Below are 144,179 nucleotides of genomic sequence, written 5' to 3' on the forward strand. Positions count from 1 at the left end.
GATTAATGTTTCTAGTAGGAATTTTTAGAGAAATGTAAAACCTAATTTCAAGATGTATTTGAAAATCAAAGAACCTAGAACAGGCAAGTCAGTCTTGAAGAAGCAGTAAGTTGTAGGAGTTATTCTGCTGGATTTCAAAACTCATTTTAGAGTTACAATAATTTAAAAACTATGGTACTAGTGTAAGCATATAAAAATATATCAACATACAAAGAATACGTACTCAAACATTATGCTCACATATATACAGTTATTTAAAGTTTTTAAAAACAAAGACACCAGTGCTTCTCATTGGGGAAATGAAAGACTTTTCAATAAAAAGTTCTTCAGTGAAAGAAGTTTAAGACCAGCCTGAGCAACATAGCAAACCCCGTCTCTACAAAAAATTTAAAAACAAAAAATTAGCCAGAAATGGTGATGCATGTCTAGAGTTCCAGATACTTGGAAAGCTGAGACAGGAGGATCGCTTGTGCCCAGGAGTTTGATGTTGCAGTGAGCTCTAATGGCAACTGCACTCCAGCCTGGATGACAGAATGAGAATCTGTCTCTAAATAAATAAATAAATAAATAAATAAACAAACAAGCAGCTCACGTTAATAGTAAGTGGCCAGAATATAATGCTGACTGCATGTTGTGAGGAAATGTATTAAATGAAACAAACTGAATTCAAGGTTTTTTTGTTTTGTTTTGTTTTTTGTTTGTTTTAATGGGTGTTTGTTTGTTTTGCAGAAATGAGGTACAGGGGAGAGAAACACCTACTTGGAAAGAACCCACACAACTGAATTGGAAAATGTGGAAAGAGGATTGGGTAAGGGGGACTCTTCCTGAGAATCCAGTACTTATAGCAAAGGGAACTTGGGCAAGTTACAGACTCTCTGTGCCTTGGTTTCTTCATCAGCAAAACAGAATCATCCCATAAGCTGTAAGGTCCATGGTATCAGGGGGTCCCCAAACTGACTGCACATCTGAGTCATGTTAACAAACACATTCCAGGCCCCACCTGAGGGCACTGAATCAGAATCCCTGCAAGAAGGACACTGGACTTGTAGTTGCACTGACCTTCCAGGTGTTTCTTATTCTGATCAACTTGGGGGTAGGAACCACTGAGCTCCATCACATCATTCCAAAGCCAAAACACAAAAGCAGAACAAGAATATATCCAATGCAGTCTCTAAAGAGGAGAAAACTGTTGGGGGAACCTAGAAGTGAAGGAGACATGCCTTGCTGGGCTCCATCTTAACTTTATCCTGAGTATGGCAGAGACACCAGCACTTCAGAACACATGCCTGAGGCAGTGACAGTCCAACCTTGGAACAGTGGAAGCCCTAGTTTCAAATTCAAGCTTGCTTTGAGTAGATGTTAAGTTTACATCTTTTTGCATAGCAACGGGCCAATTTTCTCCAAGCTGCTCAACTTACAAGAAAAGGAATCATACTGGTAAGAATTCAAACTTCAGCAGACTTGGGTAAGTAAGTCTTATAAATCTGTTCCAGCCACCTAAAAAGAAACCAGAAATTTAGCAAGTTCTTTTGCATTCAGGACAATTGTGTTCACTACATCAGAGGCACTGAGACATGAAGAAAAGACCCCTTAAAAAGGGAAAGCATTCCTTCCTATCCTAGGACATCACTGGCAACTTCAGTGAGGTTGGAACACAGCTGCCCACTCTACAGTATGGCTTGCTTTTGTGCCTGGAAAGTGTCTGACATCCTGAGACCTGGACCCGTTTCAGAGAGCTTTGAGAAGAGCCCGAATCACTGATGGAATTGGACAGTGCATGGAAATGGTTCAGCAGGATGAGGGTAAGTGCAGGACACGGCCTGGTCATACTGAGAGACAATGAGTGGCGCTGATAGGGACAGACAAAGATTAAAAACAAAAGTTTGTACTTCGACTTCAGAAACTCAAACCAATAACTAATTTGCTCTTGTAAGTAATAATGAGTATTTTTCTATTTACATGAGAATTTAACCTCAAAACAGAAATCAGAAAAATATTAAGTCCAGGGTGTAAAACCTAAGCCATAGCTTATATTTATTATTTCTAAATAGAGTCAAGAGTAAAATCTTCCCCATAAAAAATATATATCATGGTTACAAAAAGGCAAAAATCTTAAAGAGAATCATTGGTATTCTACAGAAGAGTGAATTAAATACAGCCAAGGGAAGACCCAAGTTTCATACTTCTCTTGTATATTAGGAAGTTCCATTGAAATTCCAGGTAATAGAGGTTATTTCCCATATTGTTAAAGCGAGGTTGCAGACACTTCTAAACTTTGACCCCAAATACTCTAGTAAGGCACATCTCTGTTCTGGAAAATGATACAGTAGTGAATACTATTCCCTTGACTCAATATGGTCATTCTGCCAGAATCACAGAAACAAAAAAATGGAAATATGACCAAATACATAATTTGCCATCCTCTTCTTCAGGTTTCATACCTGTTTCTTATGGATAATAACATTACCTTAAGGATTATGATGAAAATACAAAGTCTAAATATGTGCAGTTTTGGGGAAAATGCCTGGTACAAATTGGTTGATTAATATTACTCATAATTATATGAATATTCACTGAATTACGTGGATTCTATGAATAATCACTGAATAAATACCGTGATTGCTTTTATTGACAGTGCTCAAGACTCATCCCTGTGTGACCTCAAGTAAACCATATAACTTTCTGATCTTTCTGATCTGCAGTTTCACCATTTTTAAAATGAAGAAATTTTGCAAATTTTTCTTCCTCCCATATAATATCAGGTCTCACACACACCAGAAAATAGATTTATTTACAGCCTTTGCTACATCTCAAAGAACTGTCATTACACAGTGTAGTTAGAGGATGGTGCAGGCTGCTGAGAGGCACGCTTTACCATGGGATTGATCCAGGCCTCCTGCCTTCACTTCCACATGAATGCTGAGTAGCCCGTGGTCACACTTATCACACCTCAACTCAGGCAAGTCCAGCAGCCACACTTAGGAGACCTGGGCTACAGGACAATCTCCCAAGTTCTAGCCTCACAAAATCTAGGTGGGGATGAAAGCTGAGAAAGTGGGGAGGTGGTTCAGGGGATCACGCTCCCCTACTCATCCCTCTCATCTCAAACTCACCTTCTACTGCACAGGAACACTGAGGATCACCAACCACCCCTGACCATGAGCTTGATCTTGCCAGGTTCTGTTACTGGAATGCAACCACACATCAATGGTTTAGAGCAACTCAAAATGTATATATTTCCAACAGTATTCCATAAGAAGTGTTCGTGGCCCTGTTCTTTTCAATATATGGGAAAACTGAATGAAAATAGTTACAGGTTTACAAGACTTCCCAAGATACATGGTCACACATGCTTTCAGGGGATATATACAAATGATTTTCATCACTTGACACTTTGAAAAGAACTCTTGTGGGACCAGAATGATCTTTGTAAGTGGTAAGTATGAAACGAGTGTTCAGTGATATTAAAAAAGCAAACCAATCCACGCATAGAGGAAGAGCTATGGACGTAGGGATGTGAAACTGGTCTTAAGTGTAGTGAAAAGACAAGATGCTTCCCCAGTAAGAGAAAAGAAACCAACATAACAATGGGATGCAACAAGAATACTGAGAAAGGATAGAAAATATGTTTTAAAAATGAATTATTCATTCATTTTCAGTAGACACAGAAAAAAACTACAGAAGACCCAAAGGGTATCATAGCAGTCTAAAATTTGATATCTTTCACTTGTGGAAAAGCATTGAGATCATTTTACCTTAAAAAGAAGGTGGGGTGACTTTGTGACTACCACTAAGAAAACATAACCTTAGGGGAAACTATCTCTACCTTGATGATTTTATACACCCAAGAGATGAACAATGAGGAACATGCTTAGATGTATTGGGAAAGAGGTGGGCCTGTAGCATTGTCACAAGGGTGCACTAATACTGAGAGTGACTGCTGAAGAAATGGTCCCCATCAGTGACCCTCAGGTGAGACCAGGGAGCCTAGTGTTTCAGCACAGGCTGGGCGATTGGAATACAGGGCTCCTAAGATTCCATGACACCCCCACCTTCTAATTCTGTTATTGCAACTGCAGACCGTTACCTGGCACGCTGGCTGCGACCTCCCTCACTCTTGTCGGAGTCGGAGCTATAGGCAGTGCCTTCAACTCTGAGCTCAGGCATCCTGGACCCTGTTTTAGCGGTTAAGGACTCTAAAGTGTTGTGGGGTGTTGATCAAGTTTTTCTCAACCGTAAGTTAACAATTCCAGTTATTGTCATCTCAGTCCTGATGAAACCTAACTGATTTCACTAGTTTTTGACCCATCATGTGTTTGGGTTTCTTCTCCCCAGTTCCTGGCTCTATCTCTTCTGCCACAAATCTGCCGACCCTTTGTCCGGTAAGAGAGCAGAAATGAACATCCTAGAAATCAACCAGGAATTGCACTCACAGCTGAAAATGAGCGAACAGCAGTTCCGAGACCTCAAAGAGAAATTTCTTGTCTCTGAAGCTCCTGCCTACTGTCTGGCCAACCAGCTACAGAAATACAGTAAGTTCTATAGATTCACCATCATGAAAGTGATGACCGATCACCTGTCTTCTCTCTGAGAAACTGAATGCTTTCTTCATCAAAATTAATGTCATCCTTCCCATACTTCTAGGAAAATAGAAATGGGTTTTTTAACTTCATGATGTTAGGGATGGAAAACAGAGGCACAAAGTATTTAGCAACTTTTTCACATTTGCAGTCTGGTATGAGGTGAGAGTAGAGTTAAAATCCAACATATTGACTGCTGACACAGGCACAGAACCACCTGTTTTTCTCAGCAAGAGGCTAAATCATGTTTATGAGAATCCTCTCTGTACCATGTAAGATGCTGCTGACAGGTAACATCTAGTCTGTTGGTCTAAATGTCTGGGACTAATGAACTTCCATTCACTTCAAACTTCTTTGGGGCCCAGTAGGCAAAGCTCTATTCTGGGCACCCTGGGGGAAACATAGTGACAGTACACAGCACACACACTAAGGAGTTTAAAGAGGAGATTGCTCCTAATAGTAACTGTGGCAGCCATTAAGTGACAGCATCAAGAGCAGGGAATACCATGGTGAGAGGGAAGTCCTGCTTCCTGGGGCACAGGATCTTATTCCTAAAGAGGAAGAAAGCTGGCACATAAGACATTATGGAGGTAGTAGAGTAGTGTGCAGAGCAGGGACCCTGGGCCAGTCTCCTGGGCTCCATCCAAGTTGCCTATCTTCTCAGTGCCCAGGTTTCCTCATCTGTTCATTGGGTACTATAATAATACGTACCTCAGAAAAGTGCTGCAATGACTTACGTGATCCATTTCTTCTCAAACTCCTAGAACAGTTCTTGGCACAGAGAAAGCACTATACATTAGTTCTTCATTCTACTGGATCTAACTTAATTCAAAGTTTATTAGTATTTGGGCATATTTTTACTAAAGCCTCAGGGTGTTATGCCTCATATTTTATGCAGTTATATTCAGATATGATATTTTATATATTTGACATCCTTGTGCTTAAAATTTCCAGTACCAGGGAAACTGTGAGTCCTATAGTGCTAAGGGTCTTTCTGACTGTGCAGGATATAATTACTTCATGACCCAGCACAGTGTTTTACAGGAGAGGCTGCAAGGCTTGGGAAAGTGACCCAAGATTCAGAGTCAGACCTCAGGGGCTGTGAATTCTGGCTCTGCCTTGTTCCAGGTGAATCATCTTGTCAAGATACTTGATGTGCCCTTGAGTTGGAGAGTATCAGATGCCAGAAAGTTGGGAGGCTGATAAATAAAGATGTGGAAATGCCTGCCTAGAGCCTGGTACTGGGGCTGCTTTCGTCCTTGGGATGGATGCTGCTGCCTGCCCTGTCGGCATTGATCCCAGCAGCATGTCCAGCCTTGCACTGAGGCAGGTGTGTCTGTCTTTTCTCAGAGTGTGAAGAGTACAAAGACATCATAGACTCTGTGCTGAAGGATGAACGGCAGTTTGTGGAGAAGCTGGCAGAGAAGCTCAGACAAGCTGAGGAGCTCGGGTGAGAAGGCCCCGTTGGGGGCAGGCAGAGGGACAGGGGTGTGAATCTCTGAAGTGCAGCAACTCAGCTGTGAGAACTAATGGCTAAGCTGGGCCAGGACAAGGGCAGGCATTTACATGGCAGGCACATGTCACACAAATATTTATAAAGCAGAGAACAGTCATCTTAGTAAGTTATGGGTTGCAGTTGTTTCTTGAACCTTGTTTTCTCTTTTTAAAACAAGGCATTGTTGAGGTGAAATTTGCATAACCAAAGTTAATTAAAAGAAAGTGAACCATCCAGCAGCATTTAGCACACTCAAAATGGTGTGTGATCACCACCCCATTTACTCTTAGTTAGAATCACCTCCTGACTGACTGCCGCATGCCATTCGTTCAATCAATGTTGCCTTCTTGACCCTGTCATTTTTTTCTTGCTACATCTTTCATATCTACCCTATTTGCACCTGGTCACATTTCTGTGCATAGCTTTAGTTCGAGTCACTGCAAGATGCACTGTGTGAATTTCCACACAGAAATGTCCATGGCCAAAGTGAGGAACTGAAAGGACATCCATTTGGAACTGATCTAGGAAGACACCGGCTTTTGTTTACAGAAAAGAAAGATGAATGGAACATCTTCGAGGATCTTACAGGAGCACTCTCTTATATAGAGGAAGCCTTTAAAAATATATACATATGCATAACTTAAAAATATATATTTTTAATTATATTTTTCTCTTGGCCAAAGACATTTCCCCAAATATGTGCTGACCTTCTGCTTGGAAGGCTCCTTGAGGACATTTTCACAGAAACCTCTGTTGCAGTATTAGAACTGATCACTCATCCCTTTCCATTATTAAATGTTCTCTACTATCTCACCGTAGGGAATATAAAGCCCTGGTTCACTCTCAGGCACGAGAGCTGACCCAGTTACGGGAGAAGTTACAGGAAGGGAGAGATGCCTCCCGTTCACTGAATCAGCATTTCAAGGCCTTCCTCGCTCCTGATGACCTTGATAAGTCCCAGGGTCAGGACTTCCGAGAGCAGCTGGCTGAGGGGTACAGGCTGGCAGAGCGCCTTCTCCAGAAGCTCAGCCCAGGTGAGGTGGCCACGGGCCCTGATGACACACAGCTCTAGGCTTATGAAAGTCCCCAGACCTCCACACCTCCACAATGACAATTTTATGGGTAGTGTATCTTTCCAGTAAACATCTGTGGGCATGACATGACCAGAACTTACTGGGTAAAAACAGAGATAGGAAACCCATGGGGCTGGAGGTCACAGTATTGCAAAGGTCTCCTCCTTTCTTGATGGAACATGGTCTTTGGAGCAAGAGGCAGCATTCATCCAGTTTTAAAGGACAGGAAAGAGGCTGTGACAGGAGGCAGCTTGTTAGAGTGAAAAGAGCCTGGGCCTAAGAGTGAAGGTTCCCCGGCTGTATCTTCAGCAATGTCTTTAGCAACTGTGGGCAACTGATTACTTTATCCTTCCTGGGTTTCTGTCTCTAAATCTTTAAAGGCAAACAGATTGTCTCTGGCATTCAAATGTGGGAACACTTATGACTATATTTCACATGAGATAAAGCCCCTCGCTGTGTGCTGTTGGAGAAGGCGCTTGAAGTGTTGGCATTTGGTGGTAGGAAGTGGTTGAGGCTGGAGCACTCCCCATGGAGACAGTGTCCCTGGATAACACAGTGTAAGCCACCTGGAGGGCCCATGAAGTCCCTGATGTATGGAGTATTGTGGGACAATACAAAAAAGGCTGTTTGTCCTGTTCTAAGAGAAAGATACAGGTTCTAAATGCGAGCTGTGACAGGACACAGAGCCTGTGCGTGGGAACAGATCTGTGGCAGGACTGGGGAGACAGCTGCTGAAGTTCAGAGAGAGGCTGGACAAGCCTCCAGTGATATGAAGAGGAAAGGTCTTTTCAATATGTGGCCACATCTTGACGGTGACCCTGCAGATCAGAAACGCATTGCCTCATGCATCAGGAAACCATTCCAGGGCATTTTCTTAAAGATAAAACATGAAAGCTTTCAGTACAATGCAGATTCATACGTACAGATGTTCATGTCTCCATGCACACAGGGCTCACTGTGCTTGCGTAGGTGAAGTGGGAAATATCTGAAAGGACACTTCTGTATTTGCAGAAACTGATGAAGGTGAGGATGAAGATGAGAAAGATGAGGAGGTTGAGAAAGTAGAAGAATCATCTGCCCCCAGGTAACATTGAATAATCAGGAGCAGGTAATAGGTGGTAAAATATGCAAAGGGTCTCAGAAAGAACACAAGGGAGTGAAGGTAGTCACAGATTCCAGATGCAGGATAAAGAAAGCTGCAGAGGCCGGGCGCGGTGGCTCAAGCCTGTAATCCCAGCACTTTGGGAGGCCGAGACGGGCGGATCACGAGGTCAGGAGATCGAGACCATCCTGGCTAACACGGTGAAACCCCGTCTCTACTAAAAAATACAAAAAAAAAAAACTAGCCGGGCGAGGTGGCGGGCGCCTGTAGTCCCAGCTACTCGGGAGGCTGAGGCAGGAGAATGGCGTGAACCCGGGAGGCGGAGCTTGTAGTGAGCTGAGATCCGGCCACTGCACTCCAGCCTGGGCGACAGAGCGAGACTCCGTCTCAAAAAAAAAAAAAAAAAAAAAAAAAAAGAAAGCTGCAGAGTTCACTGATTCCATGCACTCACCTACCAAGGAAATAACCCTGTTAACATGCTTTTCCATTGTCTTCATGACCCTAGATGAAGTCACCAGCCAAAGGGACTTCCTGCACACACAGAGGAGACCTGTTCTCCCCTGTAGTGAAAGCCAGAAGGAGATGCAAAGCTGCTTTCTACACAGTTGTCTTAATGTTCTTTTAAGGAAAGATAAATAGCAGAGAGGCAACAAGCAGAGGAATTAGGAAGTACCTAGCAAAGTTGAACACAAAGAAAAGTACCTAGACAAAGAGTTTACACTTCACAGCACAATATTAAATTTAAAAAAATTTTTTTTTTTTTTTTTTTTTTTTTTGAGACTTAGTCTGGCTCTGTCACCCAGGCTGGAGTGCTGTGGCCGGATCTCAGCTCACTGCAAGCTCCGCCTCCCGGGTTTACGCCATTCTCCTGCCTCAGCCTCCCGAGTAGCTGGGACTACAGGCGCCCGCCATCTCACCCAGCTAGTTTTTTGTATTTTTTTTTTTTAGCAGAGACGGGGTTTCACCATATTAGCCAGGATGGTCTCGATCTCCTGACCTCGTGATCCGCCCGTCTCGGCCTCCCAAAGTGCTGGGATTACAGGCTTGAGCCACCGCGCCCGGCCTAAAAAAAAAAAAAAAAAAAAAAATTTTTAGAAAGCACACCGTATCTGGAGTCTACAATGGCTCAAAGGCGTGTATTCTTGTGGCCACTGTATGTTAACTACAACCCAGTTTAGACACACCGTGTGGCAGCTGTTTTTAGTCTCTGTGTCTGCTCTCAAGACTGTACCATACAGAGACAGCTCAGTCTCTGTCCTCAGTTCCTATCTACCCAGTGCAATGATCACCAGCCACTGTTTCCTCTCTGGTTTTCTCTGCTCTGTTGCAGAGAGGAGAGGATTGTCTGTTCCTTCTTAATGGGAAACTCCCCTTTGCTTTCTGAGACCATTCTCTTATGCCTCCTGTCAAAACCAGTAGGACTTCCTGGGGTCCAATGCCTTTTGGTTTAATCTTCTGTCATTTCTATCCCACCGGGCTCATCAGGGACGTGCAGATGGCTGAAGAAAAGGAAGTCCCTCAGGACTCACTGGAGGAATGTGCTGTCACTTATTCAAATAGTCACGACCCATCTGACTCCAGCCAGCCTCACAGGAGCACCAAAATCACATCTGAGGAAGACAAAGTCGACTCTGCTCTGGTTGTAGAGAATGAATCCTCTCATGATGAAGGGGAAGAAGCTCTAAACATTCTCCCAGGTAGCCTCTCTATTCTTTGTCCCTCCTGCCTCTGTCTAGGCTGAGGACAGGCTGCATACATGCATATTGGTTTGATTTACAAAGTAAGACAGAGCTGGGTGCAGTGGTTCATACCTGTAATCTCAGCAGTTTGGGAGGCCTAGGTGGGTGGGTCACTCAAGTTCAGGAGTTCAAGACCAGCTTGGGAAACGTGGTGAAACCAATCTTTACACAGAATATGAAAAATTAGCCAGGCATGGTGGTGCGTTCCTGTCATCTCAACTACCCGGGCGACTGATGGGGGAGTCACGTGAACCCAGGAGGTAGAGGCTGCAGTGAGCCATAATTGTACCACTGCACTCCAGCCTGAGTGACAGACAGAGACCCTGTCTCAATAAAAAGTAAAAGAAAGAAAGAGGGAGAGAGAAAGAAACGGAGAGAGAGAGAGAGAGAGACAGAGAGAGAGAGAGAGACAGAGAGAGAGAGAAAGAAAGAAAGAGAAAGAAAGAAAGAAAGAAAGAAAGAAAGAAAGAAAGAAAGAAAGAAAAGGAAAGAAAGAAACTATAATGGAATATTGCACACAGAAAGGAAAGAAACTATGATGGAATATTGCACACAGTAATCCGAGAGTCAGAGAAATTTCCTCTCCTCCTTGTCCCATGGCATCAGTTTGTCTTCCTAGCCCCAATGTCAGCATATTGGACCACAGGCAGGTGTGACAAAGTCATAGCCATCTGTGTACAGGAGGTAGCTGTCAGGCCTCCTGGCTCAGTTCCTATGCCTCTTGTCACATGCAATAATGATTTGTGCCCCTGAACAATGTCCATGGAGCTTCTATGCCTGTCACAGGCCAATGGCAGTCTTGCCTATGTGCCAGAGATGTTGTTTCTCTGGATTCACTGTTCTCAGCCCCTGGCTTGGTCTCCTTTAGGTCGGCTTGCCCCAGCTAAGCAGTCACCTTGAAAGCAGGACATAAACACTTCTACCTTTATCTTGCTTATAAGTTTCCCTAAACAAAGCTGGGCCCTGAGTTCTTCACCCCATGAGTGGGCAATGTTTCTGTGTAACACCGCAGATCCTTTTTTATGCAAGGGTTGTTAGAATTTATCCATCAGTTCAGTCTCGTATATAAATTTCTCTAACCATTCATTGACCGTGATGTATGATGAGATAAATCAGTATTGCAACAACACTTCTGGAGAGTAGTTAGGGCCATTTTTGAATTCTAGTGAGAAAAGTTTGTTTAACTGTTGGCACAGACTTAGGTCAGAGGAGAGGTGATTATGATCTACCAGACGAGGGAGATTTTGTTCCATGGATCTGGAAAGAAGGCTCATCTACTTCTGCCAAGACTTAATTTACGGTGCCTTAGAACCTTCCTGTCAAAATGTCACATTCTTACACAGAGGATATTTATGTCTTGTGCCATGACTGGATACTGATTTCGGCTTGTGTGAAGTGTGATTTCCTTACTGTGACCTGCTTTTCTGAATTTGTTTACAGAAAATCAGAATGATCATGAGGAAGAGGAGGGGAAAGCGCCAGTGTTCCCCAGGTAACTGTAGATTTGTGGACTGTTAGTTCAGTAATGACACCTGGACACCACGGATCCAGGGAAAATAGGAAGTGATGCATAGAATTGTCTCATCCATTCATCCAAATGCAAATTATCCCTTTAACAATGTTGTCTTCTTTATTGTGGTACTTAAATAGGTTTCAATTTCTTAATCCCTTTCAAGCATGGGAACCGACAATCAGTTGAGCCAGGTGAACTGACCAAACTCAGGGATTTCCTGATCTCACCCGTGGTCTCCCATGTGGTTAATCCAGAGTGAGATGCATATATGCTTTCTGTGTGTTTTGTGTTAGCATGTTGGCAACTACTTAGTTGCAAGAGAGAATATTAAAAATAAAAATTTCATATGATGTCAAAATATTGAAAAAGGGGGACCTTAAAAACAGCATCTGTAGGCCGAGATGGGCGGATCACGAGGTCAGGAGATCGAGACCATCCTGGCTACCACAGTGAAACCCCGTCTCTACTAAAAGATACAAAAAAACTAGCCGGGCGAGGTGGCGGGCGCCTGTAGTCCCAGCTACTCGGGAGGCTGAGGCAGGAGAATGGCGTAAACCCCGGGAGGCGGAGCTTGCGGTGAGCGGAGATAGCACCACTGCACTCCAGCCTGGGCGACAGAGCGAGACTCCGTCTCAAAAAACAAAAAAAACAAAAACAGCATCTGTGTGTCTGGAACGCCTCAAGAGCTCTGGTCACTTGGATACTGCATGTAAATGTCAACACAATTTGTGTGAAGGAAGTGAAGCCCCGTGTTAGATCTCTCTGCTGCAAGTCATGCTGCTAATTTACAGGGTGAGTCTGGGTCTCCTGCAGCAGCTCGTTTGTGGCAAGTGCGCTGAGCACCAGCTGCTCGCGTTGCTCTGTTCCCAGGACAGTCACATCCATCCCACATTTAGAAGGATGGGTTTTCTTTCTTGGAGAGACTCCCCCTTTGCTTTTTGTGACCACTCCCTTTGTGTTCATTAAATCACATGAGATGCTGTGGTGTTGAGTCTGTCATGATCTAACCTGCTGTCATTCCTATCCTACCTGGCTCATCAGGAAGCTGCAGGAGTCTGAAGAGAAGGGAGTCCTGAAGGACTTACTAGAGGAATGTGTTTTTTCTCATTCTAGACACCACGATATATCCAACTCTTACCTGCATCATGAAGTCACTTTCTTGGCACTGGATGAAGAGAAAGTTGGCTCCGCTCAGGGTGTTGCCAGGGATTACTCCAATTCCAGATGGGATGAAACTCCACTTGGCTTCCTAGGTAGGCTCCGTATTCTCTCCACCACACAATCTGTCCATAATGAGAGATGTCATACCTTCAGGAAGACACTATGCTTATACACTGGTTAGAACCGGGCTCTAGGATTGAGTTTGAAGGAAGGCATCCTAGGAGTCAGAGTTGCGCTCCATCCTCCTCCAAAACCACACATTGTCTTTCATCTTTGCCCCATTGGCAAATCACTGTACCCAAGGTTGACCTGACAAATTCATACCCACCTCCGCAGCCTGGGTGCAGGATGTATCCAGCAGTCCTCCTGATTTAGATTTCATCTGTCGTCTCACATGAAATCTTCTAATTTTCCCTCCCAAACAACCTGAGCTTCTCTGCCTGTCCAAGGCCACTGGCAGCCTTATCTATATTCTTGGAGCTGTCATTACCCTCATTCACTTCTCTCAGGCTAGACTCCCTCCCCTTTTAGCAGGCTTGTCTTAGCTAAGAAGTCTCTGAGTACCAGAACATAACACCACTATTAGATTTTGTATGTTTCTGAAAGGACGCAGGGCCCTGGAACTACCTGCCACATGAAAGGCCAATGTATCCATGTTGCATTAGAGATTCTTTTGATTTAATCTGTCCCTCTAAATGTAAATTCTACACAAACACCGACAACAGCTTATCTGAAGGAAACATGCTGAATACTGCAGCAACCTGCTAGGCAGCATTTAAGTAGATCCCCAGGATCTGTTAGTAAATAGGATATGGTTAACATTTTGCTGTGACTCAGGACTGAAGGGACTGTGATGATGACCTGTCATATCAGGGAGATTTGCTCCATGGCTCAGGAAAGCAAACCTAGTGACTTCTCACAAGGCTCACCCTGAGGCCTCCTGGAAAGTTTCTCTCATAATAGCCTGTTATCACACCGAGTATATTTATACCCCTAGGTAGGTTTGGACACAAGGTTGTGCATGTTTGAATGGGATCAAGTTCATGTGACTGGTCTTCTCTTAATTTACTTGCAGAAAAGCAAAATAATCTTGAAGAGGTGAAAGGAACATAAACCATTGATCCCAGGTAACTAAAAAAAATCAGGGGCTCTCAATTCATGGGTGACACCTGTGGAACTCATATTCGCAGAAAACTTGAAAGTCCTGAATATACCTAATACACCCCTTCAGCCAACCAGAAATGATCCTTTCTAACCATGTTTTACATTTTCATTGTGATACTTGCACCTTTGGCCATTTCGTATTAACTTCTCAGGTTCAGTACATAAAACTAGTTGATCTTCTGAACAACTATTCAGTCCCAGAGATTTCCATAAAGCAGCTATCTCTTCTTATGTTTTCAACCAGTCTGAGACGCGTATCTGCTTTCTGCTGGCTTTGCATTAACACAGTGCTAAGCATTTCAAGGCAAGGAAATTAGGTAGAAAAAATTATTGTTATACCACACATAGTAATGAGAGAAGAAGGACTTGATGGCATGAGATTTTGAGGATGTTATTTTGCCTCAAAAGCTATGTTTACTTGGTCGCTACACATAAAATTTAACACCATTTAAAAGAAAGGAATGAAGCCACCGTTATGGAACAGGATATTCAGTAAATCATGACTGTACCATACAGAGAGACTCAGTCTCCTTCCTCAGAAAATCATGATCTGGCCACTTCGCTGAGCTCCTGATGCTTCTCTCTCTCTCTCATCTCTCTTTCCCTCTCTCTGTATTGCAACCTACCCCAGGGCAACCACACTGTGACCCACCAAGAAGAGGAGAATATTGAACTCTTTAATGGGCTGCCCCATTTGTTTCTGCCGTCACTCCCTCCTGCCTCACGTGCATCCAGCAGGGCTCTGAAACTCCTTGGATTAATCCTTACTCCTTCCTACCTTACAGGCTCAGCAGGGGACCGCTGAGGGGGACAAGCGTGAAGTCCCCCAGGAGTCACTGGATGGATGTTACTTGACTCCTTCCATCCTTCCTGACCTACCTCACTCCTACTGCCCTTATTGGAGCACTTCGTACTGTTTTGAAGACAAGCAAGGCAGCTTGACTCTTCTAGACAGTGAGTACTCCATTGTGACCATGATAAATCTCCAATTGGTGTCCCAGGTAGACTCTGTAATCCTTGCACCCCTGGCTGCACAGAGGCGTGTCATTAGTGTGAACAGGACTCACAGACACAGGATGATTTTCATCAGAATCGAAAAACAAGTTGGAGGCACAGACATGGGGTGGGTCAGTGAGCTTTGCTCTCTTCCTCATCTCAGACCATGCCTGTGTCACCCTGGGCACACCGTCACGACATTGACAAATTCACACCAACCTACGCAGCACATGCCCAACAGGGTCTGTCAGGCCTCTTAATCTGAATAAGATTTGTCTTGCTAGCTATTGTATTCCTTACAAGTTTCTTTCCCAACCATGTCCTTTGAGATTCTATGCCAGCCCAAGTCCAGTGGCATCTTTGTCTACTTTTCGTTAAAGGTATTACCTAGGTTTCAAAGACCTAGTCTCATTTTCTGTGTCTTTGATGTTGGCCAGTTTTAGGTGAGCAGTACATTAGCTTTTGTTATGTGTCCAGAAATAAGACTGGGACTTGTCACTCCTAGTTGTAACAAATAGCCAAAATCTCTTTGTAGTACCAAAGATTCATTTTGATTCGAGAGTCTGTATGTTCTCTTCTTCATTCTAATTTCAGTGTCTAAAATCCTTGCCACCATGAACAATGTGGGTATTTGATGACTGAAGGCTGAATATTGCAGTTTTCCTTCTAGAAAGCTGTTGAGGTGTTTGCCTTGAATTGGTGTGAAAAACTTGCATAAGTATTTGCACAAAATCAGGACGGTTGATGTTGGGATAATGATCTACCAGAACAAGGAGATTTCAATCCTAGGCTCAGGGAAGAAAACTAAGGCATCTCTCTCGTGACAGGACCTCAGGTCTCCTGGAATATTTCTCTCACAGTGTGCTGTTCTCCCACTGAGGAAACTGATGTTCCTATGTTAGGACTGCACAGTGGATGGTTTGTGTGGGTAGGGGAACCTGCTTCATGTGTCTGTCCCTTTGTCAATTTATTTACAGAAATTGAAAAGGATCAAGAGGAGGTAGAAGACCAAGACCCACTGCGCCCCAGGTAACTCTGAGGAATCATGGACAGTAATTCAGTGTTGATATCTGGAGTCTCGGATGCAGGGAAAAATCAGAGTGTGCAGAATATACCTGTTCCATCTGTTCAGCCAACCAAGAAATAGCCATATTCATAAGGTTGACTCTTTTCATTGTACACCTGTATCTGTATTTCTTCCTTATTAATTCCTTTCAATTCTACTAATCTGCATTCAGTTGACTCTGTTGAACTGATCAGTCACAGACATTTTCTGCAGTCCCCTTTTCTGTCCTTTTTGCTTAAAGGGAGGTTGAGCTGAACACCTGATGTCGGCCTCTTTGGCATTACCATGTTTACAAGTATTTGACAGCAGGAAAGTGAATGAAAGTAACTCTGTCATGCTACAATGTTGAGAACAAGAGATGCTGAGGATACAGATCTCTGTCTAGGAAGACTCAAGAGTCTGTATTCATTTGGCTACTGATGCTAATTTCAACAAAATGTATGCAAAAGTGCCGAATGTACTGTGTACTGGCAGTTTCCCACAGGGATCACTCCATCTCCTTCCTCCACAGCTCATTGCCTGTCCAGTGCCCTGAGAGCCTGTCACTCTCTGTCTCCTGCTCAAGACAGGGAAGGATGGTTGTATCTCCCTGAGGGGACCGTACTTTGCTTCCTCTGGGTCTTCCTGAGGGCCTCCCTATAGAACCAGCAGGGCGCAGGTCGTGTTGGTTCTCTCTGGTGTTTATCTTCTGTCTTCTTTACCCCAGGTTGATCCAGGAGCTGCCAGAGGTGGAGGAGCAGGAAATCCCAGAGGACTCTGTGGATGAAGTTTACTTGACTCCTTTAGTTCACTGTGACCTGTCTGACTGCCACCAGCATTATAGCAGCACCTTGTTCTCATTGGAGAATCAACTTGCCTGTTCTGCTCTGGATATAGCCTGTGAGTACCCCAACCTGGAGGTCACAAAGCTCCGCTATCCTCCCAGGCAGCCTCTATGTGTTTTGTTTCCTGCAACTTGTGCAGCTGAGACAGACCACCTCTGCCGACAGGCCATATCCACTGAGCCTGTTTTGAGTCAGGCTCTTGGATCTAGTTTTAAGCACTAGGTAGAGCTTCCTCTTCACCTGCTCCAAGTGCCTCCTCTGTCACCTGGCTCCTTCTCACAAGAACAAGCTGTGGCTATCAAAACAGGCCAGAGAGGGGTGTGGTGAGGCCTTATTGCAAATTCTTGGCCACAGTAGCTCAGCTGGAGAAATTTATATAAGAGACCTCCTTCTGTAAGATAGGGAATCTCTCTTTTCTAAAATTATGTTGCTAACTACATGTCCAAATCTCTTCTCTGGCCATCCACCTATGCTGGGAGTTTTGCCCAATTATTTGGAGGCCTGTTTCATGATTCCTGTGTCCCAGGCTAGATTCTCTTCTTCAGGGATCCCCAGCCCTGGGGCCATGGGCCATTATGGGTCCATGACCTGTTAGGAACTGGGCCGCAGAGCAGGAGGTGAGCGGTGGGAGAGCATTTCAGCCTGGATGCCACCTCCTGTCAGATCAGCAGTGGCATTAGATTCTCACAGGAGCTCGAACCCTATTGTGAATTGCGTGTGCCAGGAATCTGGATCGTGCTTTCCTTATGAGAATCTAATGCCTGATGATCTGTCACTGTCTCCCAATGACTGTCACCCCCAGATGAGACCATCTAGTTGCAGGAAAATGAGCTTAGGGCTCGAATCGCACATGCTGATTCTACCTTATGGTGAGTGGAATAATTGTTTCATTATATATTACAGTGTAATATTTATAGAAATAAAGTGCCCAGTAAATGTAATGTGCCTGAATCATCCCCAAACCATCCCCCTACACTGGTCCCTGAAAAATTCCCTTCCATGAAACCGGACCCTGGTGCCAAAAAGGTTGGGGACTGTGCCTCTACTTCCTCTGAGGGGTCTTCCCTCCACTGACACAGTCCAGCGTCCCTTCCTTTATGCGTGGCCAGGCTTGTATCCTCTGCAGAGCTCCAGTGGTTTTCTCCATGTGTGGGTTTTTAGTTTCAATCAAGTTTTGGTCTCAGTGCTATATTCTCATGAAAACCATCGACAACTAGGGTCCCTCATGAGGTTCTGGCGTAACCGATGAGCAAAGCAGAGTGGTTCCTGTCCCCATGATGTCCAGAAAACCCTTCCTCTGAGCAAGTGCCCCTTGAGATAGCAGCTCCACAGGATGTGTAAAAACAAAATCCAATTTTCATTTCTTCTTGCTCATTCTCTTTTTTTTCTAAACTTCAATTCTGGGAATTCCATGTCGATTTTGGGGGCTTTTACCCATTACATTATCTTCTAGGAAGAGCAAGTAACTCTGTGATGTCCCCCAGTATATTGGATTATGTTGTACTGAAGTTCGCAAAAATGCCAGGTGTGGTGATTCACACCTGTAATTCCAGCACTTTGGGAGGTCAAGGAGGTGGATCGCCTGAGCTCAGGAGTTTGAGACCAGTATGGGTTACGTGGTGAAAACCTGTCTTTCTAAAAAATTAGCAGGGTGTGGTGGTACACACCTGTAGTCCTAGCTTCTTGGGAGGCTGAGGGGGAAGGATCACCTGAGCCTGGTTAGTTGAGGCTGCAGTGAGCCACGATTGCACCACTGCAGTCCGGACTGAGTAACAAAGTGAGACCCTGTGTCACACACACTGACACACACACACACACACACACATACACAAAGAAAGAAACTAACAACAAAAATGTTGGCCTCTATTCTACTTTGGTCAGTAAGTACCTTTCATACTGGGACCATCCCCGTTCCCATTTTGCATTTCTCCCTGAGTTTCAAAAAAGCAAATACTTTTCTAGGATCATAGTGATTCATGAAACAATTAAAATACACACTGACCTTGCACCTGCTGTATGCCCTGCCCCTTTGCAAGCAAGCTGTGTCCTGCTATAACCCATTCAGGGCTCAAGGGACACTGCCAAGTGGGCAGTGGTATCTCCATGTTAGAGCTGAGGTCACTGAGGGATTTTTGAGAGAACTTAGGAAACCTTGCAGAGAACCAGGATGCAGAGAGGGGAGGAGAGAGAGGAGCCCCACAGCAACGTGGATCCGGCCCTGCGGCCTCGTCCCCATCCTAAGCCCAACCTGGACTGGCGTAAGATCATTGGAAGTCTTTTCTTAGTCCACTCAGAATGCTATTCCTCTCCCTGGGGAAATGGAAAGAATTTGTTTAAGGGGTGCCACCCGAACCCCACTGGAGCAGTGGGTAATGTGAGGATCGTGTCCTCTGTTACCTTCCTAAGGAACCGCATGTGCTGATCTGTGGCTCTTGCGGCCCCTGAATTTCCAGGTAGGGACTGGTCCCTCTCCTACATTGCCTCTGTCTGCTGACACCCACTATATGGCAATAGGATGGATATGTGTGGGCAGGGGGTCCAACCATTATAGGCAATGGGAAATTCAAAATGTCCCAGAACCCAGAAATTTTGCCTCACTTAGTGTTTGGTCTGTAGCCTCCCAGCCCCCTTTCTCATGGTTCTTTCTCAAAGCCTCTCAGCTCTAACTTTTGGCCTGTTCTTACAACCCTGTGTGGGGAGAAAAACAGCGCCTCCTCTCCTGTGCTCTGAGGCCTCTCTAGAACTTTCCCTCTTGTCACAAGAAAGAATTGAATAAGAGAATAATTGTGATGTTCTTGTTAGGCGATCCAAAGCCCTCTGGGCTGCAGCAGAGGTTTTTCACTTCAGGGATATCCCAGCCTGGGCCCCTGTCAGCGTCCCCAGGCACAGACAGGAAAGGTGACGTCGCCTGCATTTACATGATGTCTGTCTGTGTGGCGTGGGTCACTGGGTGGCTTTACTGACAGCAGGGACATCGGGGATGGGTGTTCTGGGCATCTTAACAAAGGGAAAACTCAGATTGTTCCTACTGAAGCCCCTTCTCCTTTCAGTTCCCGCCCAGGAGGCCTGTCCCCAAGGGCCTTGGAGTGGAGACTTGAGCCACCACCTGTCAGAGGTGCAATCTTCACATGCACAGCTGGAGCCAAGCACCCTGGTGCTCAGTTGTGTGCAATTGCAGCTGGATCAAGGGAATGGCTTGGCCATGCGGGGCCTTTCCTCCACCATCTGCAGCTTCGCAGCCAACACTGATTCTGGGAACCAATGGAACTTCCAAGGTAGGGAAGGAAACGGAGTCATGAAGCTCTAATCGAGGTGTTGGTGGTCACAGTGCTGTGGGTGGAGGAGAGAATGGGGCCTCCCATGCTTCCTCAGGGTCAAGCTGAAATTCACAAATGCTACAACCCAGTGAGATGAGCAAAGGCGTGGAGCTTAGGACCAAATCTGCTCTCAGCTCCTGGGTTTGCCACTTTCTGCTTGTTGACTTTGGCCAAGGTTTTTGTCTTTTTGCTATTTACATCTCTGTTCCCTCATGTGAAAAATATCTACCTGCAATCATTGTTGGGAATATTAATTATGATAATTTCCAAAGGGCTTGATTCCATAAGAATTGCCCAATAAACTTATGAATGGGTGTTATCTAATCCTTTTAAGATCTTTCAGCTAAATTTACACTTAGAAAGTGACTTCACGGACGATGTCTCCTGTGAGGTAGAGCAGTTATGAAGATCTCTGCTTTCTAGGGCCCCTCTTCCTTTCCTTCCTCACACAGACTTCTCTGCCAGTTTTCTTCCTGTCCTTCCCCATCCCTCATGAAGCCAATTTTCCCCTATCAGGCACTTTCAATAACAACCTATGAGGCACATTGAGTAACAGTGTAAATCCTGGGCCCACACTCAGTCTCCTGACATGTCCAGCTTCTTCTGCTTTTTCTTCTGCTTTTTTTGAAATAAAAGGGCAACTTTCACTTGGAAAGTGTTCATATCAGTCTCTTTTATGAAATTCCATTTAGTTTAAATTCTCCACTCATGTCCACGGCCATGTCCTCAGTTTCCATCTCACAGGGATCCACTTCTGCTCAGATTTCCTTAAAATCCTGTGCCGTGTTCATTCTCACTCTCCGTCCCACTCAGTATCTCCTCCTGGAGCCCCTGGGGCTGCCTGGTGCTCATCTGTCAGGCAATGCCCTCGCTGAGGAATGAGGGTACCGCTGTCCTCAGGAGGAGGCAGGGTTGCGTGAGATAAGGAGCACCATCTGAACCCATGGAGAGGGCACATGGAAGGCGCTCAGGGAGTGTCGGGGGATATGCAGTCCCTGACACGTGCTGGGATGACTTAAACTGATTTCTTCCCACTGGACTCTCCTTTGCTTATCTATGGATTCTCACGCCCCCAGCCAAGACTCACCCCACTGGCTCAGACACACTCCCTCTTGCACACTTTTCCTGGAGTCCAGAGCCTGAACCAGGACCCAGGTAAGAAGAAAGAGTGAATGCCTTCTGTTTCATTAATATTTTGCTTCACCTGGTGATTTCTCCCTGCTGTCTACCAGGTCATTTGTTTCTCTCACACCTTTTCTTTTTCATTCTTCTCATGTCTCTAGTTTTTTTTCCAATTTGAATGGACTAGAATAGTGATGACACTGTTACATTCAATCTCTCCAAAATCCCTATATAACATTTATTCTTTAAACCAACATGTACAGATACATGCATTTCTTTAAATTAACATGTACAGATTTATATCATTTGTCCTATTATGTGTGACTATGCATATCTGGGGTGTATACTACATAGGGCGCATATATATACATAGTAAATCATATAATGATGCAACCTTTGTAAATTCTCTGGGTTTAGTCTTCCTGGTTCTTTTCTCTCATCAGATGCTGTCACCTGTGTCTAGTCTCACCTCTGTGCCACGTGGGCTGCCACCCTACCGGGCCCGTCCATTCCCATCTCCTGTTTGAACCCAGCTCTGATTTAACTTTGATTTTCATAATCTCTTCTCTCCCAAAAGCATAGCCTACATACAGTGTTATTTCCTTGCCTTTGCCTTAGCTACCTGGAAGCTATTTGTGTTTCTTAATACTGTATTTCTTGAATATTTTTGTGAATTGGCAGTACCTTTGACTCCTGGCAATCTTGTCATTACTGAGTAACATAAGAAAGATCAACAAAAAAGAAAATATTAGAGTGACTCTATCAGCTTTCCCGCACCCTTTGGACTTTCTTGTCCAAGGCCCCTTTTCTGATTTGATGTCCTCTGGGTGGAAGAGAAAGTCACAGTAAGATCATGGGTGCCAGTGGATCCCATCGGCTGTGGTTTTATTTTCAGAGATTGTTTGTAAGCCCTCCCTGGGGATGAAGAACCCTCCCCAGCTGGAAGATGATGCACTTGAAGGTTCAGCAGACAACACACAAGGCTGTCAAGTCATTGGCCAGATTCATGCCTCCAGTGTCCTGAAACCAAAGATCATCAAAAGAAAACTCCCGTTCAGCAAGTGGAGACTGGCATTCAGATTCCCATGCCTGCGAGCTTAGGGTGCAGAGGTAATCACATCTATGGCTGATAGCTGCACTCAATTCTTATTTCTCTGTCTATGGTGACAGCTTATTTTCCCACTGCTTTTTCTCTTCCATTTGTTCTCTCCAACAGCAGCTGTAACCTCTGTCTGGTCTTACCTCTGTGTCCCATGGGCTCCCACCCTGACAGGCCCTTTCTCACCCCATGTCCTCTTTGCTCTCTGAACTCTGCTCTGTTCCTTCTTCTAGTGTCTTGACAGTCCCTCTCATGGCCACAGGAGAGCCAGGCCTCCTTGTCCTCATCCAAGTGCATAGTTTAAGCTGCTGAACACAGGAATATTTGCCTGGAATCACACACTCTCTTGGGAAATTTACCTTCCCTCCCTGCATCCCCAACTCCATTGCCTCTTTCTGCAGAAATCGTTGCTTTAATACATCAGTTACACATCGATTTTCCTCTTGAGTCTTCTTTTGAGCAATCCAACTAAGTCAACTCTTAATCATCACTTGTTCCTCTGAATGAGAAGTGTTAAAACTAAGGACAAAGAGCCCCACTTAGGAAACTAAATTAGAACTGGGGTCACAGATGGGAGTTCCCAATGGCCCGGAGTCAGGTTTTTCTTCAGCCCCAGATGTGCAGCCTAGTGGCAACGTGGATGGAGTTGCCAGGGTCTCAGTGTTCTCATCTCATGGACTTACTTAAGCTGATGTTAACTGGAGAACATTTATGACATTCTAAAGGGACATCACTCCAAAAGTACCTGCAGAGGGCAGGACTTCAAAACTGCATACATCAAGAGGTTCATCATTCCAACCCCTCTCCTTTTTATTCCCATTTCCACTCCTACAAGTCCAGTTAAGGGTCTAAAATGCAAGTCAGATGCATCTTGAGGCCAATGTATATGAGAGAGCATTTTATGAATTAACATTGAGAAAAGTGACTCCAGGACCAGCTTTATGCATACACAAGATGACAAACAAGAATCTTTCTACAGGACAATGTTTGCTTTGGCCCAGCCCAATTGATAAGAGAGAGATTGAACTGAAATTGTCGGGGAGAAGGCTACAATCCATGGAACCACTGGGAACAAAGTCAATCATGGGAGAAATGGGGAAAGGAAAGAAAATCATGGGAAATTGGGCTGGTCCATTTAGTATCTCTAAATCCTGCTTCCATGTAATAAGCACCTGGTGAGATTTCAATTAATCTGAATGCCTTGAACTCACACTCCGAGATTCTCACCTACATGGCCTGGGGTGTGGTCTGAGCATCTGTAGTTTTAAAATGCTCCCGTGTGATTCTAACATGTGGCTAAAGATGAGAAGGATCCCTGGTCTACTGTGACCTCAGGTGACCAACATGGAAGTGTTGCATACGTGTGGCTACTCCACAGAAAAGGCTGAGTATCTATCAGCCTTTGATGGGCTCTGTATTCCCCTCTCAATAGTACTGTTTCTATAGCATAGAAAAAATCATGAAAGAAAAACAAGAAAATTAATAGATTCGACTTTTAGCCTCTGCTTGAAGCATACTTGCTCAGTTTTGAATACAAGATCAGTAAGAAATAGTCATTATATCAACACTTAATGTACAGAAATACTACCTCCCATATTTCATATAGTGGAATTTAGTATTTTCTTTTGCATTTTAAATTAAAACTTCCAGTTTATATTTCCCCACACCCATTTTATAGCCCACTCATGGACTCACCACTGCAATGTGAAAATTTCACTTTTGGTCGATGAATGTCCTTCTGCAAAATCCCCAAAGAGAACTCATTGGTCTCACTTTTCCTGAAGAGAATACAATAACAAAATAAGACTGAAATTCTGCAAGCGATTGTATATGAATACTTCTTAATTAATGCCTCTCTTCACACTGGCATAAAATATTTAAAAAAAAAAAAAAAAAAGACCTTGCCCAAAACGTACTTGGGGAAAACAGTAAGTGGGACGGGAGACTGTAGTAAAACAGAGACTAATCTGTTTCACTTTGTACTTCAGAGTTTTCTTGGTCTAGATATTGAGAATATTTCTAGAAATGCCTTAAGGTGGAACAAGATGTAGAATAAACTTCAGGGCATTAGGGAAAACAAGTTGGGCCATGGTTATGGTGCCCGCTGTCTCTTTACTAACTCCAGTTTGAGTCTCTTTTTTTAAATTCCCTTTCTTTCCTGATCCCCTTTGGACAAATACTTATAATTATATATATTTTTTATTTTTTTAACCAACAAAAGAAGCAGCAGCAACATCATATTTATTTGTAAAACCTTATTCCTGTCCTAGCCAAGGTGACCCAACTGCCTCTCATGACTGTTGAGACCTCCAGATTGGAGCCTTTCCTCTCGCTTTCTCCAATCTTTATTGAAAGGACCTTAGTGGGTGGATTCTAATTCCTGGGTTGTCAATAGCAAGTCATGTGCCCTTAGCTCAGTCTTACTCCGGTGGCATCACTACTCCTCTGTTGTAAAAGGTGGACCTGGACGTGGATGTTGTCTGAGGTTCCTGCTGCTTCTCATATCCATGGTTCTTCCCATGGCCCTCCCGTTCCTCCCTAGAAGACTAGGACATGGAGTTGTAACGGGGTGGGTTTCTCTGCAAAAGGTCCTCTCAGTCTGCTCCCCTCTGTTTCTTGGCATGTATGATTGATGATGAGCATTCTAAAGGGACATCACTCCAAAAGTACCTGCAGAGGGCAGGACTTCAAAACTGCATACATCACGAGGTTCATTATTCCAACCTCTCTCCTTTTTATTCCCATTTCCACTCCTACAAGTCTAGTTAAGGGTCTAAAATGCAAGTCAGATGCATCTTGAGGCCAGTGTATATGGGAGGGAGGAATATGGCCAGGGAGGAAAAGCCATCACTCTGCCCAGACAGAGGGGATCAGGAGGAAAGGGGCTGATGTTCCCCGCTGCTGGTTGGGCATAGGCGGGGTCCTTATATCCTGCACCCCAGGCTGACTGGAAGTTCAGGGAAGTTCAGGAGTGTTTTCTTCTCACTTGTGGATGGTGCTTCCCCCTTCAGCCAGCCCACGCTCACCCTTCAGCTCATCCTCCCAGCAGGAGATCAGTTTGCCACTGAGATATCACTACTTAGCAGTCTCCTCAGACTCAGATATCAGGAGGACCTGACAAAAATGCTTATTTGATTTTTTTCTCTCTCTCCCCTACAGATACCAAATACTGCTGGAAGAATGCAAAGGATGAAAGGATGTCACAAAAAATTGCTTTTCCACTTGATGAAAAAAAACTAAAACAGCAAAGCAAGTTCAAGTTCTAAGACAATACTGCAGGGGTCCTTCACTGAGGATTGAATTTTAGACACAGGATACTCTGGATGATTTCAACCCACTACGCTCCTTTGATTTGAGAAGCCACAGTCCATTCCCCTCCACTTGTGATCAATACCTAGGGAGAGCAATGCCCAGATGGACAGACAGCATTGACAGGCCTTAGCCCTGCTCCTCTCAATTCCCATTGTGTAGAGAACAGGAGTCCGAAGCTGCTGGCAGGAGACAGCATGTCAGCCAGGACTCTGCCAGGGCAGAGTATGAACAATGCCATGTTCTTGCTGAAAACACTTAGCCTGAGTTTCATAGGAGGTAATCCTCAGACAACTGCAGAATGTAGAACATTGAACAGGACAACTGACCTGTCTCCTTCAAACAGTTCTTCAAACACCACCAAGAACACAACAAAAAGGAGAAGAGACATTTTGGGTTCAAAAAGACTAAAAAGACTATGTAGCTTATGCTTTTTTAGTCATTTGGAACCCAAAACATCTCCTCATCTTCTTGTTGTTGTCATTGATGGTGGTGACATGGACTTGTTTATAGAGGACAGCTCAGCTGTCTGGTTTGATGGTCTACTTTCTGAAGTTATCTGAAAATGTCCTCATGATTAAATTTAGCGTAAACATTTTGCCAGGAACACTGCAGAGTCCATGCTGTGAGCTTCCTGCCTCAGTCCATCTGCAGGCAGAGAAGGCCCAGTGTGTCCATCCCCATTGTTGTGATACTAGGATCGTCACTTGGCTAAATAGGGGTCTAGCAGCTCTGTGCCTTGTAAAGACACCGTATTTATAATTAATTTGGAAAGTGGTTTGAAATAGTATCAATATCCTATATTCTAACGATCTTCCTCTGAGTATTTTATCATCAATTAATCACCCCTGCCTGTGTCAGTTATTATATTTATGTTTATACTTTGAAAGTTTTTTATCTCAAAATCTTACTTTATACTTGCTTTTGCTGGCATTCTTCATAAAAAAATTCCCTGCCTGAATTTTAACTTTCATCCAAAATTAATTTTAATTTCTTTTTGCTGGCATTCTGTTGTGAAAAATAATATTCTCTGCCCCAATTTTAACTTGCATCCAAAATTAATTTTAGTCTGTCAGTTAGAATGTTTAAGTTTTAAATCTGTTTAATTAAAACACTTTTTGCCTCTCACTCTGGACTATTGTATTTTTTATGTATAATGTTTTAAGCTTTATTATTATGATTGTTTTTGGTGGATAAGAATTTAGATTAATAAAACCACTCTTAGTTCCCTGTTTATATTCTAAACACTTCCGTGCTCTAGTCTATGTTTACCACATGTCGTAGATTGTATTTACTGTGTTTCTTTGTTGATGTTGTTTTCTTTTTGTGTTTCTGTATGTGTGTGTGCTTTTTGTTTGTTATTTAGGAAGAGTTGTATAGCTCTCTTTTGAGATTGCACTGAAAAGGTTTTCAATTGCCAGTACCAGGGTTCTGATCCACCAGGTCTCAGGCCTGATCTGTGTTTTTCCATACTTGCTTTCTGAGGAATGTTTTACCTGTGTTTTGTCATTAACAGACCCTCGCTGCTGTGTTGACCTCTATTTACATGGTGTTTCCTCTCCCTCTGCTGTTATGTGGCTCCCAGACCTGGCTAAATAAAATCACCTTGGGTCCCCAGTGCTCCCTAGCCCACTTGGGGGCAGAATTTTGGGTGGTATTTTTGACTCTGTGTTAATCCCTAGGGCTTTGAAGTGTGTGTGGAGAAACTCAGCTATTATTCTAACCTATTTCTTCAAATGCAGAACTTCAACAGTATAAAAAAGCACACAGAATCCCATAGTAGAACATCCCCATAATCACTGACCAGCTTCAACAATTATATCGAATGGCTGAGCTTTACAAAGTGCAATCCTTTCTACTTACCTAGGAAGTATGTGTGTGTGTGTGTATACGTATATATTAATATATATGTATGTATATGTATATGGCATGTACGTGCGTGTGTGTGTTTGTGTGTGTGTGTGTGTGTGTGTATACAGACAGTTTGGACATGAGATTCTGGAGGCTGAAATTCCCAAGATGGAAAGGCAGATACCCAGGAAAGTATTTCCTTCTTATTGGGCCTTTTACTTCTCCTCTGGCCTTTGGTTGATTGGCTGAGGCCCACTCACTTAGGGAGGGTAGTCTGCTTCACATAGACTGCCTATTCCAGTGTTAATGTCATCCAGATCCCGCCTCCAGTACACACACAGAACAACATAGGAACAAATGTACTGGCACCCTGGGGCGCGGTCACAGTGACACACAGAATTAACCATCACACAAGTTCTTTGTCATATTAGTGATTTTCATATTTTTCTCCCAGTCTGTAGAATGTCTTTTTATTCTATAAATAGTGTCTTGTGCTGACCAGGTATTTTTAATTTGTATAAAGCTGAATTTATCAATGTTTTCTTTAATCGTTTTGTTGATGTGATAACTAAGAATACTTAGCCTAACTCCACATCATGAAGATTTTCTCTTGTGTTTTCTATTGTAAGTTCTCTAGTTTTGCAGTTTACATTTAGTTCCGTAATTAATTTTGATTTAATTGTGATGCAAGTATGGAGGTTTAAGTGGATTTTTAAAATCTTTATTTAGTTTTTTCCTTCAGCTTTTAAGTTGCAGGGTACATGTGCAGGATGTGCAGGTTTGTCACATAGGTAAACATGTGCCATGTGGTTTGCTGCACAGATCATCTCATCACCTAGCTATTACACACAACATCTATTAGCTACTCTTCCTGATGCTCTCCCTACCCCCAGCCCCCACCCCTCACTTCTGACAGGCCCCAGTGTGTGTTGTTTCCCCCATGTGTCCATGTGTTCTTATCATTCAGCTACAACTTATCAGTGAGAATGTGTGGTGTTTGGTTTTCTGTTCTTGCATTAGTTTGCTGAGGATAATGAGTTCTAACTTCAACCATGTCCCTGCAAAAGACACGATCTCATTCATTTCTATGGCTGTGTAGTATTCCATGGTGTATATGTACCATATTTTCTTTATCCAGTCTATCACTGATGGTCAATGAAAGTCATAAACCCCAAATATCCCAGAAACATAGTGTATCCTAAGCAGAAGGAACTTGATGAAACCTACACCAGGGAACACCATACTCACATTGATCAAAACCAGTGATGAACAGAAAATCCTAAGAAGAATAAAAGGAGAAAAAGCACATTACATACAGAGGACTAAATATAACGATGACATTCGATTTCTTATCAGAACCATTACAAACTAGAAGTTTGCAACAGTTTTATACACTGAAAAAAAAAAACAAAAAAAACAAGCCATCAAAACTGACATCTGAATAGACTTCTAAAACTAAAGAGATTGAATTAGCAATCAAAAAAACTACTGGCCAAGAAAAGCCTGGGCCCAGATGGGTTTACAGCTAAATTCTACCAAATATCTAAAGAGGAGTTGATATCAGTTTTTTACAAACTCTTCCAAAAATAGAGGAGAGAACACTTCCCAGCCTATTCTATGAGGCCAGTAGTACTCCAACACTCCAAGACATCACAAGATAACTACAAATGAATATCGTCTTTAAACACAGACACAAAATCCGCAACAAAATATTAGCAAACTGAATCCAGTAACATCTGCATAAATTATACACACTGACCAAGTGGGATTTATTCCAGGGATAGAAGGTAAGTTTAACATCTGAAAACCAATTAATGTAGTATCAGTAGAAAATAAACCAAAACTAATGTGATCATCTCAATAGACGTGGGAAAGGCATACGATAAAATTCAGTATTCTTTCAACAAACAAGGAATAGAAGGGAACTTCCTCAACCTGATAGAGGACATCTGTGAGAAAGCTTCAGCTAACATCATGTTTAGTGGGACAGACTGAATGCTTTCACCTTTAGATTAGGAATAATACAAAGATGTCCACTCTCACCACTTCTATTCAATGTTGTACTGGAGATAGCAGCCAGGACAATTAGGTAAGAGAATGAAAAAAAAAAAAGTATCCAGATTGAAACAGAAAAAGTTAAACTATTCAAACAGAATATTCAAAAGTTAAACTATTATAAACAGAAAAAGTTAAATTTCACTTGCAGATGATATGTTCTTATATGTAGAAAACCTCAAGGAATGTACTAAAATACTACTAGAATTAGTAAGTTCATCAGAGTTACAGGACATGAGATCAGTACTTAACAACAAATTATATTACAAATTTTCAAATTAGGGATACTCAACTTATACACTTAAATCTCTGGACAGTGAAATCATGAGTATATTTCCTCTGTGATCTCCTATATTTTCTCTGTGGTAAATGTGTGCCAGTTTCATAATCAGAAATGAAATTACAAAGATCATTTAAAAATAGCAAAAGAAATTGATATGAAGGAGATCATTTTAAGGTTGCTAAAAAAATCATTCTAATATAACCCAGTTAGCTAATGTAGTTTCTTTGTTTTTAAGATTAATTTCTTAGACAGAATAAAACGAGTGTATTTAATATATTTTTAAAACCTAGTAATTTTATAGGAGTTGATATTCTTAGTCACCACTGCTTTCATAAATAACCTTTGTTCTTCTAGGGGGAGCACGGTAATATTTCAACGCCAGCAAAATGTTGTTTATAATGCTGTTCATTGATTCATCCTGTTGGGTCGCAAAAGGCTACCAGGAAGTTTGTGAAAGATGTTTGGTGGGTAGCAGGAAGTTGTGAAGTTTAACGGATAAATTTGGCTAAATAAAATTCTGATAGGTGCACATAGTAGCCAGTACTCCAGTTCATGAATGTGCAATCTGGATTACTGCAGCCCAGTCATAATTAGGTTGGTAATTATTTAATAAACCAAACAGGTGACCGGGATGGTGGCTCACACCTGTAATCCCAGCACTTTGGGGAGCCGAGGCGGGCAGATAACTCGAGGACAGGAGTTCGCGACCAGCCTGGCCAACATGGTGAAACTCAGTCTCTACTAAAACTACAAAAATTAATTGGGTATGGTGACCCATACCTGTAATTCTCACTACTCAGGAGGATGAGGCACGAGAATCACTCGAGCCCACGAGGCGGAGGTTGCAATGAGCTGAGACTGGGCCATCGCACTCCAGCCTGGGTGACAGGGCAAGACTCTGTCTCAAAAAAATAATAATAATACTAATCCAAATAGTATTTTAGATTCAGTGACAGAAATGAAGAGTAATGGTCTTCATTTCTCTGCTTTTATTTTTGGTAGAACTCTAATTGTTTTTAGACCAATATAAAATTGTTTATATTGTTTTAGAGTGGGTATAACACTCTGTTGCCCAGCCTGGAATGCAGAAGTGTGATCATGACTCACTGCAGCCTCAAACTCCTGGGCTCAAGTGATCCTGTCACTTCTGCCTCCTGAGTAGCTGGGTCTACTAGGCATATACCACCAAATCTGGCCAACTTATGCTTATTTTTAAACATTTTTTCTTAAGAGAAGACATAAGGGTCTTTAGTGTGATAGTAGATTCTGAACAATTTATGATTATGATTTTTGGTTCCAAAACACATGTTATTGCTTCCAGTACAATTCTTCCATCTGCAGAAGAGTGAGGACATAAGGTATAGCTCTCTTCCGCCAATAATAACATTCTTGAGTTCATGTAGTACTTTCGAGTGTAGTGTGTGGATCTCAGGATTCTTTCAATACTCCTTGGAGGATGGCGGAGCCAGCATTATGAATTTGGTCTTGTACATAAGGAAACTGGAACTTAGAGATTTTCAGTTAATTTGCCAGAAGTTGAAGACATCTAAGAGAAGGAAATGTGAACTAAGACGATATTTACAAAGGACAAGGTGGTTGGAACCAGAAAAGCATGGATATGAGTCATGATTCTGTCATTTGGGAAAGTCACTCAATCTCACTGATAATCAGTTTTCACATATGTAAAAAAAGGTATTAATTCCATCTTTGCTGAAATATTATAGGACTTAAATAAGAATAATATATGTTAAGCATCTAGAATTTAGGATGTTTCTTTAACAGCCATCTCCATTCATTTCTCTTAAATATCTTCATGTTGAGGAGACAGTTGTAGCTGAATATTTTAAGCATGGAAACAAGCATGACTGGGGGATGCAATTATAGACAATTTTAACTGTGATTCCCCGGGTCACCTTGGATTTCTCCTGTGGGATAAATTCTTCCCTTGTTCTAGATGGAAGGGCAACTCCTGCAACTTACCACTTGCAGTTAATGAAAGGTTCTTCGAAAAGGAATTCATATGTTAGACCCAGAGTGGTCATCAAAACTTCAACCTCAATTTCAAGCTAAAACTTCTTCTCCCTCCACTCAGGCCAGCTGCAGACCAAAAGACTGCAGTGGAGAAAGTGGACATGTCTGCCTTTTTCTTTTTCTCTGTCTAGGATTCTTCCTTCTCTAGCTCGCTAACCACATCAGAGTCACGGCAGGGTAGAGAGGAGAGGAAGCGGGCAGTCAGCAGGTTCCTACTTGACTCATACAGTTGTGAGTCACACTACGTTCTCTGCCCTGAGAGCTTTTAAAGCCCTTTCTTTCTCTTATGGCTCTTTTTTGTGAGTTACATGGAGACTCCCTACCCCACCCCATTACTATGGATCTCTCATGTAGTTTCTTAGTGGGGATCAGGTTCTCTCCTCCCTGGCTGGTCACTTATGTCTCCTTTTTCAGGTCCTAGACATCTGATGGTGCCTCAACATTTTTTCCCCCACTGAAATCTGTATTTCTTCCAGAAGATTCTCTTCAGAAAAAAATCCAAGACAACCCTACCCTGGCTGTCTTGCACAGTCCACATCTGGTACAGGAGAAAAATTCATATATTCTTTCTTTCAACAAACTGAATGAAAAACTCACCCAAGGCAGCAGCTTCTCTTTCACTTTATTGTGAGAACTGTTAGCTGACCTTTCTTAATTATTTCGCTGTGTCCTCAAAACCTGTGACAATTGCATCAAGCTTTGTGTCTGTCACGAAGAGGGGAAAGAAATGCAGTGTATACATGCAATAGAATATTATTCCACTTGAAAAAAGAAAGGAATTCTGATGTGTTACAATATGAATGAACCTTGAGGACATTATTCTAAATGAAATATGCCCGTCACAAAAGGACCAGTACTGTATGATTTACTTATATGAGTACTTAGAGTAGTGAAATTCATAAATAGAGTAGCATGGTGGTTGCCAGGGGCTTCCAGGAGAGAGGAATAAGGAGTTAGTGTTAATGGGTACAAAGTTTCCTATTTGTAAGACGAAGAGATTTAGAGTTTGGTTGCACTAGTGTGAATGTACTTAATGCCACTGAATTGTACACTTAAAAATGGTTAAGATGGTAAATGTTATGTTATGTGCATTTTACCACAATTAAGAAATAAGGCCAGGCCTGGTGGCTCATGCCTGTAATCCAGGCAGTTTGGAAAGCCAAGGTGGGAGGAGTCCTTGAACCCAGGAGTTTGAGCTCAGATGGGGCAAAATAGTGCGACCCAGTGTTTACCAAAAAAATATTAAAAATTAGCTGAGCATCGTGGTGCACATCTGTAGTCCTGGCTACTCAGGAGGATGAGGCAGGAGGATCACTTGAGCCCAGGAGTTTGAGGCTGCAGTGAGCCATGATTATGCCATTGCACTTCAACCTGGGCAACCCTGTCTCAATAAAATAAAACAAGAAAAGAAAACTAACTTTAACCATCTTATGCCACTTTTGCAGCATAAAGTTGCATTATACACTTCAGGCTTAAATAGATGACTGAGTCATGGATAAATCATTCACAGGAATTACAAAAGTCCTGACTCAATATGAACCTTTAATTTTATTATTGGTGGTGGGATGCTGATGTAATCGTTTTTGCAATATAAAACATAATTTTCAAATATAAATGTGTTACCTTTTTTTTTTTTTTTTTTTAGTAATACTGTAGTGCACAGTGAGTGAATATGGACAGAGAATATTTTTTAAAACAAAAAAAAAGTGTTACGCTCAGGTTTTAAATCATAATATTTTAGCTCTGTATCGTTTGTTGGTGTATTTTAAGGCTCTATAACTGTAGTCATGAATAAAAAAGGAAAGATCCACTTAGTTTTCTTTCCTCTTACCCCCTCAGCCTGCATTCACCTTTCCCCTTTCATAATCTAGTCCAGAGCCATTCTTCAGCTTTAAGTTACAGCACCCTCTGCTGAGCTGTTAGCAACATTACATTGTGGCCATTTTTCCATTAGAGGGTACCTTTCTTTCAGAAGTAAAATGTAATTTTCAAAATAATATTTTGAAAATGCACTACAGAGATGAACTCTCTGCAAATCCAATTGCTCTCAAACTATTTGAAACTTATTACAATTATACATTTACAGCCACATCACTGCAAAGAAACAAGTAGTCATGAGCTTGAAGATACAATCAGACTTTAATGTAAAGGACATTCAGCCTTTGAGTATATTTAGCAGAAAAGCATGAAAGAAAATAACAAAAACTTCTACTTTAAAAATGAGTAATAGACACTTTAAAATAAGAAATGTGCATTTAAAATTCTTCTCTGCAGCGTGTGTTAGCTGTTAAAATGAATGTTAGGGGAACAATTTTTATAGATTCTTAGGTTGTTATTTATATGACCCAAATTTCTTCTAGCTATAAAACCCTTAAGTGTGAGCCTTGACTACATTATGTGCTGTAGGAAGAGTGAGAATTTTGTTGGTTTTCTTTACTGCTGCATCCCCTATATGAAGATCTGCATATGGCACATAGTAGACACTCAATAAATATTTAATAATTGAAGGAACAAAGTATGTGGGAAGAAATGTCTACTCACACCTGCTTTGCACTTTGAAAAGCACAAAAGAGTTTACTATGGAACCACTTGTGATTTGTCCTTTTATTTCCATCTTACTTACAGCCCTTTTCTTCTTAGAACTTTGATCACCATTGTTATAATATGGTACCTAACTCTTCAGCGTTTGGATCTCTTCTTGTAAAACTTTATACATCTAAAATGATTGGGGGAAGGTAGTTTATATAAGAGAATTCATGTAACTGTGCTTCTCTTTAAATAATCCTATGTAAACTTTTAATTAATGTAGTAGCAATTCCCCCGTCCTCTCAGCAAAGAATGTAGATAACAATTAGCCTTTTTTGGAGTTATGCTTTCTTTCTGTTTGTTTTAATATTTACGATTACTTCGTGTTGTAATGAAATTCTAGCTTGGATGTTAGTTCTTCCTCCACCCACTAGTCTCTTCTGTCATTGTGCCTGGCTCGGACATTCCTGACCTCTTCCCAGCTACCCTTTAGGTTTTCCTGCTATGAATCTGCTCTTCTGCTGGAAAGCAATTAAGCAAATATGACAAGAGCCAGATATTAAATAAAATTGAATATGTCCAATAAGTACCAAAAACCAAGGTTTCAGTGCACAGCCTGTGTGGAGTCGAGAATTCCCTTATCCCCATGTATCACCTAATAAATAGAACACATTTTTCTCCTGGCACATAATATCTTCAAATGAAAGCTGGGAAAGTTTGGAGTCTTTATGAACTTTTTCCATAGAATATATTCTCAAAGTGTACAAGAAACAACATCAAATAAGCTCAGTGTCCATTACATACATGGCATCTTGCCAGTGCTTATTTGAAATGTCTCCTACACAAATAGGAACAAATGTGGGTATTACAGGAATTTAGTTTATTATTTGTTCACCCTTTCTTTTAGACATTTGGGCCCAAAATAAGCAGAAGGAAGGTATTCCAGAGGGAATTTTTGGTACGAATGCCAGCGTAATCTTGCTTTGTGATTCTGTCTGGTTAAAGATGGATCATACGCTATGCACCTAGTATGCAATTCCCTTTTTCCTTAGCGACCTTTGTGGGTATGGAATAATCACTGCTTCCCCTCACCTTTGCAGCCATCTTCATGCCAGCTTTCTAACCCCTTCTCCATGATGCTAGCAGCATCAGAGACAGCATCACAAGTGGAGAGATTGCAGAAAGGTAAATTATCTGCTGTAACTTTGTTGCAGGAAGTCACGACGCTGAATATAGGGACCTGCTGAAGCCATGGCAGAAGAACATCAATTGTGAAGATTTCATGGACACTTATCACTTCCCCAGTCAATACCCCTGTGATTTCCTATGCCTGTTTTTACTTTAATCTCTTAATCCCATCATCTTCATAAGCTGAGGAGGATGTATGTCACCTCAGGACCCTGTGATGATTGCGTTAACTGCACAAATTATTTGTAGAGTATGTGTGTTTGCACAATATGAAATCTGGGCACCTTGAAAAAAGAACAGGATAACAGCAATGTTCAGGGAACAAGGGATATAAGACTTTAAATTCTGACTGCCGGTGAGCCAGAAGGAACAGAGCCATATTTCTCTTCTTTCAAAAGCAAATAGGAGAAATATCGCTGAATTCTTTTTCTCAGCAAGGAACATCCCTGAGAAAGAGAATGTGCCCTGAGGGTAGGTCTATAAATGGCCCCCTTAGAGACGGCCATCTTTTACAGTCAAAGCCGAAGGGATGAAATAAGCCCCGGTCTCCTGTAGCACACCCAGGCTCATTAGGATGAGGAAATTCCCACCTAATAAATTTTGGTCAGACAGGTTGTCTGCTCTCAAACCCTGTCTCCTGATAAGATGTTATCAATGACAATGCATGCACAAAATTTCATTAGCAATTTTAATTTCGCCCCATCCTGTGGTCCTGTGATCCCACCCTGCCTCCATTTGCTTTGTGATATTTTATTACCTTGTGAAGCATGTGATCTCTGTGACCCACGCCCTATTCGTACACTCCCTCCCCTTTTAAAAATTGCTAATAAAAACTTGCTGGTTTTATGACTCAGGGAGCATCATGGAACCTGCCGACATGTGATGTCTCCCCCGGACATCCAGCTTTAAAATTTCTCTCTCTCGTACTCTTTCCCTTTATTTCTCAAACCAGCTGACACTTAGGGAAATAGAAAAGAACCCACGTTAACTATCGGGGGCAGGTTCCCCTGATAAACTTCATTCATGGCCATGAAACCAGGCAACAACAGCAGGTATTCCATCAGTCTAGCATCACTTTGACCACTTTTGCTGTACTGCACTGCTGATCTGATACAGTAGTATAGGTTGGTTTTGTTTAGATCACACAGAGGCAGTTTGCAAGGGAAAATACATCACAGGCAAACCTGAGGATTGGTACAATCTGAGAAAGTTAGGGAAGGCTTTTTAAAGGGCATTAGAAGTTTGTACATTAAGAAAAATTAATTGACAAAAAGGTTGCAAGCACACTTTAAGGAATGCCTATATATGTTCACCCAGAGATTCCATCCACGTTTCACACCGAATGTCCCAACAACATCCTTTGGACCCAATATTACACTTACTTGTCAGATGTCTTTAGTTTCCTCAACTCAAAACAATACAGTCATTCCTGATCTTTGGGGACTTTACATATCTGAAGGTTACAGGCTGGTTATTCTGTAAAAAATCCTCAAGTCTGTTTTCTCTGATGTTTCCTCATGATTCAATTCAGGTTATGCATTTTGTTGGGACTATCACAGAAATGATGTTCTCTCTATCACATGACCCAGGATCTTCTTTCCTGTTCCTGGTGACGTTAAATTTGGTCATTGGAGTAAGCTAGTATTTGCTAAGCTTCTTCACTATAAATTCTTTATTCCATTTGTAATGTATAATATTTTATTGAGACAGTTTGAAACAAGGTAAATATCACATTTCTTATCCAACTCTTACCCACTGAATGTTAGCAATTTTTGATGTTTTTTGCCTGAATTAATTACTTTTACCATGATGATCACCAGATGGTGATATCCTAATTCCATCATTCCACTAACATTTATTAGTTGGCATTCAACTTTAGAGAAGAAATTTCTTTTATCCTCTTTGTGTGACATCATGTGGATTGATGGATTCCTGTTTCATCTACTGTGATATAATCTGCTAACACTATTTATTTTGATGTGCAAATTGTCTTAGGTTTTTCCAGGGAGAGCCCCTTCGAGCTGACTCTGTGTCCTTTTGACACTACTCCATTCTTTGAGCACTTACTATCTGGTGAAACAGATGTTCTGGGCTTATTTTGTACCTTTGTTGTCCCTATCCTGGAATCAGCTATTTCTCCAAGGTACCCTAGTTTCTTTCAGAGAGTGATATTTAGAAAGAAAGATCTGGGTACTGGACGTGCTCATTGCTACTAGGCCCTGTCAGTGGACAGAGGTAGAAAATATATGTATGTAAGTGTGTACATACATACATACACACACATTACACACATACACACACATCCCTTTATATTTCTATATCTACAAATATTTAAAACCATGATCTCACACCAAAACTACTAATTATAATCCAACACCATAGGATTCATTCTATCCTATGATAGGGTACCAACTGAGGTACCTGGCTCATCTCATTGGGACTGGTTAATGGTGCAGCACACGGAGGGCTAGCAGAAGCAGGGTGGGGTGTCGCCTCACCTGGGAAATGCAAGGGGCGGAAGAACTCCCTTGCCTAGCCAAGGGAAGCCTTGAGGGATTGTGCCCTGAGGGATAGTGCTATCCGGCCCAGATACTATGCTTTTCCCACGGTCTTCAAAACCTACAGATCAGGAGATTCCCTGGAGTGTCTACACCACCAGGGCCTGGGTTTGAAGCACAAAACTAGGCGATCGTTTGGGCAGGCACCCAAGCTAGCTGCAGGAGTTTATTTTCATAACCCAGTGGCACCTGGAACACCAGTGAGACCGAACCATTTCCTCCCCTGGAAAGGGGGCTGAAGTCAGGGAGTCAGTGGTCTTACTCAACAGATCCCACTTCCAAGCAGCCCAGCAAGCTAAGAACCACTGGCTTGAAATTCTCACTGCAAGCACAATACTCTGAAGTCAACCTGGAACTCGAGCTTGGTGCGGGCAGGGGTGTCCACCATTACTGAGGCTTGAGTAGGCGGTTTCTCCTCACAGTGTAAACAAAGCCACCAGGCAGTTTGAACTGGGCGGAGACCACCAGAGTGCCGCAAAGCAGCTGTAGCCAGACTGCCTTTCTAGATTCCTCCTCTCTGGGCAGGGCATCTCTGAAAGAAAGGCAGGAGCTCCAGTCAAGGGCTTATAGATAAAACTCTCATCTCCCTGGGACAGAGCACTTGGGGGAAGGGGCAGCTGCGGGCACAGCTTCAGCAGACTTAAACCTCCCTGCCTGCCAGCTCTGAGGAGAGCAGCAGGTCTCCCAGCACAGCACTGGAGCTCTGCTAAGGAACAGACTGCCTCCCCAAGTGAGTCCCTGACCCCCATGCCTCCTAATGGGGAGACAACTCCCACTAAGGGTCGACAGACACCTCATAGAGAAGAGTTCGGCTATCATCTGGCAGGTGCCCCTCTGGGATGAAGCTTCCAGAGGAAGGAGCAGGCAGTAATCTTTGTTGTTCTGCAGCCTCTGCTGGGGATACCCAGGCAAACAGGGTCTGGAATGGACCTACAGCAAACTCCACCAGACCTGCAGAAGAGGGTCCTGTTAGAAGGCAAACTAACAAACAGAAAGCAATAACATCAACATCAAGAAAAAAGAAGCCTATGCAAAAACACCATCCAAAGGTCACCAACATCAAAGATCAAAGGTGGATAAATCCATGAAGATGAGGAAAAAATCACCACAAAAATGCTGAAAATTTGAAAAACCAGAATGCCTCTTCTCCCCAAAAGGATCACAACTCCTCTCCAGCAAGGGAACAAAACTGTATGGAGAATGAGTTTCACAAATTGACAGAAGTAGACTTCAGAAGGTGGATAATAACAAACTCCTCCTAGCTGAAGGGGCATGTTCTAACCCAATGCAAAGAAGCTAAGAACCATGATAAAAGGTTACAGGAACTGCTAACTAGAATAACCAGTTTAGAGAAGAACATAAATGACCTGATGGAGCTGAAAAACACAGCACGAGAACTTCATGAAGCGAAGCATACACAATAGCTGAACTGATCAAGCGGAAGAAAGGATATCAGAGATTGAAGATTAACTTAAGTAAATAAAGTGTGAACACAAGACTAGAGAAAAAAGAAAGAAAAGAAATGAACAAAACCTCCGAAAAATATGGGACTATGTGAAAAGACCAAACCTACATTTGATTGGTGTACCTGAAAGTGATTAAGAGAATGGAACCATTTGGAAAACAAGACTTGACGATATTATCCAGAAGAATTTCCCAAAACTAGAAAGAGAGGCCAAAATTCAAATTCAGGAAATAAAGAGAACACCACTAAGACACTCCTCAAGAAGAGCAACCCCAAGACACATAATTGTCAGATTCACCAAGGTTGAAATGAAGGAAAAAATGTTATGGGCAGCGAAAGAGAAAGGTAAGGTTACCCACAAAGGGAAGCCCATCAGACTAACAGTGGATCTCTCTGCAGATACCCCACAAGCCTGAAGAATATGGGGGCCAATATTCAACGTTCTTAAAGAAAAAAATTTTCAACCCAGAATTTCATAATCAGCCAAACTAAGCTTCATAAGCAAAGGAGAAATAAAATCCTTTACAGACAAGCAAATGCAGAGGGATTTTGTCACCAGCAGGCCTGCCTTATAAGAGCTCCTGAAGGAATCACTAAATATGGAAAGGAAAAACTGGTACCAGCCACAGCAAAAACATACCAAAATGTGAAGACCATTGACACTATGAAGAAACTGCATCAAATAATTTGCAAAATAACCAGCTAGCATCATAACGACCAAATTCACAAATAACAACAAATAGGATCAAATTCACAAATAACAATATTAACCTTAAATGTAAATAGGCTGAATGCCCCAATTAAAAGACACAGAGTGACAAATTGGATAAAGATTCAAGACCCATAGGTGTGCAGTTTTCAGGAGACCCTTCTCACGTGCAAAGACACACATGTGCTCAAAATAATGGGATGGAGGCATATTTACCAAGAAAATTGAAAGAAAAAAAAAAGCAGAGGTTGCAATCCCAGTCTCTGATAAAACAAACTTTAAACCAGCAAAGATCAAAAAAGACAAAGAAGGGCATTACATAATGGTAAAGGGATCAATGCAACAGGAAGAGCTAACTATTCTAAATACATATGCACCCAATACAGAAGCATACAGATTCATAAAGCAACTTCTTAGAGACCTACAAAAAGACTCAGACTCCCACACAATAATAGTGGGAGACTTTAACACCCCACTGTCAATACTAGACCAATCAATGAGACCGAAAATTAACAAGGATATTCAGGACTTGAACTCATCTCCTGACCAAGCAGACCTAACAGACATCTACGGAACTCTCCACTCCAAATCAACAGAATATACATTCTTCTCAGCACCACATAGCACTTATCTAAAATTGATCACATAAATGGAAGTAAAAGACTCCTCGCCAAATGCAAAAGAATGGAAATCATAAAAAACAGTCTCTCAGACCACAGTGCAAATTGAAACTCAGGATTAAGAAATTCACTCAAAATCTTACAACTACATGGAAACTGAACAACCTGCTCCTGAATGACTCCTGGGTAAATAACAAAACTGAGGCAGAAATAAATAACATCTTTGAAACCAGTGAGAACGAAGACACAACGTACCAGAATCTCTGGGACACAGCTACAGCAGTGTTTACAGGAAAATTTATAACACTAAATGCCCCCATGAGAAAGCAGGAAAGATCTAAAATTGACACCCTAACTTCACAATTAAAAGAACTAGAGAAGCAACAGCAAACAAATTCAAAAGTTGACAGAAGACAAGAAATAACCAAGATCAGAGCAGGACTGAAGGAGATAGAGACATGAAAAACCCTTAAAAAAATCAATGAATCCAGGAGCTGGTTTTTTGAGAAGATTAACAAAATAGATAGACTGCTAGCCAGACTAATAAACAAGAAAAGAAAGAAGAATCAAATAGACACAATAAAAATGATAAAGGGGACATTTCCACTGATCCCACAGAAGTACAAACTACCATCAGAGAATACTATAAACACTTCCAGGCAAAGTAACTAGAAAATCTAGAAGAAATGGGTAAATTCCTGGACACATACACCCTTCCAAGCCTAAGCCAGGAAGAAGTCGATTTCCTGAATACCACCAATAACAAGTTCTGAAATTGAGGCAGTAATTAATAGCCTACCAACTAAAAAAAAAAGCACAGAACCAGATGGATTCACAACCTAATTCTACCAGAGGTAGAAAGAGGAGCTGGTAGCATTCCTTCTGACACTATTCCAAACAATAGAAAAAAAGAGACTCCTCTCTAACTCCTTTTATGAGGCCAGCATCATACTGATACCAAAACCTGGCAGAGACACAACACAGAAAGAAAATTTCAGGCCAATATCCCTGATGAACATTGATGCAAAACTCCTCAATAAAATACTGGCAGACTGAATCCAGCAGCACATCAAAAAACTTATTCACCATGATCAAGTTGGCTTCATCCCTGGGATGCAAGGCTGGTTCCACATACAGAAATCAGTAAATGTAATTCATCACATAAACAGAACCAATGACAAAAAACCACATGATTATTTCAATAGATGCAGAAAAGGCCTTCGATAAAATTCAATGCCCCATTCATGCTAAAAACTCTCAATAAACTAGGTATTGATGAAACGTATCTCAAAATAATAAGACTTATTTATGACAAACCCACAGTCAATATCATGCTGAATGGGCAAAAGCTGGAAGCATTCCCTTTGACAACTGGCACAAGACAAGGATGCCCTCTCTCACCACTCCTATTCAACGTAGTATTGGAAGTTCTGGCCAGGGCAATCAGGCAAGAGAAATAAATGAAGGGTATTCAAATAGGAAGAGAGGAAGTCAAATTGTCTCTGTTTGCAGATGACATGGTTGCATATTTAGAAAACCCCATTGTCTCAGCCCAGAAACTCCTTAAGCTAATAAGCAACTTCAAGCAAAGCCTCAGGATACAAAGTCAATGCGCAAAAATCACTAGCATTTCTATACACCAATAAGAAACAGAGAGTCAAACCATGAGTGAACTCCCATTCACAATTGCTACCAAGAGAATAACAAACCTAGGAATGCAACTTACAAGGGATGTGAAAGATCTCTTCAAGGAGAACTACATGAATGCTCAAGGAAATAAGAGGACACAAATAAACGGAAAAACATTCCATGCTCATGGATAGGAAGAATCAATATCATGAAAATGGCCATATTGCCCAAAGTAATTTATAGATTCAATGCTAATCCCATCAAGTTACCATTGACTTTCTTCACAGAATTAGAAAAAAACTATTTTAAATTTGATATGGAACCAAAAAAGAGCCCGTATAGCCAAGAAAATCTTAAGCAAAAAGAGAAAAGTTGGAGGCATCACTCTAACTGACTTTTAACTATACTGCGAGGCTACAGTAACCAAAACAGCATCGTACTGGTACCAAAACAGATATATAGAACAATGGAACAGAACAGAGGCCACAGAAATAATGCTACACATCTACAACCATCTGATCTTTGACAAACCTGACAAAAGCAATGGGGAAAGGATTCCCTATTTAATAGATGGTGTTGGGAAAATTGGTTAGCCATAGGAAGAAAACTGAAACAGTACCCCTTCCTTACACCTTATATAAAAATTAACTCAAGATGGATTAAAGACTTAAACATAAGACCTAAAACCATAAAAACTCTAGAAGAAAACCTAGGCAATACCATTCAGGACATAGGCATGGACAAAGGCTTCATAACTAAAAAACCAAAAGCACCAAAACCAACAAAAGCCAAAATTGACAAATGGGATCTAATTAAACTAAAGAATTTCTGCACAGCAAAAGAAAGTATCATCAGAGTGAACAAGCAAACTACAGAATGTGAGAAAATTTTTGCAATCTATCCATCTGACAAAGGGCCAATATCCAGAATCTACAAGGAACTTAAACAAATTTACAAGAAAAAAAAACCCCATCAAAAAGTGGGCAAAAGATATGAACAGACACTTCTCAAAAGAAGACATTTATGTGGCCAAAAAACATATGAAGAAAATCTCATCATCACTGGTCATTAGAGAAATGCAAATCAAAGCCACAATGAGATACCATCTCACACCAGTCAGAATGGTGAACTTTAAAAAGCCAGGAAACAACAGATGCTGGAGAGGACGTGGGGAAATAGGAACACTTTTACACTGTTGGTGGGAATGTAAATTAGTTCCACCATTGTGGAAGGCAGTGTGGTGATTCCTCAAGGATCCAGAACCAGAAATACCATTTGACCCACCAATCCCATTACTGGGTATATATCCAAAGGATTATAAATCATTCACATGCACGTGTACGTTTATTGCACCACTATTCACAATAGCAAAGACTTGGACCCAACCCAAATGCCCATCAATGATAGACTGCATAAAGAAAATGTGGCACATATATACCATGGAATACTATGGAGCCATAAAAAAAGAATGAGTTCATGTCCTTTGCAGGCACATGGATGAAGTTGGAAACCATCATTCTCAGCAAACTAGCACAAGAACAGAAAACCAAACACCGCATGTTCTCACTCATAGAAGGGCATTGACCAATGAGAACACATGGACAGTGAGGAGAACATCACAAACTGGGGCCTGCTGGGGTTGGGGAGGGGAGGGATAGCACTAGGTGAAATACCTAATGTAGGTGACGGGTTGATGGATGCAGCAAACCACCATGGCACGTTTATACTTATGTAACAAACCTGCACATTCTGCACATGTATCCCAGAACTTAAAGTACAATGAAAAAAAAAGTATCCTTCCAGTAATGGTTATGGCTTTACACTGAACCAATCAAATTCTGTTACACAGCCTATGCTGTGATTACTCAAATTTGAGGGAGCAATGACCAGGATCTTTTTTTCCTTTCTGAATATTCTTGAAGGATTTTGAAATAGAATTGCTCCTTGTGGAGAGGCAGATTCTTTGGTCTTATTAGCACTACACAATAAGTAAGTGATTCAGTGCATAGAAAGGAGAAATGTGTTTACCAACTAAAACTAGCCGAATCTAGAATGATTATTAAAAGATTCCAAAGTAGGTGCTGAAAGAGGTCTTCAAGGACTGAAGCTGGTCAAGTCTGAAGGTTATTCCAGTGGAAAACGGTAGTACATGAGAAGGCTAGAAGTTGGGGACAATAGAAGTAGCTAAATTGGGCTGAACCCTAGACTTTTGTTCTGACCAAGGAAATGAATTAAGGAAGTGTGAATTCTGGGTTTCTACTACTGGCCTCTAGGAACCACTGGTCTTTGGGAATTGCCAGTAGAAGTAAGCAGGGATGCCTTCTTTCGTCCAGATGTTTAAATATCCGATATGTAAAGATTTCTTCTCTTATGCAGGAAGTTGCTAGTGTTAATTACACCTTTTATCTTCATGGTATTATCTCAATTCATTGCAGACATAGTTGTGTAAAATACAGTAAAAATGCAATACTAGAAAATTGAAATTAAAAAGACAAGTTTTATTATTAGATATAACAAACAAAATTACTTTATCAAATTGCTTTAAAGTTTCTATATCCTTCCTCTCAATGTCTGACTCGTTGCAGACAGGTAACAGGTTGCACTTCGAGTGGTTTGTTTCATACTAGCAGTGCTTCTCAAACTTTATGAAATGCTCATCCAGGGTTCTTATATAAGTGCAATTCTTATTTAGTGGGCTTGGGCAGGCCTGAGATTATTTCTGACAAGCTCCCAAGTGACACTGATTCTGCCGATCTGTGGCCCACACTTCATAAACTCTTTGATTTTCACAGTAACACTGATGTGACAGCAATGCTGCTGGCGTGTGGCCCATACTTCCTAACTATTCATAAACTGTTTTGATTTTCACACTGATCTTTTGAGAATTCTTATTCCATTTTACTCATGTTTAAGCCAGATTTATTGAGATATCCCAGAATAAATTAACCCATGGTAGTGTGCAGTTCTGCTGCACACATACGGTTGTGTAACCACTATCACCATAACAAGCAAGATGTAAAATAGTTCCATCACCCCCACAAGCCTTCTGATGCTCTTTTGTCATCAATTCCCCTCCCCCAAGTCCCAGCCCTGGTAACTACTGATTTGTTTTTTGTCCCTATAGTTTTGCCTTTTCCAGAATGTCATTGTTGACAGGTATCAGTAATTCATTCCTTTTTATTGCTAATTACTATCTCACTGTATAAATGCGCACAGGTTGTTTACCAGTTCACCCATTAAAGAACATTTTGTTTCTGAACTTGACAGTTATGAATAGAACTGCTATAAACGCTCAAGTGAAAGCTTCGGTGTGAAGATAATTTTCTCAGCAAATATGTTGACAGGCAATGTTTCTAAGTATTACTTTTTTAAAAAAGTAAAATAGCCTGTAGCCCCAGGTACTCAGGAGGCTGAGGCAGGAGAATCACTTGAACCCAGGAGGCGGAGGTTGCAGTGAGCCGAGATTGCGCCACTGCACTCCAGCCTGGGCGACAGAGCAAGACTGTCTCAAAAAAAAAAAAAAAGTAAAATGAAAGCATGTAAGTGTGAGATGACTAATTCAAGCAACCGCTCTTCATGTACAGAGTATTCACAGCGGGGATTAAAAGAGGTTTTCAAGGACAGATAGAAATTTGTTGAAGTTTGAAGGCAGTTCCAAAGGAAAGCGATGATTCTTAGTAAGACTGGAAGTTGGAAGTAATATAAAAAGATAAATCAGTTTCAAGATGACTTTACTAAGCAGGCAGCCCTTAACTTACAAATTCTAGATTCATGTATGTCTTAAACATACAAAATGATATAAGGGGAGGTAAGCTCAGGGTCTGAGTTCCTGGCTGTTGGAACAACTGATTTCTGTGTGGTGATTCAGAAGATGTGAGACAGCCTAATTTACAAGTACAGAGGTGTCTTCTTTCCTGCAAAGAGCAGTACAACAATAGTTTCTCTTAAGCAACTGTGAATGAACAGAATTATTACAATTAATGAGATCTCATTTGATGGGCGTCTTAGATAATTAAGACCTTTCACACATAATATACAACCTTGTTGTGAAGGCAGATATTTATATTCTCATTTTACTGATGAGAGACTACCTGGAGAGGCTATGTCACATCTGAAGGATTGGGTACTTTCTCTGTTGAGTCCAATGTTTCTTCCGTTATTCCATGCTAGGCAGTAACAATTTCTGTCTTGCCTGAGTAATAAGCTCCAAACCTCGGAACTGCACCCATCTTGAGAAGGAGGAGGGCGCTGAGGTTTTTTCTGGTAAATGCAGCTGGCAGACACTCTATACGCTTAATCACGGGCAAATCCTAGCTAAGCTGTCTACCAAACTAGTCCCTCTTTTTCCCATTGCCCACGTGGATGGCTGTTGGTCTTTTCTGCAACAAATCCAGGAGTTTCTCCTTTTTGTTTTTATAATTGCTCCAATAGAAGCTTTCGGATTTAACTCTCCGCTTTTTAAAGCAGAATCGCCATCCCAGGTGCGCAACCACGAAAAAGTTAGACATCCATGAGAGACAATGCCCTCCATGGCCCACTTTCCAGGCAGAGAGAAGCAGCTCTGGGCGGACCGCCAAGACTCTGGCCCGAGGGGGTCTTTAAGTGGAGTACCCGCTCTTCAAGACCCGGCTCCCAAACCACTGACGCGCTGACGCTGCAGCCCTGGACCTTCTGGGGTCCTCCTCCTCGGCCCCGCACTGCTGACGGCGGGACTGGCAACTGGGCGGAGATCGACCCCGGGCCCGCACAGCCCCTCCCGAGATCCACCTCGCAGCTCCCTCACTTCCTGCCCTCCGGAGGCGGGCCCGGCCAGTGCCGCGGAGGCCGGCGCGGCGAGCTCCTCCCCAGCAGCAGCGGGACGGCCACACCCTGCGCGTCGCGCGGGCTCGGGTGCGGTCTGCGCTGCTGCGCTCTGCGCGCCGCAGCCGCACACTGGACGGCGCCCCAAACGCTGCTGCGCCGCGCGTCCCGCCCAGCCTGGCCTCGCGCTGGTCCCTGTCGCGCCCCGCAGCCCTCGATCTCCCGTGACTTCCTCGGCCAGGCCGCCCGCGCCTCTGGGACCATGTTGCGCTGGCTGCGGGGCTTCGTGCTGCCCACCGCGGCCTGCCAGGAAGCGGAGCCACCGACGCGCTACGAGACTCTCTTCCAGGCGCTGGACCGCAATGGGGACGGAGTGGTGGACATCGGCGAGCTGCAGGAGGGTCTCAGGAACCTGGGCATCCCCCTGGGCCAGGACGCCGAGGAGGTGGGTCGCTGCCGGGGCGCCGCCTGAGCGCAGGGAGGGCTGCGGGCGCTGGGGACGCTGCGAGGACCGAGGAGGGCGGCGGCCCGAGGCGTTGCCAGGAGGAAGGAGGAACTGTGGCGCCCAGCGTTCCGGTGGCTTCAGAAACTCGGGCATGGGGCCACGACCGGCGACCCCGGTAATAGAAGTGGGTCATAATACGAAAGGCTACTGGTATTTGTCCAGATAAAATGAGTGTTGTGGACACTCTGGCCCATGGGCACTGTAAAATTTTTAAGACCCTTTGTCCCGAATCCATCCCAGGTTCTTTGTCTGTTTTTTTGTTTTGTTTTGTTTTAATACCTTGCAAACATGTAATCATTTTTAGCCGTCAGAATTAAGTGTGTCCCAAGTTCTGTAAAAAGGCGCACACATTCGATCTCTTCGAAGCTGCTTTGTTACACCAGCTATGTGTGTTGCCTGCTGTTTCAAAACTGTTTGAAAAAGAATCGCATGTTTCCCCCACTTCCTGTTGGGAAGGAATGGCGACATTCCATTGTTTAAGACATTCCTAGGTTAGTGCCCTAGGTACATAAATTGATCTAAAGGGTTAACCTGCGTCTGAGCAATTTCATTTTCTCTGAGTCATCTTAACTGTGCCCCTGAACTTCTGCCCCTTTAGTAGGGTGGAGATATGTGGCACTTCTCCAACCCTGTTGAAGCATTCCGTGACACTGGCATTCTCTATCCAAAGAGGGAAAGTGATTAGGTTACTATGAGGGCCTACAACTGTTATATTGTTATATTTAACTTCTCTTTTAATGTCTTTGGTAGTTACAGGCCTCTTCAGTTTACTGTTTCTTCTAGAGTCAGATTTAGTAAGTTGCAGTTTTTTTTTTTTTTTGAAACTGCCCGTTCTGTCCGAGGTTCATAATACTCGCTGATGATTTTATAAAACTTCTTCTGACTGTATCTGTAGGTAGGTTCTCTATTTCATTCCTGATATCTATCCTTTTCTCCCCTTCAATCTTGCCAAAGTTTTGTGTATTTTATTCATATTTTGAAAGAACCAACTTTTGGTACTTTTTGCTGATTGTCCCAGAAATGGCCCTGTTGGAGTTCCCCACCATGTCCAGTCATTGGCTGAAAGCAGCCCAGGAAAGGGACGGCCTTGCTGCAGTGCATCAGCAGATGCCAGGGCTAGAGGCTAGAGGGTGGAAGTCGACTGTGTTCCTCACAGTAGACGCCTTTGAAGGGAGATCTCAGTGGTACAACTTCATAGTCCCTACAATATACAAAAACTCTTTCCATATCATATAAAGCGCCCATAATCTTATAAAGCACCCGCACCAATAGAATCCTCGCGAATTAACCCTGGCCCCTCTCCCTCAAAAATTACCCAGCTCCCCATATTATTTAAATTAACTACCACCAACTCATCATAATCTAAAACTCATAAAACCAACCCTACCTCCATTGCCAATCCCACCAAAAGACTACCCAAGACCTCAAACCCTGAAACCCACGCTTCAGGATACTCTCCAATAGCCATCGTAGTGATTTTTAAGATTGTAAAGGGATCCTGAGATCAAAAAGCTTGAGAATCGCTGCTGTACTATCTTTTTTATATAACTGCATCATATTCTGTTATACGTTTGTATCATAGTATATGACAATTCTTTTTAAACCACCATTTAGCTTATTGATAGTTTAAAAACGATGTAAGTGAAATTGCAATGAATGTCCTTTGTATTCATTTTCTCATTCTGGTCCAGTTACTTTCATAGGATAAATTTTGAGGAGTGGACATGGCTGAGTCTGAAGGTAACACACATTTTAAATTGGGATACATACTGCCTTTGGGAAACATTGGACCCATTTTCACTCTCTTTTGACTGACAGTGCTTGCTTCTCCACATCCTCACTCATTCAGAGTATCGGTCTTTATAAAGTCTCCTATTCTGCAGGTGGAATTCCTTTTCACTTCCTGTCTTAGTCCATTTAGTGTTGCTATAATGGAATACCGGAGACTGGGTAATTTATAAAGAAAAGACATTTATTTAGCTCACAGTTCTGCAGGCTGGGAAGTTTAAGAAGTGTGGTGCTGGCATCTGCTGGGCTCCTGGTGAGGGCTTTTCTGCTGTGTCACAACATGGTGGAAAGTCAATTGGAAGTGGCCATGTGTGAAGAAGCAAAATCTGAGGGTTGTTCTGGCTTTATAACGACCCAGCCTCGAGGGAACTGATCCATTCCTGAGGCAACTAATTCAGTCTCATGAGAGAGAGAACTCACTCACTACTGTAAGAATGGCACCAAGCCATTCATGAGGGATCTGCCTCCTTGACCCTGACACCTCCCGCTAGTTCCCTTCTCCCAACATGGCCACATCAGGGATCAGACTTCAACATGAGTTTTTGTGGGGACAAACAAAACATAGTACTTGCTTTGCCATTTTGTTCTATTCACACCCTCCACAGGATTGCATTATGCCTACCCATTTGGTGAGGGCAGTCTTCTTTAATTGGTTTACTGATTCAAATGCTACCCTCCTCCAGAGACATCCTCACAGACACACCCAGAAATCATGTTTTACCAGCTATCTGGGCATCTCTTAGTCCAGACAAGTTGATACATAAAATTAGCCATCACACGTGGGATAGAATTAGAATTACATTTATGGGGGAAAATTTCAGAGGCATGTCAGGGGTTTGTGTAATGTCAAGGAGTGAGGAGATTGGCCAGTTGGGCATAGAAATGAGAACTGTGGGATGACTCTTCAGTGGAAAGTTTCAAGGTAGTAGTTTGTATCGAAACCAAAACTCAGCTTGAAGCGAAATCTCTATAAACTTTCATCTGATTTGATCTCATCTCCGTGTTTCCAAGCATTTGTAATGAATTGAGCATTTAGAAGAGAACAAATTTCTGTTTAAGTTTATTTAGATTTTAGATGGAAAGAATGTAGAAATAAGAGTAGAATGTAGAAATAGCCATAAGGACTATAATAGCTAACCATTACTAAATGTTCCAGAATTATCCAGGGAAGAGAAAAGAATTCAAGGCAAGTCCTGAGACAAAATTAAGAACCAATTGGAAGTGAAAGCACTACTTTTTTGTTTTTGTTTTTCTGATACGACTTTTCTTTTTTTTTTTTTTTTGAGACGGAGTCTCGCTCTGTTGCCCAGGCTGGAGTGCAGTGGCTGGATCTCAGCTCACTGCAAGCTCTGCCTCCCGGGTTCATGCCATTCTCCTGCCTCAGCCTCCCAAGTAGCTGGGACTACAGGCGCCCGCCACCTCGCCCGGCTAGTTTTTTGTATTTTTTAGTAGAGACGGGGTTTCACTATGTTAGCCAGGATGGTCTCGATCTCCTGATCTCATGATCCTCCCGTCTCGGCCTCCCAAAGTGCTGGGATTACAGGCTTGAGCCACCGCGCCCGGCTCACGACCTTTCTTTTCTATATGTTCAAATCTCATTATGAAATTAGTGAAAAATTAAAGTTAAAAATTAGAGAAAATTCATATTAAGTTCTCCTAGGACTCAGTAGTATAAGGGTATAGACTGAGAGTAGAATGTAGTGTGAGAACAAGAAGATACAGTATTTAACATTACTAATTTTCTCATACTTGTCTAGTAATCCTATTTCCTTTTAAAAATCTTCAGTTATTTTCTTCTCTTTATGCACTTCCTTCTCCCTCTCCTCTTCCTTCTTCTACCCCCATCTTCTTTCTTTCTGTGGAGCCCTCAAGAATGGGATTAGTGCTTGTATAAAAGTGACCCAGAAGAGCTTCCTTGCCCCTTCCACCGTGTGAGGACACAGTGAGAAAACAGTGGTCCATGGAACCAGAAAGTGGGTCCTCACTAGACACTAAATCTCCTAGCACCTTGATCGAGGACTTCCAGTGTCTGGAACTGCAAGAAATCAATGCTTATTATTTAAGTAAGCCAATAGTATTTTTGTCATAGCAGCCCAGATGGACTAGGACAATTGCCAAGAGCAAGAAGGGAAGCAGCAAGCTACAAAAGGTTCCATCCTTGGTGTGAATTGACTGTGGAACCCTTGTCAAGTTTGAGCCTTACTGGAGATTTACTTTCTTATTCTTAAAATGCAGATATCTTGCCTGCGTCCTGAACAGAGCTTTTAACAAGGTCATATGTGGCTGAATATGAAATTTCATGTTAAAAAAACCCTTTAAAATGTGGCATCCCATTTACTAGCTGGTGAACTTCTTGAGGATCCTCTGTGCCCATGGGTATGAAGTGTATGCCAAATGATCACCCAATGTTAGAGGAGTGGGTGGACTGGTAACCTGATTTCAGGGCCCTTCTAACTCTTACATTCTATGATTTTTTTTTATTCTGTCTTTAAATTTTTACATTTACAATCACAGAAAAAATAGAGTCACATAGAAGAATAGTAGCTTAGCAAATGTTTATTGCATTGAATGAAGTCAGGATTCACTCCATTAAGTAATTCCTCTGTTAACAAGGAGAGTTCATTTCATTTTTATTTCATTAATATTGCCTTTTTTTTTTTTTTCTGGAGACAGAATCTCGCTCTATCAGCCAGGCTGGAGTACAGTGGTGCGATCTCGGCTCACTGCAGCCTCTGCTTCCTGGATTCAAGCGATTCTTGTGCCTCAGCCTCCCAAGCAGCTGAGATTACAGGCACATGCCACCACACTTGGTTAATTTTTGTGTTTTCTAGTAGAGATGGGGTTTTGCCATATTGGCCAGGCTGGTCTTGAATTCGTGGCCTCTAGTGATGTGCCTGCCTCTGCCTCTGAAAGTGCTGAGATTACAGGCATGAGCCACCATGGCTGGCCCATTTACTTAATATTTTAATTGTCAGACACTTTATGGTTTCTGGCACAATATTAAGGAGGCATGATATAGAAATGATAGAGTGAATTTTAGGGCATCACAACAGAAAGATTATGGTATAAGAAAAACAATGAAATTCCAACTACATTTCTGTCAAATGTTCTAAAATATATAAAATCGGCCGGGCGCGGTGGCTAAAGCCTGTAATCCCAGCACTTTGGGAGGCCGAGACGGGCGGATCACAAGGTCAGGAGATCGAGACCACCCTGGCTAATACGGTGAAACCCCGTCTCTACTAAAGAATACAAAAAAAAAAAAAAAAAAAACAACTAGCCGGGCGACGAGGCGGGCGCCTGTAGTCCCAGCTACTTGGGAGGCGGAGGCAGGAGAATGGCGTAAACCCGGGAGGCGGAGCTTGCAGTGAGCTGAGATCCGGCCACGGCACTCCAGCCTGGGCGACAGAGCCAGACTCCGTCTCAAAAAACAAAAAAACAAAAAAACAACAACAAAACAACAAAAAAATATATATAAAATCTGTATCTTTTGTGTTTTCTCCTGATTTATATTCCAAATTTGATGTTACCCTTCTCTGCAGAAATAAAGTGTCTGAAAGAATGAAAAAAATGGAAGAATTCTTTAGTAAGGCATAAAATACCCTTTCAATCTTTGTAGCATTCTAAGCCTTTTCAGTCACCTTTCCAAACTCTCCACATGCCATATTCCCTGACTAGACCACAACCGTGTACATTGATCCCTTTATTTTCTTCTCTCTGCCTGAGATTTCTCTCATTCCCCCTTCTCTGCCTGGTATATGATTCCCATTGTTTAAGGGCCCAGCTAACCTTTATAATTTTCCTAGCCCACTTTCTTTATCGGTATTCCAGAAAAAACATTTAGAAAGAAGCTTCCACAAGACAACATTCTGTAATACACTGCTTAACTTATTTTGACCATGCCTAGTTCAAAAATCTTATCTTTTTAAGGATCAAATGGAGCCCACCAAGTTATCTATATTTGCAGGATTTATGAAAACAAAAGGATTTGTTGAGAAAGTTTGAAGCCTAACCCTAAAATGTGGATCATAGTGTTTACTACACATGAACTGGTTTAGTGGATATAATGGTTATTATTACAGGCTATGGAATCAGAACAGGGTTCAAATGTTTTCACCACTTGCTAGACTGTGGCCTTGGGCATGTTATTTAATGCCTGGAGGCCTCAAATGTTGACTACAAATGGTAAGAACTACCCAGTAACTTAGCATAAATAGTAAATTCATTCATTTAATATTTTTGAACAGTGCCAGACATGTTTAATGAACTGGGGATATTGTGGTAAACAAGACCGATGGCGTTCTTCATTGTATTCCTGACACCCTCCCTATAGTAAATACTGACAGCCTTCTTCATTGTATTCTCAACACCCTCCCTATAGTAAATAGGTCTGCGTGTGTTGTGTAGGTGCTTGGGGAATAAAAAATAATAAGCAAATAATGAACAGGGTAATTTCAAAAAGCAGAAAGAGCTATTCAACAAAAACACCTGCCTTTTATTAGATGAAACTCTCAACTCTGTGATTTGCTGTCTCCTGTCAGTTCTGTTAAATGCCGTCAGTCTGTTTTCCTTATCACCCTGGCCATGATTTCTGTCTTTTCTGCTTGGTCTTGTAAACGCTAACCCAAGGCTTATTCTCTGCCTGGCTATCTGCCTTCTGTAGCTCTTTGCCACTACTTGCATTCTCTATGATGCACAGGGAAGGACCATTCCTTGTGGACCATAAAATTCTCTTTTTGAAAGAATTCATTCTTGATTGGGCCACAGCACATCTTGTGAAACAGCATTAGACATTTGCCACTGCTCAACAGCTCTGGGGGAAAATGTTGATTGAGAAGCATACAGTGGTTTTTTTGACCAACCATGGTGCAACCTCCTCCCAGAGGGAAACTTACAAGTATTTCAAGGATGTGTGATGGTCCATGTATGTCCCCAGTATCTGACATGATGGGTGGCGTACAGCAAGAGCTAACAGATAATGGCTAAATTAATTTTCTTTTTGAATTTTAATATTCAACTTTTTAGGCTACCCAATCTCCATATGTAGGAAAATAAATTACATAAGAAGTGGAGAGTTTTTATTGTGAAACTGCACCTCCACATTCCCTGTGGTGCAGGATGAGGAACCACAGGTGTTTGTCTGGGGAAGCCAGGGCCCTCTGTGGTTGCAGAGGGTGAGGATTAAGAGGAAGCCCTGCATAGTGTTTATGAGTATCTCCTAACTTCTCTCTGGGACTCAAGATCACTGAACTTTTGCCTATTTTGAGATCATCTTTACAATCCAGCCACTAACAGCTGAAGGATAGGCTTGCCCTGGAGCCATTGTAGTGGTTGGATGAAGATAAAAGATAAAAAACTGTGAGGGGAGGTGTCACAGAAGAAACGGCCCATGTGGGCAGATTTTCATTCAATTCCTAGTCTTTATTACAGCAATTCTCCAGCGCTGCAACCTTAAAAATGATTCCTACAACACAATGTAGGTACCCATAAGCAGCAGATTGGATAAAGAAAATGTGGTACATACACACCATGGAATACTATGCAGCCATAAAAAAGAACAAAATCATGTCCTTTACAGCAACATGAATGCAGCTGGAAGCCAGTAACTTAAATGAATTAATGTAGAAACAGAAAAACAAATACTGTGTTCTTACTTATAGGGGAGGAGCTAAACCTTGGGTAAATGGGGCATAAAGATGGGAACGATAGACACCAGGGACTCCAAAAGGAGGGAGGGAGGGAGGGAGGAGGGCAAGGGCTGGAAAATCTTCCTACTGGGTACTTTGTTCACAACCTGGGTGATGGAACCATGAGGACCTCAAACCCCAGTATCACATAGTATACCCTTGTAGCAAGCTGATGGTGTAACCCCTGAATCTACAATAAAATTATTTTATCTAAAAAAAATTTTTTTAAAAAGAAGGATTCCTAGACAGGTGCAGCCAAACAATTTTTAAAAAAATGTTGGCAGGCCCCCACCGCCAATCACTTATGCTGCAATAGCCCATGTCCCAACATTCCCGACCTACTTCTCTCCAAAAAGAAGTTTTTAGATGGCCCTAAAGTTTTTAGATAGTTTTAGATGGCCTTGTGCTGGGTTCTCCCTGGAAGGTTCTGGGGAAAGGGGCGTGAGTTGCCCCAACTGGACTCTTCCTGGAGTGGGAGCCTGCGCTTCTGATCAGACGTGAGTGCGGCAGGAACTCCGCGGTCTCTCAGCGCAGCCCCAAGTGCCGTCCCACGCAGGTCCTGGGCCCTGCGCGCTCGCGCCTTTGCACTGGAGCCGTTAGGATGAGCCCTCTCCTTTCATCGCTTTAACTGATGAAGGTGCTTTGTGTTTGGCACCCCTGAGGAGGATACTGTCTTAGACCTCTTCCCACTGGCCGTGTGGTGGGCAGAGATCCCTTTGGTCCGTCGCACTTCCACCCCACCGGGGCTCGCTCTGGCCTCGGAGCTACGAGGGAGACATCCTCGATGGACTCCCTCTACGGAGATCTCTTTTGGTACCTGGACTATAATGAGGATGGGGCCTTGGACATTTCTGAGCTTCAGGAAGGCCTGGAGGATATAGGGGCCATTCAGTCTCTAGAGGAAGCGAAGGTGGGTCTCACTCGCGCTGTTAATCAGAGAGACGTTGGGGCTGGGAGCCCTGGAGAGGCACTGGGCAGAGCGGGCAAAATTTACATGTTCTCATGCTTGACCTGGGCCCACTGCAGTGTTCAGGTGGTTGACCAACGTTACTGTTTACTAAGAATAACACAACACAGCTAACACATTTCTTAAGTATTTTTCTCCGTTTTCTCCCTGACTGTAGTACAATCTCCAACTTCAGATTGCTGTCAAGATGTTGGCTACATACAGCCTTGTCTTAAGAATCACCTCGTTCAATGTGCTCACCTGTCAGTTACCCAGAGGGGCGTCTAGGCCAAAGATGCGCCCTCCCCAGTTCAGAGAACTGGGATAATCACTCTACATGTATTTGGGAGTGGGGTGGTGATTGGAAATTTTCTGATGTTATGTTTTGATTTCTGTTCCTGGAAGGGCGGCAGTATAAGTGGCTTGTACTCTTGGGTTTCACTAGTGCTGAGGTTTCCTCAGAATATATCTTAATAATAGACCCTAGTTATCAGTACTGAGCTTAGGCCAGCCCTTCTCTTTCCCAACAGGCTAACCTACAGGCTCCTTCTCAGCATGTAATGCCTGGTAGATACTCCTATTGCAGTATTTCCAAGTCATTTTCCATTTGGAATTTATTATTGTATATAATAATTACTTTTTTTCTTTCTTTTTTTTTTTTTTCAGACAGAGTCTCGCTCTGTCTCCCAGGCTGGAGTGCAGTGGCCGGATCTCAGCTCACTGCAAGCTCGGCCTCCTGGGTTTACGCCATTCTCCTGCCTCAGCCTCCCAAGTAGCTGGGACTACAGGTGCCCGCCACCTCGCCCGGCTAGTTCTTTGTATTTTTTAGTAGAGACGGGGTTTCACCGTGTTAGACAGGATGGTCTCGATCTCCTGACCTCGTGATCCGCCCATCTCGGCCTCCCAAAGTGCTGGCATTACAGGCTTGAGCCACCGCACCCAGCCAATAGTTACTTTATAAGTATATTTGCTCTTTGGATGTTTGACCCAGTAGACTGGGAGATCCATGGGCATGCGGCCTATTGAATTTATTTTGAATAATTGGTACTTTGTGCCCAAAAAGCTGTCAGTTGACATGCTAAAATTTAGTAAAACTCTTTCTATTAGCCACATGAACTTTGGGAATATTGAAGCTCCATTCAGTCATGGGTCAGTTCTAGTTTGAGCACATTCTATATTCCAAGCCCCTTACCCTGGTATCCTCATCTGTTATATCGGAGGCCTGGACTGTGTACTTTCTGAGGACCAATTCAGTCCAAAATGTTATTTCTGCAAAGCTTATCTGGATTTTTAATTTCTAGAAAAAAAAGTCTTTCTCCTTTTAAAGTTAAGTGTTCTTGTTTGGGTGCAGTGGCTCATGTCTGTAATCCCAGCACTTTGGGAGGCCAAGGCAGGTGGATCACTTGGGGCCAGGAGTTGAAGACCTGCTTGGCCAATATGGTAAAACCAGTTCTCTACTAAAAATATAAAAATTAGCCGGGTGTGGTGGTGGGTGTGTGTAGTCCCAGGAGGCTGAGGCAGGAGAATCACTTGAGCCTGGGAGGCAGAGGTTGCAGCAAGCTGAGATTGCGTCACTGCATTCCAGCCCGGGCGACAGAGTGACTCCATCTCAAAAAAAAAAAAAAAAAAAAAAAGTTAAGTGTTCTTCATATTTGTTTCAAGACACTCTTATATTTAGATTTGCAAGTGTGACTTGTATTCGTTTATTTGATACAAACTAGCCTTTCATAAGAAATGATGGGTTAGGCCATCAAGTTGAATCTTTTGAAACCCGTTTCTTCCTTATTGAAACAAAAGGTTTGCAGATCTGTCTTGCATTTTTGGCAAGGAGGCTTCGTGTACCTAGTGGTGACTGACGAGGGTTCACATGTCAAAACCCAAGGGAGGGGTATCCCCAGAGAATTCTGCACCAACCACACAGAACATTCTGTTTCAGAGGAGCACCGTTGTGACTTCTCCTCAGGTGGCAGTCACATCACTAGGAAGTTTTGATATGAGGTCTCTTCCCACACGTCTCTACCTCCCCTAGTAGGAAAATTTGTTTATATAGACAAAACTCAACTGATAAAAAAAGAAAGAAATGGTACTTACATTGTCGTATTAAGATACAAAAGCAATAACTTTTTGTTGTGAAAATGGTCTGTTTTTTGAACAATGTATTGTTTTGTTTTTTCCTGTGAAAGTTGAGAAACTAAGTATATGAAGAGATAATGGTCAGACCATAAATAAAAATAGAACTTGGACTCAAAATTTACAGCAGTCGGCCCAGAAAACCAGCCCTTTATCTAAAATAAACAGACCAGGAAACCAGCCTGTTATGTCAGACTTGTAGGAAGGCAGGTTACTATCTCTAGAGACAATACACAAAGCTATGCAATAACTGCTGTAACAGCCCCAAATGGTCAGAATTTGATTAATAACCGACAGCCCCCCTAGCTTTTTTCTTTACTTCCAACTTAGGACGAACCAGAGAAAGCTAAATATGCACCACCTACTAATCAAATAGGATGCCCTGTTTCTACTGAGTCCACCTACAGTTTCCCTGGGCCAGCAGCTCCCAATCAGGAAATGCCTGAAGCCTTCCCTTTTTCTCACTGTAAAGCTTCCCCACTCCTCTTCCTGCCTTTGAGTCTCTGTCAATAGGCAAGTGAGGGTGTGTGACTGCCTTGCTATAGCAAGCTTGGGCCAGGTAGATTTTGCTTTTCTCATTTGAGTGGTCTTTTATTTCTACAAGGAACATACAGGAAAATTTACAGGGGAATCCATTCCTAGTCTTTCATGTTATAGTAATCCCCTTTTATCTGTAGGACAGCATATTTTCCAAGATCCCCACTGAATACCTGAAACTGGGGGGTAATATTGAACCCTGTATGTACCATATATATATACACACATATGTAATTTTAGTATTTTTTTTTTTTTTTTACTTTATCTTTAATTAGCTTTAGCTCTTTTTTTTTTTTTTTTTTTGAGATGGAGTCTCACTGTGTTGCCCAGGCTGGAGTACAGGGGTGCAATCTCGGCTCACTGCAACCTCTGTCTACTGAGTTCAAGCAGTTCTTGTGCCTCAGCCTCCCGATTAGCTAGGACTGCAGGTGTATGCCACCATGCCTGGCTAATTTTTTTAAATTTTAGTAGAAATGGAATTTCACCAAGTTGGCCAGATTAGTCTCAAACTTCTGACCTCAAGTGATCCTCCCACCTTAGCCTCCGAAAGTGCTGGTGAACCACTGCGCCTGGCCATAGACTATATATTTTTGATCTGATAACTGGTATGGCTACTAAGTGACTAACAGGCAAGTAGCATCTATAGTGTGGATATGCTAGACGAAAGGACATTCACCTTCTGGGCTGGATGGCACAGAATGTCGAGAGATTTCATCATGCTACTCAGAATGGTGTGCAATTTAAAACTTATGAGTTGTTTGTTTCTGGAGTTTTCCATGTCATAGTTCAGACCATGATTGACTGCAGATAACTGAAACTGTAGAAAGTGAAACTGTGGATAAGGGAGGACTATTGTATTGATAAGTCAGACTCATTAGGCAATCATAACTCTTGATTTACCACAAGAAATGCTGCAGAAATATGGGTTAAAAAAAACAAAAACAAAAACAAAACAAAAGAAAAACTGTTCGAAGTTTTTTTTGAAAAAAACAAAACAAAACTGACCTTTAGCTTGTTACTTCCAAAATGGTAGTGAAAACTGCTGTTCCAAAGAGTGAAAGGAACCAATGACTAAGAGAAAATCTTGTTTTCAGGATGACAGATTAAAAAATAAGCAACTTGCTGAAACAGTGAAAATCTCTCCACTTATAACACAAAACTAGTTAAAACTGGTTGGAATGAATATGGTCAAATCAAGTCTGCACAGAACGAACTTGCTGATGGTACAGCCCAGATTTCCACCACGTATTTTATATTAACTCCCCCCAGATTTTCACACACAATCCGTGAGGTAGCATGAAGAGATAACTATGCATGCCTAAGATCTTGGGAGACCTCCCCCTTTCCTTCCACCAATCACCCACTAATCCAGAATCTGCCCTCAAACCTTTTCTAATAAAATGACTACCTTAAAGCCAGCACAGGGAGACAGATTTGAGCTGGACTCCTGTCTTCTTGTGGGTCATCTTGCAATAAGAAGCTTTTCTTTTCTCAAAACCTTGTGTTATAATATTGACTTCGAGTTCATTGGGCAGCAAGCCCCTTTTGGTCAGTGACTATTCTTGTTCACTGATGTTTCCATTGGCCAAAATATAAACCTCTTACAGGAAACTTCAGTACATAAATGGCACCACAGAATGCTGTGACATTTTCTCTTGGATTGTAGCAGGTTACTGTACTGAATACTGTAGGCAGTTATAACACACTAAGGATTTGTGTATCCAAACATAGAAAAGGTACAGTAAAAATATGGTAATTTTGTTCAACTTTTAATCGAGATTTGGGGGTATGTGTACATTTGTTACAAGGGTATATTGTGTGATACTGAGGTTTGGGGTACAATTGAACCCTGTCACCCAGATAGTGAGCATAGTACCCAATCGATAATTTTTCAACCCTTACCCATTCCCTCCCCATTCTTGTAGTCCCCAGTTTCTGCTATTCCCATCTTTATATCCATGTGCACCCCATGTTTTGCTCGTATGTATATGTAAGAACATGTGGTTTTTCGTTTTCTATTTCTGCGTTAATTCGCTTAGGATAATGGCCTTCAGCTGCAGCCATGTTGCTGTAGAGGACATGGTTTTATTATTTTTTATGGCTGTGCAGTATTCCATGGTGAAAATATGGTACTATTATCTTACTAAACCACTGTCATATATGAGGTCTGTCATTGACTGAAATGTATACAGTGCATGAATATATATACACATATATATAATGTCATCCATTTTGTGTATTGTTAGATTTGATTTGCTAATATTTTTTGTAGGAGTTTTGCATCTTTTTCACTAGTTGACATTGCTTGTAATTTTCCTTTTTTGTGTGATGTCCCTGTTAGGTTTTAGAATCAAGTGTATACCCACCTCATAAAATGGGTGGGGAATGCTCCCACCCTTTCAATTCTCTGGAAAATTGGTGGTTTTTTTCCTTAAAGTTTGGTAGACATTATTGTTAAAACATGTGGGCCTCGATTTTTTATGGGAATGTTTTCAAATTACACTTTACATTTCTTTAAAATCTGAGTATAGGGCTACTCAGAATTTCTGCTGTCTTCTGTCAGTTTTTAATAAGTTTTTATAGGCGTTTGTTATCTCACTTTCACATTTTTGATATAAAGCTGTTCATAATATCATTAATGTCTATAGTGTCTAGTAGTTTCCATCTTTACTTTCTGACATTAGTTATTTGCCAGTTTTAGGAGTTTGTCAATTTTAAGAGTCTTTTCAAAGAACCGTCTTTTGGCTTTGTTAATCTTCCCAATGACGTGTTTTCTTTCTCATTACTTTTTGCTCCTTATTTCCTTCAACTTCTTTTTTGCTTCATTTTTAAATAATTTCCTGAGATTGAGATAAGCCTCAATGATTGGTCACTGATTTCCAGTCTTTCTTCTTTTCTAATTATGCATTTTAAACCAGAAATCTTTCTCTAAGTGTAGCTTTAGTTGCAACTTACAAGTTTCAGATCTGTCTCTCTAAGTCTGGAGGTTGGAGATCTGACCATGACCATTAAACTATCCAGTCACAATGTGGCATTATTTTTTATTTATTTATTTATTTTTTTGAGATGGAGTTTCACTCTTGTTGCCCAGGCTGGAGTGTAATGGTGTGATCTCGGCTCACTGCAACCTCCACCTCCCAGGTTCAAGCGATTCTTCTGCCTCAGCCTCCCAAGTAGCTGGGATTACAGGTATGCACCACCACACCCAGCTAATTTTGTATTTTAGTAGAGATGGGGGGTTCTCCATGTTGGTCAGGCTGGTCCTGAACTCCCGACCTCAGGTGATCCGCCTGCCTCAGCCCCAAAGTACTGGGATTACAGGCGTCGGCCACCGAGCCCGGCCCAACTTGGCATTATTTACCCGGAAGAGCATGACTATCAGAACAGTAGAATTTGTAATCTTTGAGTGGGTGATTGTGAGTGTCATAATAGGTAGATAGGTTATATTTTGGGTGGTGGTAGGAGAGGGCTTACAGTTTGCTATGACAGCTTTTTATATGGATCATCCTTAGTAAAAGATTATTTAATTTTTGAAATCAAAGGGAAAAACACCATTTTAGGCTTTCTTCTTTCTTTCTTTTTTAGAGACAGGGTCTTTCTCTATCACCAGGTTAGAATGCAGTGGTGCAATATAGCTCATTGTAACCTCAAATTCCTGGGCTTAAGTGATCCTCCTATCTCAGCTTCCATGTAGCTAGTATTTATAGGCATGTGCCAACACATCTGGCTAATTTTAAAAATTTTTTATGGAGATGAGGTCTCACTATGTTGTCCAGTCTGGTCTTGAATCCTGACCTCAAGTGATCCTCCCCCATCAGCCTCCCAAAGTGCTGCAATATTTTAAATCCTGTGGTAGGTCAAGTGTTTGTCTTCTATCTTGGGGTTTATAAAGTACATGTCAAGAAATTTAGGGTGTGGTTATATTAGCTTTAAAAATGTCATGTTTTATAAAAAACAGTGCATCATTTTTCTGATTGAAAATTTAACACAAGACCCAGAATCTTTTTGCAGCAGTAGAACTACTTTTATTATAGATCTTTGCCATAATGAATGATGATACATCTGGCCAAAAATAGGTACTATAGTCTTTTAGGAAAACAGCCAATCTGCTTGAAATATGTGTAGAAATAATTTAGTGCATCAGCCCATATTGGCAACAACTTCTTTCTAATGTTTTTTGTTTTCTTAATAGAAAATTTTTACTACTGGAGATGTCAACAAAGATGGGAAGCTGGATTTTGAAGAATTTATGAAGTACCTTAAAGACCATGAGAAGAAAATGAAGTTGGCATTTAAGAGTTTAGACAAAAATAATGATGGTGTGTCTTTCTTTTATATTTATCACCAGCTATGAAGAAGCATTTCTCGTGCTTCCAAGAGTCTAAAAGCATGCTTATTTAATCTCTGTGGTTTTAGATGATAATTATTATTTGTGTTAATACTTATTTTTCTTAGTAATATGATTTTTATGTAGAGTTTATATTATTTAGTGAAGAAAACTTATAGATAGCTTTTCTTTTTCATTACTTTGAAATGTAATGAATTACATTGCTGAATTATAAACTGTGGGCAGGGCCTGTTGTAAATATTAACTATGGAACATTATGCTGATTTGACTTAAACCTGTAGGTTAAAAATAATAATTGTATTTTCTTGTCCTCTAGGTAAGTGAGATTTGTTTTTATTTGTATACAAGAATGACAATTGTGTAGTCTAAAATTTAAAAAACTTTCAGATTATCTTGCATTTGTTAGTATTTTTGGAAAAATTAATTTAGAGAAGATACTCTCTGATCCTGGAAATTAGGGGAAAATAGCATATAAACATTTAAGTAGGTACCTTCTAGTTAAGAGTGTGACTTCTCCATTTCGATTAATAGGTTGGAGTTTATCTTAATCTGTTTTCTGTTGCTATAACAGAATACCATAGACTGGGTAATTTGTGAAGAAATGAAATTTATTTCTTATAGTTCTGGAGGCTGGGAAGTTCAGAGTTGAGGAGCTGAATCTGGTGAGGGCCTCTTACTGGGTCATAACATGCTAGCAGGCATCACAGAGCGAATGCGCTACCTCAGATCTCTCTTCCTTTTATAAAGCCACTAGTCCCATCATGGGGACCCTACTCTGAAGACCTTATCTAATTCTAATTAGAAATAGAGTCTTGAAGCTCTCATCACCAGAGGCAACCTTTAACAGGAAGAGAGAATTTATAAAAATTGTAATGCTGTACCAAACCCCTCCCTACTTGTGAATAGTCAGGGTCATTTCATTTACAGACTTGTGTTAAACAAATAGATTGACAGGAAATGTGGTTCATGTCTGAGATAAGCAAACTTTTTGTCCAGAAGTCCAGATAATAAATATTTTAGCTTTGTAGGTCATGTGGTCTCAGTTGTAGCTACTTATCTCTGCTGTTGTACCTCAAAAGCAGCCATGGACAATATGTAAATGAATGGGGATGGCTGATTTCCAATAAAACTTTATTTCCAAAGATAGTTAATACACCTTATTTGGCTTGAGGGTTATGGTTTGCCATGCCTTATTTACACTGAATATTAAAGTTTAATTCAAAGCAATTTCCTTCAAACAAACAAACAAAAGTCTTTAAATGGTTTTGAAGATTATTCACATCTGTGACTCTCAGCCAGGAAGAGCTGAGTTTGGGTTGGAAGTAGTACTGTTGAAACATTTGTTGCCCATCAGCCTGACAATATATGCCCCCAAGTCTAGCCTTAGTCCAGTCTTCTAGCAAAATTCAGCTTGCTTTCTTCTCTGCAAACTTTCTTTCCGACATGGACCCTCTGCAGTTCGGATTGTCTTGCGGGTCAGATTGTCTGTGTGCTGTTATAGCAGGCAGTAGCTGAGAGGTAGAGCTACCTTAAGATCAATTGCCAGGTAATCAGAGGTCAATCATCCCAGTACATAAATTGTGTACATATCAATTGTTCATTTTATAAAATTCTGAATGAACCAGAGGAACTAAAGATGAAATTTTGATGGTATATTTGTAGGAAATCCACACACTGTTTCCTTAATTTACCATGTTTGTATATTTTAAAACAATGTGGCATTATAGGTTCATATTTTTATTTTTCAGACTTCTTTAATGCAAAACATATACAGTTGATCCTCATTATTTGGAGATTCTGTATTTGTGAATTTGCCTACTCAATAAAATTTATCCCAAAAGTAACCCCAAAATATATACTCACAGTACTTTCCCAGGCATTCCTGGACACGCACAGAGCAGTGAAAAACTTGAGTTGCTCAGCATGTACATTCCTAGCTAGTAGAATAAGGCAACACTCTACCTTCTTGTTTCAGCTCTCATACTATTAATTAGCAAGTATCCCTTTCAAAGTCTATTTGGTGCCAATTTTTGCATTTTTGTATTTTTATTGGTAATTTCCTTTTTAAAGTGTTCCCCAAATGTAGTGCTGAAATGCTGTTTAGTGTTCCTAAATGCAAGAAAGCCATGGCATACCTTATGGAGAAAATATATGCGTTAGATAAGCTTTGCTCCAAATTCAATGTTAGTGAATCAATAACACACATTAAATGAGGTGCCTTCAAACGGAAACAGACATAAAACAAGGTTATGTATTAATCAGTCATGAAAGTGTTGTGATCAGAGGCTCACAGGAACCTAACCCTGTTTTTCCTGTAGGAATAATGGTTCGGTATTTGCTAATTCAGTGTTTGCAATGAATATAGAACTTTATGGAGCATGATTACTGTGAATAATGAGAATTGAGCATATCTCTTTAAGAATGCAGTTCTAAAGGAGAATATTCAGAAGGGTATTTGCATAATTTCTTTGCTAACAGATGCTGCCTCTCACTGTCCTTACATGGTCCAGATTCTCATGCTGCTCCTTCCCTCTCCCCAGGAGGATTCTCTCAGAATCCTATCATCTCTCCAGGGTCCTTTCTCCAAGAAAGTCTATTCTTTCACCACTAACAGTAATTTTTGTCTTCCTCTTTTTCTGGAGAAGTCAGCTGTTTGTGCTACTTCAGCACCAGATCCTCTCTTTGTTTTGTTTCATTCTTTTTTGTGTGCAGTAGTCGTAGGATTCTTATGAGCCTGTGAATTGCTGGAAGGAAATATAGCACTGCTTACATTTATTGCTTCTATTTTATTTTCTATATTCTCTTCCTGTCTTCTGATTGTTCTCCTTCTGTCTACAAACATGCTCTAATTTCCCTAGTATTAAAAATTTTCTGTCTATTATTGTTCTTTTTTCCTTGCTCCCCTTATTTTTACTGCCAGATTTTTATTTTTATTTATTTATTTTTGAGACGGAATCTGACTCTGTCACCAAGGCTGGAGTGCAATGGCGCAATCTCAGCTCACTGCAACCTCTGCCTCCCGGCTTCAAGCAATTTTCCTCTCTTAGCCTCCCGAGTAGGTGGGATTATAGGTGCCTGCCACTATGCCTGGCTAATTTTTGTATTTTTAGTAGAGATGGGGTTTCACCACGTTGGCCACACTGGTCTCGAACTGCTGACCTTAGGTGATCCACCTACCTCAGCCTCCCAAAGTGCTGGGATTACAGGTGTGAGCCACCATGCCTGGCCTTTTACTGCCAGATTTTTAAAAGAATAGTCTGTGCTTTAGCTCTATTTCCTCATTTACTACTACTCTTTAACTCAGTGATATATGATGTTTTGCGTAGTAAAAGTCTAGTAATTTATTTAAAATGTAGAAATAGATACTTTTTAAATGACTAGATCCTACTTTAATTGAATTTATCTTAGAGTTAGAATATCTTGATTTGGATCTTAGTTCTGCTACTTCTTAATTACATTACTTGGTAAGGCCACTTGAGAAGTTGATCTCTTTGGAGGAATATTATTTATCTTTAAGGCTGTTATAATTACTGAATTTTAAAAAAATGTGTGTTTATTTGTTTAATGTATTTGTTACATTTTTAGTATTGATGTTGGGATAGGCATTTAAGCAAATCTATAACTCACCTACATGCATAATTTTGCCTTAATCAGTTTAAAGCTTTCTCTTAAATGAGAGATTTGAAATTCATGATTTCTATGGCTCTTGTCAGTTCCGAGTTTTATTTTTTGCCCTTTTTATTTTTTTAAAGGAAAAATTGAGGCTTCAGAAATTGTCCAGTCTCTCCAGACACTGGGTCTGACTATTTCTGAACAACAAGCAGAGTTGATTCTTCAAAGGTAAGCTCTTCATGTTGGTCAACAATTGACTTTCACTTTAATATCCTGTATTAGAACTCTGTGTTTGTAAGTGTGGCTTTAAAACACCTCCCTAGTCTTCAGTACGTATATCCAAGATCTTTTTGTCTTTTTTCCCTCCCATTTATGGTAACTTTTTTGAGATGGAGTCTCACTCTGTTGCCCAGCTGGAGTGCAATGGCGTGATCTCAGCTCACTGCAACCTCCGCCTCCCAGATTCAAGTAATTTTCCTGCCTCAGCCTCCCGAGTAGTTGGGACTACAGGCACGTGCCACCACGCCTGGCTATTTTTTTTTATTTTTAGTAGAGACAGTTTCACCATATTGGCCAGGCTCATCTCGAACTCCTGACATCAGGTGATCTACCCGCCTTGGACTCCCAAAGTGCTGGGATTACAGGAGTGAGCCACTGCACCCAGCCAGCAGCTTTACTGAGTTGTAATTCACATACCATAAATTCACTTCTCTAAAGTATACAATTCCAGTGATTTAAAACATTTTTTTATTTTTAAATTGACAATTATATGTGTTTATCATGTACAACATGATGTTTTGAAGTATATATACGTTGTGGAGTGACTAAGTCTAGCTAATTAACATGATACATCTCATACTTAATGATTTCTGTGGTGAGAACACTTTACATCCATTCTCTTAGTATTTTTCAAGAATATAATATATTATTATTAATTATAGTCTTCATGTTGTACAGTGGAGCTCTTGAGCTTATTCCTCGTGTCAAGCTGAAATGGTGTGTCCTCTAACACAAACCATACCCTACTCCCAAAGTATTCTGCTCTCTGCTTCTATGAGATTAACTTTTTCTGATTCCACATGAGTGAGATCATGCAGTATTTGTCTTTACCTGGCTTATTTCATTCATAGTGTTACAAATAACAGGATTTCCTTCCTTTTTATGGCTGAACAGTTTTCTCTTGTGTATGTGTAGCACATTTTCTCTGTTCATGCATTGGTGGACACTTAGGTTGATTCCGTATCTTGGCTATTATGAATAGTGCTGTAATGAACATGGGAATGCACATGGCTCTTTGATATATTGATTTCATTTTATATATGTATATATATGTGTACACACACACACACACATACAGTGGTGGTATTGTAGGATCATATGGTAGTTCTGTATTTAATTTTTAAAGGAACTCCATACTGCTTTTCATAATGGCTGTATTAATTTACCTCCTCACCAACAGGGTGCAAAAGTTCCCTTTTCTCTACATACTTGCCAACACTTGTTATCTTTTGTCTCTTTGGTAATTGTTATTCTAAGTGTAATATGAGGTGATATCTCATTGTGGTTTTTATTTGCATTTCTATGGTAATTAGTGATATTGAGCTTTTTTTTTTTTTCTTGTACTTTTTGGCCATTTGTATGTCTTTGAAAGATGTCTATTGGGGTTTTTTGGTTGTTTATTTGAGGTTTTTTGTTTTTATGTAGGCATTTACTGCCATAAACTTTGCTCTTAAAACTGCTTTTGCTGTGTACCATGGGTTTTGGTATACTGTGTTTCCATTTTTTTTCATCTCAGGAAATTTTTGAATTTTGCTTTCAGTTTCTTCATTGACCCACTGATCATTCAGGAGCGTGTTGTTCAATTTCCATGTATTTGTGAATTTGCTGAAGCACCTCTCTTACTGATTTCTAATTTTTTATTATTGTGGTCAGAAAAGAAACTTGATATGATTTCCTTCTGCTTAAATTTGTTAAGACTTGTTTAGTGGCCTAACATATGATATCCCCTGGTGCGCCCTGGTGCATGTTCCATGTGCAGTTGAGAAGAATGTGTGTTCTCTTGCCATTAGGTGAAATGTTTTATGTCTGATCTGTCCATTTGGTCTAGAGTATAGTTTAAATCTGATGTTTCTTACTGATTTTCTGTTGAGATGATTTGTCCATTGCTGAAGGTAGTGTGTTGAAGTCCCCTACTATTGCTGTATTGCAGTCTGTCTTTGTTGTTGTTGTTGTTGTTGTTGTTTTTGAGACGGAGTCTCCTCTGTTGCCAGGCTGGAGTGCAGTGGCAGGGTCTCGGCTCACTGCAGCCTCCACCTCCTGGTTCAAGCGATTCTCCTGCCTCAGCCTCCTGAGTAGCTGGGGCTACAGGCACCTGCCACCATTCCCAGCTAATTTTTGTATTTTTAGTAAAAACAGGGTTTCACCATGTTGGCCAGGGTGGTCTTGATCTCTTGACTTCATGATCCACCCACCTTGGCCTCCCAAAGTGCTGGGATTACAGACATGAGCCACCGCACCTGGCCAATGTTTGGTATTTATCTTTAGGTGCACTGATGTTGGGTTCATATATATTTATAAAAAACAATAGCTATGTAATTTATTAAGGGATATGCAATGTAAAATATATAAATTGCGACATTGAAAATTCAAAATGGAAGAACTGGAGTAAAAGTGCCTTCATATAACTTATTGTTATATCCTCTTATTGAATTGACCCTTGTATCATTATATAGGATCTTTGTTTCTCCTTTACACTTTCTGACTTAAAGTTTGTTTAATATGATGTAAGTATACTCCTGCTCTCTTTTGAGTTCTGTTTCCATGGAATATCTTTTTCCATTCCTTCACCATCAGTCTGTGTGTATATTTACAGATGAAATGAGTCTGTCATGGGCAGCATATAGTTGGATCTAGTTTTATTTATCCACTCAGACACTATGTTTTTTGATTGGATAATTTAATCCATTCATGTTCAAGGTAATTATTGGTAAGTAAGGACTTTGTACTGCCATTTTGCTTATTGTTTCATGGTTCTTTTGTAGATGTTTTATTCTTTTCTTCCTCACTTGCTGTCTTTTTTTTGTGGTGAAGTGATTTTCTCTAGTGGTATGTTTTGATTTCTTGCTTTTTATTTTTTGTGTATCTCCTATTGGTTTTTGATTTGTGGTTACCAAAAAACATCTTAAGAGTTATAATAGTTTATTTTAACTTGATAACTTCATTTTTATTGCAAAAACCCTCCAAAACAAAAAAAAAATCTACACTTTTACTTAATCCCTTGACATTTTGAATTTTTGATGTCACAGTTCACATTTTTTCATATTGTGTATCCCTTAACAAATTATTGTAGCTGGTATTAGTTTTAATAGTTTTCTCTTTTTTCTTTCCTACTACAGATATAAGTGATTTGCATACCATCATTACAGTATTATTTTTAATTTACCTGTGTACTTTGTTTTATCAGTCAGTTTTATACTTTCAGATGTTTTCCTGTTACTCATTAGCATGTTTTTCTTTCAGCTTGAAGAACTCCTTTTACATTTCTTATAAAATAGGTGTGGTCATAATTAACTCCCTCAGCTATTGTTTGTCTGGGAAAGTATCTCTCCTTCATTTCTGAAGGACACTTTGCTGGGTACATTAGTCTTGGTTGGTATTTTTCTCCTTGAACACTTTCAATATATCATCCCTTTCTCTCCTGACTTGGTAGGTCTCTGCTGACAAGTCTGTTGCCAACCATATTGGGACTCTCTTGTATGTTATTTGCTTCTTATCTCTTGCTGTTTTCAGGATCCTCTCATTGTTTTTAATTTTTGATAGTTTGATTGTAATATGTCTTGAGGTAGTCTTGTTTGGACTGAATCTGATTAGAGACCTTTGACTTTTTCTGTATGTAGAGATTTACATCCTTCTTCAGGTTTGGAAAATTTTCTGTTACTGTTTCTTTAATTAAGCTTTTTACCCCCTTTATCTTCCTTTTCTCCTTTTTTAACTCCTGTGACTCAAAACTTTGCTCTTTTGATGCTGTTCCGTAAATCTTGTAAGCTTTCTTCATTCATTTTCATTCTTTTTTCTCCTCTGTGTATTTTCAAATAACCTTTGAGTTCATAATTTCTTTCTTTTTCTTGACTACTTCTGCAGGTGATGCTCCCATATTGCATTTTAATTTTGTTCATTGTATTTTTCAGCTCCATGATTTCTGTTTGGTTTTTTTTCTTTTATTATTTCAATCTCTTTATTACCTTTCTAATTGTTGTCACTGGTTATTTTCCTAATTTCATTGAATTGTTTCTTTGTGTTTTCTTGAAGTTTGCTGAGCTTTCTTAAAACAGTTATTTTGAATTCTTTGTCAGTTCATACATCTCTGTTTCTTTAGGGATGGTCATTGGTACTTTATTTTGTTTCTTTAGTGATGTCATTTGTTCCTGATTGTTGTCAATGATTGTGGCCACGTGTTTATGTCTGTGCATTAGAAGAAGTAGGCGCTTATTTCAGTCTTTGCAGACTGGCTTTGTCTGAGAATGCCCTTCAACAGTTAGCCTGTCTAGAGATTCTGTAATATTTAATTAAATATCTTTAATATTTTGAAGAACTTTCAAACTGTTTCTAAAGTGTCTGCACCATTTTATAATCTCAGCAGCAATGAATGAAGGTTTCAGTTTCTCCACAGCCATATCAATACTCATTACTGTCTGTCATTTGATTTTTTGATTTTAATTTTTTGTGAAGCAGGGTCTTGCTCTATCATCCCATCATCCCATCTGGAATGCAATGGTACAGTCATGGCTCACTGCAACCTCAACTTCCCTGGCTCAATTGATCCTCTCACTTCCTGAATACCTGGGAACACAGGCATGTACCACAATGCCTGGCTAATTTTTATATTTTTGGTAGAGATGTGGTTTTGCCATGTTGCCTAGTGTATTAGTCCATTCTCATGCTGCTATAAAGAACTGCCTGAGACTGGGTAATTTATAAAGGAAAGAGGTTTAATTGACTCACACTTTTGCTTGACTGGGGAGCCCTCAGGAAACTTACAAGCATTGGTGGAAGGGGAACCAAACACGTCCTTCTTCACATGATGGCAGGAAGAGCAGTGCCTAGCAAAGAGGGAAAAAAACCCTTATAAAATAATCAAATCTCATGAGAACTTACTCACTATCATGAGAACATCAGAATGAAGGTAACCTCCCCCATGATTCAATTACCTCTCACTGGGTCCCTCCCATGACATATGGGGATTATTGAAACTATAATTCAAGATGAGACTTGGGTGAGGGCACAGCCAAACCATATCATTTTGCCCCTAGTCCCTCCCAAATCTCATGTTCTCACATTACAAAACACAATCATGCCTCCCTACAGTCCCCCAGTATCTTAACTCATCCCAGCATTAACCTAAAAGTCCACAGGTCTCATTGGAGACAAGGTAGGTCCCTTCTGACTATGAGCCTGTAAAATCGAAAGCAAGGTAGTTATTATACTTCCTAGATACAATGGGGGTACAGGCATTGATTAAATACACTTGTTCCAAATGGGAGGAATTGGCCAAAATGAAGGGGCTACAGGCCCCAAGTAAGTCCGAAATCTAGTGGGGTAGTCAAATCTTAAATCTCCAAAATGATCTCCTTTGACTCCATGTCACACATTCAGCTCACGCTAATGCAAGAAGTGGGCTCCCATGGCCTTAGGCATCTCTACTCCTGTGGCTTTGCAGGGTACAGACCCCCTTCTGGCTGTCTTCACAAGCTGGTGTTGAGTGTCTGTGGCAAGCTGTCGGTGGATCTACTATTCTGGGTTCTGAAGGATGGTGGTCCTCTTTTCACAGCTCCACTAGGCTGTGCTCCAGTGGGGACTCTGTGTGAAGGCTCCAACCCCACATTTCCCTTCTGCACTGCTCTAGCAGAGGTTCTCCTTGAGGGCTCTACCCCTGCAGCAAACATCTTTCTGGACATCCAGGCCTTTCCATACATCCTCTGAAATCTAGGCAGAGGATCTCAAACCTTAGTTCTTGGCTTCTGTGTACCTGCAGACTCAACACCTTGTGGAAGCTGCCAAGACTTGGGGGTTGCAGCTTCTGAAGCCATTGCCTGAGCTGTATGTTGGCTTCTTTTAGCCATGGCTGGGATGCAGGGCACCAAGTCCTGAGACTGCACAAATCAGCAAGGCCCTGGACCTGGCCCATGAAACCATTTTTTCCTCCTGGGCCTCTGGGCCTATGATGGGAGGGCCTTCCCTAAAGACCTCTGAAGTGCCCTGGAGGCATTTTCCCCATTGTCTTAGTGATTAACATTTCACTCTTTGTTACTTATGCAGATTTCTGCAGCTGGCTTGAATTTTTTCCTCAGAAAATAGATTTTTATTTTCTGTCACATCATCAGGGTGCAAATTTGCCAAACTTTTATCCTCTGCTTCCTGTTGAATGCTTTGCCACTTAGAAATTTCTTCTGCCTGATACCCCAAATCATCTCTGTTAGGTTCAAAGTTCCACAGATCTCTAGGGCAGGGACAAAAAGCCACCAGTCTCTTTGCTAAAGCATAGCAAGGGTCACCTTTGCTCCAGTTCCCAACAAGTTCCTCATCTCCCTTTGAGATCACCTCAGCTTGGACTTCATTGTCCATATTACTATCAGCATTTTGGTCAAAGCAATTCAACACGTCTCTGGGAAGTTACAAACTTTCCAACATCTTTCTGCCTTCTGAGCCCTCCACATCTCTTAAGAAGTTCCAAACTTTCCCAGTCTTCTTCTGAACCCTTCTAACTGTTCCAACTTCTGCCTGTTACCCAGTTCCAAAGTCACTTCCACATTTTTGGGTACCCTTGTAGTAGCACCCCACTCCTGGTACCAATTTACTGTATTAGTTCTTTCTCATGCTGCTATAAAGAACTGCCTGAGAATGGGTAATTTATAAAGGAAAGACGTTTAATTGACTCACAGTTTCGCATGGCTGGGGAGGCCTCAGGTAACTTACAGTCATAGCAGAAAGGGAAGCAAACATGTCCTTCTCATAGTGGCAGGAAGAAGAAGTGCTGAGCAAGGAGGGAAAAGCCCCTATAAAACCATCATATCTTGTGAGAACTCACTCACTAGCATGAGAACAGCAGCATGGGGTTAAGCACTCCCCATAATTCAATTACCTCCTACCAGCTGTCTCCCATGACACATAGAAATTATGGGAACTGCAATTCAAGATGAGATTTGGGTGGGGACACAGCCAAACTATATCATCTAGGCTGGTATTGAAATCCTGGGCTCAAGCAATCCACCCACCTTGCCCTACCAAAGTGCTGGGATTACAGGCATGAGCCACCATATCTGAACTGTCTTTTGATTTCTTTTGATTTTAACAATCCATTGGTTCTGCTTCTCTAGATAACCCTGACTAGTATATAATTGGTATGAAGTGATATCTCATTGTGGCTTTGATTTATATTTCTTTCATGGCTAGTGACTTTTTTTGTACTTTTGGGATATCATTATTATTACTAATGTTTATACTTCTTCAGTAAAAATGTTAGAAACACTTTTTAAAGGCAGTATGTGACCAGAGTTTCCTGTAGTTATATAACCATCATGGACCTTCCCTCAAGTGCTTAGCCATTAGTGTTACTCATGTCACTCCAAATGTCTGCTTGTTTTCTTCCATTTCACTGTCTCTTTGTGTCCCAAACCTGAATTCATGGGGAAAACATCTGAATAGTGCTTAATATGGTTTGGGTATTTGTCCCCTCCAAATCTCATGTTGAAATGTGACCTCCAGTGTTGGAAGTAGGGACTAATTTGGTCACGAGAGTGGATCCTTCATTAATGGCTTGGTGATAAGTGAACTCTATTAGTTCATGAGAGCTGCTTGTTTATAAGAGCCTGGCACCTCATTTATCTTGTCCTTCTCTCACCATCTGACACACTTGCTCACCTTTTTCCTTCAGTCATGAGTAAAAGCTTCCCGAGGTCTCACCAGAAACTGAGCAGATGTTGGTGCCATGCTTGTACAGTCTATAGAACTGTGAGCCACATAAGCCTCTTTTCTTTATAAATTACTGAGTCTCAGGCGTTCATTTAAAACAACGCAAAACAGACTAACACAGTGTTGATTGAAATAGCTGTGACTGGGTCATCACAGTGAGAGAGGAGTCACTGGGTTGAAATATAGCTTCCTACTTACACCTCTTCAGTAGAAGCTGTAGATATGAAGTAGCTGAAGCAGGCATTCCCTCTGAAACGGGTTTCACATACATCATAATTATCTTCTGCTCTCATTTTTCTTTTAGGCTTTCATCTCCATCTCATTTCCCATTTCCTCTCATTTTCATATCTTTAGGTTTCTTTCTCCACAATTATTCAGAACCTGGGAACCCTTCACTCCAGTTATTCTTTGTCTATGCAACTTGTTTCTCTGCTTCATGGCTCTTATGGTTTGTAATCATTGACTTATTTGTGTATCTCAGTGGTTAGGAGTACAGTTTGGAATTAAAACGCCTGGGTTGAAACTCTTAATTGTACTCTACTTACTAGCCTTGTGACTATAACAAAATCCTTAACCTCTCTTTGTCTGTAAAATGGAGAGTGTAGTAAATACATGGGCTTGTTTTAAGGATTAAATGAGTTAACATGGGAAGTACTTAGAACAATGCCTGGCAAATGCTCAATGAATATTGGGTATTGCTTGCTTTTGTTTAGTGCTTGTTGTTCCCACTGAGGGCACAGACCATGTGTATCTGGTTAACAGTTCTATGTCTACCACATTACGATAATGGACTCTCAGAAAATCCTAAAGAATATGTTAAAGAATGAGTAGAATTATGCTACTGAAAAGGGTGAGTTGAAGGTAGGTATGGGAAAGGGCACATACATATGGGAAAGGGCACATACATCCTGGAAGCAGCATATATGGAGAATGGGTCACACAATGTTTCTTGGTACTCTCTAGACCATAGTGGGCCACCTCTTAGCTAGTGGCCTATGGATTATTTCAGTAGTCTGTTGGAAACAGCCATGGATGTGATAATAATGACCCATTTGTGGGTTTTAAGAAAAAGGACAACTACAATACTAGACAATAATAGTGTGTAAGAGGGGAGGGGATGATTTGTTTTAAACTGTTCTAAAATTGTTACCTTATTTAGGATGGTGGGGTCAAACATTCACTTTAGACTTTGTTATATGTATGTGGTAAAATTTCAAGGTAAACGATTGAAACTATAGTAATTGAGTATATAACTTCAAAACCAGGGAGGAAAGAAATGGAATAAGAAAATAAATGCAAAAACATAAGATTCAAACAATCCAACAAAGAGAGGAGAGGGAAAAACATAGAAAGAAAGAGATAATTAGAAAGCAATAGGTAAGATGTGAGAAATAAATTCAAGCGCAGTAAAACTCCACTAAAATGTGCCCTGCAGTAATGCTGGGGCATGATTTCCCTTCATTTCCATTCTCAAATGGGGCAGGCTAAATAAAGTTCTTACCCTGTTTCCGTGGGGGTTTGAGGTGAGTGATGAGTAAGTTAGGAGATAATCGCCTTTTGATCAGTTAGAACTTTCTCAGTTTAGTCTTCAATTAATAAAAATTAATGTAAATTTTGTCAGAAGGTAGAGATTGTCAGATGAAAGAACAAGCAAAATAAAGTCCTACTAACCAAAAAAAAGCTGGGGTAGCTATGTTAATATCAGCTATGGGATAGCTATGTTAATATCAACTATTTTAATATTAATTATTATTAATAATCTATTCATAATAGATTATATAGTAAAAACATTAGTAAAAATAGAGTGTCACCACGTTTTAAAATTCGGTATGAGGATATAAAATTTTTAAGCTGGTTGATAAAATTCTGGGGATAAATTGGCAAATCCATCACAGTGGTGAGAGAGTTTAACACAGTTCTTCCTGTATTTGATAGGTCAAGCAGAGAAAAACTTTAATGAAGACAAAAAATTTTAAATACATAAGCTTGATTTAATGGGCATGTAATAGGACCTTGCATCAAAAAATTAGAAAAAATATTTTTTCTTAGGTGCATATGGCACATGTATAAAAATTGATTTCATAGTAGGCGGTAAAGCCAGGTTCAACACATTTCAAAGAACCGATATCACAAGAACTACTTTCTCTGACCATTGTGTGTTAAAGTAGAAGTCAATTACAGATATAAATTATAAAAATGCCAATATTTTAAAATGTGATATACACTTCTCAACTTGTGGGTCAAAGGAAATCATAAGTGGAAATTCAAGGACACGTTGACTTGAAAACATTAAAACTTATGGAGTATTTCTAAGATGGCACTTGTAGGAATTTTATAGTCTGAAAACTTTTATTGGAAAATAATTAAGTCTGAAAACTAATGTGCTAAGTTAGGGGAGAGAAACTGGAATAATCTCAAAGAAGGTAGGAGGAAGGAGGTAATAAAGAATATATAGCAAAGATGCAGTAACAGGATCAACAAAGCCAGAAGCTGTTTGTTGGAAAAGGCAAGCCTCTGGAAAGATTGATGAAGAAAAAAGACAAATGAGATGTAAGTAAATCATGTTCAGTTACAAAGAGACACCTAAGAACTTTTAAAAAACTAATAAAATATTATGAATTATTAATGCCAATAAATTTGAAAACAGACAAAGTAGATGAATTTCTAGAAAAATGGAACTTACTGGGACTGAATCAAGAAGAAATAGCTGATAGTACCTAAGCAATTGAAGAGATTGGATCAGTAATTTAAAATGTTCTCATAAACAAAACGTTAGCCCCAGATGGTTCTTGCAAATGATTAAAGAACAGATGTACAAACATTTCCAGGGTGTAGAAGTACACTATCGTATCCTTTCTAGATCATTATAACTATAACACCACAAGCAGACAGTATATGAAACAGCGAAAGTATAGACCAAGATACCTATGACTTATATGTAAAATTTAAAGAAAATATTAGCAAACTGAATCAGCTGTATTAAAAAATATACCACAATCAATGTATTTATAAGAGCAACTTAACGAAATTTATTAGAAGACATTAAAGAAGACTCGGTATAGAAAATATGTATATTATCTCCAAATTGGTAATAGAGATTCAATGCCATTGAAAAAAACCCACCTGGTTTTTTTTTGAGGAACTTGTCAAGCTGAGTCTCAAATTTATATCAAAGAGCAAAGACCTAAGAATATCCAGGATATTCCTGAAGAACTGTAAGGAGCCAGGGGCCTGCCCTATCGGATACCAAGGGTTGTTACTAAGCCATAACCAAGTCAGTGCTATTTCTACAGAAACAGACAAGTTAACAAGTGGAACATAATAGAGAGCCCAGAAACAGACCCATCCATATTTTGGATTTGTTACATGAAAGAAGTAGCTTCACAAAACTTTGGGAAAAGGAGAGTGTATGCAATAGATGATGCTCATGCTCATGCTTGTGCAGACAAACAGGAAATTGGGATACCTGTCTCTTACCATACACAAACATCAACCTAAACATGAAAGTTAAACTATAACAGCTTGAGGTGGTGGGGAAGAAATATCTTTATCTCAGTGTAGGGAAGAATTTATTTTAAAAACAAGATACAAAAAGCCATACACAGAAATGAAAAGACTGAATTCAACTGCATTAAAAAGATTAAATTCAGCAACATTAAAATCAAGAGCATCTGTACTTGGACAGCATAGAGTGGAAAGACAAAGAGAAGGTATTTGCCAACTTATAACTTGAAGGATTAGAATGAACAATATAAAGAATTACATAAATAAGAAAAAGATAAACAACCTGTTAGAAAAATGGGCAAAGACATGAACAGCATATTTTACATGGAAGAAACAGCAATAGCAAATGAACATGGTAAGAGATGCTCAACATCTTTGGTGATTTGAAGGGAAATGCAAGTTATACCCACAGCAAGACTATCTTATCTAAGAAGTTTGTCAGTACACTAAATGTTCTGTGGTTTTAAGCTACAGAGTTTGTAATTCATTTATTTATTCAGTAAATACTCGGTGGCAGGCACTGTTTTAGAAACCTTGGTTATAACTTTGAATGAAATAAAAAAAAAATCCTTGCCTTGTGCAGGCTGCTTATGTGTGGGAGGTTGGGTGGTGGGGTCAGGCAACAAACAATTACATTAAAGTAGAAAATAGTGATATAAATAAAGCTATAAATATTGCAACCCAGAGTAATACTATAAACATAAGTAGTGACTAGGACTCTTATGCAGATATACCTCTGTGCTGGGACAAGTGAAAGTTTAAGTGTAATTTCCCATGTGCAGGTCTAAATAAAAAATGACACTAGAAAACACAATAATGAATATCTGAAAATTGCATTTTATTTGACTGCTATGCTTTTGCGTCATTTTCATACTAATTATAGAATAAAATTTGTAGGATGCACCAAAGCTTTTTCTTTAGAGACATCCATTAATTCAGTAAATAAATGAGCACCTTCTTTGTGCCAGCCGCTGTAAGAGGTGGCCGAAGGAAGGGAATAAAACAGTCAAAATCCTGGCACATTTGGAATTTCTCTTAGGAGAAAACAGATACAAATGGCATTAATTAGCAATAAACTTGTAAAACAAGCCAAATATTAATGATAAATATTTAAGACTACAATATGTTAATTTTAAGATTGAAAATGAGGTGCCAGGATTTCTTAAGACTCAAAGGCACAGTCACTGAGAGTTTGATTTTTTACAATCACTGTTAATTTTTTAATTTTCCTAACTTGGAGGAAATTGATAACATGTTTTGAGTATATTTCAAAACTACATTCAAATGTTGCAATAGAACATTAAGAATTATCTTCATGATCCACTAAGTGCATGAAAAAATGGATAGTGAATCTATTCATTACCACCTTTCAATATTTTATCTTTCAGTTTTTGTGTTTTGTAGCTCATTGGCAGAGTTTGACAGAGTGCTGAAAGTAGTCTTTGGCGAGCTGGCTGTAATTTTGGGACCCATTTTTATCTAGATAATTAAAACTATCTAACAGGACCATAAAATGCTTGCTGCCATTTCCAACAACCTATATTTGTGGATGGGGTTTTTTAATTTAATAAGAATATTATGTTAGAAAAGGAACTGTCATTCTGTAAAGTGGCCAGTATTGTTAGTTTTATTTATCAATTTAGTTTTGTTCTTTGATCTTTTTTTTTAAATTTCAGCATTGATGCTGATGGGACAATGACAGTGGACTGGAATGAATGGAGAGACTACTTCTTATTTAATCCTGTTACAGACATTGAGGAAATTATCCGTTTCTGGAAACATTCTACAGTAAGTATATTTTATGTATTTATACTTATTTGGAGCTATAAACCATAGGTACAGTTATCAACCAAGAACACTCTGTAACACTTATGGACCAGGATACCTGAGTCCCAGTAGCTTCTTAACCTGTAGAGTTCTATTTATTCTATTAGGCATAGATTTATAGAGTTATTTAAAAAAAACAAAAAACAAAAAAACTAAGACTGCATAAATGTCCATTCTGAAAACTTGGAAGAAGTACCACCTTGATGAATAAGCTGTCTAGCTTTTATCGGCATTTAAGTATTCTGCCATAGGGAAGTGTACAAGTTGTAGCCTTTTACTTTTTTTTTTTTTTTTTTGAGACGGAGTCTCACTCTGTGGCCCAGGTTGGTGCAGTGGAGCCATCTCAGTTCACTGCAAGCTCCGCCTCCCGGGTTCATGCCATTCTCCTGCCTCAGCCTCCCGAGTAGCTGGGATTACAGGCGCCCGCCACCTCGCCCGGCTAGTTTTTGTATTTTTTAGTAGAGACGGGGTTTCACCATGTTAGCCAGGATGGTCTCGATCTCCTGACCTCGTGATCCACCCATCTCGGCCTCCCAAAGTGCTGGGATTACAGGCGTATTGGCCAAATAATCTCAGCACCTCATGGTTGCTAAGGATCTGTGTCCTTGTTTGGTCAGATTGCCTAGATTTATCTCTGGCTTAAGGCACTTACAATATTCATTAAAGGTTATAGAATCTTTTTGCTTCATCTGCTTAGCATTTCATACCAGTTTGTTTTCCACAAAACTTTCAAATTTTGATTGTTTCATTAATATTATGCATACTGATGTAAACCAAGTTCTATTATTATGTAATCTGCTCCTGAAACCATTGGGAACTCTCTGGAGGTTTTTGTTTTTGTTTTTTTTTTGAGACTTAGTCTCACTCTGCTGCCCAGGCTGGAGTGCAGTGGTGCGATCTCGGCTCACTGCAACCTCCGCCTCTTGGGTTCACGCCATTCTACTGCCTCAGCCTCCCAAGTAGCTGGGACTACAGGTGCCCACCACCACGCCCGGGTAATTTTTTGTATTTTTAGTACAGACGGAGTTTCAGCATGTTAGCCAGGATGGTCTCTATTGCCTGACCTTGTAATCCGCCCGCCTCGGCCTCCCAAAGGGTTGGGATTACAGGCGGCGCCACCACGCCCAGCCTTTTTCTTTTTTCTTAATGGGATTGTCTTCTATGCACTTAAGATTTTACTAAATTAAATATGCATTAAATGAAGTCAGGAGTTCACATTGCCACTAGTAACAATGCCTAAGCTTACATAAAGCATTTTAAAATTGTTGGCGATTAGTGCCTTCTCAGCTATGAGTATAAAATAATATACTAGTAGTTCAGTTGCCTAGATAAATTTTACACTATGTGAAGTTTTATTTACATAATTCTTACTGTATTTTTTAAGGTAGTTGGTAACAGTTGAGACTACAATCGTATCTCCATTTTATTGATGGTAAAATGAAGGAAGAGAGGGTTACTACCATAGGATAGTAGGATAGCTCCTTCCCCTTGCACTCTTGCTTGTAAAAAAAATTTTATGCCAAAACAATTTAGATAATAGAATTGTAAAAATATTATTGTAGAGTTGTTTCTCTCAAGCTATAGTAATGTAGAATAGGTTGAAGGGGTGATGATTTGAAACAATACCTCTCCATTAGCTAAATTTTATATGGAATCTATTGCATGTTTTAAGTGACAAGTCAGATTTATAAAAATATTTTTATAAACAGTAGAAAATGAGTTTAGGGGTATTCACATACACAGTTTTAATTTTTATTTACATATTTAAAACATCATGGTATAAAGTGTAATGTGGATATAAATTTGAGATAAAGGAAGTATTGTTTAAGAACTGATGAACTAATTTCTTAAAAGATGTCATCACCAATTGGTTTTCTAGCCTTATGAAAAGTGGTTGCAGTAAAAAAGATGGACTATACCTGATAAAATGCTGCCCTTTCATTCTAACCTAGACCTAGAGAAGAAAAGATACCGTGAATCTGTGATGAAAGAAAGTTGTAACTGTTGGTTTTGTATATTTGTAATTACTGTTTATTTTCATTTCTTGTGAACTGATACTGTACATTGTTCATTGTGAATAGAAGACATAATCTTTATGCTCATATTGGTTTAGTATAAATTCTAGGGAGTGAAGTTCATATTAACAGTAAAATAACATACGATTCTCTCTAAAACAGAAACGTCTTCTGGGATTATATATTTTTAACTAAGGGGATCTTTTTTTCATTTTAATAGGGAATTGACATAGGGGATAGCTTAACTATTCCAGATGAATTCACAGAAGATGAAAAAAAATCCGGACAATGGTGGAGGCAGCTTTTGGCAGGAGGCATTGCTGGTGCCGTCTCTCGAACAAGCACTGCCCCTTTGGACCGTCTGAAAATCATGATGCAGGTGAACTTTATTATCGTGTGTCCAGGTTTGCCCTAAATATTCTGAAACAGTGAGAAATGTGGTGCTTTGAAAAAGAAGTTTTAAAATTTCTCAGTAATAATCTTTTATACCCTAAAAAATAAATCTGTTTTGTTGCTGTTAACTCTGAATTCAGTCCATGTAAGTATGGCAGTGTACCAAACCTTAGATTGTTAGTACGTGTATGTAATGAACTTTTAATCTTTGGCATTCTATGACTATTCAAACGTTTAATTTAAATAATATCGCTAGCTATTCTTGTAGGATTCTCCTTATTTATAGTTTCCTTCCTTTTTATATACTTTATCAAAAGTAAAGTATTTCTGAAATCTAGAATCTTAGACCAGCAATGTAATTTTAAAAATTATTCTGAAGCTGAGGTTAGCAGAAAAAGATCTGGCTTTATAGACTGATTTTGTTATTTACTAGCAGTGTAGCATTGGGCTGGCCAGAGTGGAAAGAGGGAAAGGAAAATAATTAATATGTATTTGCTTATTGTGGTAAGCCAGTTAATGCTTGCAGCAGCCCAGTGAAGTAGGTATTTTATCATTTTTCCAGGGGGAATCTGAGGCCCAGAGAATTAACTTTTCCTTTACCACAAATGAGAGGGGGAATGGAGTATCTTTGCCTCCAGTGCTCTTGGTTCTCATGCTGCATGAAACCTCTGTGGTCTCATTTTCCTTCATTCTGGGATGGGGATAAGAATATCTAACAAGAATGGTTGTGAGAATCAAACAATATCAGGTATGTGAAAATGTCTGGTACACTGGAATAACCTATTGGAACATAGTAGTAGTTTACAAAATATTTTTAAAACTTTGTTATACTTATGGTCAGCAGTTTTTACATTTGTCCATAGATTTCTGGACAAAAAGGTTTCTGACAGTATTTTAAGCTAGCATTCCTTCAGAATGTACCCAAATCCCAAAATTTATTTAGGGGCAAAGCTAATGCTTTCAAGGAAAAGGAGAGGGGATTGGTGTGTGTTTTTCTTTAGGAATAGTAGTAACTTGACTTTTAGAGAACTTGAATAAGCATTTATTTTTTCCTTTGTCCTATTTTATTGTGAAGTTTATTATTTAAAATAAAATGGATTTCTCTGGAATTTAGTTTCTGCAAATGTGAGGAGTTTCCGAAGTCAACCTTCAGGTTCAATACTTCTCTAGAAATACTCACATAACTTACTGAAAGCTTATTATCCCTGGTTATGGTTTATTACAGGGAAAAGATAACGGATGAAAATCAGTCAAGTAAAGAAGCTCATAGGGCAGAGCTTCTGTTCTCCTCTCCCTGTGGAATCTCCATGTCTTACTTTCCTGGCACTGTTGTGTGACACTAGGCACGGAATATTGCAGACCAACCAGGGAAGCTCACCTGAGCCTTTGGTGTGCAGAGTTCTTATTGGGCCCCGTTTTCATACTGGCCACATGGCTGGCCTTCAGAATTCACCCCCTTCTGTGAGTGCGTGTGTGTGCGTGTGTGTGTGTGTGTGTCTGTTTAGTGGTAATCACCCCTTTTATGTGAGCTGAAACAATCAGAAGAATGCCTGATTTGTTTAATTATTTTTGGTGTATTGGATTTAATCAGTTTTTTCTGTAGGTGGTCATAAGGTATAGTATTTTTAAATGACTACCACATCTGTAGTATAAACCAAGTCATTTATCAGTATTCACAGGATGGGTACATGTTGTAATGAATTTATTTGCTAGAGAGGCCTCAAATGCCAAAGAAGGTACAATTTTTATTTTTGGTTTCAGGCTGTATGCGTTCCAGTGTTTGTAACCCTGATATACACAATATCCAAACCATTTCAGACCCATTTACAGTTCATGTGTGTACTACTTCGTGAGGACAGGGAGTAAGATACTACTTGTAAGATACTACTCCCTGTCCTCAAGAATATAAACAGTATTACTTGCAGTATATATGATATAATATAATAATATAATATTATTACCTGCAGTATACTTTTTTATTTCTCTTTAACTGAGCTTGTTCATGTTTCAAAGAGTGTTCCATTGCCTGATACATAATTTAGTTAATATTATCTTACGAAGGTTGTTCATAATTTTAATATTCTTCTTGTCTTCTCTCTCTGTTTTCTCACACCGAAGATACCAATTATTCTTAGTTTTAGAGTCAGAGACAGGCGTCTAAAATCATGGCAATACTCCCTCCCATCATTATGTATAATTTATTTTTTCAACCCCTCTATATTTTATTTTCAAATATATCTTCTTACATTTAGAAACAGTATTGAAAAAGATTGTGTGGTTGCTTTAGAAAAAGTAACAGTAATATGCCACCAGCATTTTATATCATTCTGCTTTTATTTTTAGGTTCATGGCTCAAAATCAGACAAAATGAACATATTTGGTGGCTTTCGACAGATGGTAAAAGAGGGAGGGATCCGCTCCCTTTGGAGGGGAAATGGTACAAACGTCATCAAAATTGCTCCTGAGACAGCTGTTAAGTTCTGGGCATATGAACAGGTAATTTTTATCACCTATGGAATTTATTAACAAAGAGGAGTTAGTAAATGGATTCAATAAAGGTTAATGTATAATGCTTTTGGGATTCTTGTTTTAATACACAATAATCTTTCACGTATACTCCATATCATTTATAGATTAGACTAAATAAAATCAGAGATTTCTCATGACCAAGTTAGGGGATTCTTAATTCATCATATTATTTATAAAGAAAGTTTTTTTTTCTAAGTAGTTCTTAAAGGAAGGGTAGAATTTTAGTTTATTCATTCTAAATTCTGAGCAGAAGCAGCACACTAACGTAAGTTTTATGGAAATATCACAATCTAACCTGTGGAAGGAAAACTTACAAGTTGAAGTCCTTTGTGTAATTTGACATTGCTGTAAAATTGAGCTGAGTTTGGAGTGACAGCTCCATGAAGGCAGGGGCATGGCTTCTTCCCCATGTACTCCAGCACCTAGACAGAGCTTGGGATGTGATAAGTGCCAAGTGAGTGTTGAATGAATGAATGACTGAACAAAGGCATTTACCTCTGAATCACTTCTCTGTTGACTTTTGTTAACTTGAATTTTTTGAGCTATTGCTTCAGCCTAACTCAATGTAAAGGGGAAGTACAGAGGTAAGTTTTAGAGTTTGGGTTCTCTTTGTGGTCATTGGCAGAACTGTCTAGTTGAGCAGCCACAGATTACTTTTTCCATTATTTATTCCATTGTTGTTTATCAAGGACTGTAAGGGCCTTGAAATTCAACTCCCCACCCCCATAGTTTTTGTATTATGTAGATTTTAGATTATTCTGGAGAGTGTTTTGTTCTTGAGCAACAGAATACTCTTGAGAAGATTATGGTATCCTTTTTCTTTGCCTGGGAAATAGAGAAGCAAAAAAAAAAAAAAAAAAAAATTTAAAGAGAATCTAGTCTCCAGGATATTAATGAGAACGTATCCTTGGGAAGGTTGTTTTCCTTATGTGAAGGTTTGAAGATTCAAATCATGATTATTAAGGGCTAATGTTTGAGATACCCGTAGGTTATTCTGACTTCATACTTGGATTTTATGATAGGAAAGCCAGAGCCTAAAATAAACAAATACTCAGTGCAGTTATTTCAGTATGCAAGAAGTTTAGTATTTTTGAAAGTCCATTGCCGGGCGCGGTGGCTCAAGCCTGTAATCCCAGCACTTTGGGAGGCCGAGACGGGCGAATCACGAGGTCAGGAGATGGAGACCATCCTGGCTAACACGGTGAAACCCCATCTGTACTAAAAATGCAAAAAACTAGCCGGGCGAGATGGCGGGCGCCTGTAGTCCCAGCTACTCTGGAGGCTGAGGCACGAGAATGGCGTAAACCCGGGAGGCGGAGCTTGCAGTGAGCTGAGATCCGGCCACTGCACTCCAGCCCGGGCGACAGAGCAAGACTCCGTCTCAAAAAAAAAAAAAAGAAAGTCCATGGGTATTACAAACAAATATGCATATTTTACTTTATGTCGTTTGTCAGATTCTTACCTTGGATACCACCAGCAGGCATCCTCTGCTTCTGTCCACCCAAGCTCCTTCCTAAGACCTCTTTATAGTATTGTGATTTCTGCACACTAACTTTCTTAGACATCAAGAGAAAGCTGTCTACACAGTGTGGTGTAGTGTTCTTATGGGCTCTGGGCCTATGGTGCCGCTTTCTCCTGTCCTGCTGAAGGTCCATTCATCCCTCGGGGCTCTCTAAAAGCCACCTTCCTGTGAGAAGCATATCCTAATCATCTCAACCAAAACCAGTTCCTCCCCTGTCTCGCCTCCCTCGAGTGCTGAATTGCAGAATATCCCATTTTTCATTGGATGATGGAAAATCCATTGTTTTCTCAGTGGGTTCTAAATTACTTCAGGGTAAATAGGCTGTATATATTCTCAAATTTCCCAGAGTATGTAACTAGCTCACTTTTAGTTTCAGATAGGTTTTGTTCATTGAATAGCTAGTACTTTAGGAAACTAAGAAAAAGATCTTTTCAACCTGGTGTGTAGCTCTGTCAAACACATCATCAGTTTGGGGTAAAGCTGTGTTCTCTGTGGGTTGTCATTACCATAGTAGTGTCATTGTATCATTGACAGGGTGGTAGTGTGGGATAGTGTTCTCATGGTTTCAGCTGCCATCTCTGTACTGACTGCGTTCCACTCCATTATCTTTCTCTTTATCTCAACACCGTAGATCTACCTGTGTACTGTGTGTTTCAGCATCTCTGCTTGCATGTCCTAGGAGTGCCTCACACTCAACATATCCACCATGCACGTCATCTTTCTGCTACTCCCTGTCTCCTGACCCTGCTTCAGCAACGCACACACACCCTTCCTCTTTCTATATGTCATAGGGTGGGGAATGTCCTTTAGTACCTTACTCAGGAGTTAGTTCCTCCGGGAATGCTTCTGTTTTAATTTCTTTTTGTTACAGCACTTTCACACTGAATTCTGATGTTCTCTGCACTTATCTTCTTGGTGAGACTGTGAGCTTCCTTAGGCAGTGGCTACTTGTATTCCTAGCACCTTGCCCAGTGCCAGGAAACTCTTACTAAGTGAATGAAAAGACAGAACTGCCAGACTGGAATTTGAGCTCAATTTGCCTCAATCTCAAGCCATTAAGATGAAGGGGAGCTGGGCGTGGTGGCTCATGCCTCTAATCCCAGCACTTTGAGAGGTAGTTTGCTTGAGCCCAGGAGTTCAAGACCAGCCTGGGCAACATGGCAAAACCCCATTTCTACAAAAAATATAAAAATTAGTTGGGCTTGGGGGTGTGTGCCTGTGCTCTGGAGGCTGAGGTGGGAGGATCACTTGAGCTCGAGAGACAGAGGTTGCAGTGAGCTGAGATCACACCATTGCAGTCTAGCCTGGGTTCCAGCCCAGGTCTGCCTGACTCTCAATCCCATGATATTAATATCCTGGCCAGTCACTATTTTGGCTGTTTTGGGGTCATATTTCCACCCTTGGTCCAGTTAGCTATGTTGGGTCACTTTAGTACTGATAGCCAGGGAGATGCTGGGCTTGATAGGTTAGTATAATTCTATGTATTACCTGCAAAAACTGTTTTTATAAATTGTTGTGTTAATATTTGTTTGTCACCTATTTATTCGTTTTATTTGCACTGGTGAAAATAAACTCATCTTTTAAAAACTGTGGGGAAACTATCCAAACACTGTGAAAACTTGATTAACCTTGTATTTTCTGTACATCTGGGGAAGAATGCTGTTATGCTGTTTCAGCAAAGGAACAACTTGGTCCAACCTGGGAGACATCTGTGTTCTGTAGAAATCTGACTTGAAAACCACTGTCCAGTAACTGTGTGTAGTAGCATTTAGGCCTTGCTCTTCTGCTACGTATTACTAATGCAGTATATACATTTCGAGACACATCATCCCATTTGTCAATTTATTGATTTCTAGGAGCCGATTTGTATTCTAGGATTGTCTAGTTGGCTTGGGCTGCCATAAAATACCACAGAGTGTGTGGAATCAACAGAGGAAATTCATTTCTCACAGTTTCGGAGGCTAGAATGCCTAAGATCAAGGGCCAAGCCAGTTTGATTTCTAGTGAGATTCTCTTCCCAGCTTGTAGACAGCTGGTGTGTGCTCACATGGTCTTTTCTTGGTGCACATGTGAGGGGAGAGAGAGAGAGAGTGAGCCCCCTGGTGTCTGCTCTTATAAGAACACTGATCCTTTCATAAGGGCCCCATCCTCATAACCCTAATCTAGAAGCCTCATCTCCTAATACCATCACATGGGAGGTTAGGGCTTCAACATATGAGTTTGGTGGGGGTGCAGCTCAGTCCACGGCAGGTAGTAATGTGCATTTTAAAACTTATTTATACAGTACAAGAAGTTACTTACTGAAGAAGGACAAAAGATTGGAACATTTGAGAGATTTATTTCTGGTTCCATGGCTGGAGCAACTGCACAGACTTTTATATATCCAATGGAGGTGAGTACCATTGTGAAGTCTGACTGTGTGATGGTGTTTGTGTTGGTTGTCTGTTGCTCTCTAACAAGTTATTCCAAAATCAACAGTTTAAAACAAGTATTTATCATCGCGGAGTTTCTGTGGGTCAGGAATCTGGAAGCAGCTTAGCTGGGTGCCTCTGGCTCAGGGTTTTTCACAGCCCATAGTCAAGATAGTAGTCAGTGCTGCAGTCACCTTGAGGCTTGGCTGGGGGTGGATTCCAAGCTCATTCGTGTGGTTGCTGCCAGGCCTCACTGGCTATGGGCTGGAAACATCAGTTCCTTACCACATGAGCTTTTCTGTAGACTGCCTGAGTATCCTCAAAACACAGTAGCTGGCTTCCCTATGGTCAGTGATCCAACAGAAAGAGAGTGCCCAAGACGAAAGCTGTTATCTTTTGCCTTTTCTGCTGTATTCCATTGATCATACAGACTAACCCTGGTAGAGTGTGGGAGGGGGTGATATAATGATGTGAATACCAGGAGACAGATATCATTGGGGGTCACATTAGAGGCTGGCTGCCACTGTGTTGGTGAGAAATATAATTCTCACTCCTGTCCAAAGAGTTTCCGTGTGATAAATTTAATAATAGAATCTCAGGATTTGATTATATGGTGGTATCCTAATTAGACATCCTTTCATTATTGCGTAGGTTGGCAAAACACAGACCTACGGGCTGTTTTATACAGCCCTTGAGCTAAGAATGCTTTTTTACATTTTTAAAAAATGTGCAACACAGGATAAAGTGAGAAAGATCTAAAATCGACATGCTAAAATCACAATTAAAAGAACTAGAGAAGCAAGAGCAAACAAATTCAAAAGATAGCAGAAGACAAGAAATAACTAAGATCAGAGCAGAACTGAAGGAGATAGAGACATGAAAAACCCTTCAAAAAATCAATTAATCCAGGAGCTGGTTTTATGAAAAGATTAACAAAATAGATAGACCACTAGCCAAAATAATAAAGAAGAAAAGAGAGGAGAATTAAATGGACACAATAAAAATGATAAAGGGGACATCACCACTGATCCCATGGAAATACAAACTAATGTCAGAGGATACTATAAACACCTCTATGCAAATAAACTAGAAAATCTAGAAGAAATGGATAAATTCCTGGACACATACACCCTCCCAAGACTAAACCAGAAAGAAGCAGAATCCCTGCATAGACCAATAACATGTTCTGAAATTGAGGCAGTAATTAATAGCCTACGAACCAAAAAGAGCCCAGGACCAGACACATTCACAGCCGAATTCTACCAGAGGTACAAAGAGGAGCTGATACCATTCCTTCTGAAATTATTCCAAACAATAGAAAAAGAGGGACTCCTCTCTAACTTATTTTATGAGGGCAGCATCATTCTGATACCAAAACCTGGCAGAGACACAACCAAAAAAGAAATTTTCAGGCCAATATCCCTGATGAATATCAATGTGAAAATCCTCAATAAAATACCAGCAAACTGAATTCAGCAGCACATCAAAAAGCTTATTCACCACTATCAAGTCAGCTTCATCCCTGGGATGCAAGGATGGTTCAACATGCAAATCAATATAACAGAATTCATAATAAACAGAACCAGTGACATTGATTATCTCAATAGATGCAAAAGGGCCTTCAATAAAATTCAACACCCCTTCATGCTAAAAACTCTCAATAAACTAGGTGTTGATGGAATGTATAACAAAATAATGAGAGCTATTTATGACAGACCCACAGCCAATATCATACTGAATGGGCAAAAGCTGGAAGCATTCCCTTTGAAAACTGGCACAAGGCAAGGATGCCTTCTCTCACTACTCCTATTCAACATAGTATTGGAAGTTCTGGCCAGGGCAATGAGGCAGGAGAAAGAAATAGGAAGAGAGAAAGTCAAATTGTCTCTCTTTGCAGATGACATAATTGTATATTTAGAAAACCTCCTCATCTCAGCCCCAAATCTCCTTAAGCCAATAAGCAACTTCAAGCAAAGTCTCAGGGTACAGAATCAATGTGCAAAAATAACAAGCATTCCTATACACCAGTGATAGACAAACAGCCAAATCACAAGTGAACTACCATTCACAATTGCTACAAAGAGAATAAAATACCTTGTAATACAACTTACAAGGGATGTGAAGCACCTGTTCAAGGAGAACTACAAACCACTGCTCAAGGAAATAAGAGAGGACACAAACAAATGGAAAAACATTCCATGCTCATGGATAGGAAGAATCAATATCATGAAAATGGCCATACTGCCCAAAGTCGTTTATAGATTCAATGATATCCCCATCAAGCTAACATTGACTTTCTTCACAGAATTAGAAAAAACTACTTTAAATTTTATATGAAACCAGAAAAGAGCCCATATAGCCAAGACAATCATAAGCAGAAAGAACGAAGCTGGAGGCATCACACTACCTGACTTCAAGCATACTACAAGGCTACAGTAACCAAAACAACATGGTACTGGGACCAAAACAGATATATAGACCAATGGAACAGAACAGAGGCCTCAGAAATAATGTCACACATCTACAACCATCTGATCTTTGACAAAAACAATAGGGAAAGGATTCCTTATTTAATAAATGGTGTTGGGAAAACTGGCTAGCTATATGCAGAAAACTGAAACTGGACCCCTTCCTTACACCTTATACAAAAATTAACTCAAGATGGATTAAAGTCTTAAACATAAGACCTAAAACTATAAAAACCCTAGAAGAAAACCTAGGCAATACCATTCAGGACATAGGCATGGATAAAGACTTTTTGACTAAATCACAAAAAGCAATGGCAACAAAAGCCAAAGTTGACAAATGGGATCTAATTAAACTAAAGATCTTGTGCACAGCAAAAGAAACTATCATCAGAGTGAACCGGCAACCTACAGAATGGAAGAAAAATTTTGCAATCTATCCATCTGACAGAGGGCTAATATCCAGAATCTATAAGGAACTTAAACAAATTTACAAGAAAAAAACACCCCCATCAGAAAGTGGGTGAAGGATATGAACAGACACTTCTCATAAGAAGACCTCTATGCAGCCAACAAACATATGAGAAAAGGCTCATCATCCCTGGTTGTTAGATAAATGCAAATCAAAACCACAATGACATACCATCTCACACCAGTTAGTTAAAAAGTCAGGAAACAACAGATGCTGGCAAAGATGGGGAGAAATAGGAATGCTTTTACACTGTTGGTGGGAGTGTAAATTAGTTCAACCATTGTGGAAGACAGTGTGGTGATTCCTCAAGGATCTAGAACCAGAAATACCATTTGACCCAGCAATCCCATTACTGGTTATATATTCAAAGGATCATAAATTATTCTACTGTAAAGACATGTGCACACGTATGTTTATTGCAGCACTATTCACGATAGCAAAGACTTGGAACCAACCCAAATGCCCATAAGTGATACGCTAGATAAAGAAAATGTGGTACATATACACCATGGAATACTATGCAGCTGTAAAAAAAGGATGAGTTCATGGCCTTTGTAGGGACATGGATGAGGCTGGAAGCCATCATTCTCAGCAAACTAACAGGAACAGAAATCCAAACACCACAAGTACTCACAACTGGGAGTTGAACAATGAGAACACCTGGACACAGGGAAGGGAACATCACTCACTGGGGCCTGTTGGGAGTGGGGGCCTAGGGAAGGGATAGTGTTAGGAGAAATACCTAATGTAGATGATGGGTTGATGGGTGCAGCAAACCACCATGGCACATGTATACCTATGTAACAAGCCTGCATGTTCTGCACATGTATCCCAGATCTTAAAGTATAATTTTTAGAAAGCAGGTAAAAACAAAAGAAAAAGAATATACAACTGAGACCTAATATTTTAGGCTTGCAATGACACATATTTTACTATTTAGTCTTTACAGGAAAAGTTTTCCAACTACTGCTTTATAGCAAGAAATAATATTGTAGATGTGGAATTTATTGATATAGCAGAGGGTTTTTTAGTAACTGATAAGACTTAAGCAAGATAAATACAATTTTCACAGATATGTGGTATGCATGCTAATATAGCTTTTTTCAAGCACCTTAATATGATTGTTTATATTACTCCACACACCTCTCAAAAAAAATCTTAATACCTATTTTTCCCCTTATATCCTCCATATCAATTAATAGTATCACCTTCCCAACTCCCCACTGCCCCACCCTGTGTTCCAAGCTAGAAACACTGGGGTTATCCTTTATACTGCCATTTCCCTCACCTTCCAGACGCAGGTGGTCACTGGTCAGTTTTGTTAAGGCATCAACACATTATCTTGCCTCCGTTTCCTTGGTCACTTCCTTCACCAGATCCTCCTTGCAGTAAACGGGTCTCTCTGGCTGTGGTCTTAGCCCCTCAATAGAGGTAATACATGAAGGAGAATGTATCAACAAACTGTACAGTCTTTTGAGTGACAATATGTGCTAGGTATTTGATCCGTGTAAAATTACTTCATTTGAATTCCGTGATGATAGAGTTAATAGGAACAATAATATTCTGTTTTTTTTTTATATCCAGGTTATGAAAACCAGGCTGGCTGTAGGCAAAACTGGGCAATACTCTGGAATATATGATTGTGCCAAGAAGATTTTGAAACATGAAGGCTTGGGAGCTTTTTACAAAGGTTATGTTCCCAATTTATTAGGTATCATACCTTATGCAGGCATAGATCTTGCTGTGTATGAGGTGAGTTTATAGAAATCTTTTGAATCTGAAAATGCAGTTAAATAGCTCTTGTTAGAATTGAACTTTATGTGAAGTAGACATATACCATAAAACAGTTTGTGACCAGAAGTAAATTCAAGTATATGTTATTTGAACTTTCAAGTAACTTGAGTGTGAATGTACATAGGACCACTTTTGTATTAGATTTTCTTGGGAATTGCTTTTATTAATGAAGAGTAGACTCAAAGTTAGGTATAGTTGTTCGCCTTAAAAGGTGGTTGTAGAGATTGTTTTCAGGGAAGACAAAAAAAGCAAATAAATTCCTTTGTTTTGGATTTGCAAAAATCTAACATTAAGCTAAGTGATTAATGTGACTAACATGAGTAAATACAGTTTCATTTCTTGTACTGAAGAATACAAATCTTGGATCAACCCTGTAATCTAAATCATTTAATAATTTATGAATCTCACAAACATTTATTGAGCACACACTATACAAACCTCTGGGTTAGACACTGGATCTGGGGATTCAAAGGACTCAGTGTGTGCCTTGAAGAAACTGAAGGTCTGGTGGGGGAGAAAAACAAACAACTAAAACCCAGTGTGGTTAGCTTTGCTGCGGTAGACATGAGCCAGGGTGCATGTTAGGATGGGACCTAAGCTACAGCATAGAGGACGAATATAATGTGTAATGAAAAGAAGACTGGACTTTTTTTTTTAAGAGCTTTATTGAGATTTACTTCATATTCCTTACATTTCACTTATTTGAAGTATACAAGCAAATCGTTTTTGGCCTCTTACATATTTTTTTTTTTTTTGAGACGGAGTCTCGCTCTGTTGCCCGGGCTGGAGTGCAGTGGCGTGAACTCGGCTCACTGCAAGCTCCGCCTCCCGGGTTCACACCGTTCCGAGTAATATTCCGTTATGTGTATATACCACATTTTGTTTAGTCCTTCATCTGTTGAAGAACATTTGGATTGTTTCTACTTTTTCAATATTGTGAATAATGCTGCAGTGAACATTGGCATCTGTGTATCTGTTCGAATCTATGCCTTCAATTCCTTTGGGTATATATCTTGGTTCCAGTTTTTCCACGTCCTTACTAACACTTAATTTCCATTTTAGAAAAACTTTTTTTATTATAGCCATCCTCTTAGATGTGAGGTGGTATCATGGTTTAGGACTTTACTTTTTGTGCTGAGTTTTTAAAAAAATTATGATTAAAAACATAAAATAAAGTTTACAATTTTAACCATTTTTAGATATATGGTACAGTAAGTATTAGCTGTTTGTGGTTTGTTGTGCAACAGATCTGTAGAATTTTTTCACCTAGCAAAACTTAAACTCTATAGTCATTAAACAACAGCTCCCAGTTTCCCCTTCACCCCAGCGCTGTGTAACCTACTTTCTCGTTTTATGAGTTTGACTACATTAAATACCTTGTATAAGTGAAATCATGTGGTATTTCTGTTTCTGTGACTGGCTTATTTCACGTAACATAATTTCCTCAAGATTCATCCATGTGATAGCAATAGCATATGACAGGATTTTTTTTTTGTTTTTGAGGTTGAAAAATATTTCATTGGGTATATATATCACATTTTCTTTATTTACTTGTTGATGGACATTTGGGTTGTTTCTACATCTTGGCTATTGTGAATAGTGCTGCAGTGAACATGGTTGTGCAAATATTTCTTCAAGATACTGTTTTCAGTTCTTTTGACATATACTCAGAAGTGGAATTTCTGGGTCAGATGGTAATTCTATTTTTAAGTTTTTGAGGAACCTCCATGTCATTTTCCACAGTGACTAGACCTTTTCGTTTTTTAACATTTCTATCAATGTACACCAAGATTCCAATTTGTCCACGTCCTCCCCAATACCATTAAGTGGGGTTGTGAAGTCTCCTACTATTAGTGTGTTGCTGTTTATTCCTCCCTTCAGTTCTATAAATGTTTGCTTCATATATGTAAGAATTTAATATTCGGTCCATATATAGTTATAATTATTATTTCTTCCTGGTAACGTGACCCATTTATCATGATGTAATGTCCATCTTTGTCTCTTGTGACAGTTTGTCTTAAAGTCTATTTTGTCAGATGTAATTATGGCCCACCCTGCTCTCTTTGGGTTCCCGTTTTTATGGAATATCTTTTTCCATCCTTTCACTTTCAGCTTATGTGTGTCCTTAGATCTAAAGTGAGTCTCATAGATAAGGTATAGTTGATTCTCTATGTGTTATTCACTCAGCAATTTGTATCTTTTAATTGGGGGATTTAATCCATTTACATTTAAAGCAGTTAGTGATAGGGAAGGATTTACTGTTGTCATTTGGCTAGCTGCCTTTTGTCTTTGTCCTGTAGCTTTTTTGCCTTTCCTTTCCTCTCTTCCTGGCTTCTTTTGTGTTTTGTTGATTTTTTTTTTTTGTAGTGATATGTTTTAATTCCCTTCTCATTTCCCTTTGTGTGCATTCTATAGATGCTATTTTTGTGGTTACCATTGCAGCTACATAAAACATACTAAAGTTATAGCAACTTATTTTAAACTGTTTACAACCTAACTTCAGTGGTATAGAAAACTCTGTTTCTTTATATCGTTCACCTCCTCCCCACCAACTTTATGTCTTTTGATATTGTACATCCTTAACATAGATTTATAGTTACTTTTTATGCTTTTCTTCTTTAAATTCTGTTTAAATTTTGTTTTTGAAATATATTTTAAAGTTATTTATATACCTTCATTACAACACTATAGGATTTTATAATATTCTAAATATTGACCTTTACCATAGAGTTTCATGTTTTCATATGGTTTTGTGTTGTTATTTATCATCCTTTTGTTTCTCCTTTTATCCTTTCTTTTAGGGCCGGTCTAGTTGTGATAAGCTATATCAGCTTTTGTTTGTCAGGGACAGCCTTAATTTCTCCTTTTTTGAAGGACAGTTTTGCCCATACAATATTTTTGTCTGGCAGTTTTTTTAAGTTTCAAAACATAGAATATAACATTCCATTTCCTTCTAACCTGCAAGATTTCCATTGAGAAATGCACTCAATGGATTTTTTAATCCATTGAGATAATTTTTTAATCCTGTAGGATTTAAAATTTTTAGTCTTACAGGATTAAAAAAATTAAACTAGTTATATAACAATTAACATGTATTTTATATTTAAAATAGCTTATGTTTAAAAAGTTGATTATCATATATATTTTATGCAGTTTCTCCTAATTATTGCCTTCTAATGAAATACAGAGATCTAGAGTAATAGGGGATAAAGTATGGCCTTTTGATCAGCACGCCTGGTTCTGAGTCCTTCTTTAAAAACTCTGGGCCTGGTGTGGTGGCTCACGCCTATAGTCTCAGCACTTTGGGAGGCCGAGGTGGGCGGATCACCTGAGGTCAGGAGTTTGAGATCAGCCTGGCCAACATGGTGAAACCCCGTCTCTACTAACAGTACCAAGACTAGCTGGGTGTGGTGGTGAACGCCTGTAATCCAAGCTACTCAGGAGGCTGAGGCAGAAGAGTCGCTTGAACCTGGGAGGCAGAGGTTGCAGTGAGCTGAGATTGGGCCACTGCACTACAGCCTGGGTGACAAGAGTGAGACTCCATCTCAAAAAAACAAACAAACAGAAACTCCGCTGAGATGAATTTTCCTCATTTCAGAATAAATCAGAATAAGATCAGAATAATAGATTTATGTCAGAGTTTTTGTAAGGCCCAAATGAAATATATGTAAAGTGTAAAATGAGATACAATTAGTAGAATTATATTATTTTATTAATACTCACCATAAGAGGTGTTCTTTAGATCCTGCAGCGTTTGGTATGCAGTTCACGTTTGTTTAGAAGAATGTGAGTAACCAGTGCAAAGCTCATGTGTTCTGCATCCCTAGTGGCCTCCCACCTCTCCACAGAGCCACTGCCTCCTACAGTGCCTGCAGCTTCTACAAATGCATGGCCCCGTCCTGCAGAAATGGGGCTTGTCATGAGGCTGAGAATAGCTGTGAAAATGTTTTCATTGAGTGAAGTTGTAGAGTTCGTTAATTATTTTTCTTCTTTATTTCTCTGGCAGCTCTTGAAGTCCTATTGGCTGGATAATTTTGCAAAAGACTCTGTAAACCCTGGAGTCATGGTGTTGCTGGGATGTGGTGCCTTATCCAGCACCTGTGGTCAGCTGGCCAGCTACCCATTGGCTTTGGTGAGAACTCGCATGCAGGCTCAAGGTGAATTTTTGATTACAGAACCACACCGATAAAAGTGCTGCACCAGTAATATGCTTTTAGAACTCCAAGTTCTACTAAGATGCAGAGTGTAGTTTTAAGATGGTATTTCTCAACCTTTTTTCATTATTGCCTCCTTAAGGAATCTTTTCAGAAATTCTTTTTCTGAATGCTCCCTCGTCATGAAATTTTTATGTGACTGAAGCATTGCATATGTACTGTATGCATACATATGCCTTATACATAAACAGAGTAAGATTTCTTTGACTGTGTTACATGCACATTTTAAGATTATAAGCTTTGGTATCTGATGGATTTGGGTTCATATCCTTGCCTCAGACTTCTTGGGGTTTTTAATGGGAATGAAAATTGTGCAGTGTTGTAAGAATTAACAACAATATAAATAAAGCATCTTGGATTTGTTAAATTCTTGGTAAACGGTGGCTGAAGTCAGTTTTTAGTGTTGTGTGGACCCTACAAGTTTTGATCTGTGATTCCTCCTCACTGTGACACTGTCTCCATGGCTGGCTTTGATTACACTGCACCGTCCTGGTTGTTCTGCCAGCCCATTGATAACTGTTACCATTTGCTTGCTTTTATTGCTATCCCAACTCTATTAAAGTATGCATTCAAATGCCTTTCTTTTCTCTTTGATGTTTTCCCTGGTCAGTCTTATCCATTGTTTTCTTAAGTAGTACACCTTGGGCATCTACAGCCCCATTCCCAACCTCCCTTCCAAGTGCCAGCCACAGCAGCCCCAGCCAAGCAGTCAGTCATTAATTGGCAAATACTCCCTGAGCCATTGTCCCATTCTAGACACTGCCAGATGCTAGGGGTAGAGCAGTCAACAAGCAGATGTGGCCCCGCCAGTGTAGAGTAGAGAAGACGTATGTCCAGCAAGTAAACAACCTGGTTAAACCAACTCCCCTTTTGTTAGGGGAGCACGGAGCAAGGAGCTATAACCTAACTTGGGAGCTGCAGAATACTGTCAGTGAAGCTGAGACTAGAAAGATGAGTGGGCACAGGCCAGTGGAGTGGGAGCAGAAAACATTCCAGCTGAGGGAAAGCACGTGTGAAGACACTGAGGCAGGCACCAACATGGCGTATTGGAGGAGCTGAGAGACAGTCATGGCTGTAGAGAAAAACACAAAGTAGTGAACTACACGTTTCTTGTGTATTCTCTCATTTCACCATCATAACCATCTTGGGGATGGGAATGCTAATATTATCCCCATTTTTCAGATGAGCAGCTGGGGCAGAGAGAAATTAAGTAACTCCCACAAGATTCTACCTGTGGTAAATAGTGGGATTGGAAATCAGACACATGCAGTCTGATTCCAACCCTCCTGTCTGCCAGCTCCAATCCAGACCTTTGCATGGCTGATATGGCTGATAGATTGTCTGTGGCTGGTAGATTGTCATTTCTGACCTCAAAGTCTGATCATTTTACATCTGTTTAGACATCTTTGCAACCTTTCAGTATCAGTTCCAAAGTTCTTAGTGGGAATTTCAAAGCCTTTAATAATCTGGCCCCACTTTATTCACCATCTGTGTAATAACCACATACAACAATCAGCTGCATCTCCATAGCGCATGGTGCTCCTCCCGTTGTCTGGGTTGTGCCAGCAACACTGGATTTCACTTTCTCTTGTTGCTTGTTGAGGTCATTTCCAAGGCCCAGGTCCTTGTGCTTTCCCCAAGCTTCCCAGAGCTTCTTCCATACTCCTCTTACATCCTGAGATTTAACTATTCTCTCTTCAGTGATTGTCTGGTAAGAAGGAGACAGCAGCAGTGTGGGGTGGTGGAAAGTATACCAGCTTTGGAGTCAGACCATTGGATCTCAGCCCTAACATTTTCTACTTAGGATTTTTAGGACAAATTTCTCCATCTTTCTAAGCCTCCAGTTGCTCACTTATAAAATTTGTATAATATTTATCTTGCAGGATTGGTATGGAAGGTAATTAACCCAGTATTTACAACATAGTAATTAATAAATAGCTATTATTACCATCATTTTTATAGTTAGGACACACACTGTTAGGTGCTATACAAAGAGGATAATAAAAGGGATATTGTCTTGGGCTCCTTGGAATAAATGTTATCCTTTTACCGTATTCTAGAATATCATTCTGAATCATAATTGTTTGTTGTAATAATAATGAAACATGCTTGAATATTAAATTGCTCTCTTTTTTTTTTTTAGCTATGTTAGAAGGCTCCCCACAGCTGAACATGGTTGGCCTCTTTCGACGAATCATTTCCAAAGAAGGAATACCAGGACTTTACAGAGGCATCACCCCAAACTTCATGAAGGTGCTCCCTGCTGTAGGCATCAGTTATGTGGTTTATGAAAATATGAAGCAAACTTTAGGAGTAACCCAGAAATGATGTTGCATTTTTTGCTTTAGGGTGATAATTGGAACTTTCAACCATCCCTGGAGTGACTTTTTCTCCTGGAATTGAAACAAGTCTATGGCAAAAGAAGCTGCATTTTTTTCACAATAGGGAAGACGATAACAATGGTCACTTCAAACTTTTGGGCTCAATTATATGTACACAGAAATGTTAAAAATCATAGTTTTAATGTGTTTTGAAAAGGCCACACAATTATACTTTGTCTTTTCTTAATAATCCTGCAAATCTCTGCCCTGAATCTGAAATCTGAAAATGTACTTGCTTGAACAAAATTTGTTTTGTGTGGTAGAGTTATAAATCATTAATCTTTATTTTGGGTGGTTCATGTTTATGCCAGTTCCTTTCTACTTAAATGTCTTGTTTTATATATTTTGAATGTCTTTATAGATTTCTTTAAATTTTCTTATAGAAGAACCATTAATAGAAAATCATTACATTTAAAATATGCCTTACAGCAAAAGCATCCAAAGAAGTGTAGGGTTTATGTCCTTATTTTTCTCTCAGGTGAACAGGAGTGAACACAGTGGTAGAATTTCTAAAGAGAAGTGATGAAATTATATTTATTTCAGTGGGCACTTTTCCATTTTACATGTACCATTATTTGGTTCCTGGAGTTATACACTAATTTTCAGTGTATTACTGTTAAATTATCAACACAAGACAACTTATTTGAAAGATTCTGTTTATTCTGCCATTGCTTTGAAAAGCAGCAAGAAATGAAATCCTTTGACTTGTATCAGCTTCTGAAGAGCATCTTTGTTTTCCTTTGTCCTTTGTTTCCTACATTTTGAATCAGATTCCATTTTAGTCAGGAAGACTTCTTGGGACCATTCTTAGTAACCTGAAATTTCTTTTTTAATTGCATGAAGTGGGTTGATCGTGAGCAAATGACGTGCTTATTTCTCCCTCACTGTTGAATATCTTTGAACTTGCTGTTCTCAATTTGGGCAACACAAAGGTGAGAGATACATATTAATAGTAGTATGTGTTACTCTTATACATTAGATACCTATATTTAAATGAAAGGCCCAATTTATAAACATATGCATTCATATTTTCTCTTGCCCCAAGTTTTAGGAACATGTTATGATATAGGAGACTTAAATTATAATAATGAGAGCATTTTTTTTTTTATTTTACTAAAACCATTTTTGTAGTCAACTATTTTTTCTTATTTATGTGATTAGAACATAGAAAAATATTTACTAGTTGAAGTTATTATCAGTTTTTAATTTAGTTCTTAAACTCATTTGACTTCTAATAATTTGTTATAAATTGCCAGCATTTTAATGAAAATCTAATGATGTAATAAGCATTTTCTTTATTTGAACCTACCTCTTTTATTTTCTGAACCAAAGAGAAAGATGGACTGGTGTTTGTGAAACATTTTTAAAAATGTAATTTCATTTATATTAGTTATGTTTGATAAATATCTTAGTATTTTTATAATGTGATAAGCCTGGGATTCTACTTTAAGGGTTATTTGTACTTTTGAGTAATATATAAAGTGACAATATTAAGGTACATGATCAGCTCTTTCTAATTTTACTCATAAAAATTATGGAAATGAGTAATTTTGCTAACTTTTGAAATTTCAAACTTCTGGAAAATATGAAAATATTCATTGTTCATTATGAATTTAAATTGTTCCCTATGTAACATTTGTAAGGTATGAATGTGATTTGTCTGTACATCTTGTATCTTTTCCAAAAAATGATTCTGTATCTTTTGGATAAAAGCCGAGAGTTGAAGATAGTATATTTCTGGCAGTACTGAATATTTACTTACAGTTTCTATCAAAAATATATATTTGTTTCTAAAATTACTTGTCTTCCAGTTTTTATTTTTTTAGAGAAAATTCTTAAGTCTCAGTTTCCTAATTAAAAAAAAAAATTATAAATAAAGCAAAAAGTGTGTCCTACAGCTTAGCCAGCTTAGATGTTTGGCACCAGTTTGAATCATGCTTTTTACATCTGGCTCCATGTAGTCTTTCCAAACATTTTGGCCCTTCCTGAGCAGTCTTTGTAGATATTGTCTGTGTGATGCATTTTGACACAAGATGGTATTTTTTGTGATATCAAAATTCCACATTTACCAACTAGAGTTACAGCCCTGGGGTTCACAGTAGCAAGGGGGACCCAGAGCTACAGGATTGGCCTGGCTCATCTTGCCGTGGAGTATCAGTTTGTCTTGAAATTGTGGGGAAAAAATTCTAAGTTGAATTTACTGATAAGTAATTTTTAAAAATTTTATAATACAGGTTACAAATGCAAAATTTGACTTAAAAATTAAAATATAAGACTGCAGAGAAATTCTGCATTTCAACTCCAGTACTACCCAGGCTTCAGAAATAACTTATCAGTTATTTCTGTAAGCTTCTCGCTTACCTGACTACCTGACAGGTAAGATGGCTGTGGCAGACACTGGCAGTTCCCTGCCCACATACCTGTCCCTATCCACAGCTGCACAGGGCAGCTCTGTGTGCAATTGCCAGCATCTGCTTCTCTGTTCTCAGGGAACCTTTGTTAGAAAAATGCTGCCATATTTGTTTCTTGCCTATTAGCCTTGTCTCCCAGTCAAGAGAATAAATGTATGCAAGCAGAGATTGTACTTTACAGTGTTTTGACTTTGAGCTTGACATTAGGTTGCATTTGTAAAAGTGTGGCATGGCTTCCTCATCCCCCAATAGGAACTTTGCCAGCCCTTTTCTTCTTGTGGAATGTCCTTTTTTGAGAAGAGCACCAAAGGAGTAACAATATTACGGAGGGAGCAACCCTCCTTTGCCACATCCTCTCACTGGGAGACACGTGGAGCAGTCTGAAGTCATTTAGGCCACTCTCTGGGAGAGCATGTCCTATGATGTTCTCCCAGCCCAGCCCCTTCCACTGTGCTCAAGTTCAAGCTGACCAGCTCTCTGATCACAGTGTAAATGAAGATGATTGTCAGTGGGCCCCAGAGCCCTATACCCAGACACTCAGCCACAGCCACTAACCCCAGGCCACTTCAGCATTTATTTACCAGCATTCACTCACTCATTTGTTCTTGCAGTGAGCATTTATTAGGCACCTGTTATGGCTTGGCTTTATCCCCATCCAAATCTCATTTTGCATTGTAATATCGGGGGAGGAACTGGTGGGAAGTGAATGAATTATGGGGGTGGGTCTTTCCTGCACTGTTCTCATGATAGTGATTGAGTCTCATGAGATCTGATGGTTTTAAAAACAGGAGTTTCCCTGCACAAACTCTCTCTCTCTTTTCCTGCTGCCATCCATGTAAGATGTGACTTGCTCCTCCTTGCCTTCCACCATGATTATGAGGCTTCCCCAGCTACATGGAACTGTAAGTCCAATTACACCTTTTTTTGTAAATTGCTCAGTCTTGGGTATGTCTTTATCAGCAGTGTGAAAATGGACTAATACACTAAATTGGTAACCGTAGAATGGGGCGTTGCTGAAAAGATACCTGAAACTGTGGAAGTAACTTTGAAACTGGGTAACAGGCAGAGATTGGAACAGATTGGAGGGCTCAGAAGAAGGCAAGAAAATGTGGGAAAGTTTCGAACTTCCTAGACACTTGTTGAATGGCTTTGCCTAAAATACTGATAGCAATATGAACAATAAAATCCAGGCTGAGGTGATTTAGGATGGAGATGAGGAACTTCTTGGGAACTGGAGCAAAGGTGACTCTTGTTATGTTTTAGCAAACAGACTGGGGACATTTTGCCCCTGCCCTAGAGATTTGTGGAACTTTAAACTTCAGAGAGAGAATTTAGGGTATCTGGCAAAGAAATTTCTAAGCAGCAGAGCTTGTAAGAGGTGACTTGGGTACTGTTAAAGGCATTCAGTTTTATAAGGGAAGCAGAGCATAAAAGTTTGGAAAATTTATAGTCTGACTATGAGACAGAAAAGAAAAACGCATTTTCTGGGGAGAAATTCAAACTGGCTGTAGAAATTTGCATAGGTAGCAAGGAGCAGTTAATGTTAATCCCCAAGACCATGGAGAAAATGTCTCCAGACCATGTCAGAGACTTTCATGGTAGCCCTCCCATCACAGCCCCGGAGGCCCAGGAGCAAAAAGTGGTTTTGTGGGCCAGGTCCAGGGTCCCTGTGCTATGTGCAGCCTAGGGACTTTGTGCCCTGTGTCCTAGCTGTGGCTGAAAAGAGTCAATGCTTGGGCTGTGGCTTCAGAGGGTGGAATCCCAAGCCTTGGCAGCTTCCATGTGGTGTCGAGCCTGTGGGTGCAAAGATGTCAAGCACTGAGGTTTGAGAACCTTCACTTAGATTTCAGAAGATGTATGGAAACACCTGGATGCCCAGGCAAGAATTTACTGGAGGGGCTGGACCCTCATGGAGAACCTCTGCTAGGGTGGTGTAGAAGGGAAACGTGGGGTTGGAGCCTCCGCACAGAGTCCCTACTAGGGCACTGCCCATTGGAGCTGTGAGAAGAGGGCCATCGTCCTCCAGACCCCAGAATGGTAGATCTACAGACAACTTGCACTGTGTGCCTGCAAAAGCTGCAGACACTCAACACCAGCCTATGAAAGCAACTGGGAGAAAGGCTGTACCCTGCAAAGCCACAGGGGCAAAAGTGCCCAACATCAAGGGAACCCACCGCTTGCATCAGTGTAACCTGGATGTGAGACCTGGAGTCAAAGGAGATCATTTTGGAGCTTTAAAATTTGACTGCCCTGCTGGATTTCAGACTTGCATGGGCTCTGTACCTCCTTGTTTTTGGCCAATTTCTCCCATTTGGAATGACTATTTACCCAATACCTGTACCCCCATTGTATCTAGGAAGTAACTGCTTGATTTTGATTTTACAGGCTTATAGGTGGAAGGGACTTGCTTTGTCTCATATGAGACTTTGGACTGTGGACTTCTGGGTTAATGATGAAATGAGTTAAGACTTTGGGGTACTGTTGGAGGCATGACTGGTTTTGAAATGTGAGGACATGAGATTTGGAGTGCCAGGGTGGAATGACATGGTTTGGCTGTGTCCCCACCAAAATCTCAACTTGAATTTTATCTCCCAGAATTCCCACATGTTGTGGGAGGTACTCAGGAGGAGGTAATTGAATCATGGGAGCTGGTCTTTCCTATGCTATTCTCATGATAGTGAATAAGTCTCACGAGATCTGATGGGTTTATCAAGGGTTTCCACTTTTGATTCTTCCTCATTTTCTCTTGCCACTGCCATATAAGAAGTACCTTTCACCTCCCGCCATGATTTTGAGGCCTCCTCTGCTATGTGGAACTGTAAGTCCAATGAAACCTCTTTTTCTTCTCTGTCTCAGGTATGTCTATCAGCGCAAAAATGGACTAATAAGGCACCCAATGTGGACTGAGGTCACAACATGGAACAGAAGACTCAGTACTTCTTGTCTAGTGGGGAGAGACAGACGATAAACTCTTAATAAGTAAAATATGTAGTGTGTCAGATGGTGCTAAGTGCAGAAGGGAGAGCTGGGGCTGTGGCCAGGGCTGCAATTTTACAGAGATAGATAGAGAAGGCCTTATTGAGGAGGTGCTGTTTGAAGGTGGTGCAGGAATGTGCTATACTGAGTCTGGGAAGAGCATGCAGGCACCAGAGGGAAGCAGGTGCAGTGGCCGCAGGAGGGAGGAAACTGCAGGAGGCCCTGTGGCTGCAGCGGAGGAAGCCCAGGGAGGCAGCCATCCAGGAAGCAGAGGGGACTCTGAGGGAGTCACATCATCATGCATTTCTCCATTTCTTGCTTTCTAGTGCTGCAATAGCAGCAGTTTCTTGAGGGTGCTCCCTAAATAAGATTCAAATGTCTCTCCTCAGGGGGTGGAGGACACTTGGGGTAGTATCATTGGAAATGATGGAAAATGCCTCAGTTTCTAGGAAGATTCATGTCCATCACAGGCAGAATAGCTTACTGCTACCTGGACACGTGGGCCCATTCCCTGGGTAGAATGTCTATTGGCTTCTGTGTGCCTCTCCTCCTCTAGGGAGAATTGTAATTTTTAAAAAGAGAATTAACTTAGAAACCTTAAAATCTTTCTAGATATTTTCCAAGAATTACAGAGGATTTTAATCTTAGCAAACTAACAAGGCTACCACTATCCTCACTTTCTTCTCTGATCGCCTTGTACCTGCCCAGGGTTGGTTGGTTTATTTGTTTTTAATTTACACAAGTTTGACAATGTTGGAAACAATCCTTTTATTGGATTTTGTTTTGTGTTCATTGATACTGTCCTGTTTTAAATTAACTTCCACAAAGTCAGGATAACCATAACAAACAAGTGATTTGTATTTTGTTACCCCGGAAAGACAGGCTGGTTTGTCCAGGGATTTTAAAGCTTTCTAGAGTACCCTTCGAACCTAAGCTTATCACACACTCCCTGTTTTCCCTAGTCAGCATGAGTTTACACTCATCTCATTACACTGGTTCCACCGCACAATCTCAGCCACGGGCTCAGGAGGAAGTGGCCTGAACCCCAGCACCTGTAATCAGTGCCTTCTGTAGCTATGTGTCACCCAGCCAGTCTTTGCCGTACTGCTAGGGGTCCCCAAATTAATCTTAGTGCAGCAAATGGGATGGTAAAAATGTAGTATTTCTTTATTTTATTTAAATCGACTGAAGTCCAGCTCCTTAACCACTCAGTGTTGTGCCGATGATCTAGGATGTTGGCCCCTTTGGACACTGGCCATCGTCTACACTGCTCACGGCTGAGGCTCCCTTTGTTCTAGCCTGCATGGTCCCTTGGTTCCAGCAGTTGTGCCATGCTTGGGATGGGAGCAGTTGGGAAGACATGGAGCATCTGTGTCTGGGATCTGGCCTTTTCATTCTGAAAGGGTGACGAGTAGAATGTGGATCTCTCTTAGCCTTGGGACCCACTAACCTTTGTCTTCTTCCAAACGTCTGACCCACCTCTTTTTCTCTCTGCTCTTAAAATTATCCCTCTCCTCTTCCCTCCGAGGCCCCTGTCATCCTCTCTGCAGGTAGCTTCAGTGTTTGCAAAAGACAGAAGAGCCTTTGATCAAAAGTGACTTCTGATTTCTACTTTAAAAAATCACCAAGGGGAGGAAATGCTAAAGGCCTGACTCCTGCCCTGAAATGAGACAAAAGGGAAAATATAGGGAAATAAATACAAATTAGTATTTTACCCTGTTGTCTTGCTACAGGCTGTCAAATTGCCTCCTGTCTCCTGGTACTCTGTCTCAGGAGTAAGCTTTGTGCCTTACAGCAGTATGCTGTGCACGTAAAAGAAGATGATTGTTTTGTTTGTTTTAACATAAACAGATTATTATACCTATTGAATCTCCAAGTTCCCACACTATATTGATATGTGGCAATGCAGTTTCACAACCAGACAGTTCAATAAATGGTGTCCAGGTTGAAAGGTCAACTATGTAATTAAAATTCAACACTTTTCAATGGCCTGGGGAGGAGATGAGAAGTATGGGAGAGGGTACAATTAGTTGGAATGCTGAAAAGAATGATAAGGTGAGACTCCCTCTCTGCAGAGAGTCTAGAGCTGTTTCTAAATCTCTTTTGTTTTTGGATGTGTTAGTGAATATGAGTGCAAGCTCTCAGAAGACAAGGCTGATAAAGTTGCAAGTATAGAATTAGAGGTGAAACTGATGAGTTGGGTGCTTGAGTTTCTAAGTAGAAGAATCTGGTAGAATTCTTCTACCAGAAGATGAGGAACATGGTTTAAAGCCCATCCTTTAGTGATCTTTGTTTTTGTCCTGATTTTATTCCCTTCCTGCTTTACTCTTTGTAAAGATGTTCCCCCTTAAGATGTATGGGGAAATGTTCTATAAGGTAATAAAGCTATATTAAGGTGAACAAAAAGTAAATGAATGAAGACTTTTGCTGGAGTTTGAAAAGTTAGCTATTTTATGTGTATGTTTTCTTTGACTAGTAAAAATGTATGACTATTGTTTTAGGGAATTCCAACAGAGATTGTGGGAGACTTTCTTTACTTTGCCAAGCCTTAATAATTCACTTACTCTTTTTATAAGGCAGTGAGAGACATTCATTGGTCAAACGGGTTGTTTGACAATATTCTTTCTATTTTATTCACATAGCATTAACTAATAATCTTTCTATTTTATTCATGGTACCATTAACATCATCAACACTTTATTGAGTGTAATTGGATTTATTATAATTGATCACAATAAACTGCACATGTTTAAATTAGATAATTTCATAAGTTTTGACATATGTATACACCCATGAACACAAGATGGCAAACATACCAGTTTCTGAGTACATTAGGAAACCACTGATTGCTTTTTTTTGGGGGGCAGGGGATACGGAGTCTCACCCTGTCTCCCAGGCTGGAGTGCGGTGGTGCGATCTTGGCTCACTGCAACCTCGGCCTCCTGGGTTCAAGTGATTTTTCTGTCTCAGCCTCCTGAGTAGCTGGGACTACAGGAGCGTGCCACCATGCCCGGCTAATTTTTGTATTTTTAGTAGAGACATGGTTTCACCATATTGGCCAGGCTGGTCTTGAACTCCTGACTCCGTGATCCGCCTGCCTCAGCCTCCCAAAGTGCTGGGATTACAGGTGTGAGCCACTGTGCCCTGCCTGATTGCTTTCTTTCTATCACTGTAGATTCATTTGTATTTTGTAGAATTTTATATAAATGTCTAGCTTTTCACTCTGCAAAGTTAATCAGAGTTATCTGTGTTGTTGCATGTCTCAATAATTCATTCTTTGTTTTGCAGAGTAGAATTCTCTTGTAGGAATATTCCACAGTATGAGGCAAGGCCCTACAGAGAAACTCTATATAGAAAGGGTCTCCATGGGGCCGGGCGCGGTGGCTCACACCTGTAATCCCAGCACTTTGGGAAGCCGAGGTGGGCGGATCACAAGGTCAGGAGATGGAGACCATCCTGGCCAACATGGTGAAACCCCATTTCTACTAAAAATACAAAAATTAGCTGGACATGGTGGCGCACGCCTATAATCCCAGCTACTGGGAGGCTGAAGCATGAGAGTCGCTTGAACCCAGGAGGTGGAGGTTGCAGTGAGCTGAGATCGCGCCACTGCACCCCAGCTTGGGCGACACAGCGAGACTCCATTTCAAAAATAAAAAATAAAATAAAATAAAAAAAGAAAGGGTCTCCACGGAACACTTGATCCTTCATTGGCAGAAGAGGTCAAGGAAAAACACCAATGTGAAACAAGGGCAAAAGGTGAAAGAAATTTAAAAGGCAGTTAATAACTTCAGGAAAAATTAAAAAGCTCTAATATAAAAGAAATGCGGCAGGGCATGGTAGCTCACGCCTATATAATCCCAGCACTTTGAGAAGCTGAAGTGGGCAGATTGCTTGAGGCTAGGAGTTTGAGACCAGCCTGGGCAACATGGTGAAACCCCATCTGTACAAAAAATGCAAAAATTAGCTGGGCATGGTGGCCTGTGCTTGTAGTCCCAGCTATTGAGTGGAGGGCAGCTAAGGTGGGAGGATTGCTTAAGCCTGGGAGGTCAGGCTGCAGCGAGCTGTGATTGTGCCGCTGCACTCCAGCCTGGGCAACAGACTGAGAAGACCCTGTCAAAAATAAAGAAAAAAAGAAAAGAAAGAAAGAAAAAAGAAATATAATTATAGTGAACACTAGCTCGACAGTGAAAAATACTGCAAAGTCACATCATCAATGTGCTTTCAAAATCAAACTGTAGGCCTAAATATAGCTATAGAAGAATGTAAACGAGGAAGCAACAAATGTAATCACAAGCTGAGCAGTAGGAGAGGGGATGTGGGGCGAAAAGGGAAGGGTGAGGAAGGTGGGGGTGTGCAAGCCTCTCGCTTACCTGGGTACCCGACAGGTGAGATGGCTGTAGCAGACACTGGCAGTTCCCTGCCAACACACCTGTCTCTGACCACGGCTGCACAAAGCAGCTCTGTGTGCCATTGCCAGCATCTGCTTTGGGGTTCCTCTTGATGCTGGAGTCTGTTGCTGCCCATGTGACAGGAGCAGCTCTAAACTAGTGGTTGTGAGCTCTATTTTGCACTGGCTCCCATTTCTACGCTGGGTCTGGCACAGGTGCCTATGGTGGCAGCTGGTTTGATGATGTGCCCTTTACTGGTGGCCTTCCCCTCATCTTACTTTCGCATCCTTCCTCGAATCGTCCATTTCAGGGTCTGCCTCTGAAAGAACCCAAACTAAGGCAGTCAGTCCACCACAGACAGACATGGAAATAGCAGCAGAGCATTTTATTTAGAGATTATGGAGGAAAACACCAAAAGAAGCAACTAACAGAAATACAGGAAGGGGCGGAAGAAGAGACCATGCTTTTAAATATATGCACGGCATGTACTACTTTAATATAATTAAAAACAATCACTTAAAACATAAAGCAAACTGGAACAGTGTAACAATGAAATCAAAAGCAGAGAGCATGAACATATCTGAGCGACCTGGGCTGAGTTCTACCCCCCAGTCCCCCTTAATGTTGTTACCTGAGTATGTCAATCATTGTGAAAAGACAAGCATAAACTGAAATCGATTATTGTATGGATCTCAACAGATGGAAAATATCCTCTGTACAGCAATTTAAAAAGTATAACGTTAATCACTGTGTTAGGGATTAAGTATACTTCCCACTCTGTGTTTTTGCCATTGCATAGGAAAAATCATGCAGAATACATTGATAATCACTGTAGAAATGAGATGAGATTTATTAACTAAAACACTTAACACTTCACCTGGCACTATATGAAGAAGCACTTTGTATAGGGCACTATGTGTAGTTTATATATATAAAGAAACATTTTGTGTATTGGGTTTGAATGTTACTTGTTGTTGAATATTCTCCTGCTAGTCCACCCTGTCCCCATGGAAGTCCACCCTGTCCCCATGATGCCCCCGGAATCAGAAACGCTCTGTGCTCAAGCAGTCCTGGGAAACCACTATTGCAAGTAAATCTCAGTGCCCTCTACTTTCCACTAGATGGCAGACTTCCCCCAGCTCTGTGGACGGCAGGTATCCAGGAGAGGAGTGCAGAACTTCAGATCTTTGCTTCCTCCCTTTCCCTTGACCTGGAAAATCACTGGTCTGCCTCTGAGGCCAGATTTAGATTTCCTGCACAAGCCATCATTACTTTGTTTAGAGAAGTGAAATTAGGGTCGACCTGTCCTGTCATTCCAGGACAGAAGGTGACAAAGAAAGTCCTTTATGCATATAGCACTGAGGAGAAGGGCTTGTTCTTATTTTTTAAGACATTTTCCAAAAATAGAAAAATTCTGTTTTACAAGTCAAATAAGAAACGATTGAAAAACAAGTATCACTGTTCATATACAGAGTCGTAGGTAAATGTTCAGATACCAAAATTGTGACCATAGGACATATTTTTGGATATTTGTTTTCATAGTGTGATGAATATTTTTGTTTGCTTAAAGTAATTTCAGAAGTGTAATCATAATTCAAGCTTGAAATACAAGAATGGTAAAATAAGAGCAAAAATAAACAAGTAATAAAACGCACCACAAAATTTCTGACTCCATTCCCTTTTAGGGATTTCTTTTTTTACAAGTTATTTTTATTGATTTGTGTGACACCCTGGCTGACACGTTTTAAAATAAATAAACTTTGGGTTTCAGATGAATACAGTTTGCATGGCTATCTCTCTGGAACAATACACATCAGAGGAAGAAATTAATAGGAAAATCAGGCAACCCAATCTGTGTTTTTGGATTAATCAGGAATTTCCTTCAATTCTACTAAACAGGTGGAAATAGAAATTTTGAGCTGAGAAAAGTAGGAATCAGGACGTGGAAGGGAAAAGCTGGGTTCTGCTGCGGTGATGTGGGCGACCCTCCATGATGCACCAGGCTGTCTGTTCTCCCAGCTCTCTCCCGGCGGCAGGAACTGAGAAGAGGCGCCCCTCGCTGCCGGCCCATGGGTGCCTCTCCTCTCCCCTGTGCTTTCACCACACACTCTGTGAGTTGCTTTTAGATATCATTCTTTACTTACCAGTTGTCTCTTTCTCCCCTGCTTGTTAATTTACCATGAAAACACTGTGACATGATCACCCCCCATAAATGCCTCTGGAGGAAAAGTGCTAGAAAATTTAAAAAGAAAATTAAGGTGATAAAACTGGCCTCGTTAATCTGTTAAACTCCTTCAACACTGCCAAAAACAGAGATGAGCTTTTCAGCTCAGTTTCCCCAAAATTCACAGAAAAAATTACTGTACTTGAAAACACAGAAGGCCAGGCACAGCGGCTCATGCCTATAACCTTAGCACTTTAGAAGGCCATGGCGAGAGAGCTGCTTGAACCTAGGAGTTCGAGACCAGCCTGGGGAACATAGTGAGAACTCATCTCTACAAAAAATGAACAAAAATTAACCAGGTCTGGTGGTGAATGCCTGTAATCCCAGCTACTTGGGAGGCAGAGGCAGGAGGATCACTTGAGCCCAGGAGGTGGAGGTTATAGTGAGCCAAGAGTGCATCACTGCACTGCAGCCTGGGCAACAGAGTGAGACCCCATCCACTCCCCCCAAAAAGAAAAGAAAAACACAGAGGTTGTAAAATGGAGCTGAGATAGTGATATTCTGCCCAATATTTTAGGCAGTGCTGGGATTTTCTCACTAAATGATCAATATTTAAAACTAAAATATTTTATTAAAATTAGAAATAAAAAATTATAAAAGTGAAGATTATAAGGCTTATTCAGAGATGAGGGTGTACTTATATAATCTCTGAGTTTTAATTGCAAGATGTTTCGTGACTTATGATGGGGTCATGTGACATCCCGATCAACCCATTGTAAGTTGAAAATTCCATAAGCCAAAAATGCATTTAATACCCCAATAAACCAATCATAAAGCTGAAAAATCATAAATCAAACCTTCACTAAGTTGGAGACTGTATTGTTTACTTTAATATTTTGGAATATTGTTTTGAGTGTGTGATACCAAAATCTACTTGACATTTAAACACTGATTAATGCTAATGATTTTCACCCGGTCTTTTTTAAGCCCTAGCACAGCTGCTTGAAAACTTGGCTGCACATTAGAACCACCTGGGGTGGGAGCTGGGGTTAGCTTTTAAAACTCTCAGGTCATATCCCAGACCAATTAAAGCAGAATCTCTGGGGTGGGACACAGGTACCAGTATTTTTAAAAGTCCCCCAGGTGATTCCAACTGCTGCCAAGGTTGAGAACCACTGCAATCTGACTTAATTCTGACCACTGCCTACACATGGTGTTATTAATGGTTGGGATTAAAGTACTATAAATAAAAGGACAGTGTTTCCCAGTGCCCTCCCAGGTGGAGGAGGCCAGGAGGGAGAGATCACAGGATTTGCTGACCAATTAGATAGAGATTTAAGAGAAGCTGTTAGGCCGAGGCAGAGAGATCACTTGAGGTCAGGAGTTCGAGGCCAGCCTGACCAACATGGTGACACCCGCCCCCCCCCCGCCCATCTGTACTAAAAATACAAAAATCAGCCACGCATGGTGGTGGTTCTCTAAATCCCAGCTACTCTGGAGGCTGAGGCAGGAGAATCGCTTGAACCTGGGAGGCAGGTGTTGCAGTGAGACGAGATAGTGCCACTGCACTCCAGCCTGGGCAACAGAGCATGATGCTATCTTAAAAAACAAAACAAAACAAAACAAAAAAAGCTGTTGAGTCAAGGATGACTGTAAGTGTTTGACCCAAGACAGACAGAATGATGAAGTTGCTTTTGAGATGGGAAGGTAGCATGAATAATAAGGTGGGCAGAGTGGGAAATGGAGAATTGGGTTTGGACACATGGAAGTTAAGATGCTCATGAACTATCCAGGTTGAAAGTTCAAGTAGGAAGTTCTGGAATCTAGGGAGGGGTTCAGGCTAGTAGACACACACATTTGACAGTCATCAGCATTTAGATGGTGTTGAAAGCCTTGCGGTCAGATGACTCTCTAAGGAGTGAGGATAGATAAGGAGGGGATGAAGGCTGGCCGCTCTAGGAAATGGCCAGAGAGATGAGAAGGAAGCTGTGGAGGTGCTGAGAAGCAGAAGCCAGCAAAGTGGGAGGAAAACGTGGGGAATAGGATGGGCTCGGGTCACATCAGGTAAGATGAGGACCCGGAACAGAAGGAGAGGAGGCAAAGAAGCGGGTGGCAGGAAGGAGAGTCCTGCTCTACCACACTGTTTTTCTCCAGCAGCACTGATACTATCCGAGGTGTGAGCACAAAGCCGGGCGCCTGATTGGCCCAGAGTAGAACTGGGTAAGCGCTGAGAGCAGAGGAGAGGGAGACTGAGAGTGCTGGGGAGGGACTCTGGTTAGGACCATTGACTCTAAGTTAAGGGAAAGGAGGAGGTGGAGGCATAGAGAAGTGTGGGGGTCGAGGGACAGGGGGTCCCAAGGAATTCGAACAAAGGGCTGGGAATGATTGTCAAATAAATTGGAAGGGAAACCTCCGGCCAGACAGATTTTGAATCATAAAGCTGACAGGAAACAGTTTGGGGTGATGACAATTTCTAGTGACCCAGCTACTTTAAAGTCTTTAAGGGATGAAGGGTGAGCAGCAGGTAAGAATGTGGCAACAAGGGGTGGGTAAGCGATCAGATACAGGACACGGGACCGTCGACCGAGCAGGGTTTTCACAGGAAGGTCTGTGGTGGTGGGTGGGGGAACTGTGAGGGAGAGGAGGGGGTAGTGAGGGGAACACATAGCCTGCCTGCCACTCTGCGGAGGGCGAGGGGCGACCTCTTTGGAGGCCTTGGTTCAGTAGGAAGGGAGGCTGGGAGGAGGCACCTCGCGAGGGCTGGGCAGAACTTTATGATGCAGAGATTTGAGGGCTGAGGAAGGAGGGCCTAGTGAAGACAAGTGCCACGCCTGTAGCCCCAGCAGCTCTCGGTAGGCTGAGGCAGGAAGGCCGCTTGAGCCCAGGAGTTAGAATCCACCGTTAGTAACACAATGAGACCCCGTCTCTAAAACACAATAAAAGCCAGTGTGAGACAGTGCCGGTGCCCTACCAGTCCCCTCCCTTTCCTGAGGCTCCTGTTCCAGGCGGTTCTCCTAGGGGCAAGTCCAGCCTCTGGCTGCACTGGGCGAGCGCAAGGCAGATATGGAGGCCCCATGCCGGCGGGATGCCAAGGTCAGCTGGTCACTAAGTCCAATGGAGTCATCACCCGTGTTACTAAGAAAGTATGGGGCCCGCGGCACAAACCCCAAGCGGGAGCGAGGAGAATCTGGAAAGCCGAGCCGAGTGAGAGAGGTAGCTGGAAGGGCCGGCTCCGCGGGACTGGGAGTATCCAGGAGGTGGGACATCGACCTGCATTTTTGTGCGGTGATTTTTTCAATTCAGTCCCGGTGAAGTCCGGGGTGGATGGGCGTGGCACATCTAAAAGGGCAGGAATAGGATAGGTGGAAGGCACGGTTTCCAAAGAGGGCTATGCAATAATTACTACAACAGTGACAAGATTGTAAAGAAAAGGAGGAAACTAAACATTGTAAAATATAGAGGCTGTGCCTTTTAAATCAAGAATAGCCAATTAGCCTATTGTGTTATGTAATATCTCATTCATTAGTCATTGAATTACCTCTGGCTGCATGTACTGTTTCCCTGACATTAATTTTTATTCCATTATGAAGGAATAAATCAAATCCAGTGAAAGGAAATCTGACCTCTTTGCTGTCTCCGGGAGGAAGGCCTTGAACCAAGTCTTTTTTGTGGTTTAATATTTTCGGTTTCAACTTAATAAAGAGGAGCCTGAGGGATAAGAAAAGAGGTCAGATTTTGTCTTTTCCACTTGAAGTACATAAACAGAATAGAAAGAAGTAATGACGTATAGTTAATGGTAAAGAACATGAAATCAACCCAGAAAATATGAAATGTTGATGGGGATACACAAGCACCAAGTGTTCATGGTACGACTGAGAACAGAGTAATTAATTCACAAAGTTCTTGTGGATGCCTGCTAACCATCTAGCAGAGCCTTTTCTAGGTAGGAGGCTTGTACAAAGGTAAACAACATGCTGTTTTGTTCTTAGAGCTCACAGTCTGCTGGAAAGGCTGACATGAGAAAATAACTCAATACAAGTGCTAAGTGCTGTAGCAAAAGCTTGTTCAATGATTTATGAGAACAATGGGCAGGGCATTTGACAAGTTGTGAGAGGGGAGATGAAATGTTTGCTGTCTTTGGAGGATGAGGATAATATTTCTACACAAAGAAGGTAAGTGAAGCATGTTCTGGAGAAAGGAGACGGCATATGTAAAGGCATAGAGGCGGGCAGCATAGGTACATTTGGGGAAATTGCTAAGATGTTCTGTGAGGTTGGAGTGCTCCCTGGGGAGAGTGGTGAGAGCTTTGGTTAGAAAGATAGATTAGCCAGGCGCGGTGGCTCACGCCTGTAATCCCAGCACTTTGGGAGGCCGAGGCGGGCGGATCACGAGGTCAGGAGATCGAGACCATCCTGGCTAACACGGTGAAACCCCATCTCTACTGAAAAATACAAAAAATTAGCCGGGCGAGGTGGCGGGCGCCTGTAGTCCCAGCTACTCTGGAGGCTGAGGCAGGAGAATGGCGTAAACCCGGGAGGCGGAGCTTGCAGTGCCACTGCACTCCAGCCTGGGCGACAGAGCGAGACTCTGTCCCAAAACAAAAACAAACAAACAAAAAAAACAAAGATAGGTTAGTACCAGTTATATGCCATGCTGAGGCACTGGGTTTGATAAGAGAACCACTGGAGGATTTAATCAAAGGGGAATGCATGCTTAGTTGCATCTTTCCGAAAGGTGGATGGGTTGGAGAGGAGTGGATGGGAGGCAGGTATGGACTGAAGGCAGAGGCTAAGCCCTTACTTCTCATGTCTGTATCCCCATGTGTTGTGCACATTATTTGGCATATGGTTGATACTTGATAAATATTTGTTGGTTGAATAACTGAAAGAAGGAAAATGAGATTTCTGATTTGGGGTGGTGGATGTGAAGTTTTAGGAGGTGCCGCATCTGGGAGAGTCCTGTCTCTCTCCTGCCCCTGCCAGATTTGTCAACCCAGGCCTCATGGGCCCACTGGCTCATAAAAGTGAAGTGTCAATTAGGGAGAATGAGAAGGAAAGAAATACCAAAGAGCTGCTATCACAGTAGTTAGGTGATGAGTATTTCCAAAAGAAAGGAGTGATCAACACCGCCCCATGTAGTACAGATGTCCAAAAAGAACAAGGTCCTTGAGTTGTGCCAAGTCTGAGGCTTCAGTGAGAACAGTTTGGTGGAGTTGCAGCTACAGATTCCAGATGGCAGTGAACTGAGGAGTGAATGGGAGGGAAAGAAGAGGGGATCAGGCGGGTAGACGTTCTTTCCAAAAGCTGGGCTTGAAGGGAAGAAGGGGAGGAGGAAACCTGAGAGGGAGGCACAATCAAAGGGATGCTTTTTTTCAAGGGTGGTAGGCTTATGAATTTGAGAAAAAACAGTGAGGGAGGGAAGAGGTTAAAGTCACTAGGGAGAGATGGAATAAGAGAGATGGGCTCAAATATAGATAATTACAATTCAGATACTTTTGAGTTTGAAGTTTGAAATCTGATTTTTGAAAGAATGAGTAAGTGACAGCTAGGGAAGCAGTAAGGGGTGGAGGGGAGAATGCTGGATTGAGGGTAGGAAACCTGGGTTCTGGTCCCTGCACCTTTCCTGACCAACTGGGAGTGTCCCCAAACTATCAGTCTGCTCTGTGCCTTTGTTGTTTCCCCTCTCAGACAAGCAAAGTTCTCTGGAATGATTTCCTTCAGCAACAGAATTCTGTGATTCAAAGTATTATAAGCTTGGCAATATCTACATTGAAGATAAGACTCTTCCCAAAGTACAGTTTGCTTCCATCATAAATTAGCTACTTCATTTTTGGAATTTTTGCTTTATTTATATTATCTTTAAGAAGAATTGAGATAGTAGGTGAGAAAGAACTTTGGAGACTGAAGAAGTAGAACAGTATGAAAGTCACATTTCTGGTTATTAATAATCATGCTAATATTCTTGACCTACAGACCTCACATGTTTTTCCTATTTTGTATATATTACCCCAGAGTAAGAAATCTTAGCAAAAGGAGAACAAAATTAAATTAGCTCCTTATCTAAAGCTTTTAGATGCCCTGCTATAAACCTCTCAAGGATAATAAACTAATCACTTCCCTGTGGATGGTGAATTTATGGTTTGCATAATTATTTCCTCATGATTTAATTGAAAATATTAAAGATTAAGCACACAGATACCAGGGATTCTAATACCAGATTACGTATTTCCACCTGTTGTGTCTGCAGCACTTGTGGCCTGGAAGATTTAAATAGAAATGCTTGCGAAAGATGATGAGTCAGATGTGGGGCTGGGCCATTCTAGGGCATATTTAAGCGCGTGATCACTGGCCGGTGGATGCCATTTTCCGGGGTTCTGTGGAGAGCAGAAGCCTAGCAGTTGCCTTTCCCTACCTCTGGCTTCTTCCTAATCCTGCCCATCAGATCATCCTGCAGGATCTGGCAACGCCACCAACAGTTCACACTCTCAGGCCTGGCAGCACAGGACTTGGCTGGCTTGTTATAATATCAGCCTTATGAACCCACCCACTGCACAGCTCTCTCCTGTATTTCAGAGGCACAACCAGTTGCACCAGCTGGAAGCCTGACAGCCATCTTCAATCCTCCTTTTCTTTCTTCTCCCATGTCCCATGTATCATCAATGACTGTGGATTTTGCCTCCTCCACAGCCTTTCTTCTGTATCCCCTTGCTCTTGTTGTGTTCAGGAGCTGCCTCCTCCTCTTTCTGTTTCTCAGCCTACTCCCTTCATATCCACACACTACTGCCAGGGTGAAGTTCTGGTACTTGGCTTTCAAAGTTCCTCCTGTTTTGGCCTCGGATGCTTCTAGAGTCTGGTCTGTCATCCCTTTTACTTTCACATCTATTAATAGATTCCCACAAATGTGGTGGCTCTGTTTTTGCCTAAACTGCCCTTGGTATGTGGCTTTTCCTGCTGCCGGAACTTCATGGCTAATGTCAGCTTCCTAGTCCAGTTTCTCCAACCAGCTGAAGAAGGAATTGCTAGTTTCTTTGTTCTACTCTTCTTGTTGCACAGATTAGAGGTTCTACATTGTATTTAGAGGTTTAGTTTAATCTATCATCACAATTAGACTCTGAGCTTTTTAAAGGCAGGGGACTAGGTCCTACTCATCTTTGTATCTTTAATGTCTAGTATACAATACACACTCAATACATACATACTAAATGGAGCTGAATTTTGTTTTATTCTTTCCTTCATTGGTTATCTAACTTTTTCATTTATATTTTCACAAATATGTTTATTAGAAGAGAGAGTTTTTTACACATATTCTAATAATACTAACACTAATATTACTACTAATAATAATTACTTTTATGTATTGTGTGCTTCCAAAATGCAGGCACCATTCTAAGAATTTGACATACATTATTTCTTTTATTCCTCACAACAGTCAGGTGAATGAGGCATGATTGCCCTTATTTTATCTACCTGAAGAAACTTAACCCCGGAGATGATGCAATTGGACTAAAGTCCCATAGCAAACACATTGGAACAGGCCTGCAGACCTGGGCCCACCAGGAGCATGTACCCTTAGTTGTCTTGCACGGGACTCTTACTAATTGTACTTACCATTTCTTGAATGTACTTTAGCAACAAAATGTTTATCAATTGTTTTAAAGAAGTTTTAAAAATTGGACAAAACCTGGCCGGGCGCGGTGGCTCAAGCCTGTAATCCCAGCACTTTGGGAGGCCGAGACGGGTGGATCACGAGGTCAGGAGATCGAGACCATCCTGGCCTACACGGTGAAACCCCGTCTCTACTAAAAAAAATACAAAAAACTAGCCGGGCCAGATGGCGGGCGCCTGTAGTCCCAGCTACTCGGGAGGCTGAGGCAGGAGAATGGCGTAAACCCGAGAGGCAGAGCTTGCAGTGAGCCGAGATCGCGCCACTGCACTCCAGCCTGGGCGACAAAACGAGACTCCGTCTCAAAAAAAAAAAAAAAAAAAAAAAAAAAAAATTGAACAAAACCACAATGACACAATGAGATACCATCTTACACCACTCAGAATGGCGATTATTAAGAAGTCAGGAAACAGCAGATGCTGGCAAGGCTGTGGAGAAACAGGAACGCTTTTACACAGTTGGTGGGAATGTAAATTAGTTCAACCATTGTGGAAGACAGTGTGGCGATTCCTCAAGGATCTAGAACGAGAGAAACCATTTGACCCAGCAATCCCATTACTGGGTATATACCCAAAGGAATATAAATAATTCTACTCTAAAGACACATGAATACGTATGTTTATTACAGCACTATTTACAGTAGCAAAGACTTGGAACCAACCCAAATGCCCATCAATGATAGACTAGACAAAGAAAATGTGGCACACATACACCATGGAATACCATGCAGCCATAAAAACAAATGGGTTCATGTGCTTTGCACGGACATGGATGAAGCTGGAAGCCATCATTCTCAGCAAACTATCACAGGAACAGAAAACCAAACACTACATGTTCTCACTCATAACTGGGGGTTGAACAATGAGAACACATGGGCACAGGGAGGGGAATATCACACACCAGGGCCTGTTGGGGGATGGGGGGCAAGGGGAGGTAGAGCATTAGGACAAATACCCAATGCATGTGGGGCTTAAAACCTAGATGATGGGTTGATAGGTGCAGCAAACCACCATGGCTCATGTATACCTATATAACAAACCTGAATGTTCTGCACATGTATCCCAGAACTTAAAGTAAAATAAAAAAAACTGCACACGGTGTTAATGCTTTCTCTTATTTAAAAGAAAAACATCACAGAAAGAGTTCTTTGACCACTGCAAGGGATGGATAAAAGACTGTTTTTACTACTCTCACAACACATTCTACTCAACACGGCACATCCTGCTTCACTTCTCACTGCAGATGTGCGTGAAGTTTCCCCACACACCAAGCAGTTCTACACTGGACACCAAGGGAGTGTTCTGTCATTCAGTTTAATTCTGACACTGTCTACCTGTAGTCAGAGTCAGATCCCACAGGTGAAGGGCTCAGTCCTATGAGACCACCTGCCACTTGAAAATGCCAACTGCAATTCCTAGCCTCTAGAACACCTGACTGACTGACTATAAACTGGGGGTTTCCACAACCCCCTCTTCAGGTTTGTTCACTTCCTAGTGTGGCTCATGGAACTCAGGGAAACACTTACGTTTAACCAGATGTTATATTAATAAAGCATATGATAACCATACATATGAGCAGCCAGTTGGAAGAGAAGCACGGGGCATGGTATGTGGGAAGGGTATGGTGCTTCCATGCCCTTTTAGGGAGTGCCAGCTTCCAGGCACCTCCGTGAGGTCAGTGTCATGCGCGTCCATGTGAGGAGACCACCAAACAGGCTTTGTGTGAGCAATAAAGCTTTTTAATCACCTGGATGCAGGCGGGCTGAGTCCAAAAAGAGAGTCAGTGAAGGGAGATAAGGATGGGGTCGTTTTATAGGATTTGGGTAGGTAAAGGAAAATTACAGTCAAAGTGGGGTTGTTCTCTGGCAGGCAGGAGTGGGGGTCACAAGGTGCTCAGTGGTGGAGTTTTTTGAAACAAGATGAGCCAGGAAAAGGAATTTCACAAGATAATGTCATCAGTTAAGGCAAGGACTGGCCATTTTCACTTCTTTTGTGGTGGAATGTCATCAGTTATGGCAAGGACTGGCCATTTTCACTTCTTTTGTGGTGGAATGTCATCAGTTAAGGCAAGGACTGGCCATTTTCACTTCTTTTGTGGTGGAATGTCATCACTTAAGGCAGGGGCAGGGCATTTTCACTTCTTTTGTGATTCTTCAGTTACTTCAGGCTATCTGGGCGTATATGTGCAAGTCACAGGGGATATGATGGCTTGGCTTAGGCTCAGAGGCCCGACAGTCAGCAACCTAGAAGATCTCCAAACCCTGACCTTTTGGGTCTTTGTGGAAGTTTTGTCACATAGGTATGACTGATTAATTCACTGGCCATTGATGATGAACTCAACCTTCAGCTTCGCTGCCCTCCACAGAGGGGCATGTTCTAATCCTCTAACCACAAGGTATACTTGTCACTGAATTGTGTACTAACACAATTGTGTACTAATACTAACAGGGAAAGAGCAAGCTATTTCAGCAAAGAGGCCCCCAAATATAGCTGATTAAACAAAGTAGAAGTTTATGTTCTCTAATGGAATAGTCCCAATGTGAGCAGTCGAAGTGGAGCATTGACTCCATTCACATGGCCATAGACCATGATTTAGCCATGTCTGCAGGGTTGAAGCTAGGTGGAAGGTAGTTCCAAATTCCATCCTAAGAAAAGAGGAATGCATAGAGGAGCTCATGTTGGTGTTGTTCTAAGAAGCAGACCCCAAAGAGGCATACAGCACTTTTCCTGATATGCTGTTGGGGGGACACGGACATTTCATATCTTAATAGATGCTGTCAAATAGCTTTCCATACTGGGCAACTGTACCTGTTTACACCGTTTCAAGCAGAATATGAGAATCTTCTATGTTCTCCTTATTACTTGATAGTAATGGATTTTTTTCTACCAGTTGAAAAGATGAAAAATGATGTCTCATTTTTCTGTTGAGCCTTTTTCTTATTGATTTGTAAATTTCTTTCTATTAGAGTCTGATCTTTTATCTGGGATATACATGCCAAACAACTTCTCTCGGTCTCTAACTTCTCTCTTAACTGTTATGATTGGGTTTCTTAACCTTGGCACTACTGACTTTGGGGCTGAATAATTCTTTGACTGAGTGGGGTGGGGGAACTGCCCTGTGCGTTGTAGGATTTTTGGAAGCATCCTTGGCCTCTATCCATTAGATGCCAGTCAGACCCTGCCTCCCCTTCTGAGTTTGGCAACCCAAATGTCTCCAGGTATTGTGAAATATCCTCTGAGCTGCAAAATTGCCCTAGCTGAGAACAATTGACTTACACAAAGTGTAATTTTTAGAGCAATCAAATTGATAAGGCATTTCCTTATGATTTTGCTTTTTGTGTCTTGTTTAGGAAAGCCTTTCCCACCCACGAATAAGGTATCTTAGTTTTTCTAGATTTTAATTGTTTATTTTTCTTTAAAACATTAGGTCATTAATGCTCCAGAATTTTTTTTTGTATAAAGTAGGAGGTAGGGATCTGTAGCAGACCCAGTTTATGCACCACCCCAGATATGCCTGGGTCTGCCGACTGCCCTGGATCCTGGCTACCTGCCTTGTTTCCTGGCCAGAGCAACCCTGGCAATTGCTCATTCATGATCATAAAGTTATGGCCCCCAATGCCACAGACCGAAAAATCCCCTCTTCAGCATTGACTGACAAGCAGAGTTTGCCACACAGGCCACATGGGACCTGTGAAGCCTCTAACTTCCTCAGCGGCTCTCCAAGGGGTCAGGGAACATAACCAGGAAGTGCCAGGGAGTTAAAGCCTCAGCAGGTGGGCCTCTGCTAATGATAGTGAGGAGGGGAAGGGAAAAGACAGCATTTAGATTGCTTCCTTTTCCCATGGTGTTCTAAGATGCCGTGGTTTCCTATGGCCTTCTGGAAGATGTGCTGTGAGAATAGCAATGAGCTGTGTTGGTGGCAAAGCTGTGGCCAGCTCAGTAATTTGCTCTTCCTCCCTGCCACAGTAAAGTGTTAGCCCATAGGCTCTTCCTTGGGCCTGTTCTAAAGTCAGACTCTCACTTTAACATTTATTTCACATGGATAACTAGTTCCCCCCTCCTCCTTTTTTTTTTATTGAATTGACCATGCCTTTTTTCACCCTGGGGATGATTTTGGCTGCAAGTAAAAAAAAAAGAAAAAGAAAAAAGAAAAGAAAAGAAAAGAAAAAGAAAATTGCAAATGTAAGTAACTGCAAATGAAAGTAACACCCCATTTCCCACAAGGCCAAGGGTACCCAAGCAAAGTGAGTCTGAGCAATATCCTTAGGTGTCACAATGGAGATATGCTAACAGTGATTCTGGGTTATGGAAATATCTTTAATGAGATATGTTAAATTGTCAAAATTAAGAGAGGAGGGAACAACTGCCAAATAAAAATTAAAAAAGAAATTACATCAAGGAAATAATTGCTGAATAACCCCACACTGTCCTATTCTTTTAAGAATATAAACAAAAACACTGTTTTTGGTCTTTGAGAGTTCAGAGCGGGTGTTGGACTCCTCTCAGAAGTCTGGAGCAGTTACTGAGCAACTCAACAACACGAGAGTGTGGAAAGAGGGATGGAAGAGCCAGGGAGAACCCCGTGTTCGAGAGTATTTTTACAATATCTCTAGTAATTAGAGATTTGTCTTGTTAACAACCTATTATTAGGGTTAAAGCTGTTAGCAATTTATTTGTTTAGTGTAAATTGCAGGTTTTGAAAGGTAATCTCTTTCCAAGTCCTAGAGAAGATAATCAACATTGGGATACGAGGAATTTGAGTTGAGGAATTGAGGAAGTAATAATAAATGACTATTATTTACTGAGCACTGAACTGGTCAATTTCCTTGAATTATCTGATCAGGATCTCTTAAGGTGGGTCCTATTAATATTCCATGGTATTTAGAGGAAGGACATGACTGCTTAAAGTTGTACCCCTATTAGTTGGCAGAGTTGGAGTTGGAACCCAGGATGTTCTGATTCTAGAGTTGATGCTTTAGTTTTGTGGAGCACATATGGAAAATTAGGGGTGGTGGTGTGGGGCGGGGAAGGAAGACCCAGAATCTGGTGAGAGTGGGATGGAATAATAAGGATAAATTAATGTTATAAATTATTATTAGTATACAGATAGCTATAGTATATTGGGTACCTACTCTTTGCAACCTATAGGGGAAGAAAAGTAATTTTCCCTCTACCTTTCTAAATTCTCAGCTGGGCCCCTGTAACAAAGGACAGATTGGTAAGAGAAAAACAGCAGTTATTAACATGTATATCACATATGTAACACATAGGAGTACCCAGAGATGAGTAACTCAAAGGTTTGGTTAGAACTTGAATTTTTACAAAATCTTAGCAAAGGGACAACAAATTTTTAGTGATAGACAAAGGAAAAGGATCTTGAGTCTCTAGGGGAAGCAAATTGTGGGATGGCAAATATATGGTAAACTAATAGCATTTGAAGGCTTGTTACTAAAGTTTGTTGTATAGATTCCTCTGGTGCCATCTCTAGGCTGATAAAAGTTTAAATCTGCCCTCCCTGGGAGAGAGGGGAGGAGGGATACCTTTGTATATTTATGTCCTGCTTTGTGGCAAATAGGAGGAGGGCAGAGAGTTTTTCTTGTGTCTGTTTCTTCTCAGTTGCCTTTAGCTCAAAATAATTCTTATGCCAAAGTGACATATTTTTGGAGAGGCATATTTTGATCTCCTACAAGCCCATCTTATATATATCATATTATTAACCCTCCCAACAACTCTAGGAGGGCTATGTGATCTCATTTTACAGATGGAAAAGGCAAGACTGACAGAAGTTATGTGAAATTCTCTTAGCCACACATCTCCAAAGTCCAGAAAGCAGCCTGATTGCCAGGCAAAGTAAGATCACCTGACTTCCTTCTTACCAGGGCCACAAATTGCTGGTGCTGTTTAGAGAGGGACATGCTCTTAGAACCAGAAATTGCTTCAGCATTGTAATTCTGTCAAAAACTGCCTTGGGAAGCAATTGAGACTCCAGAACTAGAATTCTATTAGCTTATTATCCTACTTTGAATTTGTTACATTAATATATCGAATTAACCCAGAGCCCCATGTAGAGTTTAATTTGTATGTCTTCCCTGGGGAATTTTGGGCCTGTTGCAGAAATTCAACTTCCATAGGTAGCCCTGAACCCTGGAAGAACCCTTAAGGTAGGGAGGAGCTGCAGGAGGTGCCTCAGATGGAGTCCGGTGGTCCCTGGGCTTCCTGAGAGTGGCCTAGCCTGGCTGTGCATCAGTTCTGTGTCATTTTCTCCAGACCTTTGATTCCTTTCAGAACAGCATGGAAATCCCCAAGTTGCTTAGTGCTACTCTCAAAGTCACCAGAAGACACCTCAGCCCAAAGTCATTCATGAGTATGAGCCTCTGGGAGGCTGGATGACACTCTAAGGCTCTTTTAAAAAATGTAATAACTTGTTTGCCAGTTGTATCTCTTCTTTTGAGAAAAGTCTATTTAAATCTTTTGCCCATTTTTTGATTGGAGTATTGGATTTTTTCCTATAGAGTTGTTTGAATCCCTTATATATTCTGGAAACACATCATATACCACATAAATATATATACCTACTATATACCCACAAAAATTTTAAAAAATTATATATATATATATATATTTTGAAAAGTAGTCACCTCCTGAGCTATAATAATTTGTGCTATGGAAGCTTTTCAGGGGGACTGAGCTGAGGGCCCTGAGTCTCAGGATGGGCTCATGAGTTTTTTGCTGGGGGCTGCAGTGAAGGGGCTCCTAGCACTCTTGCTACTCATACCAGAGCCTAATCTTCCTTTGTGCTCTGATTACCACCTCCATTTCTTTTTCATGGACTCCCAAGAAAGTCCTGGTTCTCTTGCCATATTACTCAAGTCCTAGGAAGAGGATTGGGTTCACTATTTTCCCTTGGTGTATAAATACAAATTAAATACCAAGAGTGATGCTGGGCCATACTCACAGATTTGGTAGCTTAATTAACTGTGTTTTCTGGAAATGGAATTAGGCATGCTAATAAGACCTTAAGTCAAATAAACCAGGCTGACTGATGAAAAAGGGCTTTACTGACAACTTCATTAAATATATATAAGGAAGTGAGTTAAGCATTTCAGCAGAAAGGAAATCCAGGAGACAGTGGGCAGGAAATAATAGGAGCACCAGCAGGGCTTAGAGATACATGAACAAGAAAAGCAGAGTTCTGAGGATGAGAATAATTGGCTTTGGCTTGGATGTATGCCATTATAGAGAATTAATGAGGCTTTGTTTATACACTCATTGCAAAATATTTATGGAGCTATTTCTCCATCCAGGTACTGTACTAAACAATGGAAACTGGGATGAAGAACAAGACCTACTGCCTACCCTTTTGGTACTTCCAAGTCTAGTGGGCTAACATTATTGATATTTTGTAGACAACTGTATCTAGTTGACAGTTTGGGCAAATTAAATTTCTAATATTTTTATTTTATAAAATCACTATTTTTGAAATATGCAGTCAAAGGTGTCTAAAACTCAAGCATACAGTTTAATAAAAATCATAAATACCTGAATAGCTATGTCTCAGCTTAGAAACAGAATATTACTAAACTTTAGAAATCTCCTGGGACCCCAATCCCAGTTTAATTCATTTCCCAGCCCCCACCCAAATGTAACTCCCCTGAAATTTCAGTTAGCTATTCTCTTCCTATGACTGTTTTCCTTTTGTATGTTTCTCTGCACAATATTTTGGAAATCTTAAAGTGCATAAGTGAATCTAAAGATCATTTTATTAACTTTATTATAATATTAACTCTTTCTGTCCAAGAATATGAAAGAGCTCTCCTTTGTTTAGGTCTTTCACAAAGTCTTGAAATAAAGGTTTATATATTTTTTTCTGTAAAAGGTTTTTACATCTTTTGTTAGCTTTTCCTCCTAGATAAATGTATCTTTTCTTAAAAATATATATTAAATATATCTTTTAAATTTTGGTTTCTGACTGCTGAGAGTATACAGCAATATAATTGACATTTTTATATGGATTTGGTAAATAGCAATGCTAAAATTTGTTATTTATTCTAATTTTTTGTACTGGTTTTAGATTTGTATGTAAACAATCATGTAACATGCAAATATTGATGTGTCTCCCTTTCAAATCTTCATTTTATCTCATTTTATTTCATGTTTTTCTTATCTTATTGTATAGGCTAGGATCTCTAGTACAATGTTAAATAGAAGGAGTGGTAAATGGGCTTTCATGTTTCGTGTCTAAAGGTGCCTGATAGTACAATGCTGAAGGTACTTGTTTTAAGAATGAAGTTTGCTATTAGTTGTTTTCAGATGTCCTTTAGTAAGTTAGAGACTTTCTATTTTTAGTATGCTGAGTTTTATTCTCTTTAATCATGAATGAATATTGAATTTTATTAAATGCTTTTCTTATGTCAAATGAGATAAAAAATCAGATTAATTTATATTAATTAGTGCTTAATTTTAAATCAAACTTTCATTCCTAAGAATGAAAAATAACATGATTATGTTGTATTATCATTTTACATGCTTTGAGATTCAGGGTGCTAATATTTTCCTTAAGCTGTTTACAGTTGTGTTCCTGAGTAGAGCCTGACTTTTGTGCTGTGTTCATTTGGTTTGGGTGTGCAATTGTAACAGTAGTCCATAATTTGAGTTGAATTTTTTTTTAAACGTTCTCTGGAAGAGTTTATGTAAGATGAGAATAATTATTTACTTAAATGTTTGCTAGAATTTGCCTATAAAGCTCTCTGGGTCTAGTTTTCTTTGTGGGGAGGTTTTACAATGTTGATTAAGTTTGTTTAATGGTTATCAAAATATTCAGATTTTCTATTTCTTTGGTTATTGCTGGCAAGGACTTTTCCCCCTGGGGGTTGATATGTTTCAAATGACTTTCAAATTTACAAAAAAAAGTGTTCATAATATGCTCTAGTATCTTTATGTTTCCTGTCTCAGCCCTGAAATCAACTGTTCTTCCAGGGAACCCAATTTCCTTTGGTGAGGAATAGTATTTACAGACCATAATCAAGGTGCAAGCAGTGTTTATTGGTACTAAAATATTATTGCCTTTAAGTAATTTCAGGGACATAGCTAAGAAAAATGTGTTTTTTGAAAACACAGCAAAAATTCTGAGTTGAAACTGATGGTTTTAATTCCAACTTAACACCCAGTATTTTTACTTCTTTGACTTTTTAAATTGTATTTTTAAAATCTCACAGTGAAAAGTCTGTTTTCTAATAATATTAATGTAAGTCTTTATTTGATTTATCCCATAGAAGATATTAATTAGTTTCAAAATAACAATAGCAAATATTATATTAACCATAAGACTATTAGATGAGGTTAAATATTTCTTTGCATCCTTATTTTTTCTTAGAAAATATTCTACTAAATAATTACAATCAAACCAATGTATTCTAAAGTCACTTGAAATACTTTTCTCTATGTTATGTAACCAACTGACATACAGAAATTAAGTTCATTTCTGTTTCTATTCAATTTCTACGTATTGCTCTTTAACTTCATTATATATTTTAGAATATGTAAAACAACTATATGATTCAAAAATAAAACCAATAATACAGTATGTTGAGATAAATCTTGCTTCCAATGCTGTCCCCTTCTCCTTCCAATAATTAACTACTTAAAAAAAGTTTTTGGTTTATCCTTCTTTTTGCAAACATGAGCAAATATATATAACTTGCATTTAAAAAAACAGCCCCAAATCCTAGACAGATACAATATCTTTTCCCCTGAGCCATTATTCCAGTGAAGGATTTCTTGGTTACCACACTGCTAATTCAACCTTTACTCCCAGCTTCTAATCAATTTGAAGGTATTTATCCCTGAATTCAGCAGTCCATACCTTCGTCTGGATTTTTGCCCCCAAACTGAGTTTTAATTGGCCCGTATTGTGCCCAGGCTTCTTCAATGTTATCTTTTACTGTTAAAGATTGAGAAGTAGTTGCCTTCTGTACTGTATAAGTCCCAGAATTCTCTTTTCCTCCTTCCTGCAAACCAGCCGAATCTGCTGTGAACTCACACCATCCCTATGGCTCCTTGTTGAATGTAGACAACTGTAACCAAAACATGTAAATAATGTTTTGTTTTCTGAACTCCTCCCCTAGGGTTATAAATTCACTAGACTTATGATCTGCCTTCCAGATTGCTATAATGACAGCTTTATCAAATGCTTCCCACAAAGCATAAAATGACTGGCCACTCTGGCCTCTAATTACAGTTTATCTGCTCCTGACCAATGGACCACTAAGGCAATGTTACATATTGAAGGATTTTTTTGTTATAGCAGAATCCCACTTCTGATACCAATTTTTGTTCCTGTGAAGGTAAGTCTACGTTGTGCTGCAGAACCAAATGACTTCAAAATCCCCGTGGCTTAACATAATACAAGTCCACTTTAGGTCTGCAGAGGCTCTGCTAATTCTTACTGCTTGACAAGTGCTTCTAAGCATAGCAGTAAGGAAAAGGATGGCTGTGCTGGTCATTTGCCTTTTTGCTCATGGATCTATTTTTTGTTTCTCCCTTGCCTTGTTTTGTAATGTAGGAAGGTGGCACCTTGTTTCACAGGTTTCCATGTCAGCTGGCTTTTGGTGGGTTTGCTAATGGGAGGTACTTGTTGGAAATTATTGACAGTTTCTGAGATTTGACACGGCTGGGATGACTGTCATGCTGTGGATGTTCTCTCATTCCCACGTGTAGTTTTTGCTCTACGACTTGATGCCTATGAAGACTTCTCTCAGTTTCACCAGTTGTTCTCAGGTGTGCTTCCTGGGTTGCCACGTGGATGGGTTCTTCTTTTGGTGGCAAGCATTTGCCAGCATTTTTAGGTTGTTATGTTTGGTTTTCAGGATAAGTTTTGGGAAGCTTCAATAACTTCAGATTGCTGCCATTATTTCTCTTTTGGCACCCCCCCTTTTTTTTTCTTAAAGAGATAGGGTCTCACTAAGTTGCCCAGGCTGGAGTGCAGTGGCTATTTATAGGCAGAGTCATAGCTCACTGCAGCCTCAAACTCCCAGCCTCAAGTAATCTTCATGCTTCAACCTCCAAAGTAGTTGAAACTGCCCATGTCCACCTGGTTGCTGCCATCATTCTTTTCCAGAGAATCCCCTGGGGCTACTTAAAATTTTCTGCTTGAATTTCTGGGCCCCAGAGTTGGTACGAATTTAGTCTATGAACCCCCTGAGAGCCCTGTGTGATTATGAGATCTCAATAAAAATACTGTTTTTCCCTTCCATGCATCGTTAAGGTGGAGGCAGATTGTCTCTTTCTGCATGCATGGAGGCATTTATATTTCATTACTTTTATTCTCAGAGTATAGCCCTTTGCAAATGCAGTTCTATAAAGGGGTCTCCCATTTGATTCTCTGCTTTGCATAGTACCTGTGATTTTACCTTTCCTGCCTGTGTACTGTGCAGTTTTTCTAAATGTGTCTCCAGGTCTCCAGGTTTCAGCACAAACCCTCACTGCAGGGTTTGATACTTGCTTATCACTCAGGGTTCCTGCTTCCATCTCATTTTTGGATTCTGTAGATTCTTTTATAACTGCCCAGTGATGCATTTAAAATATTTTTTAAACCACATTTTTTTTCTGAATTCTAGTTGATTCAGTTGAGAGAGTTGTTCAGGGTATCTAATTTGTCCATAATGTCAAAAGGAAGACTATTTCTAGTCTACTTTTTGTTCTTTCTGTAGCACAGGAGCAAAACTCACTGGGACAATAGTTCTCATTTTAAAGTGCTGCAACAACACCAAAGAGAGAAGAGCAATAGAAAATGTGCTTAGTTGTGGATGACTGGATTAGTACAGATTACTAACTAACAACAAGGTAATTTGATACACTTACCTATTTATCAGTTATCTAAAATTTCTCAGGTCCCCCAGTCTACTGAAAGGTAAGAAGGTATGTTTACTGAATTTAAATAAAACTGACTTGAAGCCCCACCTCAAATTAAAAAGAGAAATATACACTCCCTTCAGTAGAGCAGAAGGTTCTTGGGTGGAGGAGGCTGGCATTTAGGGTTCCAGATTTAGCAAATAAAAATATAATTGTATTTAGCATAAAAATTTCTTAGGTAATATTTGGGATATACTTTATTTTTATTAAAAAATTATCTAAAATTAAAACTTGACTAATGATCCTTTATCTGGCAATCCTATTTGCATTTCCCCTAGTCATCTCTTGCTCACATTTTCTGCTTCCACCAAGTTCTTCCTTGAGCTATTTCATCCTTCATGGATATTTTTCTTGCTTTGCTTTTGGTCAACCTAAAGGGAACAGTTTCTTTTTCTTATTTCTATGAAATAAGGTGATAATGGTTTGGAGGTTGATGTCAGGTTTGTGTGACACTGCAGCAGAGCCCAGAGAGTAATATGAAATAGAATATTAGCTGTCCCTATTCGTCAAGATGGACCACCATGTCCACAACTTTGAATTTCTCCATAGCAATCTCTTCTCTGGTATCAGCCTCCTGCCACTGTACTTGCCTTGTCTCTCTATCTTATCTTCTCCCTTAGTTTCTACACTGTTCTCAGACTCCTTCTACCTCTTCCACAAAAACTTATTTATTATGTAGAACAATTTAGTTCTCTCTACTTCATCCCTGGCCTATGGTGAACCCATCTTAAGGGGGATCTTTTTACAATCAAAAGCCAATGTGTTACAAACAAATGAACCTTCTGCTTTAAAAGGATTCTGCCACCTGGTTTTTAAAACGATATTTCTTCTCCCTCCACTCCTCCCCATGTGGTCTTTAATGATTGTAGATGAGAGCATGAAGAAAGAGCAAAGCACAAAAATCTTTATTGGAAGTTCTGAGACTAAGCTGTATTGGAAGGAACCAGGAATACAAGTATTTTGAAATTTAGCTATCTTTTTAAAATTTTATTTTTAAATGGACAAATACAAATTGCATATGCTAATGGTGTTTAACAACAGTCCAAGAAATTTGGCTTTCTTGGTAGAAAAATTATTCAAAGGCATTTATAGGATTGGTGAAGCCAGCAAATGTATTCATAGTTTTCTTCTAACTGGTGTTGAAATGTTGCTTATGAATACAATATATACCATCAAATTATACAACTGCTGTTCACATGGTGAAGATTTATAGTTAAAATGGCATGTTTTCACAGTATTATATGGCTGAAACATTCTTTCTTAGCAATTCTTTTATTTATTGCATCAATAAATCAAAAACGTATAGCACCATAAATATTTCAGTACTTATGATTACCATTAAGTTATATTTGTGTTTTTAAGACCATCAGACTCACATAGTAAGCATAGTAATCTCTCTCATAAATAGAACTGAGTAACAGAAGCAAATTGGAGCCTTTAAATGAAAGTGACTGTCACTGAATGCCTGTAAGATTATAGTAATCTATATGTAATCTCCCTCTCAGGGAGCAAATAGAGCTGCTCCTAATACATATGGCCTTTATCTTGGCCACCTTATTATTTAGTTAGTTATTTTTGTCATTATAATTTTAATAAAACATTGTTCTTAGGTTTCAGATGCATAGCACCAGTACTTCCCTTTGGATAGTAATTTTTAAAAATAATTTCAAGTTTTATTTTAGAGTTCAGAGGGTACACATATAGGTTTGTTACATGGCTATATTGTATGACGCTGAGGTTTGGAGTACAAATGATCTCATCACCCAGGTAGTGAGCATAGTACCAACGGGTAGTTTTTCAGCCCTTGCTCCCCTCCCCCTCCCACTTTAAGTAGTTCCCAGTGTCTATTGTTCTTATCTTTATATCCATATGTACCCAATGTTTAACTCCCACTTATAAGTGAGAACATGTGGTATTGGTTTTCTGTTCCTGTATTAATTCAGTTAGGATGATGATCTTAGCCACTTTAATATAACCACCACTCTTTCTACAGTTCTATGTATTGGCTTAGAGTCCCAAGGGTAACACTTCCACAACCAGTGCATTTCATGCTCACCTCAATGCTCCTAGGGTCAATTGTTCACTTCTATGTGGATCTATATTCTTAGCTGACATGGGTAAATGCCTTACGAAATAAGGGAGAATTTTTCAAGGTTGTTGGCACTGAAAATTAGAGATTTTATTACTAGCTGACAATGATCCTTCATGAGGGCCTTATGGTAGATTGCATTAATGGATTGCATTATCCAGTTCTTTGCTGCTCCCTGCTTCTATACTCTTGCCATGGCTTCATTGTGGCTGAAATATATTTCCCTACTCCATGACTTTGGGCTCAACTTTGCGATCTATTCTTGCTAACGTCATGTGTGTAGAAGTGACAGTGTACTGATTCCAAACCTAGGCCATAAGAGGCCTTGTACATTTCCACAGGCCCTCTTGTGCCTCTGCCATCACCACGAGAAGGACATGCCTGGATTAGCCTATTGGTCCAAGGAGGATGAGAGACATGTGGAGCACTGCTGCCCAGCCATGCCTAGTCTAGATCAGCCCACTGTAGATGTGTTAACAATAACAAATGAGGGTTGCTTTAAGCCACTGAATTTTGTGTTTTTTTAAATATAATTTTTGTGGTAATGACTGACTGAGACTGGCAGATGTTATGAAGTCTCTGAATGAATGATTTTCAACTTCAACTTCAATTTTACCACAATTCTGATTGCTGTTCCTACCTGCAGGGTACATTGTCCTGAAAAGGAATCTGAGGTCAGATCTAGGTATAGCACAAAAGTGATGTGATTGATTACTAATGCCTGCCACAGGACTGGGAAGGGAAGGTAGAAGGATGCACACTCTATGTCTTCCAACCTCACTTAGACTTATCCTACATGTAACTGGGTATTAATGACTGATAGGGTCAGTGGACCACCAGGAGCTTTCCAAAGTTGCTTATAACTTGTCGTTGAACCCCAGTTAGCTCTTTTATTTTGTATTTTGTTTGTTTTTAAAAAATACATGTTTCTCTAAGTATTGTATCTATGCATGGCATGGCAGATACCCCTCCACATCCACCCTAATGTCCTTTTAATATGCCTTCCTGTATAGCAGAGGGTAGAAAGCTGAAAACCACATTTCTATCACTCCCTTATGGCTAAGGGTTCTGGTTGTAATGTAGGTTTTTCCCATCAGGTGCAGTTGAGTGATGTAGAACTCTGCCCAGCATCTCTTGGGCAGAAAGGGACTGTGATGGAGTACCAGGGGTCTTTGGTCAGCGGTCTACTCCTTTGGCAAGTTTCTTCCATTGGAAGGGGAAAGTTTTTGGAGATTGTTGCAGAGGCAGCATGCTTCTGGAGTTGGGAGTTGTTTCTGGTGACTCACGTCTTCAATCCACCCATATTCCAGATTTTGTAAGATACCCTAATACTTGGAAATGGCTATCTTTCAGTTTAAATTAGCTAGAGTCTGTCCTGTTGTATACAGTGAACTTTAACCTGATATAAGAAGTCTTATCGGGATATTAAAATATAGTAGAAAGAGCACTGGAATTGTAATGAAAAGATTTCAGTCCAAATGACAACTCTCACACTGATTTGTAGGACCTTGGGTAAGCCACTTACCTCTCCATCTGTAAAATGAGATGAATATTATCTACCAAATAGAATTGCTTTAAAAATTAAATGAGAAATTAATAAACATTCTTTTTTTTTTTTTTTTTTTTTTGAGACAGAGTCTTGCTCTTTCGCCCAGGCTGGAGTGCAGTGGCACAATCTCCATAAACATCCTTTACAAACTGTCAAGTGATCAGAAAATGTTATGTATTTTCCCCCTCTTTTGCCATAGAGCAGGCGTGAATTATTTTTCTTCCTCGGCATCCTCCTGCCCCTCATCCTCAGTTTTGAATGAGTCCACTCCATAACAGATCCGCTTGGCTACTCTAGTGGCAACAGGCGTGCCCCCCAGCATGAACTTACACAATGACTGTCTTTGTCACCATCCCCCCATTCCTTCAAGCATCATCGGTGACAGCATTCCTTTGAAAATATTTGATTCTCATTTCTGGAAGAAATCAGGAATAGCATAAAGTACTGTGAGTCCCATAGGCGCATGTCTGAAAGGGAGCCACACAATTAAGTGTGGTGTTGGAGCCGGCAGCTCCCTGTGGGGCCAAAGATTGCATTTCTAGACTAAGAAAACTCTTTGTAGTCTGATCCTGGGAGTGAATGACCTTATGTAGGTTGAGGGAAAAAAAAATCCAATCCTTATTGCCCAGTTATGTTTACCATTTAATTAATGGGAAAACTTCCTCCCCCTTTAAAAAAATCAATAATAAAATGAAATACTGAAGATAGAACAATCAGATTGCAGGCATGAGGAAATCATCAATAGCCACAGAGTAATGGCATGTTGAGTTGAAAGTGACCTCAGAGGTAGTTTAATCTATCCCACTCAATAGAGAAATCTCATATCACTCTTGAGAGGGCTGATCTCTCACTAAACATTCCAGAAAAGGGGTTGAGAGACATCACTGCTTCATTAGAAAATTCTAATTCAACTCAACGTTTTCCAAAGTGTGCTCCAGTTTGGAAAGTGACCGTTTGCAGAAAAAGTTTCTGAGGTCAAATGCATTAGGGAAATATTTTACAAAATTGTATCCTCTTGAAGAGCCACTGTGTAAATAAGCATAATAAGAGCTCTGAAAAAGCACAGGTTGGGGGCAGAATTTTTCTATTTTGTTTAACTCAGAGTTTTCCAAGCATTTGGTTAAGGAACATTTTTTCCCCTCCACAGAAGTGCTCTGAGGATATATTTGGGGGAAATGCTGCAATAATTATAAAACTCTTAACAATGAGTGAAATGTTGCTTTTGTGTCTTTCCTCACATTTATACCAATTAGTATTAATTATAACCTGGTGTCACAGAGAAGAATGACTAATCTCCATTTTTCTTAAAACTTGAAGTCTGGACTAGGTGTGGGGGAGATATAGAGGGTATGGGTAGAAAGAAAGGGAGTCATGAGGGATAGAAGAAAAGAAGTCAGCCTCTCAGTTTGTCTTTCTCTCAGGCTTGTAACACCTGCTATTTTGTCTACCGATAGAGTGACCTTTCTAATCTGAGCAAGCTGCCCCCCTCAAAATGTCAGTGCTCCCTATGATGGAATGGATAAATCCCAGCTTCCTTGGCACAGTATATAAGGTGCTGTAGGATCTTGTCCTTTCTTCTTGCATTTTCTTTGTGGGGGTGTGGGACTGTTAAAATTTTTTCACCCCATCTCACTTGCACTTGCCTACAGCAATAATGAATTACTTATTTGCAGTTCTTGGACCCAAAGTACCTTTCACAACTTCCAGGCTTTTCAGAGGCTGGTTCCTGTGCTGGAAGAATATCTTCTCATCCTCCACCCCCACCTTGTTCAATGGTCTTCATGCAGCCATCCTGGATGCTCAAAATCATCGCTCTATCTGTGAAGTTTTACCCAAACTCTCGCCACCTGGATCCCCAGTAGAGTTAACCACTACTCTGTGTTACCCTTGAATGTTATGCATGATTTTATTTTTTGGTCTTATTACTCCATGTTTGTATGTTTGTCTCTTACTGGACTATGAATTTCTGAAGTTAGGGACTGTATTAATTTCCTAGGACTGTCCTATCAAAAGTACCACAAACTGGGTGGCTTGAAAGTAATAGAAATTATTGTCCTGCAGCTCTGGAGTCTATCAGTCTGCAATCACGCTCCCTCTGGAATGTGTAGGGGAATCCTTCCTTGCTTCTTCCTAGCTTCTGGTAGTGGCTGTCAATTCTTGGTGTCCTTTGGTTTGTGCCTGCATCTCTCCAGTATCTCCTCTATCATCCCATGGTGTTCTTCCTGTGTGTCTCTCTTATCTTCTCATCAGAACATCAGTCAGATTAGATTAGGGGTTCACCCTACTCCGGCGTGATCTCATCTTAACCAATTGCATCTGCAACCTCCCTAGTTCTGAGTAAAGCCACATTCTGAGGTACTGGGAGTTAGGACTTTAACATCTCTTTTTGGAGGACACAATTCAGCCAGTTACTGAAATTAGATCTCCTTTACTCTTACTACAGTGTAGATATTTAATAAATGCGTATTTAATTGAGGTCCATGTCTAAAGTCAGACATTTTGGTTGTAGGATTACCTATATTTTTCTTCCTTATTGTTTAAAATATTGCTATGAACATCTTTGTGCATCTGTTTTTTTTTTGTCTCTGCTGAATGAGGCCTAGGATATAAATTCTTGAAACTCAAATTCTTAAATATGGGTTGGGCATTGAATTAGGTCCACCAAAGAAATGACTGCAAAGTTGCAGCGAGGTGGGAAGATGATTCATAATCTATCATTCATTCATCAGTTTTCCTACTGTCTACTAGATAACTGGGGAGTTACCAGGGATGCAGCAGTGAATAATGGTGCCATGGCCTATGCCTTCATGAAGTTTATAACTCAGAGCCCCAAGCACTGTGTAGATAAACCTTCATGGGGCTCCAGTCTAGTGGGAGAGATTTACATACTCAATGTAGTTATAATACAGCATTGAATGTAAGAAAAGAAATATGCTGGGATTGCTTTGATGAGGAGCACCTAAACCAGCCAGAGTGGGGAGTTGGGGAGTAAGGGAGGCTTTCTGGAGATGGAGATAGCTCAGCTGAGTGTGGAGTGATGAATAACAGTTGGGTGTGTTTTTGTGTCTGAGGCTTCATGACCTGGGAGATGGTCATCACTGCATCGCCAAAGCAATCTATGCAAGTTGTAAACGAGAATCAACGTATAATTCCATGTGGCGAGAGAATAAATTGGTAGGCAGGTAGAAGTGAAGATGATTAGGAAGCTAGAGAGTTTCTAGATTATGAAGAATTTCCTAAGCCATGATGCCAATTGTTTTTTCACTGATTATAAATATAATACATAGGTAGGTGATATCCAAATATTAGCAAAATATAATATCAAAATAAGTTCCACCAAATCCAACTCCAGAATAACTGTTGTCAACACTTCAGGTCCCATTCCTCCAATTGCTTTCTGTACATACTATAATTTTATCACAATGGGGTTATGTTACATATACATTGTTCTTCAGCTTTCTTTTTGAATTAAGTAATAATTCTTGAGTATCTTTCTGCATTACAACACATGGCTCTACTTTTTGAAAAACTGCCTGGTGTTCCATGATGTGGGTGTCCTGAAGTGTATTTAACCACTTCCATACTGATGAATATTGGTCTGGCTTCCAAGTTTTGCCGTTACAAATAATATTGTAAAGAAGATTTTAAAATGTGTGTTTTGGGGGGTAGTTGTGGGAGTACAAATACATTTATATAAGTAAAATATGAACTTTTTAAAAGGAAAAATCAAATTGCTCTTCAAAAAGATTATCAATTTGTCTTCCTATCAATAGTGTGTGATTACCAATTTCTCCAGAATACTATCAATATTTTAAGAATATTTACCAATATAAAGGCAAAACTCACATTCAATTATAATGTTGCTTAATATAGTGAGAATGATTGTTTTTTCAAATATTTATTCACCGTAATTATTTATAAATTTCCTATTTGTGTACTGTGTACCTTTTTCAATTTAAATTTTTTCGTATTATTTACAAGAGCTCCTATATATTAGGGATATTAATTATTTGCTTGTTAAACTTGTTGAAAATCTTTATTTCCAATTTGTACTTTTACCTTTTAACTTTGCTTATAGTGTCTTTTGCCATATAGAATTCTAGTTAAATAGTGAAATCTCTCTCTCTCCATATATATATTTTTAATGACTTTTGGGTTTTATGTTTTGTTGAAAGAGCCCTTCCACATCTCACATATAAAATATTATATATTTTCTTGTAGTCATTTATTTTTAGGTTTGTTTTCTTAATCAATCTGGAATAAATTCTTGTATATGATGTGAGATGGGGATTTTGTGATATTTATTTACTTGCTTTCCCATTGGATTATTTTTTCCTGTCCCACTGTCTTGGAATGTTTCCTTTTTCATATACTAAATCCCCATGTATCTGTAGCTCTGTGTGTAGGCTCTAAATTTTGTTCTATTGAGCTTTCGTCTATTCCTTCTCCTTCCATCCTACTGGGGTTTTGATGGAACTACATTAAGTTTATAGATGAATTTGAGGACAGTTAATATTGTTATGTATCAGATCTCTCTAGCCAGGAGTATGGCTTGAATCTTCATTTCTTTGGGTCTTTATTTTTTTTTTAAGCTAAGTTTTGTGTTTTTATTTTCTCATGCACGTTAGGCACATTTGTTTTAAAATTTATTTCTTGATATTGTGTAATTTATTTTGCTAGTGTGAATAGTACCTCCCTTTCATTATTATTTTTTATATCTGGCTACTACTTGTATGTAAGAAAATGATCAATTTCTATATATTATGCTTTTAACTGGCCAAATTGTCACTCTTCTTGTTAGTTATAATAATTCATCAGTTGATTCTATTTTCTTGATAGACAATTGTGATACTTTGAAAGTCATGGTAACTTTTTCCTGCTAATCTTTACAATTATTCTTTTTTCATCTTGCGAGGGTTAGGTTTTCCATACCAACATTGAAGCAAGGAAGTGACACGATCAGATTTACAATTTAGATACACCATTCTAGCTAACTGCAGAATAGATTTAAGGGGACATAATGCAGGCAGGACATAAATTAAGAGATTATTATAGTAGTGTAGGTAAACAGATAATGAAGTCTTAAATTGACTGTATGGAAGTAGGGATAGTGAACAAGAAAAATTTTAAAGAAATATTGGGCAGTAAAGCCAGCAGGACTTTGATGACTATTTAAATCATGTTGGTATGAGGAAAGCCTCTTCTTGAAGGACTTATTTATATGGTTTAACAGAAGGAAGATTTTGTTAGGGCCAAGGCCCTGACTCCTTGATTGATCTGTCATCTTGTACTCCCATGTGGTTCTTGGAAAAGATAGGACAGAGGTAGGCTAGGAACAAGAACTTTATTTTGCTAAAGCTTCTGAATCAAATGTGCATTTAGAATGTCCTTATTCTTATGAATGAGTTGTTGAAGTAGAGTGTGAATGAAGGCTCTTACCATCTAGAATCTTCATAAATTTTGAATCTAATATATGATCACATGGAGGTTAGCGTTATTCACAAGGATGACAAAATTCCAAAGTTCTCAATATGAAAAGGTGGGTTGGTGATCCTGGCAATGGTAAAAGGCAGCAAGTAGTGGGAAGGATAGAATGCAGTACAGCTGGCATATATATCCTGGAAGAAAAAGTTTGGGGAAGATAGTAGAAAGGGAAATGTAGGGACGTTGCAGCTGAGAGACAGAAAAATGTTCTGTGGAATATGAGGTATGGGAATTAAATGACAAGGTAATGAGAAAAGCGTAAGTGTGTAGGTGGATGTGGAGAAGACTCAATGGAGTATAGGTGCTCTTAGAGTATGAGAACTGATCGCTGGTGGAGGATGCCTAAGAATGAGATGGGAGTCATGGGTTATCTATCCTATCCTAGGCATATCTATACAATAGATACTGTACTATATCTATACTGGACTAGACTAGACTAGGGGTTTGGCATGAGCAGCTGAGATTGAAAGGGTAATACAGGCTTCATGTTAGCAAAGAGCAGTCTTTGTCAATGAGATGTCTTTTGATATCCCAGATTGTTAAAGGGAAGGATTAGCTGGTCATTGCAACACTATTTCAAATGGAATCATGGGCCCCTGAGGTAGCCGAGAGGCATAGAGTGAAATGGAGTGAGTAACCATTTGTCAGTATTCTCTCCATGTATTTGGGGAAGGGCTTGGTGGAATCCAGGATTCTTATTTGTGTGGAGATAGGCATGGAAGAGGAGTCAGAGTATCTGCAGGTATTTTCAGGTCACAAATTATTCTTAAAATTAGCCTAAAGAGGGATAAGTTTTGTGGGCATACATACTAAGCCATACTACAGGAAACCTCCCCACAAGTTGACATCAATATTGACTTATGCAACTGCTGGGATTAATAGATGAGGAGGAAGGAGCAGGAGGAAGAGGAAGAGGAAAAGGAGGAAGAGGAAGAAAAAAGAGGAGAAAAAGGAGCAGGAGAAGGAAGAGGAGGAGGAAGATGGGAGAAATTCCAGTATTAGTCTACCTGTTTCTTCTTTCTCACTCTATGCCTGCCTCTAGCTGCCCACTTTAATGTGTAGCTAGCTGTCCTGGATAAAGGAGTAGAAAAGGGTTGTTTTTACTTTCTACATACTGAATTTTCACACTAAGCACAAAGAAAATGCATATCAATGTAAAACTTTTTTTTTTTTTTTTTTGAGACAGAGTCTGGCTCTGTTGCCCAGGCTGGAGTGCAGTGGCCGGATCTTAGCTCACTGCAAGCTCCGCCTCCCGGGTTTACGCCATTCTCCTGCCTCAGCCTCCCGAGTAGCTGGGACTACAGGCGCCCGCCACCTCGCCCGGCTAGTTTTTTGTATTTTTTAGTAGAGACGGGGTTTCACTGTGTTAGCCAGGATGGTCTCGATCTCCTGACCTCGTGATCCGCCCGTCTCGGCCTCCCAAAGTGCTGGGATTACAGGCTTGAGCCACTGCGCCCGGCCCAAAACATTTTAAAGTAATCCTTGGGTAGGCATTTTAGTAACACCCATGTGATCAAGCACTGATATTCATTATTCTAAGAGTTGTGTGATAATTTAGGACCATGCCTGTCTCTAGCATGTTTGGTTAGTTTCATTTTCCAAATTAAGAGGTCACTAGAGTAGTTCTTGATCCATGTGACAAACAGAAGATCCTGATCAGTTGACAAAAATCTTAGACATGTGGGGTTAGAAAAAATTACTTGAAAATAATATGAAGGCAACATAAACCTCAAAGTAGAAGTTATATGAGCAATTGTTGGGATAACTGAAGGCATATCACCACTACCTCTTTTTTTTTTTAACTTGTTATATTAAATATCTTATGTTATTGACCTTATGATATAAGAGGAAATTTAAATAGTTGCTTTTTTGGGAAGTGGGGAAATTGGCTATAGTTTATGTCCTACATTTTTGTTGATTTTAGGCAATAGTTATATGAAGTCAACTTCTAGACATGGGGTATCCACGTAGAGAAATGGAGCAAATAAAATTTTCCTTGACACCGTCAGATTTTTTTTTTGTTATGTGAGATAGGATATTTCATTCAAGACCTTATTACTTTGGTTGATAGAGAGTCCTGGGTCATCTTTAGGATATATAGTGTGGATAAACCATACAATACATTTTCTCATGATCATCTACTCCTCTATTCTGTATAAAGTAAAATTAGATTAAAATGAACATTAATAGCAGTTGTAGAGGAAAAAACAAAAACAAAAACAAAAAACAAGGGCATATGATTGAAAATATATATATATATTTTTTCTTTTTTCTTTCTTTCTTTCTTTTTTTTTTTTAAGACAGAGTTTTGCTTTGTCGCCCAGGCTGGAGTGCAGTGGCGTGATCTTGGCTCACACTGCAATCTCCACTTCCTGGGTTCAAGTTATCCTCCTGCCTCAGCTTCCCAAGGAGCTGGGATTACAGGTGTGTGCCACCAAGCTTGGCCTGAAAACATATTTTTGAACAAGGAGACGTAGTTTCCCTGGTAGAAGTAACGTGGACTTTGAAGTCATATGAATATGGCTTCAAATCCCAGCTCTGCTACCTTCTTGGGTGAGCTTAGATAATATCTCTGAGTCTCAGTTCTCTCACTTGAAGAATGGGAACAATAAACATGTATTTCACAGAATTATAAGGATTAAGTTTAGAAATATTGATAAATACTGTCAACTCCTGTAAAACTTATAGTCACTCTTTAAATATCAGCTCAATTTCTACCTCCTTTGAGAAGTCTTCCCTGACTACTCATGGGCAGCTTCAGGCACTACCTCCACTAAGCCCCCACCATATTTTGTGTATACCTCCAAGAAAGTAAGCCTTAACTGTATTGTAATTGTGTATTTGCCTGTTAGCCTTCCCAAGGGTCTTGGGAAGAGGCCAGTGATTATAAGTTATTCAGGGTTGTATCCCTAGCATCTAACACAGAACCTCACATTTGGAATATGCTTAACATAATTTATTTTTAGTAAATGAATGCATGAATGAGCACTTATTAGGATTTCTGGTACTTAGTATGAGTTCAGTGAAGATTAATTTTAACTTCCTTCCACTGTTTCTTTTTCTATCGGTAGGTATATGATGCAAGGATGGGAAGGGAAGGAGGAGTTAGATGGAGACCTGGTTTGGGATTAATTTATACATAAATGTAAATATATTTTGGTTTTCCCATCCTCTCAGCCTGCTTCCTTGGATCACTGTGTATCTACCTGATGAAAGGAGGG

The 144,179-nt window shown here is 40.4% G+C and overlaps 2 protein-coding genes across 2 annotated transcripts; both read left to right on the plus strand.

The window, feature by feature from the left end:
* The first annotated feature begins 4,396 nt into the window (after nt 1-4,396).
* On the plus strand, nt 4,397-25,760 carry LOC117075588 (neuroblastoma breakpoint family member 6-like). Its single transcript, XM_033198056.1, is given in 15 exon segments — nt 4,397-4,532; nt 5,931-6,030; nt 6,895-7,109; nt 8,160-8,232; nt 9,736-9,947; nt 11,430-11,481; nt 12,616-12,755; nt 13,739-13,790; nt 14,613-14,632; nt 14,635-14,781; nt 15,801-15,852; nt 16,596-16,768; nt 19,764-19,988; nt 22,048-22,262; nt 25,411-25,760. Coding segments are annotated over 14 exon segments (1,803 nt in total). The 3' UTR covers nt 22,254-22,262; nt 25,411-25,760.
* Nucleotides 25,761-46,195: 20,435 nt separating this feature from the next.
* On the plus strand, nt 46,196-102,122 carry LOC117074206 (calcium-binding mitochondrial carrier protein SCaMC-1). Its single transcript, XM_033195403.1, has 10 exons — nt 46,196-47,720; nt 63,061-63,187; nt 66,969-67,056; nt 79,977-80,088; nt 82,363-82,521; nt 84,879-85,031; nt 88,871-88,978; nt 93,519-93,686; nt 97,735-97,885; nt 100,086-102,122. Exons 1-10 carry the CDS (start codon nt 46,986-46,988, stop codon nt 100,268-100,270), a joined length of 1,986 nt encoding a protein of 661 aa, XP_033051294.1. The 5' UTR covers nt 46,196-46,985; the 3' UTR covers nt 100,271-102,122.
* The last annotated feature ends 42,057 nt before the right edge of the window (nt 102,123-144,179 follow it).

This window comes from Trachypithecus francoisi, unplaced genomic scaffold, assembly GCF_009764315.1.
Source record: "Trachypithecus francoisi isolate TF-2019V2 unplaced genomic scaffold, Tfra_2.0 Lachesis_group5, whole genome shotgun sequence".
Taxonomy (NCBI): Eukaryota; Metazoa; Chordata; class Mammalia; order Primates; family Cercopithecidae; genus Trachypithecus; species Trachypithecus francoisi.

Coding starts and splice junctions, on each gene's coding strand:
- LOC117074206 (XM_033195403.1), top strand. CDS start 46,986: ATGAGAGACAATGCCCTCCATGGCCCACTTTCCAGGCAGAGAGAAGCA. Junction 47,721..63,060: donor TGGGCCAGGACGCCGAGGAG/GTGGGTCGCTGC, acceptor TTTTCTTAATAG/AAAATTTTTACTACTGGAGA. Junction 97,886..100,085: donor AACTCGCATGCAGGCTCAAG/GTGAATTTTTGA, acceptor TTTTTTTTTTAG/CTATGTTAGAAGGCTCCCCA.